Consider the following 139413-nt stretch of genomic DNA (forward strand, 5'->3'; position numbering starts at 1 on the left):
GCATGGGTTCCTCCATACTCTGTTCCAAATAAAACCAGCCCTTTACTAGAGCTGTGGAGCTATGAGTCCTCCAGTCTTGCCCCTCCCCTTGGGCAGAACCTCTGTGCATTGCACTAGAGATAGGGCTGGGGCAGGGATGGTGGCCTACATCTCCCAAAATGATGCCTCTACTCTGCAAATTGGAGCTGAAAGGGACTGTAGCTCCTATCTTGTCTGATTGCCCTTCCCTATATGGAACCTCTTTCCTATGAGTGGGATCTGGAGTGGTATTGCTACTGGGGTATTGCTACTGGGTATTGCTACTGGGGCCACAGAATTGCCTTGCCTGGGGTACAACCTCTACTCTGTGAATGGGAGCTGGGTGAGGGGAAGGGAGCCCCCATCTTCTTTGTAGTGGAATAGATCTTGTGTAACACAGAGCTGGTGGTAGGGGGTAGGGGGATGAGAGATGCTTGTGACCTTTCCCTCCACAGGTGAAGCTGTAGTCCCAAAACTGGGATCTGTGGGTGAAGGGAGCCCTCATCTTCTTGGCCACACTCTCCTGAGGTTACAGCTTCTGTAACATGGAGTTGGGAGGGTTGAGGGGGAGGGGTAAAAGCAGGTTCTAGTTCAGGTGCCATAGACTTGTGCTGTTCTTACCAAGATGTATTAGGTTTTCCTAAATAAATGCCTTTTGATTTGCTGTATGACCTTAGATTGACCTCCGAAAACTTTAAATGGCTGTGTTTAATACTTTTCACCAGTTAAATGACTGGTTTACTGCAGAGAGGTCCACCAAGCTCCTCACACTGTTTTAGAAGTCCCATTCTGTCTCACTATTCTTGATGAAAGTACCATGATCCATCAAAATGACTTAACAGAAAAAATGCAGCAAATGTAATGTTCAGAAAGCCCATTTTCTACAATTGTGTCCATGCCTCAGCTGTGCCTGCCAATGCAGGTCTGTGTTCCATTTGTGACTCATGCTCTCTTTCATCCTTGGAGGCTTGAAAGCCTTAGTTTAAGACCAGAGCAACCTAAGAGGAGTTGTCCTGAAACTGCCTATACGTGCACTCTTGCCTCTACAGCAACAGCCCCTTGCTTGCTCATGGATAAAACTGTCATAAGCTATAGTCACTGGTCGAGGACAAAACACCATGGCCACCTTAAAGCCTTTCACATAGGACAGAGCTGAATATTCTCCTCCAGGTTTCAAGGCTAGAAGGCTTTAGCTACTCACTGATGGTCCAGCCCAAAGCCTAAAGGTTCTGGCTTCAACAAAAGTCTCAGTCTGCTATAGTTTGAATGCTTTTGTATCCTCCAAAACTCATGTGTTGGAAACTTTTTTTTTTTTTTTGTGAGACAGAGGCTTGCTCTGTCACCAGACTGGAGTGCAGTGGTGCAATCTTGGCTCACTGCAACCTCCACCTCCCAGGTTCAAGCAATTCTCTTGCCTCAGCCTCTCGAGTAGCTGGGACTACAAGCATGTGCCACCACACCCAGCTGATTTTTGTATTTTTAGTAGAGACGGGCTTTCACCATGTTGGCTAGGATGGTCTTGATCTCTTGACCTCGTGATCTGCCCACCTCTGCCTCCCAAAGTGCTGGGATAACAGGCATGAGCTACTGTGCCCGGGCATGTGTTGGAAACTTAATCCTCACTACAACAGTATTGAGATGTGAGACCTAACTGGCAGTGTTTAGGTCACGAGGGCACCATCCTCATGAATGGATTAATGCTGCTATAAAAACAGGAGCTTGCAGGAGCTGGCTTTCTCTCTCTTGCTCTTCTGCCAATTCTCCCCACCGGAGGATGCAGCATTAAACATGCCATCTCAGAATCAGAGAGGCCAGGCCCTCACCAGACACCAGACTTCTCAGGCTCTAGAACTATGAGAAAATAAAATTTTGTTCTTTATAAGTTATCCAGTCTCAGATATTTTGCTATAGCAGCACAAAATGGACTAAGTCACGGTTACTTTATGAATTTTTACTTCTCCAAATTCTGGTATTTTAAATTTTTATATTAATGTTCCCAGATGATATATAAAAACCATTGAGATCCTAAGCTACTTTCACTGAAATACAGCTCTTCCCCACCTCAATTGCTCTGTGATTTTTAAGGCAAGCAAACCCTGTCAGAGAGCTGGCCGGGGTTTCCCTCTGTCTTCTTTTAGGTATATTCCCATTAGTGTTATTGATACCATTTGCTTGATCCTGAGGCCACAGTGTTTATCATCCCTGCAATGAAACAAACAGATCTCAGGAAGGATGTTGAAAAGATTATGCATTTCTATGGGTTATAAAAAGCCTGTGAGCATTTCTATTCACAGGGGTCTCTCCCAGTAAATTCTGCAGTTAAAGACGCTTCTGACTCTATGAATTACATTTAAAAAATTGCTGGCCGGGCATGGTGGCTGATGCCTGTAATCCCAGCACTTTGAGAGGCTGAGGCAGGAGGATCACTTGAGTCCAGGAGTTTGAGACCAGCTTGGGTAACATGGTAAAGCCCTGTCTCTACTAAAAATACAAAAAATTAGCAGGATGTGGTAGCACATGCCTGTAGTCCCAGCTACTTGGGAGGCTGAGGTGGGGGAATCACCTGAGCCTGGGAACTCAAGGCTACAGTGAGCTGTGATTGTACCAGTACACTCCAGCCTGGGTGACAGGAGTGAGACCCTGTCTCAAAAAACAAAAAATATATAAAAAAATAAAAATTTGCTGGTGATTAGATGGGAAATAAAAGATTCATTAGAAATTTTTAATATTGCCCCTTGACTCTTGCTGAGAAATATTTGTCACAAGGCAGTTTTGTAATTGATAAAGTTAAAACGATTTTCAGAGGTAGTTTTAGGCCTTTATTTCTTTGTTGACTTTTCTAAACAGTGGTGCTGTGATCATGTTTTCACTTATTCCTTCCCCACAGGTGAGGGTCACAACCTCTTGTGCCCAGAGCATGCTGCCAGCACACATTACTACTGCTTCCCCTGATTCTGATGGAAATGATTCCTTCTTTGCCTGCAATGTTGGTATTGATTATTTTCATAACTTCTGTGTTGATTACTTTTGTGTCAACTAGACTGGGCTAAGGGGTTCTCAGATAGCTGGTAAAACATTATTTCTGGGTGCCATGGTTTAAATGTGTCCTCTCCAAAATTCAGGTGCTACCCATGTGATAGTATTAACAGGTGACTAGGTCATGAGGGTTCCTCCCTCATGAATGGGGTTAAGGTCCTCATAAAAGAGCTTCAAGCACTGTTCGGTTACTTGCCCTCCCCCCTTCCACCATGTGAGGACACAGCGTCCCTCCCCTCCAGAGGATGCAACTCTCACTAGACAACCAAACCTACCGGCACCTTGATCTTGGATTTCTCAAACTTCAGAACCGTGAGCCAATAAATTTCTGTCCTTTCTAAATGATCCAGTCTGTGGTATTATGTTATAGCAGCAAAAACAGACTAAGACACTGGGTGTGTCTGTGAAGGTGTTTCTGGAAGAGATTTACATTTGAATTGCAGACTGAGTAAAGAAAAATGCCCTCCCCACTGTGGGCAGGCATCATCCAATCTATTAATGGCCTGAATAAAACACAAAGGTAGAGGAAGAGAGAATTTACTCTCTGCTTGAACTGGGACATCCATCTTCTCCTGTCCTCCTGCTTCTCAGGCCTTTGGGTTTAGATTGAATTACACCACCAACTTTTTTGAGCCTCCACCTTGAAGACAGCAGATCATGGGACTTCTTAGCCTCCATAATTGCATGAGCCAATTTCTCACAATAAATCTCTTTCTATATATTTATATATATCTTATTGATTCTGTTTCTCTGCAGAATGCTGACTAATACAGTTTCTCATTGGAGGTAAGGGGGAAATGGTAACTGAAGTTCTTGATTGAAATCCTCCAGATTGAAGCCTTATACTTCTACCCAAACAGCCGGCAGGCATAGAAGTATTTATTCCCTAGGCTGAACATCTTAGTGGTCACTATTGTTTTGGGAAGGCCTGAGGCAGGGTTTGCCAATTCTGCATTCAGAACAGTAAGGCTTCTTAGAGGCAACTCGAGTTTATATTAGAACACTAAATATAGATGTTCAACCACATAGCAGAAGAGAACACTGCCATGAAATAATCAGCATTTTATAGCAGTATTTATTATTGTACAGATTCAGTATTGCCTGTTCACAAAGTCATTCTTAACCACCTACAATCTGGTAAGACTGCCAGGCATACAAGAGAAGCAGAGAGAGAAGTGTTTAAAATCTGAAGTAGAGAAAAAATGGATACATATAAAACACATTATGATGAAAGACTATGTATAATTATTAAATTATGAAGGTTCCTTCAAATGCAACAATACTGTGTAATAAATGATTTCTCATGTACCAAAGTTGCTAGAGGGAGTGATAGTTCAGAGTAGCTCATGGATTCCCAGAAGCTCATCTAAGAGTTCTTTGCCTGCCTGGGAGTCCATCCACCCCAGATTAAGAAACTTTAAATTAGCTAGTATCTAGGACCCTTTGTAGCTCCAAAATACTCAGAGCTTGGGCTCCTAGGCTTAGTATCAACTTCAGCTCCTTCCTATTTTTGCAAGCATGTTCTCCACTTGCCTGCCTCATGGATCTCCTTCTTTTGTCAGGAAGACAATCAGTGTGTTCAGTTTCACCCCTCCCTTGCTCATATCATATTTCATCTGTTCAGTGGCTCAGAAAATACCCGTGGTGCAACCACGAAGCATGGGCTCCATGACACAGCAGGGAGGCTCCCAGACAAAGCCCCGCTCCTGCGGATTGACACTCCATCTCCTAACAGAAATGGCTTTTCCTTTACTTCTTGGCTTCTCACTTAGCTAGCTGAGTCAACCTAGCTGACCATCTTCCCTGCTTCTAAAATTCTGCATTTCCTCAGATGACGACTGAATGTTCAGCCTTCATTACGAGATGTTTCTGCAGTGGGTGAGCTTACCCGGACTCAGTCATCGCTTCTCTACAGCTTGATGCCTGTCCTTCAGTGAAGGGATCCTTTCACGCCTTTCACGTTTCTTTTTTTTTCTTTTTCTTTTCTTTTCTTTTTTTTTTTTTTGAGACAGAGTCTCACTCTATTATCCAGCCTGGAGTGCAGTGGCGTGATCTCAGCTCACTGTAACCTCTGCTTCCCGGGTTCAAGAGCTTCTCCTGCCTCAGCCTCCTGTGTAGCTGGGACTACAGGTGTGTGCCACCATGCCCAGCTAATTTTTGTTGTTTTAGTAGAGACAAGGTTTTGTCATGTTGGCCAAGCTGGTCTCAAACTCCTGGCTTCAAGCAATCCACCCACCTCGGCCTCCCAAAGTGCTGAGATTACAGGTGTGAGCCACCCTGCCCAGCCCTGTCACGTTTCTTTACCATCTCTAGGCACCTGTTAGATTTTGGTTTTGAAATTCTGTTTGACTGATCATCATATGTGTTATTCTGCCCTAAAACAGTGACTCCAGACAGAACCTTAAGAAAATACTTTGCATTTGTATGGCTCTTTAATAATTTGTGTTAAGATATTATTCTGAGACATTCTCACTATAGCCCTAGGATTTGATGAGCTAACTAGATATGGACATTATTTCCCATTTTACATAAGGGAGGGTTGATCCCACAAGAGGTAATTTCAAGGATTTGTTCTGAGTCACAGATCACAGAAGTCACAAACTAAGAATGGATCTGAGATTTACTGGGTCCTAGCCCTAGTGCCTAGTTCCTTCAATGGGACTCTAGGATTAGGAAACACCCTCCCATCAAAAGCAATCAGCATCTCAGGTTAGAACAGAGTTTGGTGTGCTGGGAATTCTATCACTTCGGATGGAGCGAGAGACATTCAGACATTGTTGACTGGACTCTACAGGTGACTTGAAGACTTCCATTTAATTTCAGTATCCTCCTCAAAATCAGTGGCTAGATGCACAAATAGGGATTCTCTTTAATCCTCAATTTATAATTGCTGACAGACATTCCAGCTCCACTGCCAAGCTGTGTGGATTCCCACTTTTGGGGCCAGCTTTCTTTGTGACTTCGAGGAAGTCACCAAATTGACTTTTTAGGCCTAGACTTTCCTATGTGTAAAATGGGGGATAATTCCACTCTCTCTACTTAATGCTTTAATAAATCATAGCTTCTAATATAGATGTGCTGGAATAATACACATTGACCTAAAAGGTTAAAAGATCTCACTATATCCCCAGCTCTGACAAGGTCATTCCACCAAGGTGTGGAGTGATTTCTTTGCTCTATAGTCTTATGGAGGACTTCTGTCTCATCTGTAAATTTGGTGCATGTCATTTATAGCCTTGTGCTGATCACAGCCTTGTTTCTCTTTCCTTATTGGATTATAATAATATATTTGCATAGTCCACTGTTTTCAAAGTAGCATCTTCCACATTGTTTCACAGAATTCCTAAAATAACTCTTGTGACTTAGGCAGGTCAGGTGTCCAAATTTCCATTTTTCTCCCCAGCTTCTTCACCCCATCAGTACCAGCCCCCTCATGGAGCCTCACTTTACCACTTCCTTCAGGAAGTCTGCCCTGATTGGAGCCTGAGAGAGCACAACACTCTGCACAAAGGAAAGGCCTGAGAAACACTTGAATAAATACACGAATTTGTGAGCTCCCAGTAGCATCACGACATAGCCTGAGAAACACTTGAATAAATACATGAATTTGTGAGCCCCCAGTAGCATCACTCTAACTTGGCAATGAAAAATAAAGGTTCTGACCTTTTTTGTTTTTCTGCTTTACCTGAGTGCAAAACGCTAAAATTTAGAAATGCGAGCAGAGCTGACATTTGGGGAATGGGCACCATAAAAACTCTTACTATGTTATAACCTCATTATTATATCAGCATCATTTTTTTTTACGCAAATGGGAAATAACGCACAACTGAAAAGCTTTTTATTTTTATTTAAAGCATAGATGCTTTTAAGCAGCACTCACTACATTTTTGAAATGTGTTGAGAGGATGGAAAGTTTGGAGAGCTGGAGACTATTTTTCAGCTTTGATATGGATGGACTATGTGGTACTCTCTGAGATTTTCTATGTTTTTTTTTTTTTTCCCCAGGAGGTTAAAATGATACCTTTTTGTATAATGTGAAAGGTGTGTTTGAGGGAACTTGGGGAGCAAAGGTAATTATTCCGATGATTCAATCCAAAACCCATTCTGTCATGAAGGAGGAAAACAAAGTGTATAGTTGGACCTGAGCTGTCCAGATTGCCAGTTGACATAACTCACATTCACAGAATGTATTATTCCTTTGCTTGTTTTGCTAGAGTATCTTTCAGGTGCGCCTATTAGTCTGCTAAGACTGATAAGTAAATCAGTGTCTTATAACCAAAGAATAGCAGAGATCTGAGAAGCTCTGACTCCTTGGAGTTGCTGGGTTTATAAAGCATTTCCACCTTCCAAGGGCATGCCCTAAACTAGCACTCAAGAGGAAAGGAGAAGAAAAGGAGCACTTGTGTGCTAAACATTGTGTTGGGTGTTTTACAGGACTTCTTCCCTCTTTTAATTCTCACAACACCACTCTGAGATCAGAATTTACAGATGACAAGACTAAAGTTCTAATAGATTAAGGTGTCCACAAAGAGTGGGCCAACCTGAGATGAGAACCTCAGAAACTGCAAATTCCCGATGTCCTTGAGCCATCGACTACAATTCCACCCGCTTCTGGAGCATTCTAGGTGTGATTCAAGTTAGTGCATTATTAGTCAGATTCATTATTGAGCACCCACAAAGTGCAGGCATAATACCAGGAGCTGAAGACACTAAGATGAATAAGGCAAGACCTCACCTGTTGAGGAATCGAGTATGGTACTAGGTGAGCCTGAAACACATCTTCATGACAGTGGCATTGCTGTGGGACTGCAAAGGAGGAGCTGATCAGTAGTTTCCTAGAAAAGTTCTTAAGGGCTACAGTAGGAGGGAGAAATCTGAAACCCTGGGGTCACCTGGACAAGAGTCTCTTCTCTTCTGCACTAGATCACATGGTTATATGGAGAACCTCACCAGAAAGACCCTGGCATTTGATCACAGGAAGACTGGGCCCAAATCCTAGCTGTGGTATTTATAATGTGTGCTGCATGGCACAGGTTACTTAACCTCTCTGAGTCTTGGGGCTTGCCTTTGTAAAAATATTAGGATAAAAATGCCAGCTTTATGGAATTGTTGTGAAGCAGAAATCTCAAGATGCTTTTTGTATTTTAGTCCTTGTCTGTCTTCTTTCCAGTCTACAATATTGCTTCTTGCTGTGCACTAACCATTGTGAGGTTCTCTGTATAACTATGTAGCCTAGTGCAGAAGAGAAGAGACTCTGATCCAGGTGATCCTGGAGTTTTAGATGAAAATGTGCCAATTTGCATCTAAGGTCCTCCAGACAGAGCACCCTCTGAGGACATAATCTATGGGAAAGCAGGCCAATAATACTACTTCGGGTGAAAAGAGACCAGGCCCAGGAGGCAGACAGGCTGGGCACTATAAAATAAACTGGAGAAAGATCAGCACCAGGTTTTTGCCAGGATACTCAGGTGTAACACCTCAGTGACTTGGTGGAAAACAAACTGGGAATAACACTTGTCGATGATATTTGGGTGCCAATAAAGAGGGGCAGATGATTAATATTAACATGCTGGGGCTGAGAAGACAGACATAATATCTAACCTCCCCAGGAGGAAGGCTGGCCTTGGAATGGGTTACATTCCCCAAAAGCCCCAGGCCACTAATGAGATAGATTACTCAGCTGCAGCTAATGAGAAAGGGGCTAATGAGTCTGCAGATCACCTGTCTACTGGCCAGCCTTAGCCATAGGTCACCAAGCAGGGAGACTACTGCCCTTTTTAATAGAACTATTCATTTGAAATAATAGGTGTGATGTGGTGTTTGCTTCTTGGCTCCTTAATAGTGACACTGTTTCTTTATCCTGGCCAGGATGCCACAGGGAACAGTTCCGTAATTAACTGATTGGAAGGAGATGCCTCCTGGGAAGGCCACAGATGATTTGTGGGTGGGACAGGGAGACATGGACAGAATGGGGCCCATTGAGAATACAGATATTCTCTAGGCTCTGCAGTGTGAACCCTGGGTGAAGGGCACATCCTAGATTTCCAGATTTAGACAGATAGTGGGAGCAGGAGTGTATGAATATCTGAATTTTTGCCATGCAAACAATAGTCTGGCTTTATAAGTGACCTTGACCACAATCATGGTTTTGTTTGGGGGTCCCCAATAACACCCTCAGGTTCAATTATTTGCTAGAAGCACTCACAGAGCTAAGCAAAGCTATTGTACTCATGGTTATTGTTTATTACAGTGAAAGGATACAGATTAAAATCAGCAATGGAAAAAGGTGCATAGGGAAGAGCCCAGGAGAGACCAGGTACCAGTTTCCTGTTGTGGTCTCCCAATCAAATTCTATGAACAGCACTTAATTCTCCCAGCAATGATGTGTGAATATATATGGAGTATTGTTAACTGGTGAAGCTCACTTGAACCTTGGTGTCCAAGGTTTTAACTGGGAGTTGGTCATATAGGCATGGAATGTTCATGTGACTGATCTTACCTTAATCTCTAGCCCCCAGAGTTCAAACTGATACACAAGCGATCCTCCAACCTCAGCCCTTCAAGTGGCTGAGAATACAGGCATGAGCCACCATGCCCAGCTAATGAGTCACATGGCCCAAGGCAATAAGTCACACTGTTAGCATAAACTATCTCATCTGACCTCTCAGATGAACAAAGACACTCTCAATAGGCAGGATATTCCAAGGGTTTAGAAGTCCCAGGAGCCTGGGTCAAAGGATCAAATATTTCTTGGGAGCTTACAGAGTTTGCACAACTCAGACCTTCAGAGTTAATTCTTTACTGCATGATGGAAGAAACAGAAGAATGGGAGTCCCTCTCCTTTCTAGAGAACAGGATTGGTTTGGCATGTGGTTTGAAATTTTAAACATGTGTATGCCACTTTTCTATTGGACTGAAATCTCATTGTCATGCCATATTTGACAGGGCCTAAAGGTAGTGTTGTGAAGAGGCAAATGCATTGGAGTAGGAAGGAGAAATGTGAGTCACCTTGGAGCTCTATCTCAGCTGACTGTAGAACCACAGACAAGTCTCTCAGCCTCCTTGGTTCCAGTTTTATCCCATCATACACGACTGGCAACATTTAATCTGCTTCCTACGAGCAACATCTACCCTTTTGGGGAGTATCAAATTAAATAATAAATATGAAATCAACTTGAAATTTGGTCACAATACACAAATGAGATATTAAAATAGCAGTTTGCTGTTCAATAGCTTTTACGGGAAGAAATACCACACGATTCCTGACTGAGAATATTGGTTGTGGGCAGTGGTAATTTTTAATTTGTCTTTTTAGGTGCAGTGTTACCACTATTCTTGAAATATTGATTTGAAAACCTCAAAGAAGATTAAAAATGCTGTTAAAATCCCTAAAGGTTGGAGACAGAGGGCCTATTAATGTTACCCATCATATTCATTGGTTATATGACAAGTCCCCTTATCTAGCGGGCACCTGCATCTGCACTGGTTCGAACAGTTCTCTTTTGAAATTGTTATAGCAAGTTGGTCAGCATTATTCTTCCACCTGAGAGGTCTGAAAGGGGCTGCTGCATGTGGCCATGCCTGTTGTGAACTGCACTATTCATATAGACTATGACATGAATCACACTCCTTAGAGTTGTGCAATGTGGAAACCCTCATTCTGGGAAAGATCAAAAAGAATATATGTAGAATTTTATAATGTTTAACCAAGCCTTGCTAAAATCAGATTTTTGTAGTTAAGGTCATTTTTGGATTCCCCTATGTCCAATGAGTGTGAAAAGCAGTTGACTACAAATCATTTGCTTGCTTTATTTATTTATTTATTTATTTATTTTGAGACAGGGTCTCACTTTGTCATTCAGGCTGGAGTGCAGTGGTGCGATCTCGGCTCCCTGCAGCATCAACCTCCTGGTCTCAAGTGATCCTCCGACCTCAGCCCCACAAGTAGCTGGGAGTACAGGCACGCACCATCATGCCCAGCTAATTTTTGCATTTTTATTAGAGACAGGGTTTCACCATGTTGCCCAGCCTGGTCTGGAACTCCTGTGCTCAAACGATCCACCCCACCTGGCCTCCCAAAGTGCTGGGATTACAGGTGTGAGCCACCGCGCCTGGCCCAAGTCATTTGCTTTCGATAAAAGTTACTGATCATCTTCCTGTGGAATTATTTTCTGTATCAGTAATAGCCTCTTTGACATAAACGGGTGGAAAGACTGTGATGCTTGATGTTTAGAACTTCAAACACAATGGCCTCAAATGAAAGATATGCTTAAGCAGGTGGCTGTTAGGCCTCAAATTGTACTGTCATGACTGGCCACCTATTTCTCCTTCCAGAATTTTTCTTCTGCAGGGTTGACCTAGAGTGAAAAAAGGACAATGCTTTCTGTTTTCAGATATGAATATGCCTTAGAGTATGTGGGAATGTTTCATTTTCATAATCCCCTTAACTCCTCATTGCCACCTAGCTGATGATGACATTGAAAATATTATGCTACCAAATTGAAGGCTGACACTCATTGTGTCATTAAGTAAACTGCACTTATTTAACTGATTAGGCAAAATACAAATGTGTAAAAATGCTTTAATTTTTTTTCCTTGTTTATACCTGCTAGTAAAGATTCTTAAGGCTTTACTTCAGTGGAAAGCATTCCATAAGCTGGGCCCTTCCTTCATCCTAAATACCTACTATGTCAAAAGCCCTTTTCACTCCAAAGTTAGGAAGAGGTGGCGACTATCTGATCATTTTAATCTTGTCTATACAATCTTCATTTTTAGTTAACTGCCATTGCTTTTATCTGTGCTTCATACATAGTTCTTGCCATGTTTTACTTTAGCTAGATTAAAGGTAAAGAGACCAACAAAAGTGGCAACTTTTATTTTTCTCCTTCGAGAATGTATCAATATATTCCACAAAATAGAAACCAACAATGAGCAAAAGTAGCTATATTTATATCAGATAAAATAGACTAAGTCAAAACTGTAAAGAGAGACAAATAAGGTCACTAAATAATAAAAACAGGATCAATTTAGCTAGAGAATGTAACAATTGTAAATATATATGCATCCAACACTGGAGCACCCAGACATACAAGGCAGTGATAACTGCACCTAATATTGGGATAAAACCCAATACAGTAATGGTTGTGGACTTTAACACCTCACTCTCAGCAGTGGCTGAATCATCTAGACAGAAAATCACAAAGAAAGATCAGATTTAAATTGCACTACCGATCAAATGGAATTAACAGACATTTATAGAGCATTTCATAAAACAATGACAGAATACACATTCTTCTTTTTTCTTTATCTTTTTGTCTTTTTTTAGTCAGAGTCTTGTTCTGTCTCCCAGGCTGGAGTGCAATGGCATGATCTCGGCTAACTGCAACCTCCACCTCCTGGTTCAAGCAATTCTCGTGCCTCAGCCTCCTGAGTAGCTGGGATTACAGGCACATGCCACCACGCCTGGTTAATTTTTGTATTTTTAGTGGAGACAGGGTTTTGCCATGTTGGCCAGGCTGGTCTCAAACTCCTGACCTCAAGTGATCCACCTGCCTCAGCCTCCCAGAGTGTTGGGATTACAGGCGTGTGCCACCACACCCAGCCCACATTCTTCTCATCAGCACTTGGAACATTCTCCATGATAGACCATATGTGAGGCCACAAAACAAGCTTCAACATGTTAAAAAATCTAAATCATATCAAGTATTTTTTTCTGACTATAATGTAATAAAACTATAAATCACAAGAAGAACTTTGGAAACTGTACAAATACAAGAAAATTAAATAACATGTATATGAATGGCCAATGGGTCATGGAAGAAATTTAAAAGAAAATTTAAAAAAGTATTGAAACAAATGAAAATAGAAACACAATATACCAAAACCTATAGGATATAGCTAAAATAGCACTAAGGGAAATTTATAGCAATAAACACCAACATCAAAAAAAGTAGAAGGTTAGAAGGAACAAGATTACATAAAAAAAGAAAAGAAAGCAGAAAAATTTCAAATAAACAACCTAACTACGTGCCTTAAGGAATTAGAAAAGCAAGAACAAACAAGACCCAAATTTGTAAAAAGAAAGAAAGAAAGATCAGAGCAGAAATAAATGAAATAGAGACTAAAAAAATACAAAAGATCAACAAATGAAAAGTTGGTCTTTTGAAAAGATAAACTAAATAGACTAACAAAGGAAAAAGAAAGAAGAGCCAAATAAATAAAATCAGAAACAAAAAAGGAGACATTACAACTGCTACCACAGAAATACAAAGGATCATTAGAGACTATTATGAACAACTCTATGCCAACAAATTGGAAAACATAGAGGAAATGGATAAATTCCTGGACACGTTCAACCTACCAAGATTAAGCCAGGAAGAAATAGAAAATTTGAACAGACCAATAACAAATAGTGCAATAGAATCGGTAATAAAAAGTTTCCGAATAAAGAAAGGCGCAGGACTAGATGGCTTCACCTCTGAATTCTACCAAACTTTCAAAGAAGAATTAACACCAATTCTTCACAAACTATTTCAAAAAATCGAAGAGTAGGGAATTCTTCCAAACTTATTCTGAGGCTAGCATTACCCTGACACCAAAACCAGACAAAGACACAACAACAACAACAAAATAAAACTACAGGACAATATCCCTGATGAACATAGATGCAAAAATCCTTAACAGAATCTTAGCAAACTGAATCCAATAGCACATCAAAAAGATTATATATCATGATCATGTGGGATTTATTCCAGGGATGCCACGATGGTTTAACATATGCAACTCTATAAACATGAACAGAATAAAGGACAAAAACCATATTAATACATGCAGGAAAAGCATCTGATAAGATTCAACATCCATTCATGATAAAAATTCTCAACAAATTAGGTACAGAAGGAATGTACCTAAACATTCAATAAATTAAGTACAGAAGGAATGTACCTAAACACAATACCCCACAGCCAACATTATACTGAATGTGGAAAAGTTGAAAGTTTTCTCTCTAAGAACTGGTACAGGACAAGAATGCCCACTTTTCCCACTCTTATTCAGCATAGCACTTTAGGAAGCCCTAGCCAGAACAATTACGCAAGAGAAAGAAATAAAAAGGCATCCAAAGTGTAAAGGAGGAAATAAAATTGTCCTGTTAGCAGACAGCATGATCTTATATATTGAAAAACTAAAGATTCCACCAAAAGACTCTTAGAACTGATGAATGAATTCAGTAAAGTTGCAGGATTAAAAAACCAACATACAAAAATCAGCAGCATTTCTGTACACCAATAACAAACTAGCTGAAAGAGAAATCAAGAAAGCAATTCCATTTACAATAGATACAAAAAAAATTGCCTAGGAATAACTTTAACCAAGGAGGTGAAAGATCTCTACAATGTAAACTGTAAAACACAGACAAAAAAAAAAAAAAAAGGAATCCAGCACCACTGGACATGAGGAACAAAAATAAATAAATAAATAAATAAATAAATAAATAAATAAATAAATTAAACTGAAGAAGACACACACACAAAAGGAAAGACATTCTATGTTCATAGATTGGAAGAATAAATATTGTTAAAATGACTATACTACTCAATGCCATCTACAGATTCAATGCAATCTCTATTAAAATACCAATGACATTCTTCAGAGAAATAGAAAGAGCAATCCTAAAATTTATATGGAACCACAAAGACCTCAGATAGCTAAAGCAAGCTTGGTCAAAAAGTACAAAGCTGGAGGTATCACACCACCTGACTTCAAAACATACTACAAGCCATAGTAACCAAAACAGCATGGTATCGGCATAAAAATGGACACACAGACCCATGGAACAGAGTAGGGAACCTAGAAAATCCATACATCTACAGTGAATTTATTTTTGACAAAGGTGCCAAGAACATACATTGGGGAAAGAACAGTCTCTTTGATAAATGGTGCTGGGAAAAGTGGATATCCATGTGCAAAGGAATGAAACTAGACCCCTATTTCTCACCATACACAAAATAAATTAGAGAATTAAATACGAGATCTGAAACTATAAAATTACTAGAAAAAAATAGAGGAAATGTTTCAGGATATTAGTTTGGACAAAGATTTTATGGTTAAGATCTCAAAAGCACAGGCAACAAAAGCAAAAATAGACAAATGGGATTATATCAAACCAAAAAGCTTCTGCCCAGCAAAGGAAACCACGAACAGAGTTAAGAGACAACTTGAAAAATGGGAGAAAATATTTGCAACCTATTTATCTGATAAGGGATCAATATCCAGAATATATAAAGAACTCAAATAACAGCAAAACCCAAATAATCCAATTAAAAAATGGACAAAGGATCTGAATAGACATTCCTCAAAAGAAGACGAACAAATAGCCAACACATATGTGAAAAAAAGCTCAACCCCACTATTCATCAGGGAAATGCAAATTAAAATCACAATGAAATATCACTTTACCCCAGTTAGAATGGCTATTACAAAAAAGAGAAAAAAATAACAAATACTGGCGAGGATGTGGAGAAAAGGGAACCCTCATACACTGTGGGTGGGAATGTAAATTAGTACAATCTCTATGGAGAACAGCTTGGAGGTTCCTGAAAAAGCTAAAAATGGACCTACCATATGATCTAGCAATCCCACTACTGGGTATATATCCATAGGAAGTGAAATAAGTATGTTGAAGAGATATCTGCACTTCCATGTTCATTGTAGCACTATTCACAATAGCTAAGATATGGAATCAACTTAAGTGTCCATCAATGGATGAATGGATAAAGAAAATGTGGTATATATATTCAATAGAATACTATTCAGCCATAAAAAATAATGAAATCCTGTCATATGCAGCAACATGGATTAACCTGGAGGACATCATGTTAAGTAAAACAAGTCAGGCACAGAAAGATAAATACCACATGTTCTCACTCATATGTGGGAGCTAAAAAAGTTAGCTCATAGGAGTTGAACTGAGAGATTGAGAACAGAAGTAGAAGTAGAGAGTAGAATTGTGAGTATTAGAGGCTGGGAAGGGTAAGGGTAAGGGGATGTTGGGGAGAGGCTGGTTAATGGATACAAAATTATAGCTAGATAGGAGAAATAAGTTCTAGTGTTCTATAGCCCTGTAGGGTGACCACCGTAAAATACTGTATTTTTCCTTATAGCTAGAAGAGACAATTTTTGTTTGTTTGTTTTTTGTTTGTTCTTTGTCTTTTTTGAGACGAAGTCTCATTCTGTCGCCCAGGCTGGAGTGCAGTGGTGCCATCTCGGCTCACTGCAACCTCCGCCTCCCAAGTTCCAGTGATTCTCCTGCCTCAGCCTCCCGAGTAGCTGGGACTAGGGGCATATGCCACCATTCTCAGCTAATTTTTGTATTTTTTAGTAGAGACGGGGTTTCACCATATTGGCCAGGCTAGTCTCGAACTCCTGATCTCGTGATCCACCCACCTCGGCCTCCCAAAGTGCTGGGATTACAGGAGTGAGCCACCATGCCCGGCAAAGAGATGATTTTGAATGTTACCACAAGAAGAAATAATAAAGGTTTGGGTGATGAATATGCTATTACCCTGATTTGATCGTTATGCATTGTATACATGTATCAAAATTTCATGTTGTACTGCACAAATATGTACAATTATTATGTGTCAATTAAAAATATATATTAAAAAATTTGAAAAAAAATTTCTGTCTCTAAGCCCATGGTTGTAGTTGTGGTAAAAATTCACAAGCACAAATATGCTAGACAATAAAACATAGCCTAAAATGAAAAACATAAAGTTGTCAGAAAGGAATTTTTTAAAATAAAAATCTGCTTATACGCTGTTTAATAAAAAAGGATGCATTATTAAGAGAATAACATTTTCCCACATAATTAGCCTAAGAGGCAATGGGTTTGTTTGTGTTACTTGAAGAACTAGCAAGACCTTCAGAACACCTCAGTCATTCAGTTTAGTAAATAAGTTTGGTCACCTAACATTTTGTTTATTTTGTATATAGTATTTCAATTTTTAAAAATCATTGCTAATTCCTGGAAATCTGTTCTCCTCCTCACACTTTTGCTGTTGTATTTGCAGTTACCCCCTCCCCTATTGCTGGATCTTCTCTTCTTCCTGTTCTATTCACCTTGCTAATTTCTAAAGTCCCAGAGCTTCTAATGCAGGTCAGGGAGCGCGACACAGGGAACCACTGAGGGTCAGGATCAGACCGATGAACATACAAAGTTCTTTAGAGGGGGCGTGTGGACAGCTATGCTGAACTCTCAGTCATCTGTGTCCACAGAACCTCTTTACACACACAAAGACAGGCAATTGCAGTATCTAAATGACCATATAAATTGCCACTTCTTTTCTTAAAGACACATCCTGAGACACTTATGAAATCAAAGTGGAACATATGGTTTTTTTCCCTTTAAAAGCACTGTTTGTCCTCTGTCCCTCTCTGCCAAGTCTCTTACATTCCCAACAACATTATCTAACAGTCTTTAAAGGACAAATGCTCACCTCCCCTCTCCACTCAGGGAACAAGAAGAGCCAGAGAAAAACAACTGATGGAGAAGATGCCCTAAGGTTGAATATTACTTCCCTTGGGGGAGCTGAATGTCCAGAGAAAACAAGTTAAATTATCCTCCTTATCCTTGGGCTGTGACATGAAAGTGGACATTATGTACCAATACCCCCTTGCTTTGTTTCATAACCTCAAATCAAAATTAATCTGTTGTCACATTTGTTTATGGTGACTAACCAAAAGCCTGAATTATTCAAGCAAAGCAGTTTGGGACACAAGAACAGGAAGAACGACCTAGCAACCACAGATCATTCTTTTCCTCCTTTCAAAGGAGTAACATTTCCCATCCTCTATTTCTGGAAGCCCTAGTAAGGCCTTCCACTCTGCTGTCTGAAGTCAAGTTTGAGTGCCTAGAGAGAAGAGAATCCTTGTGTTGCAGGTCAGTTAATCTGGAGCAGGTCCTACACAGTCTCTCCTATGCATTTATTTAGCCAGGGAGCAGTTATTAAGCACTGATTTTGAGTCCAGACCTTACCATACATTGTTTTTTCATTCATACAGTTATTGGGAACTTGACTTTTGAATTGCTGGGAAGTCATTTATGAAAAGGTCATGGTCACTGCTTTTGAATAGCTTTTAGTCCTGTCATGGAGGAAACAAATCAACAGCCATATATGTGACACAGTTTGGTGAGCTCCATAAGGGACCTGCATAGGGTGCTATAGGAGTATACAGAAGGAGTCTCAAGGGCAGCCATAGGCAATCAAGGAGGAGGAGAAGGTGGCATCTAAACTGAAACCGGGGGAACTGCATACAACAGGTAGGGGTTAGCCTGGTGAAGCTGGTGGGCAATGTCCTTCCTGGCAGGACAGCAGAGCAAAAGTTGGGAACTGTATTATGAGTGTAGAGAGCATTGGGAGGTGTCTCAGTCACCTTGGGCTGTTATAAGAAAATATCATAGTATGGGTGGCTTTTAAACAACATAATTTTTTTCTTACAGCTCTGGAGACTGGAAATCTGAAATCAGGGTGTCAGCATGGTTTTGGTGAGGACCATTTTCCGATTGCAGACTGCTGACTTCTTTTTGCATCCTTACACGGTGGAAAGGGCATGAGAGAGCTCTCTGGGGTCCCTTTTATAAGGACATTAATCCCATCCATGAGGGCACCATTCTCATCACCTAATCCCCTCCCAAAGGCCTTACCTCCTAATACCATCACATTCGGGTTTAGGATTTCAACATAGGAACTTGAGGGGATGCAAGCATGCAATCCATTGCAGGAGGCAATGTGAAGCCATTGAAGAGTTGTAGGGAAGAGCACAATCTGATCAGATTTGCATTTTAGAAAGCTGTCTCTAGCTACAAAAAGTTGACTATGAAAAGGCAAGCCTGGAGGGAGAGCAAGGTTGTTAGTGGTCTTCATGCTTCTTATAAAGGACGGTGGTGGCTGGCTGGAAGGTAATGGAGTTGATGAGGCAGAGAAATTAATGCCTTCAAAACATATTTAGAAGGAGGAGAAACAAGATCAGCTGGCTGATTAGATGAGGAGGGGCAGATGTGGGAAAGACAGAGGCCAATACAGAGCCTCTGCCTTCCAGGAGCTTACAGAATGCTTGAGAGAGCATAACCTGTAAACGTAAATAAACCATGTACATTTCAGGCAGTTCAGTGTAGTGGTAAGAATTTGGGCTTTGAAATCAGCCAAACTTGCTTTGAATTCCTGTCATATCACCGATTAGCCACATGATATAGAAAGATTACTCGAATGCACTGCATCTCAGGTTCCTTATTCCTTACAGGTGGTTATGTGTGTTCACATGTGAAAAGTATGTGGCACCCAAGAGATGTTCTAAAAATATTAGTGAGTCTTTCTATGGAATGATAATCATCATCATAATATACTTATTACTGTAACACTAGGAAAGTAGTAGTCATTATTATATAAAACCATGAAAAACATTTTTTGGGGGATCAAATGTATATTAAAAAGTTATTTCTTTTTCTCTTAAAAGTTTCCGAGTATCAGAAAACTCCCTTTATTGTGCAGTTAGGAAACCAAATAGAAACATGTATTATTTTTCTGAATATCTGTGGGTAATAGGTTCCATACCTCCTTGGATCAACAGTTTATACCTGTTGACGAAAAGAGTCAAACTCTTTAAAATATTGTAAGAGATTTATTCTGAGCCAAATATGAGTGTCCATGGCCCGTGACACAGCCCTCAGAAGGTCTTGAGAACATGTGCTCAAGGTGGTCAGGGTACAGCTTGCTTTTATGTATTTTAGGGAGGCATGAGACATCAATCAAATACATTTAAAAAATACATTGGTTTCATTCAGAAAGGCAGGACAACTCAAAATGGGGAAGGCTTCCAGGCTATAGGGAAATTTAAACATTTTCTGGTTGACAACTAGTTGAGTTTATCTGAAGACCTGGGATCAAAGGAAATGTTCAGGGTAAGGTAAAGGATTGTGGAGGCCAAGTTTTATTGTGCAGAGGAAGCTCTCAGATAATAGACTTCAGAAAGAGCAAGTTGTAAAGTGTTTCTTATCGGACTTAAAAGAGTGCTTGGCTCTTAGTTGATTATCTCCTGGATCTGGAAAGGAAGGAAGGAAAACAAAGGGGGAAAGGTATTCTCTATAGAAGGCGGATTTTTCCTACAAGAGACTTTGCAGGGCAATTCCAAGGTATGGCAAGGAAATATATTTTGGGGTAAAACATTTTGATTTTTTCCCTTGTTATGTCAGAATCAGATTGAAAAGTAAGCCATGATATACATGGTTAAATAAAACCCATCTGATGAGAGAATTTATGGTTTGTAGGGCATGACTCCCCAGATCCCTTAGAAAGGAATTTGGGCAAGATTAAAACAAAAACAAAAACAATAACAGAGCTTAGTCCTCATGCCTATAACGGTCTGGAAGTTCTTCCATATATCTCACCACAATCCCTCTTGCTTTCTTTTAGCCTGTTTGCTTTTGCTCCATTCCCTTAGATTTCTTCTTGCTGTTCTAAGTGTAGTTACTTTCTTGTAGGGAATGGTTTATCAAATTATCTTGCACGTTTTTGTGCTGGGACTTTATATTTCTCTGATTTCCTGGTTCTGTCTAAAGAATATATTAACTTATTGCTTAGAATTGGCACAGTTTTCTCTATACACCGTGCTCATTACTTTTCTATTTAGAGAAAATATTTATTCATTTAATTTCTTTTTCAAAAGGTTCCCTTCTGGTTTTATTTTGATGGCCTAACTTCAATTTGTCTCCTGGATCAAAATATGTGACTTGTGTTTGTTTCCATGTAAAACATTGCCCAAGCCAGCATCAAGGAGTTCCAGGGAAGCCGTTCTGGATCCTCGAAAGGTGGGAATGTTTATTCTCGCTTTGTGTTATAGATAGGAACCTGAGACAAACAGAGGTGCCTGATTGATCCAGAATCACCTGGCTGTCAGATACCCACACAGAATTGATCAGACAGAGGAAGCTGGCTGCTCCAGGCATACTTACTGCAATGGATGGAATGTTTGTGTCTCTCCAGAATTTATATGTTGAAACCCTAATCCCTAATGTGATGGTATTAGGAGGTGGGGCCTTTGGGAGGTAATTAGGTCATGACAATGGAGCCCTCATGATGGGATAAGTGCCCGTATAAAAAATTGATACGAAAATATAGTTAGATAGTAGGAATAAGATCTACTGATCTGGTAGCACAATAGGGCAACTATAGTTAACAGTAATTTATCGTATACTTCAAAATAATTAGAGAAGTGGATTTGGAATGTTCTCAACACAAATAAATGATAAATGTTTAAGGCGATGAATATGCCAATTACACTGATTTGATCATTACACATTATATACTTGTAACACATGTATTCCATAAATATGTACAACTATTATGTACCCATAAAAATTTTAAAATAGCACATTCTCAAAAAGAAAAAGAACAGACACAAGAGAGCTGGCTTCCTCTCTGCACCATATGAGGATAAAAGAAGATGACCATCTGCAAACCAGGAAGAGAGCCCTCACCAGTAACCAAATAAGTTGGCACTTAGATCTTGGTCTTCCAGAACTGAGAAATAAATGTTTGTTTTTCAAGCCACCCAGTCTCTGAAAATTTGTTACAGCTGCTGGAGCTAAGATAGTGGACTGCACAATTTTCTGTCTTTAGATGCCTTCAACCTCTTTCTCAGGGGGGTCTGCTAGCAGCCCTTGCTGTCTTCTATGTTTTCTTCTTCTGATCAAATCTGCCTCTGAAAAGGACCTGGTCTACTTTTGGTATGTATTTCAGAGAAGGTACTACTCCTCTCTGAGTTACATCCTCATGTGTATTTATAAAATGGAAGGGGCAGTTCCCTGTGAAAGAAAAACAGGCACTAACAAGCTGGTAAGGCAGCTTAGTCGGGGGAATGGTCTGGGCCCTCCCAAGAGCTCTCCAAATGCTGCCACGTTGCAGCCATATATTCTGACTCTGTCCCTACATCCTCATACACACAGTGCATGAGGCTGTGTAGTCAGATAGACACAGTCTCCAAACCTGGGCCTGCCCAGAGATTGCTGGGAGACCTTGGGTGGGTTACTCTGAGCCACAGTAACCTCATCTGCAGTCTGGTGACAGCAATCCTTATTTTACAGGATTGGAAGAGAACAAGCGTGGAGTTTCCAGGCTAGCATAGTGTCCAGATTGCAGGGTCTTATAAATGCCTTTCCTCCCTGCTTCTAAGTCAAAACCTGTGAGCACGCCATGTTTTCACTGAAGTTTCTATTTGTAGTTCTAGTTCCTGGGGTATGAAGAAAAGAAAAGGAAAATGATTTGGGGATAGCTGCAATTTGTAACAAGTCAGTGTGCCACAAGACATCTTTGATATGCTGCCTGTAGTGGGTTGAATTGTGTCCCCCCAAAATATATGTCCAAGTTCTGGCCCCCAATACCTATGAATGTCACTTTATGTGGACACAGGGTCTTTGCAGAGGTAATTAAGTTAAGATGAGGTTATTCTGGATTGACAGTGGGCCCTAAATCTAATGACTGGTGTCTGTATGAGAGAAAGGAGAGAGAAGATTGAGACACAGAGATACAGTAGAGAAGGCTGTGTGAAGATAGAGGCAGAGACTGGAGTTAGGTTACCAGAAACCAAGGAATGTCTGGGGCCACCGTAAGCTGAATAGGGCAAGGAGAGATTCTCTCCTAGAGATTTCAGACGGAGCATGGCCCTGCTGACACCTTGATTTTGGACGTCTGGTCCCCAGAGCTATGATAAAATAAATTTTGGTTGTTTTAATCTACCAAGTTTGTGGTAATTTGTTAGGGTAGTCACAGGATACTAGTACGCTGCTTAAAAGGAGGACATTTATTCAGGCATCAACATATCCAGAGAAAACGGCATGCGTATTTGCTAGTATTTTCCCACCTGGTGTGTCCAGAGCATCAGGAGAGGCAGGAACCCTCCCAGCAGCCATCTGGTCTCTCTACCTGGCTCCAGGCAGAGCTGGCACCTGTACATGGATGATCCCATCCCATGCCCAGGTTGCATGTGATAGAGTTTCTGACTGTGATGTGTTACATGCGGGCATCTGTGCGCCTCCTCATATGCAGGTAGAATAAACACACTGCCCTTTAAATGTTCTCCAAGCAAGGTCTGACCCAAAGCACAATGGCAGGTGTGGTCATTGTATTTCCGCAGGAGCATGAATTACCACTTAACACAGTGCTAAGAAATAGCTGATTATTTTCTTCTTTGACTAAAAGATTTCTTGAAATTGCTTTGATAAAATAAGATCAACACTAATTCCTTTCTTATGCATTGTGCCTATCAATTGAAATGGAAAAAAGAAAGCCACTGCCAACTTTCATTTGTTTAAATGCATAGATAGATACATGCAGATATTTATGATTTCTCCCTAGGATTCACAGATGCAAATGGAAAGGAAAAGTCGCAATGCTAAGTGTACGTATTTTGTGGGTAAGACAAATAAGAACAAAGCACTACTTGCTCAGATGGACAGCTCTGTGTCTCCGCCTACAGGGCTCTGGGTGTCTGTGCACCGGGGGAAACTGAAGTGGCCACCTCTTCACAATCTCCGTTCCATAGACAGTTGCTTACCCCACCCCTTGTCACTGGAATAAAATCACTTGAAATATCTAACACTTAAAATTGCTAAAATGCACAGTGGACCTACGTAACAGCGATTTATGCCTATGAGGGCCTGCAGCCAAAATGAACAAGGAGAGAGCTGGGCTGCTGTCAGTGTTATTGTGGCTCATTGTCTATGCACCAACGGCAGTGGTACAGAGGCAGGTAGCATTTATGGCCTTCTGTTTGTTTGATGTCACTTTGGTACCTCAGCTCTGAGGTTTCCTTTGAGGGAGAGGGAGTGGAATGTATGGAAGTTTTGACAGAGAATTTAACCTCCTCTCCTTAGAGAGTTTAAGGGGCTATTCTCTAGAATGATCCCATCTGACATTTAGATAACACTGGATTCTGTTCATCTCTTGCAGAGGAACTTACCAGCAGGGCCTCTGTCCAAATGCAGGAAACATGAGCAGAATCCCCGGCTTGCTTTCTCCCACAGGACTCTGAGAAATACTCATCCTGTACATGCTCCCATTTGACTCCTTTTAATGGAACAAATTCACCATTGGAAATATGCAGGAAGTTGATTTCTTATGTATATTGCCATCTTTAACCAGTCCCTGGATGGGTTTTCAAAATCTCATTGAAGAGAAATATTTGGATGAGATTGGGGAAGTGGAACTCAGGTTTCTCTTGGCATTTCTAATTGGGTAGAATCAAGGAAACCTAAATGGCCGTAATGTTTTACCTTTACCCCTTGCTACGGTTTGAATGTGTCCTCCTCAAAATTCATGTGTTGGAAACTTAATTCCCAATGCAGGAGTGTTGGGAGTTGGGACCTGATAAGAGGTGATTGGCTCTGCTCTCATGACTAGATTAATGTCATTATCATGGAAGCAGGTTAGTTATTATGACAGTGGGTTGTTATAATGTGAGTTCAGCCCCTGGTGCCTCCCTCTACCTTGAGCACTGGTTTTCACCTCTGCCTTCTGCTGTGGGATAACAAAGCATGAAGGCCTTCACCAGATGCTAGCACCAGGCTCTTGGACTTCCCAGCCTCTGGAACCATAAGCAAAATAAACTTTTATTCTTTATAAATTACCTAGTCTGTGGTATTCTGTTATAGCAGCAGAAAACAGACTAAGACACTCATGAAATATATATAAAAAACCAGCATATGTGCACATATGCACAAGTGCACTCATACTGGAGGATACAGTGAATGTTTGAGTTTTTATATCTTGTAGTTGTTCATGCAAGATGGTTTATGGAGTTGAAATTTGTCATCCATATAAGTAATGTACTAGTTGAAATTGGACAAAGTATGGAGAAGAGCCTTAAAAATCACTGAAAAAATGAGATGAGCTTAAAAGAATTTAATATGTGTAGCTCAGGGAAGCTGCTGTTTAGGAGAAGTGAGAATGTGCCTCTGCTTCAGGACTGTAAGTCCCCAAAGAGTAATTTGCAGGCAGTAAGAAGGCACTACAGAGAAGGAAATGGGCAGACACGAATTGAAGTGTGTCTTAGTTTGCTCAGGCTTCCATAACAAAATATCACAGACTAGGTGGCTTAAACAACGGACATTTATCCTCTCACGTTCTGGAGGCTGGAAGTCCAAGATCAAGGTGCTGGCTGATTTGGTTTCTGGTGAGGGCTCCATTCTTGGCTCACAGATGGCTGCTTTCTTGCTGTGTCCTCATATAGTCTCTTCTTTGTGAGCAAAGAAGAAAAAGAAAGAAAAAATAAAAGAGAAAGAAAAAAATAAGAAAAGGAAAAAGAGAGAAGAAGAGCAAGAAGAAGAGCTCTGTTATCTCTTCTTTTAAGGATCTGCCCTGATTTAATTAAGGTTAAATAACTGTATGACTTCATTTAACCTTAATTACCTCCTTGTAAACCCTATCTCCAAATACAGTCACATTGGGGATTAGGGTTTCTTTTTTTCTTTTTTTTTTTTTTGAGACGGAATCTCGCTCTGTCGCCCAGGCTGGAGTGCAGTGGCGTGATCTCGGCTCACTGCCAGCTCCGCCTCCTGGGTTCACACCATTCTCCTGCCTCAGCCTCCCGAGTAGCTGGGACTACAGGCGCCCGCCACCACGCCTGGCTAGTTTTTTGTATATATTTTTTTTTAGTAGAGACGGGGTCTCACCGTGTTAGCCAGGATGGTCTCGATCTCCTGACCTCGTGATCCGCCCCCCTAGGCCTCCCAAAGTGCTGGGATTACAGGCATGAGCCACCGTGCGCCTGGCTAGGGTTTCAACTTATGAATTTGGTGGAGAAACAATTAATTCCATAGTAGAATAGAAGCTATAGGCAGTAGAATGACCTCCCAGGGAAACAACGGGGCAGTGATGCTATTCCTGAGGAATTAAAAGTGCATTGGGCTGGGCCAGTTCCACAATATGCTGTAGGAAGAGCTTCCTTCCCTCCTGGCCCTTTGGAGATGTGAGGAAGGGACTGACAGACTAAAAGCTTTAGGTTGCTTGGGAGATATCGTCTGATAAAAACTTTAATCTGGTAACCTTCCTCTCTCTTTCTCTCTCTACCTCTCTCTCTCTCTCTGTCTGGCTCTCTTAATGGAATACAAGTGTATTCTTATTAGGAAGATAGACCTTGGTTAGGAAGGGAGGAAGAAAAAAAGGCAGCAGGATTGGGAGATCGCAACCACAATCTCCTCGGCAAAAGAAAGGGGAAATGAGAGGCAGTGCTTTCTCTTAGTCATGCGAGTAGTTACTGGCAATTTGTTCTGGCCAGGAGAACTTCTGATATCATGGCTATTGAATAACTTATCATCAAAGTTTAATGTGAAACCAGGTGACTGATAACTAAATCTAGGAACAGAAATAGAATCTTCATTTTTTCTGCCTGAAGAAACTTTTTTCTATCATTTGATTTAAAGGCCAAAGGCTATTCACCATACCACTGAGAATTATAAAACCTTTATGAAATACTCATCACAGTGTTGAATTGAATGTGTGATAGAGAGGAAAGCTGGGATAATTTCAATCCTTATCAGACCCATCTTAATGAGGTAAAGACTCCTGTGAAAGCTACCATACTCAACGCAGTGAGATCACAGCATAGCCGATTTTTTTTTTTTTTTTTTTTTTTTTTTTTTACCTCTTTCTAGGTTGAATGGAAATCAGGCAGTGGCCAAAGGGGATAGAAATAAACGTTCTTCTCTTACTGTGATTGTGTAGAACTGATGGGCTTTTCAAAATGGCACGTGCGTCAGTGTTTCTTGGAGCCTGGACTAGCATATCCTCCTGGCATCTTAAGAGAAACAATCTCCAGGCTTGGTAGAAGTCCTTGGCTTTCTTGCTTAGAAATGTCAGAGGCCAATGAATATTTACATCCCCATCTCAGCTTTACTCTGATTTGCTAATTTGATCCTTATCAAATTAGGCCAAAGGGAAAGCAGTTAGAAACTTGAACTACCATTGTTAGATAAGTACCAATCTCTACATTAAGAGCTATACAGATACTTGTAAATTTCTCACTGGGACACAGAATTGGTACATATGTCCAGGTGATCCTCTTCTCTCAGCATGTATATTCTTCTCTCATGTAGAAATCAGTTGCTTTGATGGTCAGAAAGAGACAAAGAGAAACAAATTCATCAGTCTGTATTATATCACAGTAGAACACAAGGCTAGAAAGTAGGTTCAACCCTGTTGGAACCTAGCCAGTCTGCTGCCCTCGCTGAGTTTCAGGGTCCCTGTCTGCATATCTGGAAAAGAAGTTCATCTTTCCTAAAGACCCATCCAATCTTTGATTCTATAATCATAAGTAGGGTGATAAGATGTTATTTCCTACTTAGAGGGCCACCTGGAGAGTACATTCTGCTTTAATTTTCTGTTTTGGTGATGGGGAATTTGAAGCCGTGCATGGTTATGAAAGGCCCAGAGATGGAATCTCATCTCTGATTCAAGGCTTTGGTTCCTGGCTTCCTGCTGTATTATTTCAATGAAACCAAATCTTTTAGGGCATATGTCTGCACATATTGGCCTATTCAAAATGCCATTCTATCCTGGGTGAGGTGGCTCACACCTGTAATTCCAGCACTCTGGGAGGCCAAGGTAGGAGGATGGCTTGAGGCCAAGAGTTTGAGACCAGCCTGGACAGCATAGTGAGATGCAATCTCTACAAAAAATAGAAAAATTAGCTGGGCTTGGTGGCATGTGCCTGGAGTCCCAGCTACTTGGGAGGCTGAGGTGAGAGAATCCCTTGAGCCCAAGGGGTTGAGGCTGTAGTGAGCTATGATCGTACCACTGTGCTCCAGCCTGGGTGACAGAGCAAGACCCTGTTGCTTAAAAAAGAAAAAAGAAGCAAAATACCTTTCCTAATGATTCCATTGACTTGGCAGAAACGTTACATTGTTAAAATATTTTGTGCCAGCTGCAGTGGCTCACGCCTGTAATCCCAACACTTTGGGAGGCTGAGGTGGGCGGCTCACCTGAGGTCAGGAGTTCAAGACCAGCCTGGCCAACATGATGAAACCCTGTCTCTACTAAAAATACAAAAAAAATTAGCTGGGTGTGGTGGCGGGCGCCTGTAATCCCAGCCACTCGGGAGGCTGAAGCAGGAGTTTGAGACCAGCCTATGCAAAATGGCGAAACCCTGTCTCTACTAAAAATAAAAATTAGCCAGGCATGGTGGTGCATGCCTAGAGTCCTAGCTACTTGGGAGGCTGAAGCAGGAGAATCGCTTGAACCCAGGAGGTGGAGGTTGCAGTGAGCCAAGATTGCGCCATTGCACTCCAGCCTGGGCAACAAGAGCGAAACTCTGTCTCAAAAAAAAATTTTTTTTGCACAGTCTTCTCCATGAGATTTATACTCCTGGAGAGCAGAGATAACAACAAGCCTATAAGGCAAGGTCGTATTGTTTTATTTAGTGCCTGCCTATTACCAAAAGAGTTTGAAGCAGTTTATACTAAAAACATAAGAATAATAATCTTAAAAACCCAGAAAGAAAATTTGGGCAGAGAAGTCTCTGGGAAGCATCCCAAAACTAATGGCTACTGAAAATAAACCTCTCTAAACCCTTCTCTGTCTTTCTCTTTCCTTTCTTTTTCTTTCTCCTTCCCTTCTTGATTTGTATTGTGTTTTCTCAATTAATTATTGTCTCTTTCCTATCCTTCTTTTTTTCCTATTTGGTTTCAGACAAATTGAGCCAGGTTTCTGAAACCTGAAGCCAAAAATATCTGTATTAGTCTGTTCCCACACTGCTATAAAGAACTACCTGAGACTGGGTAATTTATGAAGAAAAGAGGTTTAATGAACTCACAGTTCCACAGGCTGGACAGGAAGCATGGCTGGGAAGGCCTCAGGAAGCTTACAATCATGGCAGAAGTTGAAGGAGAAGCAAGCACCTTCTTCACATGGCAGAGCAGGAGGAACAGAGAGCGAAGGGGGAAGCACTACACGCTTTTGAACCATCAGATCTCATGAGAACTCACTCACCATCAAGAGAACAGCAAGGGGGAAATCCGCCCCTATGATCTAATCACCTCCCACCAGGTCCCTCCCCTAATATTGGGAATTACAATTCAACATGAGATTTAGGTGGGGACACAGAGCCAAATCATATCAGCACCCTAATGGATACATCATTTGATTTTCATGGCATGACATTAGGTATGAACTGTTATCACCCCCATTTTACAGTTGAAGAAACTGAGGCACAGAGGGGTTGAAGATGAAGACTTGCCTAAAATCAGATGGTAAATGGTGGAGTGAGGATTTTGATGAAGATAGTCTGAATCCAGTAGCTACATCGTTAATTATTATAATATATACTGCCAAGTATGAAGTCAGATTTTAAACCAGGTCTGTTTAACTCAAACCCCATTGATCTTGACTATTAAACTATGCTCCCTCTGATGAAAATGATGATGACCATGACAATGACAATAACAGTAATAATTATAGCTGACATTTATTGAGCTTTTGTAGTGTGTCAGCATTAGTCTAAATATTTTTTAAAAATCAACTCATTAAATTTTCACAAAAACCCTATGAGTCAGGTACTACTGTTATCCACATTTTAGAAATATTTATTTCTATTCATGTTCACAAACTGAGGTACAGGTCATGTATTTTTTTAAAAATTCTAGTTAAGACGTAATTCACATACCATAAAACTTACCTTGTTAATCATTTTAATTATTATTTAAGAAATAATACACATCGCCATAAAATTTACAACTGTATACTTTGTACAATTCAGTGATTTTTGTATGTCCACTATGTTGCACAGCCATCACCTCTGTCTAATTTTAGAGCATTTTCATCACCCCTAAAAGAAACTCTGTATCCATTAGCAGTCACCCTCCACTCCTTCCTCCCTGCAGCCCTTGGCAACCACTAATCTACTTTCTGTCTCTATGGATTTATCTGTTCTGGACATTTCATATAAATGAAATCATACAATATGTGACCTTTTGTGTCCAGCTTTTTTCACACAGAACAGAGAAAAACAGCTACCATTTATTGGTTGCCATGACTACTATGTCCTACGCACTGTTATTGAGAGCTTTGTGTGCCTTATCTTTAATCCTCCCAATAACCCTGTGGCAGAGTAGAACTATCATCTTCATTTTAATGAGGAGACCGAGGCACAGAGCTGTTCAGTAACTTGCATAAAGCACAGCAGTGCATACATGGCAGAGTTAAAACGCAAATCCAGGTCTGTCTGTATCCAAATCCCATACCCTTTACATTCCATCTTTCTGCCTTAGCATCACATGGATGTGGGCTAGTAATGTGGTGGCATTGCAGCCAGGGCAAAGGAGTTGAGTCAACCACGTGGTGCTGAGAAGCACAGCCCTGAGATCTCCTGGACTTGGTGTCTCTTAGTGGGGTGGGGGCTGGGGATGCCCTATCTCAAGCCTGTGCTCCTGACCCCAGCAAATTTGCCTGCTGAGGTCCTGCTTGCTTACTTCTTCCTGCAGCTTCTTGGCGGCCCCACCTGCAGTCTTTGGTTTTACTCAATTTGGATGTGTAGGTTACAGAGTTTGTATGGTAGAGTGTCTGTATTTCTTCATCTGGCTTTGGTTACACGTGGAAACATGACAAAGCAAGTCAAGCTTTCTATGAAGGGAAGGACAAAAATTCACTGAACTTATTCAAGCATTCCCCTGAAGTCTGCAGCTCAGGCACATTTCCATCTGGGGCCCACTGAATAGCACCAGCTCCCCTTCTCTGGATGGGCACCTGAGGATGACAGCTCATATTTGCTTTCACATGAGGAGGTTTGGGGGTTGCCCAACGGTTTGGTGCACAGAGAGCCATTTATGCTGTTGACTTAAATTGATACTTTCTCCCAATGTTAAGCTCTTCGAGGTGTGGCCTGTGAGATCTGGGGGAATGAACTATTTTGCAAAGAAAGGATTGTGCCTGATTGATAAAGCTGACATTTGCACCATGTGGTGGTGATAATTATTCTTTGATGGCGTTGGAGGATTTTATGTAAAAGAAAATAAATATTTCAATGAGTTGACTCCTAGAATGTTAGATCTGGAAGTGATCCTCAAGACTGAGTATTCAGCCCTTCTTTTTAGAGACAAATAAATTTACCAAGTCTGAGGAAGGAGTGTGGCACAGAGCAGGAATGCACGTGGTATCCACGGGCATCAATGAGAGAACCTGCTAGGATCATGGTGCTCTGGTCATTTTACCCGTTGAAGCCTTGGCTCCAGTGACCCCTGAATTTCAGTGACACACAAACATATCAGGATGCCTCACAGATGACAGCTGGTGCTTGTTGTATCATAGACTTTTGGCCCTCAGTGATGCTTTGTCACTGGCTTTCCTGGGCAAAAATGTGCCCTCTGCAAGGTGGACCCTAGTCACTACCAAGAACACTGATGATGATGATGACATCATCTCAGAAAACCCAGAGAGTGATGTAAAGCAGCGGGTCCCCAACCTTTTTGACACCGGGGATGGGTTTTGTGGAAGACATTTTTTCCATGTGTGGGGCAAGGATGGAGGATGGTTTGGGGATGAAACTGTTCCACCTCAGCTCATCAGGCATTAATCAAATTCTCATAATGAGCACACAACCTAGATTCCACACATGCACAGTTCACAATAGGGTTCGTGCTCCTATGAGAATCTAATGCCTCCACTGATCTGACAGGAGGCGGAGCTCAGGCGGTAATGCTCGCTTGCCCGCTGCTCACCTCCTGCTGTGCAGCCTGGTCCCTAACAGGCCAAGAAGTGGTACTGGTCTGGGACCCCGGGAGTTGGGGACCCCTGATGTAAAGGACTTATGTGTGCTCTGGTGATTTGTGAGGATGCCTTTAGGACCAGACTGTCCCCAGCTGCTATCCCTCCTCAAAGTCACCTGGTTAATGTGCTCCCTTCTCCCTCTGAAGGAACTAGGGTGGCCTAATGGGGAGAGGAGACAGTGAAGGCCCACAGAACAGGACCAAAGTACCCAGCACGATAATTAGCTGTCTCTACAGACCAGTCCAAGAGCTCTTTTATTTATATATTGTACAAAAGCAGATGTTTTACATTTTATTTAATACTTGTTTTAGAGACAGGGTTTCACTGTGCCACTCAGGCTGGAGTACAGCTCACTGCAGCCACAGCTTCCCAAGTAGCTGGGACTACAGGCATGTGCCACCATGCCTGGATACTTTTTTAAATTAATTTTTTTTGTAGAGATGAGGTCTTGCTATGTTGCCCAGGCTGGTGTTGAACTTCTGGTCTTAAGTGATCCTCCGCCTCAGCCTCCCAAAGTGCTGGGATTGCAGGTGTGAGACATTGCATCTGGCCCAAAAGCAGATGTTTATATTAATAGGTATGGACAATGAAGAATTAAGTGGTGATTTCCATGCTCTTTATAAGATGGCAGAGAAATGGATACTACTTTTCTAAAAATAGTGCCTGCCAAAAGAGTTTGTTTCAATAATTTGGAAAATGCAGGTCCAAACGGCTCATTCTTTCAGATTGCTGAACTGATTTGCTGTTATTGCGGCTAGAGGCCTCTAAGAGTCACTGTTGAGCTCTCAGAGGAATGTAGAAGCTGGCAGGAAAGAGAGGGTCTAGAAGGAAACCTTATCTTATATAACCAGAAAATATTTATCAAAAGTAACGCATTAATCTCGATACAATATTATTAACCAAACTATAAAAGTTATTCAGATTTCATCAGTTTTTCCAGGATCCATTCAGGATTCCACACGGTATTTGTCATCTTAGTCACATCATGACTCCAGTCTGTGACAGCTCCTTGGTCTTTTCTTGTTTTCCATGACCTTGACATTTTAGTGGTCAGGTGTTTTGTGGGCAGTCCCTCAATTTGAGTTTGTATAATGTTCTGTCATGATTACAATGAAATAGAAATTTCTCATGATAAGACTGAAATAGGTTTAATTTAGTGGAGCCCTCTTGGGGCTAAATTTAAGAAAGGGAGAAGTTAATTTTCTTTGCCCTGCTGCACCTCCTGCATCTTGCCCTCCATCTCCATCTCCAGTTCACTTCTCTCCGCCCTCAGTGGCCAAGCCTTAATAAACACTTATGCTTGCTCTGTGTCCAAACCAATGATAAGCACTTGGGGCACTGCAGATGGAAGGTGTCTGCCTCCATTCCTCTTTCTCTTCTTTCTTTCCTTTCTTTCTTTCTTTCTTTCTTTCTTTCTTTCTTTCTTTCTTTCTTTCTTTCTTTCTCTTTCTTCTTTCTTTCTTTCCTTCCTTCCTTCTTTCTTTCCTTTCTTTTTCTTTCTTTCTTTTTCTTCTTTTTTTTCTTTCTCTCTCTCCTGTTTTTCTCTCTCCTTCCCTCTCTCTGTTTCTCTCTCTTTCCTTCTCTCTCTTTCTCTCTCCTCCTCTCTCTGTCTCTCTCTCTCTCTCTCTTTCTCTTTGTCTCAACAGGTGTCCTCAAACTCTAGGAATGAATTCCAATATCCTACATTGTGACCAGAAGGAGGCCCCACAGTACTCCTTCTGAAAGGGTTTGAGCAGAGGGCAGTCAGTCCTGCAGCTGTAATTCATCATTACATCACTCATTGTGTGAAAAACAATGAAGTCCTATTAGCAAAGTATTGAATCTGAAATGTTTGTACTGAATTCTGGAGAAACTTCCTGAAGTTACCTTCCCAACTGGGTGGTGTGATGTTTCATCTCAGTGGTTCTGATTTTTCTTACTTTTGGTGGAAGGGGGAATAGTAACTTAGTTTTCTGGAGTTTCCAGAGGGATGGGAAATATTATGAAATCAACAACATTGTAGCTCAGAACATGATCCTTTCAATTTACACCAATGGCTAAGATTTATTATCTTTTTCTGATAAAAGTTTGGGGCTTTTAATCACAGCTCCATCGAGCCTCAAGGCTGGAGGAAGATGTTGTTCACGGTCCTGTCATTTTACATATGAAATCGCCGAGGCCAGAGAGGGAAAAACAACCAATTACTCAATCAATGAAATCTATATTGCTTGTTTTCTGTGTGCTCAGTTCTGTACTGACTGGTAGAAGGGTATATAGGTTTATAGGACATTGTCCCTATCTGTAAAAATCTTCAAGATCTAGCATGGGAGTGTTTACTATTCTGTTTAAGGTGAGCAAGAGCAAGACAGCAATTATGGCATTGATGCTAAGTATCATATGAATTCATAGATAAGTCCAACAAAAGCTTGAAAAGGCCTTAAAGAGGGGTAGAAATTGAGCTGAATCTGTCACAATTGACAGGATTTAGAGAGAGGAAAAAGCCAGACAGTGGAAGGCTCCAAAAGCCAAACAGAAAAGGTTGAAAGATTTGAAGCAAGAGTGCCATGAGAGGACCAGTGTGGGTTTTTTTTTTTTTTTAATTTTCTTGTTTGTTTGTTTGTTTTGAGACGGAGTCTTGCTCTGTCACCCAGGCTGGAGTGCAGTCGTGCGATCTTGGCTCACTGCAACCTCCGCCTCCTGGGTTGAAGTGATTCTCCTGCCTCAGCCCTCCTGAGTAGCTGGAATTACAGGCATGTGCCACCACGCCCGACTAATTTTTTTGTGTATGTGTTTTTAGTAGAGATGGAGTTTCACTGTATCGGTCAGGCTGGTCTCGAACTCCTGACCTCATGATCCACCCGCCTCGGCCTCCCAAAGTGCTGGGATTATAGGCGTGAGCCACCGCACCCGGCCTCTTGTTTGTTTTTGAGACAGGCTATCACTCTGTCGCCTTGCTGGAGTGTAGTGGTGCGATCACAGCTCACTGCAATCTTGACCTCCCCAGGGCTCAGTCTCCCAAGTAGCTGGGACTGTAGGTGCATGCCACCATGCCCAGCTAATTTTTCCTATTTTTTGTAGCAACAGGGTCTCACTGTGTTGCTTAGGCTGGCCTCGAACTCCTGGGCTCAAGTGATTCCCCTGCCTCGGCCTGCCAAAATGTTGGGATTATAGGCATGAACCACCATGCCCGGGTGAGGGGAGCAGTGTTTACAGAAACTTAATCTAACTGAGATGTGCAGTGGGATCAACTGTTTCGAGTGGGAGAGTCATTGCCAGGCAAGTGTGACATTTATTCTGTGCCTCTCAGAAGCAGCACCAAAGCACTGTGGTCCACTAGTGAAACTAGAAATCAGGTAGGAAAGGAAAATTCTGCTATATCGAGGCAGCAGGAGAGACTTTTTGTAGTAAATGTATCCTTGAGTATCCCTTAAATTTTAATAGAAAAAGTACATTGGTTAACATTTAAGTGCTAGCCATTGCTATGTGCGCAATGGTTCACGTAATCTCTCTGATACAGACGAGGAAACTGAGGCTTGTCAAATAAGTCGCTCCCCTTAAATCATAAGGCCAGACGATAGCAAAGTAAACTTTCCTAAATAGACCTGTCTGATTTCAGAGTCCCTATCTCCTGACACCCTACACATGGTGGCATTATTTCTTCTATGTTAGAGCTGGAGGAAATTCTAGTCCAAACTCTTGTTTTAATGAAGAGCAGGTCAAAGGCCAGACAATCAGAGTGGTGCACCTAATTCTTGATCATTTTGTTCTTCTTAAAAATGTTGGTGCCTCTGACATCAGGCCTCTGGATGCTGGGGATGGAGTATCTGGTCCTGATGTCACAGTAACTTAGGGGAACAAACCCTCTCTAAAAGAGTTCAGGCTTTAGACTCTCTGACTAACATTGGGGTCCCCATATTATTCAGTGGCTCTTTCCCCTCCAGTTATGACTTGAGATCTGGTTCTGGAAAAGGCTGAAAGGGGGGCGTTCCTGGCAGGAACCCAAGACTGCATACTCCATGCACCTGGAGCTGGGCAGTCATTGGTGGGGGTGGGGGGAATAGATGTTATCCCACCTTTATATTTTGATTCCTGTGACTCTGAAGGCTTTTCTGTTTGGACAAATATATCATCTAACATGGCCACTGTGTGTCATTGGGCAAATTGCTTACCTTTTCTGAGTGTCAGCCTTCTCCTTTGTAAAGTGAGAATAGTGATCATATCTACTTTTTTAGGGTTGTGGGTGTGAGAATGGAACGGCTTTGGTTAAGTGTACAAAGTAGACACTCAATGAATGTTAGTTCCCTGAAATACCTTGGTAGGAAAGGCAGTGGGTGGTAAAATGGCAAGATCACTTAATTTGGAATTAGACAACATTGATGATGCATTTAGGATCATCAAACTTGGGTGTGTGGTCTTGGGCAAAGCAGCTAAATTCTGGCTGTAGTCTCACCTGAAAAACAAAGAAGCTCATTCTAAATGGAGCACATGCTAATCATTAAGAAACTAAATGGTATGCAAAGCTATGGAGAAGGAGAAACAGATAAAAAAGGGAAGGGAGAAGGGAATTGTCAAGAAATCCACTTGCTTTTGCACATCTCACATATTTGCCAAAAGCCTCTGCTTTCATGGAGACATGAGTCTAATAAAAACATAACTGTTGTCTCTAAGGTTAGTTACTGCAAAACAAAAAACCCACACAAACATAAAACCTATAACTGCAAACTACAGGTAGTTTTAGAGAGACTTAGCCGTAACAGTAATGGTAATATTTACCATTTATTGAATGTATGCTACGACCAATAACTGAGCTGGATGCTTTACACACAATATATCCATTTTTCCTAGCAATCCTGCAAGATGAGAATTATTGAAAACAGTTTACAGGTGAGGACACCAAGTTTTCAGATATGTTAAGCTAACCTTCCAGGTCTCCTGCAGATGAAAAGTGGTGGAGATGGGATTCCAACTCAGGTTTCTTGGGCTTCAAATGAGTTGCTGTTTCCCTTATGCCAAGATGTTTTTCGTTTGTATCAAGTGCTAATCTTTAAAGTTGGTCTGATTAAGAGGCTCCCTTTATTTTCAGAAGCTGTAGCCAGATCATAAAGCCTTCCTGGTGTTCCTTTTTAGGGATGTTTTTCAGAAATACACAAAAAAGTCAGCCATGTTGCTTTCAGTGATAGCCTGTTTAGGGGCCACATAGTATCTTACCTTTGGGTTCCCTACCTTATTCACCACATATGACTCCAAACATAACTGAATGGTTTCTGAAATGAAAATTCACACTCAAAAGACATACCTTTGCTACAGTTGTAAATATTTGGAAAAATTATGCTTTGCAATTTGAAGGCAGTTTCAAAAAGAGGTGTTCCAGAAATGCCTTTAGTACTGGCAACACCATTGAGAACGTAAGATGACTGCTTTAGAAATGAACAAACCCATCTGGAAGTTGAAGTATTGACATGGAGACTAAAAACAACAAGATATAATTCCTCCCCATCTCCCATCCCAACCAAGGTATTCCATGTCTGTAAGATGAGTGGGCTGTAAATGTGTGTGTGTGTATTTGGGGTCCCCCAACATAACAGACCACAGGAGACTGGGAGAGAGATGTGGAGTTTCCCCTTAATCTTCTAGTACCTGAGTTCCTTGCCCTAAACCTAGATGATGGTTTTTAACTGCAGAGTCTTGAATTTTTGCCTTGTGAAATCTAGTTGAGAGCCTCCAGCTGCTGCTCTGGTTGATATGGAAATGGGAGGGTGGGGAGATACAGCCCTAGCCACACAGAATCTCTCTAGCTGTGGGCAATAGGCCTGGCAGAACCTGAAGGGGGCCCAGAACACTCTTGTAGGACACAGTTTAAAAACCACTCCTGAGGCCGGTCATGGTAGATCATGCCTGTAATCCCAGTACTTTGGGAGGCCAAGGCAGGAGGATTACTTGAGCTCAGGAGTTTGAGATCAGCCTGGCCAACATGGCAAGACCCCATCTCTAAAAAAAAAAAAAAAAAATTAAAAATTAGCCAGGCTTGGTAGCATGTGCGTGTGGTCCCAGCTACTTGGGAGGCTGAGGTGGGAGGATTGCTTGAGCCTGGGAGTTTGAGACTGCAGTGAGCTATGATCACACCACTATACCCCATCCTGGGTGACAGATGAAGACCCTGTCTCTAAAACAAAAACAAAACAAAATGAAACAAATAAAAAACGCTGCTGAGGTAATTCATGGGGTTTCTTGGTGATTTTTTTTTCCATGAAGGAATCCCGTATACCAGTTCCTATATTGTTGGACCTTAGTTTCCTCACCTAAAAAAGAAGAATCTCTCAAGTCTCCTCAAATTCTAATGATTTGGGATTCTGATGTGATCTAATAATAACCAGGACCAGGCAGTGAAAATGAGAAACCTTTGCTGACAGACCTTCCCATACAAGGCTTTAGCTCATTCCTAATGGGGGCTGAGGGGACAAGCTCTGTGGGGCTGAAATGCACCAACCCTCCTGCCAAGTCCCTTCCTCCCCATGGCTTGTAATGGTTAATGGACAGCTGACTCCATGATACACAGATCTTTCCAGCAAGTCTTCTGTCGTGTTTTTACTGCCTTGGAATTGTGGAATTGCTCAACTGATGCGCATGTGGCTCATTTCACTCATTCACAACAAAAACGCAACTCCTGCCAAGTCAACAGAATGCATTAAATACACCCAAATTATACAACACATCCAACAAGTATTTGCCAAGCACAGTTTAATGCTCAGGAGGTGGCTGATCCAAGAGAAGAAAAACCAAAGCTCTTCAAAGATAATATATAATACATCTTCATTAAAAGAGAAGATAAAAAATAGAAAAATGGGCTAAGGACACAGTTCACCAAGTACAAATAGTTATTGTTTAGTCTTAAAAAAATTATTCTTCCAGGACATCCAGCCAAGTACAAATAGTTATTATGTAGAAGTAGGGGTCTGCATTGTGACCTCTATCTTGTTATATGATCTGGAGCAAGTTACACAGTCTGGCGCCAGTTTCTTCTTTAAAATGTCCAGGTTTGGCTAGATGAGCCTTAAGGTCCGGGTTCTAAAATTCTCTTGATCTCTTTTTTGTATTAAACACAGAAGAATAAAAAAAGATGCCTCTTAGAAAAAGTAACATCCGGCATAGGTCCTGCTCCTGAAGAAGGATGCAGAATCTGATTGAAAGGCAGGTTGGGGCTGCATCGTGAATGGCCTTGAAGGACAATTAAAGATGTTTGGACATTATCTCATTGCCATAAGGAATCACTGAAAATTTTAGATCAGGGCAGTAGTGCTGAGAAAAGTTTGAGATAATATAAAAATAAATCCCTACGAAGAAAGGGGGTGATAGAATGAGGACAGTATGGAAGGAGTCAGAGAGGTCTTCTTGGCAGACTCTAAAAGATTTGAACTGTACCCCTTCTGTTTCCACAGATGCAATTGTTTTATTTTGTTTTTAATAATGTAGCATTGAATATCATCATTTACAAGTTTTTACTTTTTTTTGCTTCATTTTTCTTTCATATGATTTATAAGTTTTTAGTTGAAAAAGTAAAATACAGAGAAAGATAGAAAATTCAGTTCCCTCCTTCTCACATTTTTTTGGATAAATTAAATATTTGACATTTTAAATGTCTTCTCAGAGAAGAGGAGCCATTCAGTATCAGCCTGCTGGCATTGCTGTCCTTAGGGAAGTAGGGACTCTGGAGACAGAATGCTCTAGCTCCTTTATGGAAATCAATTGATTGAAGGATAGAATAAAGTGCTCTTCTCAACACTGATTTAATATGAACACGTTTTATTGACAGCTTCTAAAACAAAGTCTGGCTCCACTCCTTACCAAACTATTCACCCTCTCTATGCCTCCGTTTTCTTATCTGTAAAGTGAGCTAATAAGAGTACCTACCTCATAGGGTTATGAGGATTAAACAATGTAATGTTTTTAAAGTAGGAGTTTTCATTATTTGATAAATGCTAAGGGGAAAACAGTTTCACTGGTTAGAAAAAAATAATAAATGCAGCATTTTAAGATTGCATTTCATACTTTATACCAAAATAAATTCCAGATGAATTAAAAATAAACATATTTGAAAAGACACTTAATATATAATACATCCTTATTTAAAAAGAAGATAAAGAACAGAAAAATGGGCTAAGGACACAGACAGTTAACCAAGTACAAATAGTTATTATGTAAAGTATACAGCCCTTTAACTTAGGTGTTTCACTTCAAAGAAAATAGAGATGCACAAGGATGTACTCATAAGGATTTCATTCTAAAATATGAACAGAATTACATTGTAGAATTATAGATGAGTTTTTAAAATTTCTGTTCTGTGTGTTTATTTTTTAATTTTTGTGGGTATATAATAGGTGTATATATTTATGGCGTACAAGAGATATTTTACACATAGGCATGCAATGTGTAGAAAATTGGCTATCCATTCTCTCAAGCATTTGTCCTTTGTGTTGCAAACAATCCAGTTATACTCTTTTAGATATTTTAAAATATACAATTAAATTATTTTGACTATAGTCACCCTGTTGTGCTATCAAATACTAGGTCTTACTCTTTCTAACTAGTTGTTTTGGTACCCATTAACCATCCTCATTTTTCCCTCAGCCCCCCACTACCCTTCCCAGCCTCTGGTAACCATCTTCCTATTCTCTGTGTCCATGAGTTCAATTGTTTTGATTTTTAGATCCCACAAATAAGTGAGAACATGCGATGTTTGTCTTTCTGTGCCTGGCTTATTTCACTTAACATAATGACCTCCAGTTCCATCCATGTTGTTGAAAATGACAGGATCTCATTCTTTTTCATGGCTAAATAGTACTCCACTGTGTATAAGTACTACATTTTCTTTTCGTTTTTAAATTAAATTAAATTAAATTTTAACTTTTGGGATACATGTGCAGGAAGTGCAGGTTTGTTACATTGGTAAACATGTGCCATGGTGGTTTGCTGCACCTATAAACCCATCACCTAGGTATTAAGTCCAGCATGCTTTAGCTATTTTTCTTGATGCTCTCCCTTTCTCCATCCCCCTACTGGCCCTAGTGTGTGTTGTTCCCCTCCCTGTGTCGATGCATTCTCGTTTTTCAGCTCCCACTTATGAGTGAGAACATGCAGCTTTTGGTTTTCTGTTCCTGTGTTAGTTTGCTGAGGAAAATGGCTTCCAGCTCCATCCATGTCCCTGCAAAGGACATGATCTCATTCCTTTTTATGGCTGCATAGTATTCTATGGTGTATATGTACCACCATGGTACATTTTTAAAATCCAGTCTATCATTGATGGGCATTTGGGTTGATTCTATGTCTTTGCTATTGTGACTAGTGCTGCAGTGAACATATGCGTGCATGTATCTTTATAATATTGTAATATCATAAAGATTATAATAGTAGAATGATTTATATTCCTTTGGGTATGTACCCAGTAATGAAATTGCTGGGTCAAATGGTATTTCTGGTTCCAGGTCTTTGAGAAATCACCATGCTGTCTTTCACAATGGTTGAACTAATTTACATTCCCACCAACAGTGTAAAAGCATTCTTATTTCTCCACAGCCTCGCCAGTATCTGTGGTTTCTTGACTTTTTAATAATTGCCATTCTGACTGGTGTGAGATGGTATCTCATTGTGGTTTTGATTTGTATTTCTCTAATGATCAGTGATGTTGAGCTTTTTTTCATATGTTTGTTGGACACATAAGTGTCTTCTTTTGAGAAGTGGCTGTTCATGTCTTTTGCCCACTTTTTAATGGGGTTGTTTGTTTTTTTCTTATAAATTTGTTTAAGTTCCTTGTAGATTCTGGATATTAGACCTTTGTCAGATGGATAGATTGCAAAAATTTTCTTCCATTCTGTAGGCTGTCTGTTCACTTTGATGATAGTTTCTTTTCCCATGCAGAAGCTCTTTAGTTTAATTAGATCCCATTTGTCAATTTTTGCTTTTGTTGCAATTGCTTTTGATGTTTTTGTCATGAAATCTTTGCCTCTGTTTATGTCCTCAATAGTATTGCCTAGATTTTCTTCTAGGGTTTTTATAGTTTGGGGTAGTACTACATTTTCTTTATCCATTCATCTGTTGATGGACATTTAAGTTGGTTCCAAATTTTGGCTACTGTGAACAGTGCTGCAACAAACATAGGAATGCTGATATCTTTTTGATATACTGATTTCCTTTCTTTTAGGTATATATCCAGTAGTGGGATTGCTGGATCATATGGTAGCTCTATTTTTAGTTTTTCCAGAAACATCTAAACTGTTCTCCATAGTGGTTGTACTAGTTTATAATCCCACCAACGGTGTGCATAGGTTCCCTTTTCTCCACGTCCTTGCCAGCATTTGTTATTGTCTGTCTTTTGGCTATAAGCCATTTTAACTGGGGTGAGGTAATATTTCATTGTAGTTTTCATTTGCAGTTCTCTGATGACCAATGATGTTGGCACCTTTTCATACACCTGCTTGCTATTTGTGTCTTCTTTTGAGAAATGCCTATTCAAATCTTTTGGCATATTTTGATTGGATTAGTATATTTTTTCCTATAGACTTGTTTGAGCTCCTTATATATTCTGGTTATTAATCCCCTGTCAGATGGGTAGTTTGCAAATATTTTCTCCCATTCTGTGGGTTGTCTCTTCATTTTGTTGATTGTTTCCTTTGCTCTGCAGAAGCTTAACTTGATGTGATCCCATTTGTCTATTTTTGCTTTGGTTGCCTGTGCTTGTGGGGTATTACTCAAAAAATCTGTGCCCAGACCAATGTCCTGGAGATTTCCTGCAATGTTTTCTTGTAGTAGTTTTATAGTTTGAGGTCTTAGATTTAAATATTTAATCTATTTTGATTTGATTTTTGTATATGGCGAGAGACATATACAAAAATTTTTTTGTATATGGCGAGAGACATATACAAACTGCCTATGGATATCCAGTTTTCCCAGCACCATTTATTGAATACTGTCTTTTCTCGGCACCTTTGTCAAAAATTAGTTAGTTGTAGGTGTGTGGATTTGTTTCTGGGTTCTGTATTCTGTTCCTTGGGCTATGCATCTATTTCTATGCCAGCACTATGGTGTTTTGGTTACTATAGCTCTGTAGTATAATTTGAAGTCAGGTAATATGATTCCTCCAGTTTTGTTCTTTTTGCTTAGGATAGCTTTGGCTATCCTGGGTCTTTTGTGGTTCTATACAAATTTTAGGGTTATTTTTTCTATTTCTGTTAATAATGTCATTGGTATTTTGACAGAGATTGCATTAAATCTGTAAATTGCTTTGGGTAGTATGGACATTTTTACAATATTTATTCCTCCAATCCATGAACATGGAATATCTTTACATTTTGTGATGTCCTATTCAATTTCTTTCATCAGTGTTTTATAGTTTTCATTGTTGAGATCTTTCACTTCTTTGATTAAGTTAATTTCTCGATATTTAATTTTATTTATGGCTATGGTGAATGGGATTACTTTCTTCATGTCTTTTTCAGATTGTTCACTGTTGGCATATATAAGTGCTACTGATTTTTGTTATTTATTTACTAGTTATTTTGTGGTCTTCTCTTTCTTCTTTCTTTCCTATCTTTCTTTTAATGAAGTTGATTTTCTCTGATGATATGATTTAATTTCTTGCTTTTTTTGTATCTGTTGTATGTTTTCTTATTTGAGGTTACCATGAGGCTTGCAAATACTATGTTATAACCCATTATTTTAAGTGGATGACAACTTAACACTGATTGCATAAACAAAGAAACAAACATACAAAAAGAAAAGTAATGAAAACTCTACACTTAAGCTTTGTTCCCCTACTTTTTAAACTTTTTGTTGTTTCTCTTGTGTCTTACTGTCCTGTCAATGTCTTGAAAAGTTGTTGTAGTTATTATTTTTGATTGGTTCATTTAGTCTTTCTACTTACAGTAAGAGCAGTTTATGCCTTACGATTACAGAGTTATAATATTCTATGTTTTTCTGTATGTTTACTATTACCAGTGAGTTTTGTACCATCAGATGATTTCTTCTTGTTCAATTAACATTATTTTCTTTCAGATTAAAGAACTCCCTTTAGCATTTCTTGTAGGCACAGGTCTGGTGTTGATGAAATTCCTCAGCTTTTGTTTGTCTGGGAAGGTCTTTATTTTTCTTTCATACTTGATGGATATTTTTGCTGCATATACTAGTCTAGGGTAAAAGTTTTTTTCCTTCAGCACTTTAAATATATTATGCCATTCTCTCCTGGCCTGTAAGGTTTCCACTGAAAAGTCTGCTGCCAGATGTATTGGAGCTCTATTGTATTTATTTGTTTCTTTTCTCCTGCTGCTTTTAGATCCCTTTTTTATCCTTGACCTTTGGGAGTTTGATTAGTAAATGCCTTGAGGTAGCCTTCTTTGGGTTAAATCTGCTTGGTGTTTTATAACCTTCTTGTACTTGAATGTTGATATCTTTCTCTAGGTTTGGGAAGTTCTCTGATATCCCTTTGAATATACTTTCTACCCCATCTCTTTCTCTATCTCCTCCTTAAGGACAGTAACTGTTAGATTTGCCCTCTTGAAGCTGTTTTCTAGATCTCTTAGGTGTGATTCATTCTTTTAATTCTTTTTTCTTTTGTCTCCTCTGACTGTGTATTTTGAAATAGACTATCTCCTATCTTCAAGCTCACTAATTCTTTCTTCTGCTTTATCAATTCTGCTGTTAAGAGACCCCGATGGATTCTTCAGTATATCAGTTGCATTTTTCAACTCTAGAATTTCTACTTGATTGTTTTTAATTATTTCAATCCCTTTGTTCAATTTATCTGATAGAATTCTGAATTCCTTCTGTGTTATCTTGAATTTCTTTGAGTTTCCGCAAAACAGCTATTTTGAATTCTCTGTCTGAAAGGTCACATATTTCTGTTTCTCCAGGATTGGTCCCTAGCACCTTATTTAGTTCACTTGGTGAGGTCATGTTTTCTTTTGTGGTCTTGATGCTTTTTGAAGTTTGTCAGTGTCTGGGCATTGAAGAGGTAGATATTTATTGTAGTCTTCACAATATGGGCTTATTTGTGCCCATCCTTCTTGGGAAGGCTTTCCACGTTTTCAAAGGGACTTGGACCCCAAGCCCAATAACACTGTGGGTTTGTCAGACTCATAGAGGTACCACTTTGGTGGTCATAGGTAAAATCCAGAATAATTCCGTGGATTACCAGGCAGAGTTACTTGTACTTTTTCCTTACTTTCTTCCAAACAAATGGAATCTCTCTTTTTGTGCTGAGCCACCTGGTACTGGGGGTATGGTGATGTAAGCACCCCTGTGGCCACCACTACTGGGACTGCACTGGGTCTGACCTGAAGCCAACACAGCACTGGGTCTTGCCCAAGGCTTGCTGTAACCACTACTTGGCTACCACCTATGTTTACTCAAGGCCCTAGGGCTCTATGATCAGCAGGTGGTGAAACCAGCCAAGTTTTGTGTTCTTTCCCTCAGGGTTGTGAGCTACCCCTGGCCCTGGGTGGGTCCAGATATGCTATCTGAGAGCCAAGGATTAGAGTCAATAATATTAGAAATTTACGTGATGTTCTCTTCTACTGTGGCTAAGCTGGCACTTAAACCACAATACGAAGTCCTTCCCACTCTTCCCTCCTCCTTCCACAGGCAGAGGAGCCTCTCCCTGTGGCTACCAACATCATAGCCCACAGGGATTTCTGCCAGGCCATGCTGATGTGCACCTAAAGCCCAAGGGCCAAGGGCTTTTCAGTCAGCTTGTGGTGAATTCTGGGAGGCCTGAGAGGGCAGTGGGCTCCCCTCTGGCCCAGGGCAAGATCTGGAAATGCTGTCCAAGAGCCTAGGCCTGGATTCTGGGACCCCAAGAGCCTGCTTGTTGCTCTACCCCAATGTGGCCGAGCTGCTATCTAAGAGGCAAGACGAAGTCCCCTTTACTTTTCCCTCTGCTTTTCTCAAGTAGAAGTCTTTCACTATAGCCACCACAACTTGAATATACTAGGTCACACTGGGAGCCAGCATGTCTCAGAGTCTCAGCCACGGTCCATTGTGTACTACCTGGGTATTGCTGCTGGTTATTCAGGGCCCAAAGGCTCTCTAGACAGCAGGTGATGAATCCTGCCAGAACTGGGTCCTTCTCTTCAAGGCAGCAGGTTCCCTTCTGGCCCAAGGTGGGTCTAGAAATGTCATCCAGAAGCTAAGGCCTAGAATGGGGGACTCACAACTCTGCCTGGTGCCCTCTCTTACTGTGGCAGAGCTGATATCCAAGAGGTAAGACAAAGTCCTCTTTACCCTTTGCTCTCCTCTCCTTAAGCCAAAGGAAGGAGTCATTTTTGTTGCTGTGAGCTGCACTTCCTGGGGTTGGAGGAGAGATGGCACAAGTACTCCTTTAGCTGCCCTGGCTGGTGTTTCTCTAGGTCACATGCCACCCTAGTCCACTGGCGCTAAACCCAGCCTAGCACTGGGAGTTGCCTAGGAGTTGCAGTCCTTGTATCCTAGAGTGCCTTTCAAGTCTACCTAGAACCCCAGAACACTTTGACCCACCGAAGTGAGGCTTGCCAAGAAACTAACGTCTTGACCGCTGAGATGGACCATTCTCCTCTGGCTAGGGCTGGCCCAAATGCTCCCTCCATTCATGGGTGCTGGCTGAGCCCAGCATGGCTTTGCTCTCCACTGTGACAGGGTGGCACTGAGTTCAATGTAAAGTCCCCCAGTTGCTGCACTCTCCCTCCCGCAAGTTCACAGACTCTCTCTTCACACAGCATGACTGCTGCTGGGGGATGGAAGAGAGGTGGTGTCAGAGACTCAGGACTGTCTATCCTACGCTCTTCAATGCCTCTTTCAGCAATACGAAGTTAAAGCCAGGTACTGTGATTGCTCACCTGATTTTTGGTTCTTGTGAAGGTAATTTTCTGTGTGCAGATAGTTGTTAAATTTTGGTGTTCCTGTCGGGGGGAGAGATGAATGGTGGAGGCTTTTATTCTGCCATATTGTTCCACTCTCCTAGATTAGGTGTTTTTTTTTTTTTTTTTTTTTTTTTAAGACAGAGTCTCACTCTCTCGCCCAGGCTGGAGTGCAGTGGCATGATCTCAGCTCACTGCAACCTCTGGCAACCTCTGCCTCCCGGATTCAAGTGATTCTCGTGCCTCAGCCTCCTGAGTAGCTGGGATTACAGGCGCCCGCCACCATGCCTGGCTAATTTTTGTATTTTTAGTAGACACAGGGTTTCATGATGTTGGCCAGGCTGGTCTCGCACTCCTGACCTCAAGTGATCTGATCACCTCGGCCTCCCAAGGTGCTGGGATTACAGGAGTGAGCCACCGTGCCTGGCCCTAGACGAGTTTTTAATTAGTCTTATTCCACCTCCTCCTCCTTCTTTTACTACAAATAAGTACTACTTTCCTCCTCCTCCTCCTCCTCTTCCTCCTCCTCCTCCTCCTCTTCCTCCTCCTCCTCCTCTTCCTCCTCCTCCTCCTCCTTCTTCTCCTGGACAAAATGGTGAAAATAAAGTTTTCCTTCACTTTGTGAAATCTTGTTCTTTTTCCACTCTATCCAGTATGTCCCCACTTCCAGTCCAATTCTCCACATGGTTTCAGATATTCAGCTCCAACTCTTAAGCACATCTGGTTCGTAATCCAAGTCACAGATTCATCACCTGTCAGCCATTGTGGTATCTCCAAACTTTGCCAACTGCTCCCCGTACTCATTGCTATTGGCTAAAAGAAGGGGACATAGTTGTGTGAGGCCATCTCCATTTGTCCTTGAATAAGACAGAACATGGTTTGTGCTGATGGAGGAAGGAGGGTCAATTGTTTTATCTTTGCATGGGAGAGATTACACTCTGCATTATGATGAAGTGATTCATATGTCCTAAGTAAAGTGGTGTGCTTTTAGAGGGACGTGGAAGGGCCAACATCTGGCATTCCTGCCAGCAACCTCCGTGGCTATTCCCTTGGAGAACATGACAAGTCTGTTACAGCATTCTTTCCAGCTGATCCCTAATGCAACCCCAGAATCTTGACCCAGGAATCCTGGGCACAATGCTTTATTCTAGCACCTCAAAGTATGATCTTAGCATCAGACAGGAGCTTATTAAAGATGCAAATTCTCAGGCCCCACTCAAAATTTACTGAATCTGAATTTGGCCTCACTTTCAGGAATTCTTGGTGTCTTTACAAGCTGTGGCAGATAATTACCTAAATATAACCCAATCACCCACTCATTTCACTGAGTGGTTTGTGGTCAGTTTGCATTAAATCATCTGGGATATTTATTATAAAAGTTGATTCGTAGGTTCTTCCTGAGAACCTAGGATAATGCCAGGAATCTATATTTTTGACAAATGCCCTGGAGTATTATTCTTAAATGTAAACTGATGTGGTGAGATTCTAAGTAAACATGGCTGTTTCTCTGGAATGCGATACACTCATTCTAACACACAAGGTAGACAGGGTGGGGTGAGGCAGTGGTTTCCCTAGGTGTATGTTGAAAAAACTCTTGGGGCCGGGTGCGGTGGCTCATGCCTGTAATCCCAGCACTTTGGGAGGCCAAGGTGGGCAGATCACTTAAGGTCAGGAGTTCCAGATCAGCCTGGCCAACATGGTGAAATCCTGTCTCTACTAAAAATACAAAAATTAGCCAGGCATGGTGGCATGCACCTGTAAACTCGGGAGGCAGGAGAATGGCTTGAACCCAGGAGGCAGAGGTTGCAGTGAGCTGAGATGGTGCCACTGCACTCCAGCCTGGGTGACAGAGCGAGATTCTGTCTCAAAAAAAAAAAAAAAAAAAAAAAAAAAAGAAGAGAAAAGAAAAGAAAAAAAAGAAATAAAAGAAAAAGCTCTTGGTCTCTCTGAGGTCAGGCCAAGGCATAAATTATCTAGTGTATGAATGTGGAAAATACAGGCTGTGGAGTCATACACTATTTACTAGGTGAATGTAATTTTGTTGAGCCATAACTATAACGTCATGATAATTATGCCTGGCCTGTCATACGGAGGATTCTGGCAAGTTTCTGGTGCATAGTAGGAACTCAAGCTTTTTTGTCTATTGATGTGTACTACTATTTCCATTTATTCATCATTTTGAATATACAATCAATAACAAAAATAACTAAATAATAGTTAATATTAATTGAGTGTTAATTATATGCCAGACACTACATGAAGCATTTAATATACATTATCTCATTTATTCTTTACAAAAACTCTACCAGAGTGGTATTATTATTCTCTTCATTTGACAGAAAAAGGGAACTGAGACGTGGGGAGCAACCAAATGCTCTTAAGGTCGCTAAGCCTAGACTCTTTCAAGCATATTTGGCACCATGCTAGCTTGGTGAAGGTTGAAATGATGTAAGAGACAAGGTCTTGGAAAGAATCTTTTTATAATCTTGAAGGCAAGCAGGCCTATGCAAACAAATAACCAAGATGAAGACAAGAACTTCCAAGGGGTACACATGGAACATCATAGACTTTCAGAGGAAGAAGAGGCCACTTTCAAGTTCAATGGTCAGGGCAGATTTTATGAAGAAAGTGCTTCTTAAATGTAACATTGGAAGATATATAGGGTCCTGGTAGAAAGGGATTGAATGAGTTACCACATGGAAAGTATAAAGCTCTTAAACAGAGGGCTGGACGTGGTGGCTCATGCCTGTAACCCCAGTACTTTGGGAGGCCGAGGCGGGTGGATCACGAAGTCAGTAGATCGAGACCATCCTAGCTAACACGGTGAAACCCCATATCTACTAAAAATACAAAAAAATTAGCCGGGCGTGGTGGCGGGCACCTGTAGTCCCAGCTACTTGGGAGGCTGAGGCAGGAGAATGGCGTGAACCCGGGAGGCAGAGCTTGCAGTGAGCCGAGATTGCGCCACTGCACTCCAGCCTGGGTGACAGTGCGAGACTTTGTCAAAAAAAAAAAAAAAAAAAAAAAAAGCTCTTAAACAGAATCTGGCATAAAGGAAATGCTCAGTATTTTAATGTAGCTCTACTACTCTAGGTATTATAATGTATCTCTACTATTGCTATTACTATTACCATTTCCCCTTAGTGTGTGTGTGTGTGTGTGTGTGTGTGTGTGTGTGGTTTATGATGTTTATAACAGTTTTAATGGTTTATAACACTTTATAATGTGCATTGTGAAAGCCTCTACAGAAGCCACTTGGTGGATACAAACTCGTCAACCTCATCTCACCCAGAGTTCATTTGTCTCTCCATGAGGTCTTTCTGAGAGACTTCATCAAAGACCACATTCCAGATATGAACCCTCCCCTGACATGCCACTCTAGTCTCCATCCAAAATGACTGTGAAAATTGTGTGTGATATGTTTTTTTGTGAACTCATCTACAACATCATGATGTTTAGGTGGCTACTTCCTTCACAGCCTCCCTTGGTGTTGGAGTGGGGGCCACATGGCTGCCATGGGTGCTTCGTGATGATCTCATTGCAGGGAATTTCTTCTGAGTCTTGTAGCATCTGTTCCTTTGTTCATCTTGTCCTCAGATGTTTGAGTCCATCTCCCCTCAAGCCTTACTGAGGTATCTCAAATAATCCAGGACACATGGGCTTCAGAGCCTGCAAACCTCATTTTAGAGCCTGGAGTCCTCAACTGCTTGTTGTGTGACTGTCTTAGTCCATTTTTTTGTTGCTTATAACAGAATACCTGAAACTGGGTAATTTATAAAGAAAAGAAATTTATTTCTTACAGTTCTGGAGGCTAAGTTCAAGGTTGAGGGGGCACATCTGGTGAAGATGGTCTTGCTGGTGGGGACTCTGTCAGAGTCCCCAGGTGATGCAGGGTATCACATGGCAATGGGGCTGAGTGTGCTAGTTCAGATCTCTCTTCTTCTTCTTATAGGGCCGCCAGTCCCACTCCCATGGTAACCCATTACTCCATTAACCCATTAATCCATTCATGACAGCAGAGCCCTCATGACCCAATCACCTCTCAAAGGCCCCACCTCGTGACATTACCACATTGGGGATTAAACTTGGCGATGCGTTGTGACTCGGTTTGTCATCTTGGCGATGCATTGTGACACGGTTTGTCTCTGTGTCCCCATCCAGATTTCATCTCGAATTATGATCCTCACATGTGGAGGGAGGGAAGTGATTGGATCATGGAGGCAGTTTCCCCCATGCTGTTCTTGTGATAATGAGAGAATTCTCATGAGATCTGATGGTTTTAAAAGTGGCAGTTTTTTTCCTGTGCTCTCACTTCTCCCTCCTGCTACCTTGGGAAGAAGGTGCCCTTCCATCATGATGGTAAGTTTCCTGAGGCCTCCCCAGCAATACAGTACTGTGAGTCAATTAAATATCTTTCCTTTATAAATTACCCAGACTCAGGGAAGTTCTTTATAGTAGTGTGAAAACGGACTAATACGCATGTAAAGCTCTGGCTCCCAGCCATCCTTCAACAGGAATTTTCTGAGTAGCTGTTCTGTGCCCGGGTGCTGCCCGAAGTGCTAGGGATACAACAGAGAACAAAACCAACAAAGTCCCTAACCTCATCAGAGTTGATCAGTAAATATATAGCACATCACAGTGTAGCAAGTGCTACACGGAAAAATAAGGCAGGGTCAGGGGAGGGATTGTTCTGGTGGTGGAGGGATTATATTTAGGGTGAGTGGGGAAGGCCTCACTACCAGGGGTCATTTGAGCAGAGAGCAGAGAGAAATGATGATAGAGAATCACACTCTGACCTTAGGGTTTATATCCTGGATGCTTCCCCTGCCTGGGACACTCTATCCCCAGATAGCCACATGGATGACTCCCTCATCTCTGGGTCTCTTTCTTCCATATCTTCTTCATGGTGAGGTCTTCTCTGACACCTTTGGAAAATAGTTGAGCATCACAATCAGTCTCTGCCTCCTCACCCCATTTAATTTCTCTCCATAGAACTTATCACCACCTGGCATATATTTATTATATGTTAATTTAATGCCTGTTTCTAGAACAGGTTGGCAAACCACAGCCCACTGTCTGTTTTATTTTTATTTTTGTTTTTTCGAGACGGAGTCTCGCTCTGTCACCCAGGCTGGAGTGCAGTGGCATGATGTTGGCTCATTGCAACCTCTGCCTCCTGGGTTCAAGCGATTCTCGTGCCTCAGCCACCTGAGTAGCTGGGATTACAGGCGCGTGCTGCCATGCCCAGCTATTTTTTGTATTTTTAGTAAGGACAGGGTTTCGTCATGTTGGCCAGGCTGGTCTCGAACTCCTGACCTCAAGTGATCTGCCCGCCTGGGCCTCCCAAAGTGCTGGGATTACAGGTGTGAGCTACCACGCCTGGCCCCACTGTCTGATTGTGTAAACAAAGTTTTATTAGAATACAACCACACTCATCCCTTTGTGTATTGTGTATGGTGGCTTTCACACTACAACAGCAGAGTTGAGTAGTTGTGAAAGAGACAGTGTGGTCCTCATAGCTTAAACTATTTGCTATTTGGTCCTTCACAGAAAAAAGTTTTGCAGACCCCTCTTCTACAATACAAGCCCTGTGGAAGCAGAAACTCTGTTTTGTTTATTGCTGTCTCCCCAGGTCCTAGTACAGTGCTTGGCATGTAGTAGGTCCTCAATAAATATTGGTTTACTGAATGAGTGAATGAATGTAGGAGAAGAGTAATCAGAATAACCAGAAAACCAGGCCAGTCTTGAGTCTTGAATGCTGTGCTTAAAGGGCTTGGCTGTTCTTCCCTGGTGGTCAGGGAAGGGGGTGTCCAGTGAGGAGGAGGGTGAGGGAAGCTCTCTGGGTTCTGTCAGTGAAGAGGTTAAACAGCTGTTTCTACCATGAGATTACTATTATTCATGTTGCTATTATTCATACATTACTACTATGCATGTCCAACGTGCATGTTGGAGACATCATGTGTAAGTATGGGCACGTGGGCACCATTTTTGAAAACCTGGTACTATTACCCAAAGTGGAATAGAGGTTGTTTAAGGGCAGGACCCCCAGGGTCACAACATGCAGTGGGTGATTCATGCTTCCCCCACGAAGCACCTGTGGAATCTGGAGAATTTAATGAACGTCCCTATACCTCAGTAACCTTGTCTTCAAAATGGGATATTAACAGATCTACCCTCATAGGGTTGTTTATGGATTTAAGGAGTTAGTTAATGTAAAGTGTTTGGATCAGTGACACTCAGTAAACTATTAATGAATATTAGTGATTCTCCACTATTAACAACTCTCCATGATGTCCCTCCATGTGTGTATAATGTCACATAGTAAAGAATTTAACCTTATTCAAAGAGAGGTCTGTCCTTTGCCCTCCGATTCCAGCTGGTAATCTGTAAGCCCTTGAGCTGTCATGCCTGATAGGAGTGCCTTTATTCGCTTAGGGGCCCTGGGCCAGCCAGATTGAAGCAATGTGATTTAGGGTAGGGGCTTTGAGCCACACCAATAATGTGATTTAGGATAGGGAACTTGGTCCAGCCAGATGGTAACTATGTGATGTATAGCAGGGACTCTGAGCCACACCAACAATGGTGTGTAGGATAGGGGCTTTGGGTCATGAAGCTTTACCTCCTGAGGGCTGGAAACTGAGATCAGCCATGTGGGCAGTAACAGTCCCTACATGATGGAGCCCCAATAAAGACTCTGGACACCAAAGCTTAGGTGAGCTTCCCTGGTTGGCAACACTCCATGCATATTAGTGCCAACAGAGTAATGTTCTAACTCTGTGGGAAGAGGCCAACTGGAAGGTCTGTGTTTGCCCCCTGCCTGGACCCTGCCCTGTTTGTCTCTTCTCTTGGCTTATTTAAATTTTAACCTGTATCCATTCCTTGTGATGAACTATGTAACTATGTGTATAACCTCTTTCAGTGAGTTCTGCAAGTCGTTTTAGCAAATTATCAAAACTGAGGGTGGTTTTGAGAACCCCCTGCATTTACAATTGGTGTCAGTAGTAACGGTGGGTTTGTGTGGACTGTTCTCTCTAAATTTGCAGTTGGCTTTTTGCAAATGTGCAGAGTGTGGGCTTCCATGTATGCCTGGTCCATTCCTGGCCTGACCCCTCGAGAGGCAAACTGTCCCAACACATCCTCCTCAGGGGACCTGTACCCTCTTCAGTTTCCTCTGTCGCTGAGGCTGATGAGGAGACAAGGCCACCACATCAGCATCCCAGCTATACCATTTTCTAGGGGCTACAGGACTGGGTGTTTCTGACCTAAATGGGAACCTGGGAGGGAAGAAGATGTGCATATCCCTTCTTTCTTCCCCAGACCTTTGTGGTGAATACCCTGTCCTCACACTGCAGCCTCACACCACACTGGGGCAACAGAGATAGATAGATGGGGCCTAGTCTATCATTGATGGTCATTTGGGTTGGTTCCATGCCTTTGCTATTGTGAATAGTGCTGCAATAAAAATACGTGTGCATGTAACTTTATAATAGAATGATTTATATTACTTTGGGTATATACCCAGTAATGGGATTGCTGGGTCAAATGGCATTTCTGGTTCTAGATCCTTGAGGAATCACCACACCGCCTTCCACAATGGTTGAACTCATTTACGTTCCTATCAACAATGTAAAAGCATTCCTATTTCTCCACAGCCTCGCCAACAGCTGTTGTTTCTTGACTATTTATTTATTTATTTTTATTTTTTTGAGACAGAGTTTGGCTCTTGTTGCCCAGGCTGGAGTGCAGTGGTGTAATCTTGGCTCACTGCAACCTCTACCTCCTGGGTTCAAGCGATTCTCCTGCCTCAGCCTCCCGAGTAGCTGGGATTATGGGCGCCCGCCACTACGCCTGGCTAATTTTTGTATTTTTAGTGGAGATGGGGTTTCCTCATGTTGACCAGGCTGGTTTCGAACTTCTGACCTCAGGTGATCCACTCACCTCGGCCTCCCAAAGTGCTGGGATTACAGGCATGAGCCACTGCACCTGGCCGTTTCTCGACTTTTTAATAATTGCCATTCTGACTGGCATGAGATGGTATCTCATTGTGGTTTTGATTTGCATTTTTCTAATGATCAGTGATGTTGAGCGTTTTTTCATTTGTTTGTTGGCCGCAAAAATGTCTTCTTTTGAGAAGTGTCTGTTCATATCCTTTGCTCACTTTTTGATGGGGTTGTTTTTTTCTTGTAAATTTGTTTAAGTTTCTTGTAAATTCTGGAGATTAGACCTTTGTAAGATGGGTAAATTGCAAAAATTTTCTCTTATTCTGTAGGTTGCCTGTTCGATCTGATGATAGTTTCTTTTTGCTGTGCAGAAGCTCTTTAGTTTAATTAGATCCCATTTATCAATTTTAGTTTTTGTTGTAATTGCTTTTGGCAATTTCATCATAAAATATTTGCCCATGCCTATGTCCTGAATGGTATTAAAGAAAATGTGGTACCATGGAATACTATGCAGCCACTAAAAAGAATGAGGTCATGTCCTTTGCAGGGACATGGATGAAGCTGGAAGCCATCATCCTCAGCAGAGTAACACAGGAACAGAAACAAACACCGCATGTTCTCACTTGTAAGTGGGAGTTGAACAATGAGAACACATAGCCACAGGGTGGGGAACAACACACACTGGGGCCTGTGGCGGTGGGAGAGGAGGGAGAGCATCAGGACAAATAGCTAATGTATGTGGGGCTTAAAACCTAGGTGACAGGTTGATAAGTGCAGCAAACCACCCCATGGCACACGTATACCTATGTAGCAAACCTGCATGTTCTGCACATGTATCCTGGAACTTAAAGTAAAAAAAAAAAAAAAGGGAAAAGACAGATGGGGCCTACTCCAAGGGGAATGAGGTTCCCCTCCCATAGGAAAGAAAAATATAGCAATGCATAGCAATGACAAGAGTCATAATATTACACATTAATAACACATGTTGATCCTCTCATTCTTGTGCACACAGCTCTGTGCACACGTGGGTTTTTTTAGGACACATTCTTAGAACTGTCATTGCTGCATCAAGGAAGTCATTCATTCAACAAACACCTAATGAGTGCCTGTTTTCTGCTGGGCACTGTTCTAGGAAGTTGGGAGATGTCATGGGCATGAGGTCCCTGAGTTCTTTGCTGTTTTTCTTCAGAACATAAGCTCTCTGAACTGCTCAAGTTTTTCCATCCAGAGTTTGTAGTGTATAAGACGTTATGGGGTCTGTGTCCTGTATGAGGTCTTTGAATTCTACGGCGGGCTCTGTATCCCAGGGAGTGAGGTCCCTGAGCTGTTTGGGGAATCTTTGTCCAGGATATGAATTATCTGGTACATTGGGAGATCTGTGTCTCAGGATGTGAGGTCTGACCTGTTTGTGGCTCTGTGTCCAGGGTGTGAAGGCTTTGAGCTTTATGGGAGTCTCTGTCTGCAATATGAGGTCTCTGAGCTCTTTGCGGGGGGAAGTGGGGGGGTTCTGTGTCTAGGATATGAGGTCTTTGAGTTGTTTGGGGATTTTATCTTTATCCAGTGGATGAGGTCTCTGAGATTTGGGGGGATACTTTTTCAGGGTGTGAGATTTTAAAACAGGTTGGGATTTTTTTTTTTCTTGTGTGTAAGCTCTGAGTTCTTTGAGCGTCTGTATCCATGGATGTAATATTTCTGTACTGCTTGGGGGTCTGCATCCCAGGGTGTGAGATCTGTGTTCCCAGGGAGTTTGTATCACAGTGTCTCTGGGCTCGTGGTAGGTCTGTGTTCACATCATGAGGTGTCTGTATATTTAGGGGTCTGTATGCTGGATTTGAGGTTTCCCAGCTATTTGGTGTGATCTGTGCAGAATTTGAGGTCTCTGGGCTCTGGGGTTTCTGAACTCAGAGTGTGACTTCTCTGAGCTGTTTAGGGGTCTGTGCCAACGTGTAAGATCTATTAGCTATTTGGACTCTTTGTTTTATGAGGGTCCTGAACTGGTTGGCTCTTTTGCAGGGTGTGAGGTCTCTGGCTGTTTGGGAATTTGCGTTCTTGATGTATATAGTTTTGGGTCTGTGTCTAAGATGTGTCTGTCTGCAGGTCTCTGAGCTGTTCCTGTGTCTGTTCTCAGGCTGTCAGGTCTCTGAGGTGTCTGGGGAGTCTGCATTCAGAACGTGATGTTTCTGCACACTTTGAGTACCTGTGCTTGAGAAAGTCAATCTCCTGAGCCATTTGGAAGTCTCTGTTTATGATATAAGATCTCTCAGTTGTGTGGCCATCTTTGTCCAGAGTATAAGATCTCTGAGCAGTTTGGGGGTCCCTGTCCAAGGTGTGAATTGTTTCAGCAGTTTGAGGGTCCTCATATCAGAGTGTGAGGTCTCTAAGTTGATTGTTTCATATTTAATGTCTGTCTGTTGTGTGGGGGTTGGTGCTCAGGGATGAGGTCTCTGAACTCTTTGGAGTTCTGTGTTCCAAGGTATGAGTCTGAAGTCTGTGTCAGGGCTATGAAGTCTCTAAACTTTCTGAGGGTCTATATTTCAAGTTGTTTGAATCTGTGGTATTTGGGGTTTTGTATTCCAGGTGTGAGGTCTCTGAACTAATTAAGGGTATGGGTTCCAAGGTGTAAGTCCGAAGTACTTTCAGTCTGTGTTTAGGGTATGAGGCCGCTGAAATCTTTGAAGACATTTTTCCCAAGGTTTCAGTCTGTTGATTTCGGGTCCGAGTTCAGGATTTGGGGTTTTAAGTGCTCGAATGATCTGTGGCCTAAGGTCTGAGGTAAGTGTTCAGGGTGTGTGGTTTCTGAAATCTCTGAGTGTATTTCTTGGGGTTTGAATATGGGAAAGCTGGGTGTCTTTTTCAGAGGGTGAAGTCTCTGAACTTATAGAGGGTTGCTGACAAGGTTTGGATTGGAGGTATTTGAGGGCCTGTTTTCAGGCTGTGTGGTCTCTGAGCTTTTAAAGGGTCTTTGTCCTAAGGTTTTAGTGTGAATTATTTGGGCCTCTGCCTAAGATGTGAAGTCCTTGAATTTTTAGAAGGTGTATGTCCCAAAGATAGACTCTCAGATGTTTGGACATGTGTCCAGTAGAGTTCTAAGTTTGGGTTAAGGTATTCGGGGCCTGAATTCAGAGTGTGAGATACATGATCTTTAAGGGTCTGTATTCCAAGTTTTGAGTTTGAAGCATTTGGAGGTTTATGTTCAGAGTGTCAGGTCTGAACTCATGGAAGGTCTGTGTTGCAAGGTTTCAGTTTAAGGCATTTTGGGATCTTTGATCAGGTTGTAAGTTCTCAAGAATCATTGAGAGTTTGCAATCCAAGGTTTGAGTCTGAGATATGTGGGTGTCTCTGTTCAGGATATAAAGTCTCTGAACTCTTTGAGGGTGTATGTCTCAATTTTTTTTTGTTTAAGTTTTTGGAGGACTGTGTTCACGGTGTGAGGTCTCTAAACTCTCTGAGGATCTGTGTCCCAATGTTGGAATCAGGTATTCGGGGGTCAATATCTAATGGTGTGATATCTCTGAAAACATTGAAGGTCTGTGTTTTAATGTTTAAGTCTGACATATTTGGAGGGTCATATTCAAGTGTGAGGTCTCTGGAACTTTAGGAAATTACCAAGATTTTATGAGTCAGTCATTTAGTAGCAGTGTACAGGGTATGAGGTATCCGAACTTTTGGAGTTTCTGTATCCAAATACTTGGTTCTGAGGTATTTGGGGGTCTGAAGTCAGGGTGTGAGATCTCTGAACTTTTAGAGTGTCTATGTACCAAGCTTTTATTGTGAGCTATTTGGAGTCTGTATTCAGGGCAGGAAGTCTCTGAATTTTTGAGGTCTCTGAATTTTTAAAGTCTCTGTCCCAAGATTTGAGTCTGATATTTCTGGGGATCTGTGTTCAGGATTTGGGGTCTCTATTATTTGAGGGTCTTTGTTCCAATTTTTCAGCTCAAAGTGTCTGGGAGTCCATGCTTAAGGTGTGTTATGTTTGAAGGCATTAAATCTGAGGTGTATTTGTCCGTTTTCACACTGCTGATAAAGACATACCTGAGACTAGGAAGAAAAAGAAGTTTAATAGACTTACAGTTCCACATGGCTGTGGAGGCCTCACAATCATGGTGGAAGTCAAGGAGGAGCAAGTCACATCTTACATGAATGGCGGCAGGCAAAGAAGGAGAGCTTGTGCAGGGAAACTCCTATTTTTAAAACCATCAGATCTTGTGAGACTCACTCACCGTCACAAGAACAGCAAGGGAAAGACCCGACCCCGTGATTCAACCATCTCCCACCGGGTTCCTCTCACAACATGTTGGAATTATAGGAGCTAAAAGATGAGATTTGGGTGGGGACACAGAACCAAACCATATCATGAGAGATCTGAGGTGAATGTTCAGGGTGTAAGGTCTCTGAATTTTAGAGGGTCTTTGTTCTAAAGCTTTAGTGTGAATTACTTAAGGTCTGAGTTGGAGTTTGAGCTGAGTGATTTTTTAAAGGGTGTCTGTCCCAAGTTTGGGTTGGTGGTATTTGTGGTCTTTGTTCAGGGTATGATGTCTCTGAACTCCTTGAGCGTCTATTTTTTCAAGGTTTGAGTCTGAGGACTTGGGGGTCAGTATTCTGGTCAAGAGGCCTCCCAAATTTATGAGGGTCTGATGTTTGAGTCTGAGGCACTGAGGATGCTCTGAACTATTGAAGATCTGTGTCCCAAAGGATGAGTTTGGAGTATTTAGGGGTCTGTGTTTGGTATGTTAGTTCTCTGAATTCTTGGAGGATTTTGATTTTAACGTTTGAGTTTGAGATATAAGAACGTGTGTGCAGGGTGGTGTGGCCTATGTACTCATTGAAGTCTGTCCCCCATGGCTTGAAACCAATGTGTTTTGGGGTCAATATTTAGGGTGTCAGGTCTCTGAATTTTTATTATGTCTGTGTCTTAATATTTGAGTCTGAGGTATTTGCAGGTTCATATTCAGAGTGCAAGGACTCTGAATTCTTTGAGAGTATGAGTTACAAGGTTTAAGTCTGAGGTGTTGGGAGGTCAATGGTCAGACTGTTTTCTCATATCTTTGAGGGTTCATATTTGAATGTTTGGGTCTGACATATTTGGGGATCTATATTCAGGGCATACAGTTTCTGAACTATTGGAGATCTGTGTCCCAGGGTATCAGTCTATAGTATTTGAGGGTCTTTTCATAGTGTTAGGACTTGGAACGCTGAGGAATCTGGGTTTTGATGCCTGAGTCTGAGGTCTGGGAATCTGTATTCAGGGAGTGCGGTCCTTGAACTCTTTGAAGGTCTGTGTCCTGAACTTTCAACCTGAGCTATCTGGGGATCATTGCTCAGGGTGTGAGGCCTGTAGACTTTTAGAGTGTGATGGAGGCTTTGTGTGCTAATTTTTGGGTCGCTGTTCAGGGTGTGAGGTCTCTGAACTTTCTAGAGAGTCTATATCTTAATGTTTTAGTCTGAGGTGTTTGGAGGTCTGTGTTCAGGGCTTGCCATCTTTGAATGCTTTGGCAGTTTGTGTCCCAAGATTGAGTTGGAGGTGTTTCAGGGTCTGTGTTTAGGGTTTGAGGTCTCTGATCTCTTTGAAGGTCTGAGTCCCAAGGTATGTATCTGAGGGCCTCTGTTCCCATTTTTGTGTCTGAAGTATGTAGGGGTCCATGTTCAAAGTGTGTTGTATTTGAACTCATTGACTGTTGTGTCACAGGGTTTAAATCTGAGCATCAGTGTTCAGGGTGTGAGGTCTCTCAATTTTTAGAGGAGCTTTAACCCCAATTTTTAGGGTCAATTATTTGGGGGTCTAATTTTAGGGTGTGAAGTCCGTAATTTTTAAGGGTCTCTGTTTCAGGCTTCGGTCAGTGATTTTTGTGGTGTATTTTCACGGTGTTTGACATTTGAATTATCTGAAGGTCTGTGTCTCAACACCTAAGACCAAGGTAAAGGGGAGTCTCTGTACTTGGCATGAGGTCTCTTTACCCTTTGAGGGTCTGTTTCAAGGTTTGAGTCTGAATTATTTGGGTCTGTGTTCAGAGTTTGAGATCTGTGAACTTTTTAGAGGGCCAGTGTCTCAATATTTGAGTCTGAGGTATATGGGCCCATGTTCAGGTTGTGAGGTGTCTGAGCTCACTGGCGTTTTGTGTCCAAGATATGAGTCAGAGCTATTTGGTGACCTGTGTTCAGAGTTTGAGTTTTGAAAGTCTGAGTGCCAACGTATGAATCTGAGGAATTTCTGTGTCTGCTCATGAGTTCACTAAACTACTGAGGGTCTGTGTTTTAAGCTTTGACTCTGACATATTTGGGATGTGTACTTGGGTGTGAGGTCCTTGAACTTTTAGGTGTGATCAAGGCTTTTTGTATCAATTTTTTGGTCAATGTTTAAGGTGTAAGGCCTCTGACTTTTCTAGAGAGTCTGTATCTTAATGTCTTAGTCTGAGGTATTTGGAGGTCTGTGTTCAGGGTTTAAGGTCTCTGAACTCTTTGGTAGTTTGTGTCCCAAGAATTGAGTCTAAGGTATTTTGGGGGCCTTTGTTTAAGATTTGAGGTCCCTGATCTCTTTGAGAGTCTGAGTCTCAAGTTGTACCAATTGGTATCTGTTCCAATTTTTGTGTCTAAAATATTTGGGTGTTCATATTCAGGATGTGTTTTGTTTAAATTCATTCAGATTCTGTGTTCCAGTGTTTGAGTCTGAAGTTTGTGGGGGTCAGTTTCAGAATGTTAAGGGTCTCTGAATTTTTATAGGTCTTTGTTCCAGAGTTTTAGCATAAATTATGTGTTGTCTGAATTCAGGGTGTGAAGTCTGTGTTTTTTAAAAGGTCTCTTTCCCACTTTTGGGTCAGTGGTATTTGTGGTCTGTGCTTAGGGTGTGAGGTCTCTGCATGCATTGAGGGTTTGTGTTCCAAGGTTGAATCTAGGTACTTGGTGGCCGGGGCAGGGGGGTGTCTGTATTCAGTTTGCGAGGCCTTTAAAATCTTTGAGGGGTTGTACTTTGACGTTTAAGTCTGATATATTTGGGGATTTTCATTCAGGGTATGAGGTTTCTTTATTATTGAGCCTTTGTGTCCCATGGTATATGTTTGTGCTGTTTAGGTTTGAGTTTTAGGTGTTTTGAGACCTGTATTCAGAGTCTCTGAACCCCAGTCCCAGGGTGCGAAGTTTCTAAGCTGTTTGGGATTCTCTAAACCAGTGTCGATGACATGTTCCTGTTTGTGGGTCTGGTTCCAGGGTGTGTGGACTGGGCACTGTTGTGGACTCTCTAAGGTATGAGTTCTTGGAGCTATTTTAGGATCTGTGTTTAAAGTGTGAGGATTCTGAACACTTTTTGGATCTTTTTTCAGAATGTTATGTCTCCGAACTCTGGGGAATCTCAGTTAATGTTTGAGTCCGAAGTATCTGGGGATATATGTTCAGAGTGTGAAGCTTCTGAACTCTTTGAAGGTGTGTCCCAAGGTTTGAGTGTGATGTACTTGGGCTCTATGTTCAAAGTTTAATGTCTGTGAACTTTTGGAGGGTCTGCATCTCAATATTTGAGTAATTTTAATTTGTGGGTCTGTGCTCAGGGTGTGAGGTCTGTGAATTCTTTGAGGGTCTGAGTCCCAAATCTAAGGTATTTGTGTGTCTCTGTTCATGGGGTGAATCTTGAAGTCTTTGAGGGCCTGTATTCCAAGGTTTTGAGTTGGAAGTGTTTGGTTGTCTGTGTTGAAAGTGTGAGGTCTCTGAATTGTTTGAGCGCCTTTGTTTCAAGTTTTGAATATGAGTTTCCTGGTGGGGTCGGGGTGGTCTGTTTTCAGTCTGTGAAATTTCTAAGCTTTTTGGTGTCTGTGCTCCAAGGTCTGAGTTTTAGGTGTTTTGAGGCCTGTATTCAGGGCATGAGGTCTCTGAACTCAACAAGGTGTGTGTTCCAAAGTTTGAGTTTGAAGTGTTTAGGGGACTGCATTCATGGTGTGAGTTCTCCGAACTCTTTGAGGGTCTGTAGTCTAAATGTTCAGTTTGAGGTATTTGGAGGTCTTTGGTCAGGGCATGAGATCTCCGAAGACTTTGAGGGTCTGTTTCCCACAGTTCGAGTCTATCGTTTTTAGGACCAGTATACAGAGTACGTCTTCTCTGAACTCGTTCAGAGTCTGTGTTCAGGGTGTGAAGTCTCTTAACTCACTGAGGGTCTATGTTCTAAAGCTGAGAATCTCTTAATTCTTCAAGAGCAGTGTTTCGGCCAGGCACGGTGGCTCATGCCTGTAATCCCAGCACTTTAGGGGGCTGAGGCGGGCAGATCATGAGGTCAGGAGTTCGAGACCAGCCTGGCCAACATAGTGAAACCTTGTCTCTACTAAAAATACAAAAAAAAAAAAAAATTAGCTGGGCGTGGTGACACCCACCTGTAGTCCCAGCTACTCGGGAGGCTGAGGCAGGAGAATCACTTGAATCCAGGAGGCAGAGGCTGCAGTGAGCCAAGATCACATCGCTGCACTCCAGCCTGGGTGACAGAGTGAGACTCCGTCTCAAAAAAAAAAAAAAAAAAAAAAAAAAGCAGTGTTTCAAGATTTCAGTCTGAGTATTAGGGCCTATGTTCCCATGTTTGGTCCCTGATAACTGGGGTGAGAGGGGCGTGTGTCCTTGTTCCAGGGTGTAAGGATGCTGAACTGTTTAGGGCTTTGTGTTCAGGGTGTGAGGTCTGTGATTTGTGCAGAGGTCTCTGAGGTGTCTGTGAATTTGTGTTTAGTGTGAGAGGTTGCTGAGTTCTTTTGGTGTCTTCATGCAGAGAGTGAAGTCTTTATACTGTTTGATCAGTTACAGGGTGTGAAGTTTCTGAGCTCTTTGGGGCTCTCTAAACCAGTGCTGATGAAGTGTTCCTGTTTGTGGGTCTGGTTCCAGGGTGTGTGAACTGGGCACTGTTGTGGACTCCCTAAGGTATGAGTTCTTGGAGCTATTTTAGGATCTGTGTTTAAAGTGTGAGGTCTCCGAATATTTTTTTGAGTCTGTGTTCCTGGCTTTGAAGTTTTTAAACTCTTTGGAACACTGTGTTTCACAGTGAGAGGTCTCTTAGATTTTGGGATTCTTTGGCCAGGTTATGAGGTATTTGTTCTGCTTATGGGTCTGTGTTCAGTTTATGAGGTCTTTGGCTAATTGTGTGTCTGTGTGCCAGGTAGAAGACCATTCAGCTTTGGAGTTCATTGTTCAGAGAATGAACTATCGGGACTTTTGACGGTCTCTGGACAGAATGGGGGTCTGTGCCCAGGGTGTAAAGTCCATGATCTCTTTTGGTGTGTGTGTCCCAGAAGGTGAGGTTTTAAGCTGTTTTTGAGGTTTTTGAGGGGGGTCCTCTGAACATGACTTTGACAAAGTGGTCCAAGGTGTGAGGTTTCTAAGTTAATTGTGGGTCTGTTTCCCAATGTTCAAGGTCTTTCACCTGTAAGGGGATCTGTGTTCAGGTTCAGAGGTCTGTAAATCTGTTTTTAGGTCTTTGCACTGGATATTAGATCTCTGAACTGTTTGTTTCTTTCCTAGTGTGAGATCTTTCAGCTTTTTGGAGGCTTGTGTGCAGGCTGTGATATCCGTAAGCTCTGTGGGGATCTGTGTCCCAAATTTTGAGGTGTCTGAGGTCTTCTGGCTCTGGATTCTTGGTGTGAGGTCTCAGAACACCCCTTGTCCCAAAGTGTAAGGATGCTGAACTGTTTGGGAGTTTGTGTGCGGGTTGTGATGTCTCTGAATTCTTTAGTTGTCCGAATCTATGGTCTGACTGTGGGTGAGGTCTTGAGCTCCTTGGGGGCCTTTCTCTCAGGGCGTGAGTTTTTTGTGCCTTATATAACTCTGTGGTCTAGGATGTAAGATCTACTTACTGTTTGGTGGTCTTGTTCCTATGGTATGAGTTCTGTGGCTTCTAGAAGGTCTGTGTTCAGGGTGTGCATTCCTTGAGCTCTTTGCAGGGATTGTGTAGACTCTACACTGTAGAGGGTTTGGGAATCAAAGCTATAAGGGTATATTGTCAGCTTTCGAAGTGTTTGATGGTCTATTTTCCAGTACATGTTTTCTATGGCTCTTTGAGGAAGGGTTCTGTGCCCCAGAATGTGAGGTATCTGAACTTTCGGTGAGTCTGTTTAGCATGTGAGTCTTGTGAGACTTTTGGAGGTCTGTTCCAAGGGCATGAGGTTTTTGAGTTCTTTGGTGTTCTGTTTACAGGATATGAGCTCTCTGAGATGTTCACATGTCTGTCAAGAGTGTGAGTTGTCTGAGTTGCTTGGAAGAAGTGGTCCAAGGTGTGGGCTCTCTAAGGTCTTTGGGGCTCTGTGTCCAGGGTTTTAAGTCTCTGACCTAGTTAAGGGTCTTTGCCTAGGCTTGGAGGTCACTCAACTCTTTGGACATCCATTCCCAAGGTAGTGAAGTCTATGGATATTCAGGGGTCTAAATCCTCAGTGTAAAGTGGCTTAACTCTAAGGGTGTGTTTTTCCCTGATGTGAGGTCTCTGATCTAGCTGAGTATGTGCAACCCAGGGTGTGTTAACAAGCTGTTGGAGGATCTGTGCCAGAGTGTGAAGACTCTCTGCTGTTTGGAACTGTCTGTTCTGGGTGTGAAGTCTATGAGCTGTGTAGGGGTCTGTGTCCTTCTAGGATTTGGGCTCTGTGTTACTTGTAGATCTGTATCCATAGTGTGAGGCCTATGGGGGTCTCTTTCCACAGTGTGAAGTCTCTCCGCTGCTTCAGGTTTTTTGTCCCGGGATGTCAGGTCTATGAACTCTTTGGGGTCTGAATCTAGTCCTTCAGCTTCAGCCCCTCCAGGGGTTCATCTCTAGAGTGCATAAAGGTGGGCAGCGAGTAGGCGGGGAGGGGGATGAGGAGTGAGGGATGGAACAGGCCTCTCCCAGGAGCGGTGATGGAACAGCCCACTTTGGGAAGTTCCAATGAGTAGGGGCCACCCATTTCAAGATAAATTATTGTGTGTGTTGGGTTTGATGCTTGCGAAGACATACAAGGGCCACTTCACCTTGGCAGTGGATCTACGACAGCCCTTGATGGACACAAAGGTTATTCTGTCTTGAGTGTCTTAAGTCTCCATCTCCTCCTCCAAGCTGCTTCTACCCAGCCTCCTGAAAACACCTGTTTTTGGTTTGCTGTGGCCATATGCTCAGTGTACTCTAGTGCTATTTCTTTTTACCATCCCTCCTCTCTGTATCTAGGCTGTGGGATTGTACCCAGGGTCAGGCAATCAGCTTTGGTATGAGGAAGGCAGGATGGAGGAACTTTGTGGTACCTAATTGATCTATGAATTTCCAGTGAGCAGATCCTATCCTACCTTCAGGACAAGGTGTTATGTTTCGTCCTTTGATAACTTGGCCGGAAACACTGTTATCACCTGCTGTGTGATTCCATCACAAGTTAGTTGAAGCCACTGAGTCCACAAATGCAATGAAAAGAAAACGTGAAGGTGATGATGACTGTGACTCCATGTGAAGAGGATGATGAGGGCTTAATGCAAGTCACAGATGGTGCTAGCTCCTATTCTGAGGTATAGAAAGGGAGTATTCAGGATCTTACAAAGGATAAGGTTTTTGATGCAGTGTGTTGTCTGTACCCTTCCACTCCCCTACTCCTCTGGGTTACTCTCTGTATTACCTTTTATTTTACTTGGTTGTAAGTTGTCTGAGAGCTTTTTAGGGTCCCCCACTATACTTTGTCATCTTTAGAGTCGGTGCCAATATCTTAACCTTGTTCCACCAGTGCAAAGTCCCTGTATGGAAGTGTTTATGTTAAATTGGAGGTGAGGGCTGGATGCATTTGTAAAATCTGGGTTAAATATGACTATTTTAATGTCCTTTTAAAGTGAAATGATTACAATTGACAAATCGAATTTGTCAAAGTTCTGGCAAAAAACTTGGTTCAAACTTCCGTTTCTAAAAACAATTAACTTGGGGAGATCTGGTTTACTATTGCAGCAGAAGTCCATTATAGCCCATCTCTCTGGTTGACTACAACTCAAAACTCTGGACAAAATACAAAAGCAATTACTTGAGGATTCTGAAAAGTAAGCTAAAACAGTTGGATTGTGGAGGTAAGGCAAAATTTACAGAAGCTATTGGGATTAGATTACTGGATGTCTTTATTTTTTTTCACGATATTGATCCCAGTCCAGGTAGTGCAGGTGGCTAATACTCTGAGAGAAACATTATCCTTTGGCCAGAGGAAACAGGAATAGGGATCCATATGAATCCTGCACAAGTCTTAGCCTAGTCCCTGAGCTATGCGTGTGTAGAACAGACCAAGACCAGTGTAGCAAAGACTGAGGGAACTGAGCTGTGATTTGAACTGCCCTCTCTAGTTTAAGACTAACATCTGAACTATACATGTACAGAACAGACACAAACCAAAGTAGCAAAAGCTTAGAGAGTTGAACTGAGATTAGAACCACCACTCATATGGGAAGAGATAGAAGTTCAGTTATGACTCTAACTGGGTTGATTTCCTGCTAAAACTAAAATATCAACATTCTTCAAAGGACCCAGAATCTACAGAAGAACATACTATATATAATGTCCAAGGCACAAATTAAAATTTGCTTGACTATAGTAACCATTTTACTATGTAAAAGCACATCAAAACATCATATTGCATACTATACATATATAAAATAAAATAGTAACAATAATAAAAAACAAAAAATTACAAAATTACTTGGAAAAAAATACAGCAAAATTCTTCCAGTTCTCAAGGGAAAAGACTAATGCCATCCCCAAGGTGATCTAGTTGTTGGAAATTTCAGACAAAGACTTGAAAGTAGCTATTTTAACTGTGTTCCATGAAGTAAAGGAAAATATGCTTGAATTTAATGAAAGCATAGGAATTCTCAACAGAGAAATAGAAATTTTAATGAAGAATTACATGAAAATGTTAGCACTGAAAAATAAAATATCTCAAAAATTTCACTGTATAGGTTAAAATAGAATAATGGAACCCAGGCATGGTGGCTCACACCTGTAATCCCAGCAGTTTGGGAGGCCAAGGTGGGTGGATCATGAGGTCAGGAATTTGAGACCAGCCTGGCCAACATGGTGAAACCCCCTCTCTACCAAAGATACAAAAAATTAGCTGGGTGTGGTGGCATGTGCCTGTAATCCCAGCTACCTGGAAGGCTGAGGCAGGAGAATCGCTTGAACCTGGGAGGTGGAGGTTGCAGTGAGCTGAGATTATGCCATTGCACTCCAGCCTGGTGACAGGGCAAGACTTTGTCAAAAATAAAATAAAATAAAATAAAATAAAAATAAAAGAAGAAGAAGAATGGAGAAAATAGAGGAAAGAGTCAATGAACTTGAACCTAGATCAATAGAAATTATATAATTTTTAGATCAGAGACATTAGTTTTTAAATGGACAGATCCTCAGAAACCAATAGGACAATATCAAAAATTTTCACATTAGTGTAATTGGAGTTCCAGAAGGAGAGAAAAAAGAGATAGTAATATAAAAGACATTTAAAGATATGATGGCTGAAAATTCCCCAAATTTGGTAAAAGACCACCACACACTCAGACACATCATAATCAAAGTGCTGAAAAGCAAAGATGAAGAAAACCTGTCTGGAAAGTAGCCAGAGAAAATGGCACATTACATAGAAAGGTACAATTCAAATGGCTGCAGATTTCTTATCAGAAATCATGAAAGCCAGAAGATAGTGGAATGCCATCTTTGAAGTCCTGAAAGAAAAGAATGGTCAAACCAGAGATCTATTTCAAGTGAAAATATTATTCAGGAATGAAGGTAAAATAAAGACATACTCAGATGAAAGAAACAACAGTCCTGGTCTATTAAGAAATACTAAAGGAAATTCTTCAAGCTGAAGGGAAATGATATAAGAAGGAAATGAAGATAGTTGGTAATGACAGAAGAGCAACAGAAATAGTAAATAACTAGGTAAATATAATTTTCCCTCTGAAGTTTTCTAAAATACATATGTTTGTTTAAACAAAAAATTATAATATTGTCTGATGAAGGTTTTCATAGATGTAGATGTAATATATCTGACCACTGTAACATACAGGTCACTGGGAGTGGAATAAAGGGAATTATATGTTTGCAATGTTCCTACATTTCACATGAAGTGGTAGGCTTCTGCTTCTGGCCAAGATGGAGTAATAGGAGCCAGAATCACCTTTCCCCAGACTAGCAGAACTACATGCATAAATAGGTAGTCTCCAATTTCAGTTAGAGGTTTCAGTACCTCTTTCAATAATTGATAGAACAAGCAGACAGAAAATCAGTGAGCATATAGAAGATTTGAAGAAGACTCTTAATCAAGTTGACCTATTGGTATTTATAGAACACATCACACAACAAATGCAGAATGAATTCTCATTTCAAGTGCCTATGGAACATGCACCAAGATATTCTGAGCTATATAATAGATTTCAATAAGTTTAAAATGATTCAAGTCATGCAAAGTCTATTTTCTGACTCCAGTGAAATTAGAGATCAATAACATAAAGATCTCTGGAAAATCTCCAAACGTTTTGAAACTAAATAACTCTATGTAACCCATGGATCAAAGGGAAATTAAAAAGTATTTGAGCTAAATGGAAATAGAAGTACTGTATATCAAGATTTGTGGGATGCCATTAAAGGCATACTTGGAGGAATATTTATTACATCAAACTCCCATATTAGAAAAGAAGAAATTCATAGCTAAGAAAGTTGTAGACTATAGTTAATAACAATATATTGTATATTTGAAAATTTCTAAGGGAGTAGATTTTAAATATTCTCATCAAAAAGATAGATAAGTATGTGAGGTAATAGATGTATTAATTATCTTGATTTAGCTATTCTGTAATGTATACAGTTATCAAAACATTATGTTGTATACCATAAATATATAAATGTTATTTGTCAATTAAGAAATGGAAAAGAAAACAAACAAAAAAAGGAAAAAAGAAGAAAGTTTGCAAAGCAATGACCTTAGCTTTCATCTTAACAAACTAGAAAAATAATAGCAAATTAAACTCAAAGCAAGTACATCAAGTGGTATGATATAAATTCAAACTAGACACTGTGAAAGGTTAGAGGTGTATATTATAATTCTAATAATGAGACAAAAAAGACAACAGATAAATTAAAATGAAGACTAAATATATTCAAATAATTCAAAAGAAGGCAGAAAATGGGGAAAAAGAACAGATAAATAAGCAAATAAAAGACAGAAGGAATAAACAGAACAAGTCCCTTCCCAATAACCTCAGAACCAAAATACAACCCTGCCAACTATTACATTAAATGTTAATAGTATAAACAATTCAATTAAAATGCAGAGATACATAGAGTAAATAAAAAGCCAGGCCCTACTAAATACTACACATAAAAGACATACTTTAAATATAAAGAGACAGAGAGTTTCAAAAGTAAATGGATAGAAAAGTTATACTATACACAGGAAAAAATATGAGAAGACTGGAGTGGATTTTATAAATCAGACAAAATAGACCTAAAGACAATATTATCACAAATGAAAGGGAAATGTCATAATCATAAAGATGACAGTTCCTTGGAAATATGTAACAATTATAAATGGTATATACCTAATGATAGAGTCTCAATGCACATAAAGTAAAAATAGACAGAAGTGTAATAGGAGATTTTAACAACCCTTCTTACTTGATAGAATAACGAGACCAAAAAAATTGTAGAAGACACAGAAGGTTTGAAGATCACTATCAAGCACCTTGACCTAATTGACATCGATAGAATACTTCATGCAACAATTACAGAATATAAAGTCTTTTCAAGAGCACATGATACATTTCACCACAATAGATCAGAGGCTGAACCTTAAAATATACCTCAATATTCATCAGAGTGAACAGGCAACCTACAAAATGGGAGAAAATTTTTGCAACCTACTCATCTGACAAAGGGCTAATATCCGGAATCTACAATGAACTCAAACAAATTTACAAGAAAAAACAACCCCATCAAAAAGTGGGCGAAGGACATGAACAGACATTTCTCAAAAGAAGACATTTATGCAGCCAAAATACACATGAAAAAATGCTCATCATCACTGGCCATCAGAGAAATGCAAATCAAAACCACAATGAGATACCATCTCACACCAGTTAGAATGGCCATCATTAAAAAGTCAGGAAACAACAGGTGCTGGAGAGGATGTGGAGAAATAGGAACACTTTTACACTGTTGGTGGGACTGGAAACTAATTCAACCATTGTGGAAGTCAGTGTGGCGATTCCTCAGGGATCTAGAACTAGAAATACCATTTGACCCAGCCATCCCATTACTGGGTATATACCCAAAGGACTATAAATCATGCTTCTATAAAGACACATGCACACGTATGTTTACTGCGGCACTATTCACAATAGCAAAGACTTGGAACCAACCCAAATGTCCAACAATGATAGACTGGATTAAGAAAATGTGGCACATATACACCATGGAATACTATGCAGCCATAAAAAATGATGAGTTCACATCCTCTGTAGGGACGTGGATGAAACTGGAAAACATCATTCTCAGTAAACTATTGCAAGGACAAAAAACCAAACACTGCATGTTCTCACTCACAGGTGGGAATTGAACAATAAGAATACATGGACACAGGAAGGGGAACATCACACTCTGGGGACTGTTGTGGGTTGGGGGGAAGGGGGAGGGACAGCATTAGGAGATATACCTAATGTTAAATGATGAGTTAATGGGTGCAGCAAACCAACATGGCACGTGGATACATATGTAACAAACCTGCACATTGTGCACATGTACCCTAAAACCTAAAGTATAATAATAAATATATATATATACCTCAATAAATTTTAAAGGGTCAAGGTCATACAGAGTACATTCTATGGTTATTAGATTAGAAATCAATTATAATATGATATATTGGAAATCTCCAAATATCTGAAAATTAACATACTTTTAAATGATTCATGGGTCAAAAATGAAATCACAAGGGAAATTAGAAAATATTTTGAGCTGAATGATATAGAACAGATCAAAATTCAGGGGATTGAACTACAGAGATGCTTAGAGGGAAATTTATAGCTTTAAATGATAATATTAGAAAAGAAGTACATAAAATCAATTATCTAAGGTTTCCCCTTAAGAAGCTAAACAAAAAAGTACAAAGTTAACCCTTGGTAACAAGAAGGAAGGAAAAATAATGATAATAATAGGACTCAACATTATAGGAAACAGATAATAGAGAAAATTAACAAATCCAAAGCAGATCTTTGAAAAGATCAACAAACATGACAAACCTCTAAATAAACTAAAGAAGAAAACTAAAGAGAGGAAACAAATCACTAATATTAGGAACATACATGAGATTTTCACCAGGGACCCTGCAGACATTCAAAGGATAATAAAAAAATAGTAAACAACTTTCAGCCAACAAATTTGACAACACAGATATGTCAAGTGGGGAAAGAAGTCAAAGTTTGATTCAGACTAAATTTCTGTATGGTCACCTCCTCGGGAAGCTCTTGAATGGCCCATCAGTTATTCTGAGTTGGGTCTAGATGACTGTGCCTTTATACCCCTATGTTGATCAGTCATTAAATGGGAGCTACCCAGGGAAGGAGTGTGATCTTTAGTGAGGCATCTGCCTACAGTTGAGACAGTCCTTGAAGGGGCTGACAGCTGTCTGATAATAGCACACCCAGCAACTGAGGTAATAAGCCCTTCATTGGAGGGGGATCTGGGTAGTTAATTAATGTCCACCACGGGTCCTTATAGGAACACTTGAAAGCAGTTCAACACTGTCAGTGTTGAAAGGCATGATGTCTTATTAAAGTAATGGGTCCGGGCACGGTAGCTCACGCCTGTAATCCTAGCACTTTGAGAGGTGGAGGTGGGCGGATTGCCTGAGCTCAGGATTTCGAGACCAGCCTGGGCAACACGGTGAAAACCTGTCTCTACTAAAATATAAAAAATTAGTCAGGCATGGTGGCATGCGCATGTAGTTCCAGCTACTCGGGAGGCTGAGGCAGGAGAATTGCTTGAACCTGGGAGGCAGAGGTTGCAGTGAGCTGAGGATCATGCCACTGCATTCCAGCCTGAGAGACAGAGCGAGACTCCGTCTCCAAAAAATAATAAACAAATAAATTAATTTTAATTAATTAATTAATTAAATAATGGATAAAAACATAATGGCAGTAATATCTATCACCCACTGTGGGTCAGGCATTGTGGTAGGGAACAGAGATACTGAGTGAAGAAGAGATAGTCTTTGCCCTCAGTAGGAAGAGGCACAACAGATAGTGTGAAACTAAATCTCACAAAAAAATTCATGTTATAATAATGCCATAGGAGTGAAGATGGGTGAATAAGAGGTAAGTGTGGTGAGTGGACTGGATTTCCAGAAAGGTTTTAGGTAACATTTTAGCATCTACAAGACTAAGGGAGTTTTGTACAGGGTGTGGCATTTGAGGTGTTCTTTAAACATAGTCCTGATTTTTAATGCGCTTGGAATTGGAATATTATTTGATTTAGAAAAATATGATGTACACAAGAGTTCTTCCCCTAAAACAACTGCTGATGGAGGACATACCTGTATTACTATAAACAATATATTTTTCTGAGAAATACTTTTCCTGTCAATTATGTGCTGCATTTTAAAAACAACCATTATGCTATCTTCAGGACAAACATTTCTTTTCCCTCTGAAAATATAATGGAATCTATAGCAAGCAAAAGCAAGATTTATTTAGGGCATTTAAATTTACAGACATCATTTTGGAAATGATGATTTTTATGATTTTTAAAAATCCCCTCTACCACTCGGCTATTCATTTATAGGACCTATCAATAGGAAATGGTACTTCATTCAGTCACCTCAGATTTAAATCTTGGAATACAGAACCCCAAATAATTCAAAGACCTCATACCCTGAACACTACCCCAAAACCTCACACTTAACCTTGGAATAAAGGCACTTAAAGATTTCAAAGACATCACACTTTGAACACAAACCAACAAATAGCAAAGTCTACCTTAAAACATAGACACTCAATGAGTTCGGAGGCCTCATACTCTGACATGAACTCCCCAAATATCTCAGATTAAAAATCTGGGACACAGACACTCAAATATACCTCACACACTAAACTTAAGACTCCAAAGATCTTAGACCCAAACTTGGAACAAAGATCATGAAAGAGTTGAGATACCTTGCACACTAAATACAGACACTCAAGTACCTCGTACCCAAATCTTAGAACACAGAATCTCAAAGACTTCAGAGACCACACAACCTGAATACAAACCCCAAACACCTCAGACTCAAATCTTGGGGTATAAACCTTCTAAATGTTCAGAGATTTCACCCTGAACAGAGTCTTAAAATGCCTTATATGCAAACCTTGGAAAGTGCTCTAAATGAGTTCAGAAACCTCATTCCCTAAAAACAGACCCGTGATTACCTCAGAATCAGGAAATCGTTGGAAAACAGAGCCCCCAAAGAGTTAAGAGACCTCACACCAACACAGACCCCCCAAAACCTCAGAATCAAATCTTTTTACATAGCTTCTGAGAGAGTTCAGAGACTTTATGCACTGAAAACACATCAGCAGATATCTCAGACTCACACCTTGTGACAGACCTTCAAAGAGTTCAGATTCCACAAACCATTAACTCAGACCCTGAGTTACACAGAATTAAAACCTTGGGACATCACAAAGATGTTCAAAGAATTCAGAGACCTCACACCTTGAACAGACACCTAAATATCTCAGAGACAAACCTTGAGATTCAGATCCCCACAGATTTCAGAGAGCTTCTAACCTGAATGTAGACCCCTGAATACCTCAGACTAAAATTTTGGAACACAGACTCTCAAAGATTTCAGAGACCTAATATCCTGAAAGCAGACTCAACAAATACCTCAGCCTCAAACCTGGGATACAGACCCACTAAAATTTCAGAGATTAACACCCTGAACACCGTCCCTGAATATCTCAGACTCAAATCTTTAAAAGGGCTCTAAATAAGTTCATAAACCTCGCGTTATGAACACAGACCACTAATTACCTCAGACTCAAACCTTGAAGCACAATGCCAAAGAGTTCAGGGGCCTTACACCATGAACATAGACCCCCAAAATCTCAGCTCCAAAGCTTAGGATACATACCCTCAAAGAATTCAGAGAGCTCCCAACCTGAACACAGGTAACAAATATCTGAGATTCAGATCTTAGAAAACAGACACTCAAAAATTTTCTGGGACCTTAAACACAGATGCCCTAAACATTACATATGGAAGTCTTCAACACAGACCCTCAAAAAGTCAGAGACCACAAATTCCGGCCAGAGTACTCCAAATACTTAAGACTTAAAACTTGGTACACAGACCCTCAAAAGTTCAGAGACAACACATCCTGGACTCAGATCCCCAAAGCCTCAGATTCAAACCACGTGGATATGTATCCATAAAGAATTCAGGGGCTTCACATTCTGAGCACAGACCACCTATACCGGAGATCAAAAACTTGAAAAACAGACCCTCAAGGGATTTTCAGAGACTTCATCTTTGAACACAGACTGCCCAACACCTGAGACTCAAATCTTGAAACACAGACCCTCAGAAAGCTCAGAGAACTCACATCCTAACCAGAGTATGCCAAATACTTAAGTCTCAAAATTTGGCGGACACCTCACACACCTTGAACACAGACTCCCAAACACCTAAGGCTAAAATGTAAAAAAAAAAAAAAAAAAAAAAAAAAAACAACACCCAGACTTGCAAAGATTTCAAGGCCCTCCCATCCTGAATATGAACCCCCAAACAGCTAATACTCAAACTTTAGGGCATAGAACATTTAAAAGTTCAGAGACTTCACACCTTAAACTCAGATTCTAATACCTCAGGTTCAAATCTTGGAAGAGGCCTATATGAGTTCAGAAACCTTACTCTCTGAAAACTCCCCAAATAGCTCAGAATTAAACCTTGTGATACAGACCTTTAAAGAATTAAGACACTTTATACCCTGAAAACAAGTCACCTCAGACTCAAATCTTGGGAGAGAACCTCAAAGATTTGAGAAGTCATACCCTGAAAAGAGATCCCCAGGTACCACTCTGTGAACACAGTCCTGCAAATATCTCAGATTTGAATTCTGGAACACAGGCCCTCAAAGAAGTCAGTGCCTTCACATCCTAAATATAAATCCCAAATACCACAAACTCAAATCTTGGAACACAGAATCTCCAAGAGTACTGAGTCTTTGAGATCTCACACCTTGAAGAGAGACATTAGAACCTCAGAACAAAACTTAGGACAAAAACCTTAAAGGAGTTTGGACCCAAACACCTCAGATTCAAACCTTGTAACCAAGACCCTCAATGACTTCAGAGACCAAAATCCTACAGAAAGGCCCGCAATACAGAAACTTGGAATTTTATGTCACAGGCTCCCAAAATCTAAAGACTTCACACTCTAAACACAGAAGAACAAATACCTCAGACTCAATCCTATGAAAAAAATACTGTCAAAAAGATCTCACACTTTGAATGGAGATCCCAAAATGATTCAGATTTAAACACTGGAACACAATTAGTTCAGAGACCTTTCATTCCCTGCTCAGAGGAATGAAACACTTCTGATTCTCAAGTTGGAACAGAAGTCTTCAAAGATTTAATGATTTACACCCAGAACATAAATACCCAAATACCACCGAATATAGGAAAAACAAACTTTTTTCTCCTATTATACTCTCACAACACTCAATACTTCACTTCTGATACCAGATACATGGGAATTTTTGCACACATCAATACTTCAGTAGACTCCAGCTGGATATCCTACAATTTAACTCAATTCTGACACTATCTACCTGGAGTTAGAATCAGATCCCATAGGTTAAGGGCTCAGTCACACAAGACTGCCCTCCATTTCAGGACCCAATTGCAAGTCCAGGCCTTCAGTAGTTCTGACTGATATAAATTGTTTCCCACGACCCCCTCCTTGGGTTCAATCATTTGCTAGAATGGCTGACAAAATCCAGAGAAATGCTTTCTTACATTTACTGGTTTATTATAAAGGATATTACAAAGTATAGAGATGGAGAGATGAAGAGATGTATAGGGCAATGTAAGTGGGAAGGGGCATGGAGCTTCCATGCCCTCTCCTGGTGCACCAACCTTTAGGCACCTGCATGAGTTCAACAACCCTGAAGCTCTCTAAACCCTGCCCTTTTGTGTTTCTATGGAGGCTTCATCAGTTAAATCACCCAATCTTTTAAAAAAACTTTTTATTGGAATTTCATTTGGAAAATATTTATCTTTGTACAGATTTACACTTATGTTCCTTTTTTTTTTTTTTGAGATGGAATCTCACTCTGTTGTCCAGGCTGGAGTGCAGTGGCCTGATCTCGGTTCACTGCAGTCTCCGCCTCTTGGGTTCAAGCGATTCTCCTGCGTTAGCCTCCCGAGTAGCTGGAATTACAGGTGGCTACCACCACACCCAGCTAATTTTTGTATATTTAGTAGAGACGGGTCTCACCATGTTGGCCAGGCTGGTCTTGAACTCCTGACCTCAAGTGATCTGCCTAACTCCGCCTTCCAAAATGCTGGGATTACAGGCATGAGCCACTGCACCCGGCCAGATTTACACTCATTTTCCTTCGATTACAACCCAAATCATTTCTTTTCACCTTTTATTTTAGGTTTAGGGGTACATGCACAGGTTTGTTATATAGATAAATTGCATGTCATGGGGGTTTGGTGTACAGATTATTTTACCAGCCGAGTAATAAGCATAGTACTCAATAAGTGGTTTTTTGATCCTCACCCTCCTCCCCTCCTCCACCCTCAAGTAGGCCTGGGTGTCTGTTGTTCTCTTCTTTGTGTCCATATGTATACCCAGTGTTTGGCTTCCACTTATAAGTGAGAACATGCAGTATTTGGTTTTCTGTTCCTGTGTTAATTAACTTAGAATAAAGTCTTCCCACTCCACCCATGTTGCTGCAAAGGACATGATCTTATTCTTTTTAATGGCTGTGTAGTATTCCATGGTGTATATGCACCACATTTTCTTTATCCAGTCTACCACTGATAGACATTTAGGTTGATTCCATGTCTTTGTTATTGTGACTACTGCTGCAGTGAACATACATGTGCATGTGTCTTTATAGCTGAATGGTTTATATTCCTTTGGGTATATGCCCCCAAATGGGATTGCTGGGTCAAATGGTAATTCTGCTTTGAGTTGAGAAATTGCCAAGTTGCTTTCTACAATGGCTGAACTAATTTACATATCCAGCACCAGTGTATAAGCATTCCCTTTTTTCTGCAACCTCACCAACAGCTGTTATTTTTGACTTTCTAATAATTAATTAGTTACTATAATTAATAATTAATTAATATAATCAATATATTATATTAATATAATTATATTAAGATAAAGAATTATATTATATAATTATATTAAGATAAATAATTATACTATATAATTATATTAAGAAAAATTATTCATATAATTATATTAAGATAAATAATTATATTAGGATAAATAATTATATTATATAATTATATTAGGATAAATAATTATATTATATAATTATATTAGGATAAATAATTATATTATATAATTATATTAGGATAAATAATTATATTATGTAATTATATTAGGATAAATATATTATGTAATTATATTAGGATAAATATATTATGTAATTATATTAGGATAAATAATTATATTATGTAATTATATTAGGATAAATAATTATATTATGTAATTATATTAGGATAAATAATTATATTATATAATTATATTAGGATAAATAATTATATTATATAATTATATTAGGATAAATAATTATATTATATAGTTATATTAGGATAAATATATTATATAGTTATATTATGATAAATAATTATATTATATAGTTATATTAAGATAAATAATTATATTATATAATTAATATAATATATTAATCGACTTAATATAATATAATAAGTATAATTAATAATTAATCTCACACCCATTCTGATTGGTGTGAGATGGTATCTCATTGTGGTTTTGATTTGCATTTCTCTAATGATGAGTTGATGTTGAACATTTTTTCATATGCTTGTTGGACAGGATCTCTCAACTTTTAGCCCTTCTTCCCTCCAAGGTCAGTGGTGGGGCTGAAAGTTCCAACCCTCTAATCATTGCCCCTGGCAACCAGCCCCCATCCTGAGGCTATCTAGGAGCCCATAGCCACCAATGAATCCATTAGCATGCAAAAGACACTTACCACGTTGGAGATCCCAGTGGTTTTGGGAGGGGTAGAAAACAAATATATACTTCTTACTACATGACAAACACACATAAATCTTGGAACACTGACTCTCTAAAGTTCAGAGAGCTCACACAATGAATTTAGACAACAACAACAACAACAACAAAAATCCCGGAAGCAAACTTAGGAAACAAATCCTCAAAGACGTCAGATACCTTCAACCTTGAAAAGAGACTCCTAACACCTCACACTCCAAACTTGGAACACATGCCATAGGAGTGTTCTGCCTCATCACAACCTGAACACCTAAATATTGAATGACAACATCACAACCTGAGTATTGAATACTAGTGATTCAATATTTGGAACCTAGACCCTCACCTAATGAATTCATAGACCTCAACCCAGTACACTAGCTTACAGACAAATGAGACTCAAACCTCATGACACAAAACCTGAAAGATTTCAGATATCACATATCCTGAAGGAGACTCCAAACATCTCAACAGCGACCTTGGACCACAGACCTTCAATGAGTTCAGAGAATTTATGCCTTTTAAAAATAACCCATATATGTCATATAAACATTAAAACACAGACCCTAAAATATTTGTGAGTGCTTACACTCAGAAAACAGATATAAAATGCCTTAGTCTCAAGTCTTGGAACATAGACCCTCAAAGATGTCACAGAACTAAAACTCTAAACACAGATGTGCAAATACCTCAAATTCATTATATAGGACATAGACCCTCAGAGACCTCAGAGATCTCACACTCCAAATGCAGATGTGCATATAACTCAAACTCAATTATATAGTATATAATTATATACAAATATGAAAATAAATATTTATTATTTAATATAATTATATATTATAATTTAATATATATCAAATATTTAATATATCATATTAGTTTAATATATTATATATTAAATAAATATGTATGTGTGTATATATATATATATATATATATATATATATATATAAAACCTTCAAAGAACCAGATACCTCATACCCTAATTATATACCACCAAATGCCTAAGAGCCTATGGGGGAGTAGTAACATAACCCCCAACAGGTTCTTAGTAGGAATGGACCCCTGTTACAAAAGACAGATTAACAAGAGAAAAAACAAACAGAAGGTTTTTTAACAGGTATATTTCATATATACATGGGGAACACCCAGAGAATTAGTAGTTCTTAAAGAGATGGCTTTGAATTACAGCTTATACAGCCTTATTAACAAAGAACAGTAACTTTTTAGATAAGTCACAAGACAAAGGAAAAGGATCTTGAGTATCTATAGGCAGCAAGTTGGGGAAAGACAAACAAATGGCAGATAAAGGTGAGTTAGCAAAACTTGCCAATATAAATTCCTCTGGAACCATCTCCAGGCTGATGAAAGTCTAAAGCTGTCTTTAGTTGTTAACCTTCACTCTTCCTGGTTATAGGGAGGGGAGCAGGATACCTTTGTTATTGTAAATTATGTCCAGTTTTTAGGCAAATGGAGGGCAGAAAGCTCTCCTGTGCCCATTTTCTCTTAATTGTGTTCAGCTCAACAATCCTTCTTATTTGGGGGAGGCATATTCTCGTCTCCCACAATCCTGACCCATCAACCTCAAAGAGTCAGAACCCTCACACCCTGCATAAAGACCCCCAGAAGCTCAGATTCAGAATTTGTACCAAAGATCCTCAGTGATTTCAGAGCCCTCACACCCTAAACATAGATCCCTAAATACATCAACTAAAACTTCAGGACACAGACCCTCGAAGAGTTCAGAGACTATCACATCCTAAACATAGAGTCCCAAACACCTCAGACTCAAACTCTGGGACATGGAGGCTCAAAAAAAAAATCAAGAACCTCACTCCCTGGAGTTAAATTAATGCAGGAGAAAACAGGTCACAAAGGCTTAGAGTTCAAAGACTTTGTATCTTGAACATTTGCCCTAAATACCGTAGGAAAAAACTTGAAAAATAGGCCCTCAACGAGTTCAGAGACCTCTCATTGCAAACTCCAATCCTGAAATGCCTCAAACTCAAACAATGAAAGATAAACCCTCAATGATAATCATAGCCTTCAAACAGTGAATGCGGAACCCCCAAATCCCTCAGATTCAGTCTTGGAATGCAGATAGAGAAAACATGAAAGCACAGATACTAAGAGTTCTGAGTACTTACAATCTAAATACTGATCCCAAATGCCTGAGCTTCAAACTTCAAACACAGACCTTCAAAGAGAACTCACACCCTGAACAACTATCTGCAAATACATCAATCTCTACCCTTAGTACACAGACCGTCATAGAGTTCAAAGGCCTTACATTTTAAACCCGGACTCCAGTACCTCGGACTCAATCTTGTTTTTAAAAAGTACTTCAACAAGTCAGGCCTCATATGCTGAACTCGGACTCCCAAATGTCTCAGGATTAGTACTTGGAAAACAGATCCCCTAAAATTATAGATATTTCACACCCTGAACACTGGCCCAATACTGTATCTTTGACTGAAACTTTGGAACACAGACACTATAAGATTTCAGAGACTTCACACCCTCAACACAAATCTCCTAATACCACAAACTCCACACTTGGAAAAAAAACCCCTCAAAGTGTTCTAGACTTCACACTCTGGTTGCTGACTTCCAAACAATTTAGACTAAAAGCTTGAAGTACAGACACTTAATGATTTCAGAGACCTAACATACAATCCAGATCCCTTGTTATGTCAGAAAGAGACCTGGGAATGCACATCATCAAAGCACTTTAGAACCTCCAAACCAGAACTCACACCCTCATAGAACACAAGCAAATCTTGGTACTAATACCCTTAAAGCATTGAGAGACCTCACACTCAGATCACAGACCCCAAAATATTTCAGGCTGAAACAATGGAGCACAGACAGTTAATAAGTTTGGACACCAGGCTGGGCATGGTGGCTCATCCCAGCACTTTAGGAGGCCAAGGGTAGGAGGATCGCTGGAGCCCAGGAGTTCGAGACCAGACCAGGCAACACAGTGAGATCCTGTCTCTACAGAAAAAAAAAAAAAAATAGCTGGGCATGGTGGTGCATGCCTGTAGTCCCGGCTACTCTGGGAGCTGAGGAGGGAGGATTGCTTGAGCCTGAGAGTCTGAGGCTGCAGTGAGCCATGATCATGCCACTGCACTCCAGCCTGGCCAACAGAGCAAGACCCTGTCTCAAAAAACAAAACAAAACAAACAAACAAACAAACTTTGGACACCTCTCACTCCCTGATCACAGACCCCTCAGAACTCCTGATTCAAACCTTGGAACACAGACCCTCAAATAATTTAGAGAGCTTATGCTCTGAACATAGACTCAGAAACTATTCAGAGACCTCACACCCTGAACACTGATCCCCACATACCTCAGATTCAAACCTAGGGATGCAGGCCTCAAAAAATTCAGAGAGCATGCACACATAACAGAGACCTCCAAACACCTCATACTCAAACTTGAGAGACTAAAAATTTCAGACTCCTCTCCCTGAACCCAGACTTCCAAATATCTCAGATTTAAACCTTTATCTACCAGAGACCCCCAAGTACCTTATATTCATACCTTACAACACAGACCCTTAAAGCTTTCAGAGACCTTTCTCTGCAAACAGAGACCCCCAGATACCTCATATTCAAACCTTTAAATACAGATTCTTGAAGAGATCACAGACATCACACCCTGAACAGAAATGTCTAAACAACTTAGACAAAAAACTTGGAACCTGGATCTTAAAAGATTTCAAGGACCTAATTCTTTGAATGCAGAGCAAAAATATGTCCAAAACTTGGGAACAAAGCCTAAAATTTCAAAGACTTTGCATGTTAATCACAGACCCCGAGTTACCTCCAATTCAAACCTTACAATGCAAATACTGAAAAATTTCAGAGACCTTACACTCTGAACACAGAACCACCAGTTACCTTAGACTTTTGTACTGACCCTGAAATATTTCAGAGAACATAAGTACACACACCTAAGTATCTCAGACTCAAAATGTGGAATATACTCCCTAATAGATATCAGCGACCTCACACCCTAAGCATGGATTTCCAAACACCTCAAGTAAAAAACTTGGAACAAAGACCTTGAAAGAATCCACAGACCTCATTTTTTGAACACAGACCCCAAATATTATACATGAGACCCAAATGGGGACTTAGACCCACCAAAAGTTCAAAGACCCTATGTCCAGGCTTCCTAATCTCTAAGACTAAAATCTTGGAACAGAAACTGAAAATTTCAAAGCCTTTCAAACTCTGAATATGGATCCCTAGATAACTCAGGCTGAATCTTTGGGAAACAGATCCTCTAAAAGTACAGAGACCGCACACCATGAATTCAGACCTCCAAATATGTGAAACAAACATTTGGAAACAGACCCCCATAGATAGCAGAGACATCTCACCCTGAACAGAGACCCCCAAATACCTCAGACTCAAACATTAAAACAAAGATACCTGGCCGAGCACTGTGGCCCATGCCTGTAATCCCAGCACTCTGGGAGGCCGAGGCAGGTGGATCACGAGGTCAGGAGATTGAGACCATCCTGGCTAACATGGTGAAACCCCGTCTCTACTAAAAATACAAAAAGTTAGCCGGGCATGGTGGCGGGCGCCTGTAGTCCCAGCTACTCGGGAGGCTGAGGCAGGAGAATGGCGTGAACCCGGGAGGCAGAGGTTGCAGTGAGCCGAGATCGTGCCACTGCACTCCAGCCTGGGCAACAGTGTGAGACATCGTCTCAAAACAAACAAACAAACAAACAAACAAACCAACAAAAAACAAAAAAGATACCAAAAGATTTGAGAGGCCTCACATCCTGAACATAGACCCACGACGACTGTAGATTAAAATCTTACAATACCAGTCCTCAAAGACTTCAGAGACCTCACACTTGTGAACACAGATCACCAAATACTATAGCTCAGAGTCCAAACCTTGAGTCACAGACCTTAAAGAGTTCAGAGAACTCACACCCTGAACATAGACCTCCAAACCATTCAGAATCGAACCTCAGAACACAGACTCTCAAGATTTCAGAGACCTCACACCCTAAACACAGATAAAGTATTCAGAGGCCTCATACTCTCAACACTCATCCTGCATAACTCAGATTCAAACCTAGGGACTCACAAATGGTAAATATTTGGGTAAATATAATAAATGATTCTTCTCCTGAATTCTTTAAAATATGTTTCATGCTTAAAAGTAAAATGAATAACATTGTCTGATGGGGTTTTCAATGTGTGCAGATGTCATACATAAGACAACTAGAGCTTCAACAAGGGATGGTTAAGAGGCCTATAAGGTGACAAGGTTTCTACATTCCAATTAAAATTACAAAACATTGAATCTAAGTAGAATGTGGAGAGTTAAGTATGTATCTCCCTCTCTGTAAGGGATATAGGAGAAATGCACCAGGGCAGAGTTTGGCAGCAGTCATTCCTAGAGTAACTATCAAAAAAATTACAGTTGGCCCTGCATATTTGCAGGTTCTGCATTCTCGAATTCTACCAACTGAGGATAAAAAATATTCAGAAAAAAATTAAAAATGATAAAAATAATACAAATAAAAACAATACAGTATGACAACTAGTTACATAGCATTTACATTGTATCAGGTATTACAAGTAAGCTAGAGATGATTTAAAGTATACAGGAGAATGTGTGTAGGTTGTATGCAAATACTATGCCATTTTATATCAGGGATTTGAGCATCTATGGATTTTGGTATCTACAAGGGTCCTGGAACCCATCCTCCACGGACACTGAGGGACGACTGTGTATGCAAGGATATAGTAAAAACCACAACAGATATATTAAAATGTAATACTGAAAGTTTTAAATAACCCAAAACAAGGGAGGAAAGGTAAAACAGAGGAATGAAAAACTGACAGAACAAACAGAAAATGAATTATAAAATGGTAGGTCTAAATACAACTATATCAATAATAAATTTAAATGATCTAAACACACCAATTAAAAGAAATTGTCAAAATGAATTAAAAAACATGATCTAACTATATGCTGTCTGCAAATACAATGATATAGGTAGGATAAAATAAAAAGATGGCTGTTTTCAGTGTAGAGATACAGATGGCTGGAAAGGGCATCACTTCCATCCTCACAACAAGAAAAATGCTGGGCAAACTTCAAATTAAATACTTTTCTTGAAATCATCAAGGAAATAAGTTTTCCGGGAAAACAACTAACCTGAAATCTAGAAAGACAAACACCTATAGGGAGACACAGCACCTGAGCATTTGATTGTCTGAGACAGATGCCTCTGAATGCCATATATGTCAGCAAGAAAATTAAGGTAGAAACTTCTAAATAACTTGCTAAGGGCTGAGTGTGGGCTAGTGTGAGAGTGTGAGGTCCTGGGGGCTGCAGACATGGTAGTTTTGCACTTGCTTGCAGGCTTTCCCTCTAGCAACTCCAGGAGGCACTGACAGGGAAGGTTGGGAGAATCCTGAGAAGACTAAGGAAGGGTGGCAGAAGTCATTGTTGAAACTCCACTCTGCCCAGTCTTCTCAATGCCCCACATAAAACAAAAGCCTTAATTCACAGGCTGAAGAAAACCTATTGCCTGAGGTCACTGGTGCAACCCCACAGCAGTTGGGAGAAAATATGGAAGTCACCGTTGAAACTCTGCCCAGACCCACCTTCCTTAGTTTCTATAGCGTGATCAGGGCCTGCAGCTTAAGCCTTTCTTTCTGTAAGGGAGATAGGAGAAATGCACCAACGTGGAGTTTGGCAGCAGCTGCTGTTCTTGCCAGCACCATGGGGGAACTTTCTCTGGATTCTCTGTGTGAGCCTAGTGGTAGTCCTAGGGGAGAAGCCTACGAGAGGGTAACCTCACATGAGTAAGTCTTTTGGGAGCTTCACATTCTCATGCTAGCTCACACTAGTTTTCCAGGACTTCATCAAAATTTATTGTTTAATCTACACACTGGTTCCTGCCCCCTTATAAGCGTAAGGCACAGAGTCCTGTGTCTCCCTGCAGGTGCCTGTCTCTCTCCAGATTTTGGTATAGCATTTACCCTATGACCTTGGTCCTCTGATGAGTCAAAGAAAAGTTGGCCAGGTGTGGTGGCTCACAGCTGTAATTCCAGCACTTTGGGAGGCCGAGGCTGGTGGATCACTTGAGGTCGGGAGTTCGAGACCAGCCTGGCCAACATGGTGAGACCATGTCTCTACTTAAAAAAAAAAAAAAAATTAGCCAGGCGTGGCGGTGGGTGCCTGTAATCTCAGTTACTCAGGAGGTGGAGGTTGCAGTGAGCCAAGATTGCACCACTGCACCCTAGCCTGGATGACATCTCAAAAAAAAAAAAAAAATGGAAAAAAGAAAAGTAATTAATTTACAGTTTAACCAACTTTTTTCTTGGATGGGATAGGAGCAAAATTGTTTCATTGCTCCATCTCTGAACTTTTGGGTCATATGGTGTATATATATTTAAGTTTATAGAAAATTGTCAAACTGTCTTTCAGAGTGGCTGTACAATTTTGCACTCATGTTATTAAGATAAGAGAGATCTAGTAGTTCTACATCCTTACCCATACTTGATATTGTCAGTAACTTTTCTTTCAGTGAGTCAAGTAAGTGAGTAATGGTATCTTTTGTGGTTTTAATTTTCTTTTCCCAAATGGCCAGTGATGTTGTGCATCTTTTCGTGTGCTAATTTTCAATCTGTATATTCTCTTTGGTTTAGTGACCATGACGTTTGCCAACTTACAAATTGGGTCGTGTGTTTTCTTGTTATTGAGTTTAGAGAGTTCTTTAAATTTTATGAATATAAGGCTTTAGTCAGATAGATGATTTACAAACATCTCCCAGTCTATAGTTGTCCTTTTTTTAAAGTTAGTATTTTATTGTTTTAAGGACATTGAAGAGGGCTCATGGAAATTTAAACATAGGTAGAATTTTGTCACACACATATGTCCTCAAATTATAGCCTAATCCTCCCTACTCTTGCATAATCAGAAGCCAATTACCCTAGCTTTGACATTTTAAAGATACCTTGAACAACGAATCAAGTGATTTGAAGTTCTAAGGTCAAAATGCTGGGCAGCAAAAGGCTTGACCTTGTAAAGAAAAGATTGTATCAATTCAACTTAATGATCTTCTGTGATAGAAAAACCTTAGTGATCAAGAGAAACTAATACATTTTTATTCTTCAGGCCTAAGTTTGGCTTCTATTTCTATCTTATAATCTTATTAATGATTAAGTTGGATGGTTTAGGAATCATACTCCAAGGAACCCAGGGGTTCTATAGAGCAGGGGTCCCCAGCCCCCAGGCCATAAACCAGTACAGTCCTGTGGCCTGTTAGGAACCGGGCTGGACAGCAGGAGGTGAGTGGTGGGCAAGCCAGCATTACCACCTGAGCTCCACCTCCTGTCACATCACTGGTGGCATTAGATTCTCATAGGAGAGCAAACCCTATTGTGAACTCTACATGCAAGGGATCTAGGTTGTGTGCACTCCTTATAAGAATATAGCTAACGCATGATGATCTGAGGTGGAACAGTTTCATCTCGAAACCATCTCTCCCTACTCCCCAGTCTGTGGAGAAATTATCTTTCATGAAACTGGTCCCTGGTGCCAAAAAGGTTGAGGACTGCTGCTGTAGAGGATTCCCAGAGGCTGCCTAAGAAATTGGGAGTGCAGGAATAGAGATGATGAACCTCTGACCTCTCCTCTCTGGCTTCAAGTGCAGTAGCTCTAATTGTTTTATTATCAGGTTTGGCTACATTTTTTTGTTTAATACTCATTTTTATTTTGAAATGATTTGTAGAACAGTTGTAAAGATAATACAGAAACTTCTCATATACTTTTCACTCAGATTCACCTAATGTTAACATCTAATATAACCACAGTACGTTTGTCAAAACTAAGAGGTTAACATTGGTAATATAGTACTAACTAAATGATAAACTTTATTCGGATTTCATTAATTTTTCCACTAATATCCTTTTAATGTTCCAAGATACCACACTGCATTTAGAGAAGCTTTTCTTTTAATTCTATTAACAGTTTTAAGAGCACAATGCAAAAGTATCAAATTTTTATGAAGTCTGATTTATCAATTTTTTTCTTTCATGAATTGTGCTTTTGGTGTCATGTCTAAGAATTCGTTGATAAACTAAAAGCCTCTTTTTATAAAACTTTCTTGAAAACTTTCATAGTTTTACATTTTACATTTAGATATATGACCCATTTTGTGTTAATTTTTATATATGGTGTGAGGTTTAATACTGGTTAATTTTTGTTGCATATGACCATCCAGTTTTCCTCATACCATTTACTGAAGATACTATCCTTTATCTGTAGAACTGCTTTGGCACCTTTGTCAAAAACCAACTGGCCATACTTGTGTAGGCCAATCTCTGGACCCTATTCTTTTTCATTGATTTATGTGCCTTGATTACTGTCATTTTATAATAATTTAAAAAATCAGATTGTTCAGTGTCCAGATCTTAGTTTCTAAATACCATTTCTTAATACAAGGAAGCCAAAATCCTGGAGAAATGGCTGATTCTAGAGCAGGTGAACTTGTCTTATCATGCAGTGCCAGGAAGTAAACAAAAGCTAAAAAAAAAAACAAAAAAAGATGACTGTGATATCAAAAGTGTGTAGGAACCAATCTGAAAGAAGTCTCAATGTCTAAGCTAGAAAAATCTGAGTCACAAAACACATGGCAACTGTATTGGAATAGAACTCAAAAAATAAAAAGGAATCCATGAGTCCATACTGATATAAATGAGCAATTTAATAAGTAAATAAATGGAGAAGGGACAGATCTTTCTTATGGAATAATTCCAAAAAATAAATGTAGAAGGAATGAATGAAATAGAAAATCACTATTAGAACAGCACAGTAATAATTGCTCTGGTAAGGTCCATGGATTAATACTAAAATTAGACCCCTAAACTTTAAGGATAAAAAGGTTATTTGCATTGCCTCAAAGTATTTCCCCTCAAATACGCATTAGTTACTGTAGAGATTTTAACATATATCCACAATTTTTTTTATATTCTTCCCCCCAGGAGGTGGAGCTTAACTCTCCTCCCCTTGGGTGTGAGCTAGACTTAATGATACACTTCTAATGAATAGAATAAGAAAAGGGGAAAATAGTAATTTTATAGTGGAGAAACTTGACATACATCATCTTCATCAAGTGATGAAGGTTAATGTCACCAGTAAGAATTCATGTTTACATCACATACCCTCTGATATGATGTGATGAGAATGGTACTTTACCTCAACAGTATTCTTCCCCAAAATCCATTATCCTAGTCCAATCATGGGACTCTATTAAACTCAAATTGAGGGGCAGTCTAAAAATTACCTGCAAGCACTCTTCAAAACCAGTTAATGAGATTCCTCCAACTTTCTTACTTTTCTTCAAAATTGCATTAGCCATTGTAATTCATTTGCTTTTCCTTATAAATTTTCGAATCAGTCTGCCTTATATGTACAAGAAGTCCTTCTAGGATTTTGATTAGTATTGTGTTAAATCTATATATCAATTTGTCTTTACTATGTTGGGTTTTCAAATCATGAACACAGCATGTATTTCCACTTATTTAGGTCCTCTTTGACTTTTATGATCAGTGTTTTATAGTTTTCAGCACAGAGATCCTGTACATATTTTGTGAGATTTATATCTAGGCACATCAATGTTTTGACTGTAAATGTTTTCTTAATTTCAGTTTCAAATTGTATGTTGTTTTTATTTGTTTGCTTTTTTTATTATTATACTTTAAGTTTTAGGGTACATGTGCACAATGTGCAAGTTAGTTACATATGTATACATGTGCCATGTTGGTGTGCTGCACCCAGTAACTCGTCATTTAATATTAGGTATATCTCCAAAGGCTATCCCTCCCCCCTCCCCGCACCCCACAACAGGCCCCAGTGTGTGATGTTCCCCTTCCTGTGTCCCTGTGTTCTCATTGTTCAATTCCCACCTATGAGTGAGAACATGCGGTGTTTGGTTTTTTGTCCTTGCCATAGTTTGCTGAGAATGATGGTTTCCAGCTTCATCCATATCCATACAAAGGACATGAACTCATCATTTTTTACAGCTGCATAGTATTCCATGGTGTATACGTGCCACATTTTACAGAGGCTCACTTTGTCGCCCAGGATGGAGTGCAGTGTGGCATGATCTCAGCTCATTGCAACCTCTGCTTCCTGGGTTCAAGCAATTCTCTTGCCTCAGCCTCCCAAGAAGCTAGAACTACAGGTGCGCACCACCATACCTGGCTGATTTTTGTATTTTTAATGGAGATGGGGGTTTCATCAGGTTGGCCAGGCTGGTCTTGGACTCCTGGCCTCAAGTGATTTGCCGGCCTCAGCCGCCTAAAGTGCTGGGATTGCAGGCCTGAGCCACCATGCCTAGCCCCAGTTGTATGTTGTTAATGTATAGAAATCAAATCGATTTTTGTGTGATGACCTTGTATATTGCTGCCTTGCTTAAGTTAGTTGTTGGTTCTAAGATGGTTTTTTTTTTCTTTTTTTTTGTAGATTTCTTGGGATTTTCTATGTAGGCAATTATGTTGTCTGCAAATAGGGTAATTTTTACTTCTTCTTTTCCAATCTGAATGCCTTATATTTCTTTTTTCTTGCCTTATTATGCTGGCTAAGACTCCCAGCATGATGTTGAACAGATGTGGTTAGAATAGAAATCTTTGTCTTGTTTCTGATCTTTGGAGGAAAGCATTCAGTCTTTCACCATCAAATACAATGTTAGCTGTCGGTTTTTTGCAGATCTCTTTACAAATTGAGAAAATTTCCTTCTAGTTCTACTTCACCGAGAGTTTTTATCATGAATGGATGCTGTATTTTGTCAAATGCTTCTTCTGAATCAATTGATATTATCATATGATTTTTCTTCTTTAGACTGTTAATATCAAATATTAAATTGATTGATTATTGAATATTGAATTCACATTGCATTCCTGGAATAAACTTCCTATGGTTGTGCTGTATTATTCTTATTGCTAGATTCAATTTGCTATTTTGTTGAGGATTCTTACATTTATGTTAGTGACAATCCTAAGAACCCCAAATATTTATGCATCTAATAATAGAGTCACAAAATACATGATGAGAAATACACAAATCTACGATTACAGTCTGAAATTATAATATCTCTTTCTCAATAATTGATAGAACATGTTGGCAGAAAATCAGCAAGGATACAATAGACAATAATCTGAAAGACAAAACCACCAAGCCTCACTCAGGAAGAAATAGATAACCTGAATAACCCTTTATCTGAATAACCCTTTAAAGAAGTTGAAATTGTAGCTTAAAAATGTTCCCACAAAGAAAACTCCAAGCCTAGATGGCATCACTGAAGTATTCTACCAAATACTTAAGGAAGAAATAATACCAATTCTATGCAAAATCTTCCGAAATATTGAGGAGGAAAGAATACAATACCCATTCTATGAGGCCAGAATTTCTTAATTCCAAAATTAGACAAAGATATGAATAGATAAGGAAAATATAAATCAACATTCATCATAAATATACACGCAAAAATTCTAAACAATATTTTAACAAATTAAATCCAGCAATACATTAAAAGAATAATACATCATGACTGAGTGGAATTTATTTCAGGAATGCAGGCTGGTTTAATACTTGAAAATGAATCAATAAAATTCACCATATTAACAGCTAAAAAAGAAAAAATACATAATTATTTTAATAGATGCAGAATGTTGAAAACTTTTGCCCTATGATCAGGAACAAGACAGAGATTTCCACTTTCCCCACTTGTATTCAACATTGTAATGGAGGTTCTAGGTAGTGTAGTCATGGAACGAAAGTAAGTAAAATGCATGCAGATTAGGAATAAAGCAAAATCGTCTATTCACAAATAACACAATTGTTTACATAGAAAACATGATAGAATCTAATTACAACAATGAAAAGCTACTAAAACCAACAAGTGAGTTTAGCAAAATTGCAGGATACAAGCTCAATATAAAGAATAAGTTGTATTTCTGTCTACTAGCAACAAACAATAAAATGGAAATAAAAACAATACCATTTACAATATCATAAAACATGAAAAACATAAGGGATAAACCTGACAAAATAGATGAAAAATCTGTACATTGAAAACCACAAAATATTTCTGAGAGAAATTAAGACCTGCATAATTGAAAAAACACAAAAAAAGAAAAAAAAAAGACCTACATAAATGAAGAGATATATCTTGTTCACGGGTCTGAAGACTCAATATTGTTAACATATGTAACAAACCTGCACGTTGTGCACATGTACCCTAAAACTTAAAGTATAATAATAATAAAATTGAAAAAAATGTCGATTCTCCCCAAATTGATCTATAAATTTGGTGCATTCTCAATCAAAATTACTGAAGGTTTTTTGGGGGGTAGAAATTGACAAGCTGATTCCATAATCTGTATGGAAATGCAAAGGACCAAGATTAGTCAAAGTAGGATTTCAAGAGTTACTACAAAACTATGTCACAGTAGTGTGACATTGGCATAAAGATAAACACATAGATTAGCACAGCACAGAGAGTCCAAAAATAAACTCACACCTATACAAACAACTGATTTTTGGCAAAGGTATACAGGTAGAGACATAATAACCAGCAAAGGCCAGCATGACCAACGTACCCTCACTAATTACCTGTAAAGGGATACATGCATAAGAGGAGGCTTGCCCAAGAGAAAGAGGTCCAAAGCCAGATGAGCTTTCTAGCACAAGTGAGAGGCCTGCACACCATCAGTGAAGACTGAAGTGACAAGCACAACTATGAAATGGGGCTCAGTTGGCACAGAAAGGTGAACCTGGTGGTTTCTGTATAAGGAGACTGGGAAACAAGGGCTTCTCCTTCTGATGGTGGAGCTGTCAAGGACAGAACCTTCCTCTCCACTTGCTTCAGGTGAACTACTAGGAAATGCTGACTCTAAATAATAGCTATCTGAATAGATATGAGCATGTGTGCAGCAACTGAATGGGCATGAGTAGTATTTGAAGGAGTTCGCAGGTAGTTGGAGTAACAGTTTAAAATAACATACTTTGTCAATCCATGTCAAAATTTCTAGGAACTCTCCTTTGCAATCATGAAAAATGCCTTTACGTTTACCAGTCAGTGTTTAGAAAAATCATCTCACAAAATATTTATATTCATAATATTTCTATTCGTGCACTTATTGTGGCATACAGTAGGTCAAAGGACACCAGAGAAAAGATCCTCCTCTGACCCACAGCCTCAGTCTCCAGCTCCAGTGGCCTCTGCAGTTTGCAAGCATGCTTCCAAGACTTAGCACATGATGTTTCTTCTGCCAGTCCTGCATTCTGCACATGTGGGCACCTACACCACATCACCTCTCATGGATGGTGCTCATGGGGTTGCTAAGCTTCTCCTTGAGCTGAAGGATTCAAAGGAACTACTGGATCCATGGGGTAGCACAAGGTGAAGAAGCATACATGTTTATGTTTATGATTCAGGCTTAAACCAGAATCGGAAAGATACAGATTTAATTCCAGGCATACCTTGCCAGAGGGTGTGACATTAGACAAGTTGTACATACTCTCAAGCCCCTATTTCTTCATGTAGGAATTTTTTTTCATGAAGAAATGTTTAAGGAAGTGGACAGAAAATGATCCATGAGGATGTTTGCTGCAGCATGAATGATCATCTAAAATGATAAATATATGGAAACACATGAACTAAAATGACAAACAGAAGATAGGTTTTTAATGAATGCTGGAACTCCAGAGTTGTTTCTTAACTCTCCTCTTTCTGATTTTGTGGATTGTTTATGAGCATGAATTACTTGAATAACAGTGTTCAAACGTATTGTTTATCAAAAGTGCAAATTCAGATAGTAGTGTGGTGTTTTCTCCCATCAAATAGCAGAAAACAGTAGGATTAGTCAATTTTTAGTGATTGGATTATTTGTAAGGAGGAGATATCACCTGTGACATAAAATGAATACAATGAAAGTGACATCTATAATCATCACAATGATACAAACAAGGGCTTGGGATCACCTACATCCTTGATCAGAGTGCTTGCTTTGCACTAATGTTGCCTGAGGATGAGGTTCTCTGGGAAGGCTCATGGTGCTGGGCAAATCGGGATTTCTTTTTCAGTTCAGATCTAAGCTCTCACACAGAAAGGACCTTACCTGTCCTCTCACTCCTTCACAGCATCCTAGAGAAACTTGATCCTATGCAGAGAATACAGCAGCTGCCAACCGATAGGCACTGAGGTCAGGGAGGCAGCAGGCTGCAGATAGCCTTTCCAAGTGATAATAGGAAACACCTAAGAGCTAATGAAAGCACTTTACCTGAGGAGAAACAGGAGGCTGAGACTAAAGCCCACAGTTTATGCTGATTGCAGAGTGTGAGATCTCAGTCTCTCAATAAATCTTTATTTAATCTACATAAAGATCTGAGTAGTAGGAGCAGCTCCTGCTTAGATATAAAAAGTGGTTATCCCTGATTGGTGATATCAGGAAGAATTATATATTCTTCACACTTGGCTCTGTATTGACACTACATCTTATCTGTAGGAGAGAGGGAGAGAAGGAGAGGGAGATCTGGCAATTCTACTTCTGCCATGGGGGATCTTACTAACTCTCAAAGAATGTGCGCTTCTTTCAGGGTAACCTGCAGAGTCTGAGAACGGTCCAGGTCCAGGCATGCAAGGACAGAAAGGATATTTTTCCCCCGGGGGTTTAGCGGGGGCGGGAGGGGGTGGACAGGGATGTGCAGGGCAAGCTCCTTTCTGTCCTGCAGGCACCCATCTAACTTTTGCCCAAAGCAGTAACAGTGGGCTTCTGTCCCCCATCCCCAACCCCCCACACCTTCTCTGACAGCAGAGGATCAGACCACCTAGGTGATGGTGAAGCTCTTTGACGTGCACCAGGTGCAGGAGACCTATAACCTCTAGCACTGCATTTTATCTGCTGGGTTCCCCTTGGAGAACCATATATCTTTGGAGCCCCAGAACATGCTGGTTGCACAAGAACAAAGCACACTTACCGTCTGAGAGGAAGGCTGGTGTTGTGGTAGCACTATTGAACCTCTCTTTTCTTTTGAGATCATGTTGTACATACACAGTGCTACATAACTGGATGTTTCAAGTTAATAACTTAAAATGAACAGCACCACTATTACAGGAAATATTATTCAGCACTGGTTTTGGTAGTCACCCATATTTCATTTTCAAGTGTGCCATAATTTACTTATATAGTAAGTCCATGACCATGCTATTATAAATTAAGCTGTTTTGGAAGTCCCATTTATCCAAATTTTTGTTCACATGGTTAAAGAAAAAAAACATTCAGTGGTAGTTGTTAAAGCACAGTAAGGAAAACCTTATTTAGGACCGTGGTGATGGGTATAGGGACCATTGCAATGGGATCTTGCAGTGGGGGAGAGAGATTGGGCTCAATACTGAGTACAGCACAGGCCAGTGGGAATGTATAGCGAAGGAGCTGTATGGCGGTCCGTGGGTGGAAAATTACTAAGAGGAAACATCAGGGGTAAGGGGGATTCTGGCTAAACCCACCTAGCAGGATTCTTGCTGAAGACAGGCCAAGGGGAATCAGACATCACCTGGGGGATGGTGGAAGATGAAGAACCCCATGCGGTAGCAAGTATGATCAGATATTGAGGATGGAGGGTTCATGCCACATTGACTTAGCAGGGCTCTTTGCTAAAACTGGGTTTTACAAGGAAATGCACAGATGGGCCTAGGAGGAGAAGTTTCAGAAGCCTGACTTAAAAGTTTGGCCAAGCAAGGAATATTTGTCAACATTCAAGACAGTTTCCTTAACATTAAAGTCCTAGAAGTAGAAATGCTGGGTCACAGGATTTTTTTATTTTTTGAGACAGGGTCTTGCTCTGTCGCCCAAGCTGGAGTGCAGTGGTGTGATCTTGGCTCACTGCAACCTCAACCTCCTGGGCTCAAGCTATCCTCCCACCTCAGCCTCTCAAGTAGCTGGGACTACAGGTGTGCACCACCATGCCCAGCTAATTTTTGTATTTTTTGTAAACACGGGGTCTTGCCATGTTGCCCAGGATGGTCTCGAACTCCTGGGCTCAAGCAATCCACCCACCTCAGCATCCCAAAGTGCTAGGATTACAGGCATGAGCTGCCGCACCTGCCCTGGATTTTTGTGCAAATGTTTAGGCTTATTTATGTATGTAGGTTTATCATCCTTCTTCTTTACATTTTTTTCTGGATTCCTATCATGCTTAAAATGGCTTTCCACTCTCTGAGAACCTAAGCTTTCACACATCTCTGGGAAGACTGAATACCCTCTTGAGGGCCACTGAGGTAGCAGCAATGAGAAAAAATAAAGGGTAAATTTGCAGGTGAAATGCAGAGCTGGGAACATTCCTAGATCCAGAAGGACAGAACATTTTGCAGGAGGGGCCAGAAGCCAGAAACAAGCCCTTCCCAGCACCGAGCAGGCCCTTCCTCCAGGTGGCACAGAGCCTCTAGGAGGTGGGAGAGGGCTGGAAAGACAACCCATGTGACACACCCCCGAGGTTTGGGATTGGCTAGTGGGGTTGACACTGCTGAGGTCTAAACAAGGAGGCAGAAGTGGGTAGGTGCCACTTCTCTTCCCTTCTTCATTCTTCGCCAGGCTCTCTGCTGACTCGAGTCAAGTGTAAGTGAGAACAGGTGTGAATGAGTGGGCCAGCGGGCTTCTGGTGGGTCGGGCACTGTGGTCCCTGGCCTCAGAGAAGGAAGGGCCTCGAGGTCATCATCCTTCTCCTAGCAGGCAGCTATGCGGCGGGGCAGGGACAGGGGAGGAAGGAGGGCCATGAAGGGGAGGAGGGTCAGCCAAGATGGTGTGAGTTTTGGAGCGGGACACTATCTGAGTCCTGGAGGCATATGAAACTGCCCATAAAGGACGGATGCCGGGGTCCTCAGTGGGGGGCCAGGGAAAGGGTGGGACGGCCCGCGCTTGACAGCGCCTGCCTCAGTGCTCATGTTCACTGGGGGTCTCCCCATCAGCCCCTTCACCCACGAGGTAAACTGCCGCGGAACTGTGAGGGTGCTGTTTGCATTCCAATTGTCGGGACTCTTTCACCTGAGACTGAGACTCAGTGGGTGGGTCCACCGATCATTCCTCCTGGGAGTTTAAGTGTGAGGAGGAGCTGGTGGGCTTCAGGCGGGTCGGGCAGCACAGTCCGTGGCCTCGGAGGAGGAAGGGCTGGGGCGAGGGAGGAAGTTGGGCCACGGAGGGGAGAGGGATCAGATGGAGCAAAACTTGGGGTACTTTTTGAGGTATCTTTGAGTCCCAGAGGCGCCTGAAACTGCCGACAGAGGACAGGTTTCGGAGTTCTCAGTGGGGACCTGGGGAGGAAGGGACTTGGGGTGGCTGTATATTAAAAAATCTCTTCATAATGGAGTTCAGTTATGAAATTAAGTCTTTTTAGGAAAGACCCCATGTTTTGATCTAGGACTTGAAGATCACTTCTCTGCCAAGTTGGCTGTGGAAGAAACAAAGCAGTTTGCAGATAGATTTATTTGATGTGATTGGAAACCACGCGTAGTTATTATTAACTCAGGACCTATTATGGAAATCTCACAAAATTAAAAAAAATTACAATCAGCAGATGGCCATGGAAAGGGTCGAGTATAATTACTCCTTTTTATTGCAGTCTTCAGTTCACGATCTTCTAGTTGCAGCGATGAGTGCACGAGTGAGATCAAGATCCAGAGGAAGAGGAGATGGTCAGGAAGCTCCCGATGTGGTTGCATTCGTGGCTGTGAGTACATTTCAGTATCTTATTTCCATTGGCAGAAATGTATTTTTCTGAAAGAAAATCGAAAACATTGTTGAACCAATATAGATCTGTTATATAAAGGACTTCCCTGCTGAAAATAATTGCAAACTAAATCACATTAATGAGACATTGAGCAAGGAGACTTATTTTCTGATATTGTCTGCATATCTATGTTTTTAAGAGTCTGGAAATAGCCCTTATGACTTTCCTATCATGCTTATTAATAAATAATACAGCCCAGAGAAGATGAAAATGGGTTCATGGGTTCCAGAATTATCGGTCCTTGCAGGTAATAACTCCTTAAAGTATTTTCTATATAGGAAGAATAACTTTTCTTAAGAGTACTTACAGAGAAGATAGGAAAAACCTCTTCAGATTTATTTGTGACTAGCTACCTTTACATAGTATGTATATTTGTGACTTCTATTGCCATGGTATTAATAACAATATTCTGTTTGCATCTACTCTCCCCCACGTCTCAAAAGCCCGGTGAACCTCAGCAAGAGGAACCACCAACTGATAATCATGATATCGAACCTGGACATGAGAGAGAAAGAACACCTCCGATTGAAGGTGAGAAGGGCATGGAGGAGCATTTTGTATTTCATGTATGATTTTATACTAGTAACAGGAATAAATAAACCATCCCCTAAAAATTGGCTGGAAACCTGTAAGGTAATCCTTGGTAAGGGAATAGTGTAGTTTTCAGCTGCCGTAGTCCTTGTGATAAATTTTCTCTTCGGCATTTTACTTATCTTATATCTTAAGAGTTCTTTGGCATACTTGGAAAATACAATCCTTGCCAAGACTCTATATTAGCAAACAAAAGGAAACTACATTAAATTTAGACAAAATTATAAACTGTTTCATGAGTTAAACTCGGTTTTATTGCGATATTATTTTTCTGGGCATAAGTCATTGCATTAAAAGTTTGAGCAAACCTAGATATATTATGGTTAGCTCTTACATAGCAATTTTTAGAAAATGTCATAATTCAGAGAAATAAAAATGTGAAATCCTTTTAGTTGCCGTTAAAAGTCTTCAATACTTTTGTCTTTCTGAACCATAATCTATTTGTCATATATTTATTTTTTTAACTTTTTACTTAGAAAGGATTTAAAATGTAAGGAAAAGTTATCTAAGTACAGTGAACTCCTGTATATTCTTCGACTTCGTTCACTGATTGCTATAACATTTTGCCACTTATCTCCCTGTTTTTACCATATTAATATATTATTGCTGAACCACTTGGGAGTAAGTTTCAAATATCACAACTATTTACTCTGTAAGTAATTCAGTATGTATCTGCTAAAAATATGGATAATCTCTTAAATAACCTCCGAACAATGATCAAATTCAGGAAAATTAGCATTGACAAAACATCTAATATATAGTCCATTGCAGTTTTGTTAATTGGCCTAGGAATGTCCTTTATAGGATTTTTTTTCCTGATCCAGGATCTAATCCAAGACTACTCATTGCATTTAGTTGTCATATCTCTCTGGTCTTCTTTAATCTGGAAGTGTTCCTCAGTCTTTCTTTGCCTATCATGACATTGACAACTAGAATCCAAACCAGTCGTTTTGTAAAATGTTCTTTAATTTGGGTTTGTCTTATGTTAACATTTTTACAGACATTTTTTTCATTTATTTACTAGGGCTTACTAGGTGCCGGGTAATGTACTAAGTGCTGAGGATATAAATGAGATAATGATTTCTGCCTTGAGCTCACAATCTAATCAGGGAAATTCATGCAAACAAATAACTGCTCTAATGAGTGATTTACAGTAACAGAAGTAAATGTAGATCGTGAAAGTGACAACTAAGTTGTCTTAAACAGTCGTAGGAAAAGAAAACTTCATAGTAGAGATAATATTCTTCCCCATTTTCTAGCAGAAAATTCCAATGCCCATTGCACTCATGCATCACATTTGTTAGAATACAAGCCTACAGAGATTTATTTAATAACACTAATTTATAGTTTACTGCTTACTTGTATCAATAACTTTTTTATTTATATAAGAACGTAAAGTGGAAGGTGATTGCCAGGAAATGGATCTGGAAAAGACTGGGAATGAGCGTGGAGATGGCTCTGATGTAAAAGAGAAGACTCCACCTAATCCAGAGCGTGCTAAGACTAAAGAAGCAGGTACGTTATTCATTTGGAATGGAAGTCATGGGGTTACTCTTTCTCTGTAATATACTTTAATAACAAGTCTCGCATACAAATATTATTTGAAAGGTAGTTCAGACACCAAATACTTGATTCAAAGACAGTGTCAGGGGAAAAAATGAATTAGGTCAAAGCCATGTTGTTGAATTATAAAATATGAAAGTATTATTACTTTGGAGGAGAAATCTTCCAAAACACAAGGCAAGTGATCAAATACTTTTAAAAGTATATACATTACTTAACATACCCCAGGAGCAATTGGGTATCTAAATGACACATAGTGTTGCTTTAAGAAAAAAATTTGCCAGAATTGTTTATCACAAATCGCTTTTAGGCACTAACAAGTAAGATAGATCTGTATGTTTTGAATTTTCCAAGTTGGTTTGTTGTTTTTTAAAAAAAATTGTGAGCTAGACTGAGAAACAGTAGCAGTTTCCCTCACATTTTAATGTCATCTATATGGTAGTGGCTTAAATAAACCAATAAGACCATGTATATTTTTTAACGGGCATATCTGGCCTCCAGCCATGTAATTTTTATCATCTAAATCAGAACACTTTTGAGAGGGAAAAGGAATGCTATGAATACAACATCAGGTTAACAGGTGCCAATGAGACAAATGGCCACTCTGGTATAAAGAATCCACATAAAGATTTAACTAGATCAATGAATTATTTTTGCACTTTTGCACAAAGGGACAAACCAAATGAAATGGCATTCTTTGACCTCTCTTTAGTCAGCTAAACAATTCCTTAGCTAATATATAATTAGCAGAGTGTTTTTAGTCAATACATTTGAGTGACACTGTGTTTGCTTGCTTGTTTTTTGCTTCTTGGAGTTTTTGTTTGATTAAAAAATCAAAACAAAACTGAAATCAGTGGCTGTTTTTGCCCTCTACTTAAAATTATCTTTAAATGGGCTCATAGCATTTAATCTGTTCTGGCTTGAGAAGTCTTTGTTTCCTCGTACCACTAGAGTGAGGCATTTTAAAAATTAGTACACATATGCCTGAAAATGTACATTAGCATAGAAGTCTATGCAGTGGTTAGGGTTCTGGTTTTAATTTCATCTTAAAAAAACAAAACTAGTGTTCTTTGTGTGGTTTTAGTGTCATCTTAGTAAAGTTCTGCTAAGTAATGAACTCAACTGTTATGTTTATATTTTAGGAGATGGGCAGCCATAAGTTAAAAAGAAGACAAGCTGAAGCTACACACATGGCTGATATCACATTGAAAATGTGACTGAAAGTTTGAAAATTCTCTCAATAAAGTTTGAGTTTTCTCTGAAGAAGTCGTGTGTGTCTTTTGTAAAATTTATTCCTAGGAAATTGACACTATTGTAAATCGTATCTTTAAAAAATCCTTGTGTTCTGTTTAGAGCTGGTATATATTTTTGTATACTGATTTTGTGTTGGGCAACATTGCTAAACTTGCTTATTCTGTTGGTTTATCCCTACATCCTTTTGGATTTTCTCCATACACAATCATACCACATGTAAATCATGTAAATAATGATAATTCTGTTTTTTCCTTTTGAGGCTTTTTACTTTCATTTCTTGTCCTTATGACACTGGCCAGACCCCTCCAGTACAATGTTGATTAGAAGTGATGATGATGTGAATTCTTGTCATATTCCTGATGTCAAGAGGGAAACTTTCAACATTTCACTATGATAGGTTTTAAAAATATATGTAGATTCCTTCTATAGGTTGAGTATACCTAATACGAAGTCCTCCAAAATCTGAAACTGTTTGAGTGCCTCCGTGATGCTCAAAGGAAGTGCTCATGTCAGATTTCAGATTTTCAGATTATGGATGTTTAACCAGTAAGTATGATGCAAGTATTCTAAAATCTGAAACAGCATTTCAGGGACGGTATACTCAACCTGTATCAAATTAAGGACTTTTCAAAAAATTCTTAGTTTTCTAAGAGTATTTACCATGCTCACCATGAATATATGTTGAATTTTATCAAACACTTGGTCTGCATCTATTGAGGTGTATGATATTTCTCCATTAAGCTGTTAATATAGCATTCCTAGAATAAGCCCAATTTAATTTGTGATATATTGTCCTTTTATGTATTACTAGTTCCTTTTCCTAATGTTTTGTTTAGGATTTTTACACTTTTGTTCATGACCTTGACCTATAAATTTTTAATACTCACTCCATTCAGGCCTTGGTATCAAGGGTATTCTGGCTTCATAATAAGAGTTAGGATGTATATTCTCCTTTTATTTTTCCATATAGTTCAGCTAACATTGGAATTCTTTCTTAAATGTTTGATAGAATTTGCCAGTGAAGATATCTGGACCTGGAGTTCTCTCCGTAGGGAAGTTTAAAATTGAATCAATATCTTTAGTCACATTAGGACTATTTCAATTTTCTATTTCTTCACTTTGGGTTTTATTTTTCTAGGATTTTGTCCATATTATCTCAATTTTTGTTATACAAAATAGCCCATAATATCCTCTCCTTATCCTCTTAATGCCTGTTTTCATTCATAGAACTGATAATTTGTGTCTTCTCTCTTGTATTCTTGATCAATGTCAGAGTCTTTTCAAAATAAACTAACTGTTGGCTATCCTGTTTTTGTTTTATATTTTGCTAATTTTGGCTCCCACGTTTATTCTTTTACTTTGTGTTTAATTTGCTGTTTTTAACTCCTTGAGATAGATGTTTAGTTCGTTAATTTTCAGTCTTCTTTTTAATGTATACTTCATAACTTTCTCTCTAATGAGGGCTTTAGCTGCAGTCCACAAATTATGATATTTAGTATTTTTTTTTTTTTTTTTTTTTTTTTTTTTTTTTTTTTTTTTTGAGACAGAGTCTCGCTCTGTCGCCCGGGCTGGAGTGCAGTGGCGCAATCTCGGCTCACTGCAAGCTCCGCCTCCCGGGTTCACGCCATTCTCCCGCCTCAGCCTCCGAGTAGCTGGGACTACAGGCGCCCGCCACCGCGCCCGGCTAATTTTTTGTATTTTTTAGTAGAGACGGGGTTTCACCGTGGTCTCGATCTCCTGACCTCGTGATCCGCCCGCCTCGGCCTCCCAAAGTGCTGGGATTACAAGCGTGAGCCACCGCGCCCGATATTTAGTATTTTTGTTATTCAACTCAATATTTTCTAATTCACATTATTTCTTTGAACGATAGATTACTTAGAAGTGTATTTCTTCCAAACATTTGAACACTTTCTAGCTGTTGTTGTGTTACACAGTATAGATAACTGACAATATCTGTTTACAAAAGATACATCCAAAACATAAAAATTTACAGAAGTTGAAAGTAAAAGGATGCACAAAAGATATTCTGCACAAAATAATTAAAATAGGCTTTAAGGCAAATGAGCATTACTAGGAATAAAAAGGGGTATTTCACAGAGAAAAGGTTCAATTCACTAGGAAGATTTGATTTTAAATGTGAGCCTAATGTGGCTTCAAAATATGATGGGAAAATTGGCAGAATACGAAAAGAAGTTGGTAACTGAGAGAATAAGCAGACAAAAAGCAATAAGGACGTGGGACTCTTCCTTACTGGCAAACTAAGCACTTGGCTTTGTCTGCCTTTAAGGTAGCCCAACACTTGATTCTTACCCTGAGGAGGGGATGTGGAGCAGACCTGGAGAGCTCCTGGCCCTTCCATCAGGTTGTACTCCTCCCAGTCAATCACCAGGTATTGGAACTGCTGTAGGTATGCAAGGAAATCTAATACAACCTGGACATCATTTTTACTTTCTACATGTGTCACCTGGGGGCAAGAGAGAGGTGGCAGATGGAAGGGAAGGGCCTCATAAACTGGGTGCGTCATCACAGCAAGGAACTAGTTTTAGAGATTCACTGCAAGCCACAAAGGGCGGACATTTATTGAAAGGATGCTGGAATGCTTTAAGCTGACTCAGAAAGGGGGGGGCCCAGGGCGACCCTCAGTTGTATGGGAACCACGCATCCTCCTTTCAAGGGCTCCTGATTCCTGAGGACCAACTCCTGCTGCTAACCCTAGGAGGCCTCCCCGTCCCCTCTCTAGAGGAAGGGGCTAGGTGGAGAGCTGATGTCCCGTGCTGAGCAAGGAGAATGTTGCTAGGGTATGTATAGTCAGGCAGCACAGCCGCACAAGCCAGACAGCGTGCACTAGGCTACAGCCAGCCACCACCAGGACTCGGGGACTGGACTCTTCCTAGAACACTCTTTCTCCTCCGACCCATGTCCTGATGCCTGCCCTGGGCTGCACTCTCTGGGACCAGCAGCTACAGCCCGACACCCTCGAGCCATGCCCCAGGTCTGAGCCACTTGCTCTGGGCACACTCCTCGTGGGCTTTGGGGTGCTGCTGCCCAGTGCCAGCAGCCTCTTGGCACAGGGGTTCCCAGAGGCCCCTCAGCCTCATGTCCGACCCCCTCTCCCTGCTGGCAGCTCCACAGGCTTCTTTCCACTTCCACCTGCTGCCCACCCCGGGATGCTGCCAGGGCTTAAGGGTCTTGGGACTGTGTCCTGTAGTTTAGGCCCCCTCTCAGCTGCAGGGAAGTGCCAGCTGTAGGGATGGCCTTGTCATGCCTCATCCCTCCAGCTGGCCTTGGAGAGAAGAGCTGGATTGTGTCCCTGGGCTGCTCAGCATCTCCTGGGCCAGAAGGCTTGCTGCCAAGCCATCAACCCACCTATGGCCTTAGGAGCCCAGAAGGAGACAAGGAGCAGGCCCAGACCCTGCAGAGTGCTGATAAGATGGGCCAGGGACACGCCTCTTCAGGCCCAGCAGCCTTGGGAGCCACAGCCGCTCCAGAGCTGGGGTCCAGGCCTCCCCAGAACTGCAGCTGGAGCTTCATCCTTTTCTGGGAAGGGCAGGACCTGGGGTGGGAGGGGAGACTGGGAAGGGGCTGGAGGCAGGCTCGGCTGCAGAAAAGATGGCTTGTCACAGCTTCTGCCTGCACTCCTCAGGCAGGCTCCTTGGAGGGGACATTTCACAGCCTCAGAAACATTTCTGGAATTGGCACCCACTCGGCCCCCAGCTCTGTAGTGGCTGGGGGAAGCCTGCATGGAAGAGGGGAAGAATAAGGGAGGAAGATCAGAGCTGTAAAAGGGGATACAAAGCCTGTACTCTACGACCATTGTGTCAGGCACAAGGTACTATCCCAGAAGCCTTTGCTGAAGTGCAGTGGACAGTACCCTGGATTGCAGATCAAAAGAACTGAGTTGGCTTTTGGTTCTACTTCTGAAAAGCTTTGTATAATAACATGTAGATGATCCTCTTTGAGTCTTAGCTTTATTGCTTGTAAAACGCAGATAATTCCTCCCTCCCAAGGATTCTATATAGATTGAGATAAAAAAAAAAAGTGCGAATGTGCAAAGTAAACAGCTAGGCCTGTCCTAAAGGCACTTTGAACGTTGGTTGCATCCAAATCTGAATTTTGTCTGAGACCAGGGTCAGGGAACAGAATACACCAGAGGTGAGAACCATCAACAAACTTACCCCACGTCCCATTATACCTCCTCACTCCCTGCAGCCTGTCAGCTTCCCCAGTCTCCCACACTCACTGTCACCTGGGGCTCTGATGCACCAGATGACACTACTTGCTCCCTGGTACACAGGTGAGTGCAGCCAGTGTCATACCCAAGGCCTATAAATGAGGTCCACAGGCAAGAGCCATCCCAGCCCACATCTGATACCAAGATGCAATGCTAAGTGGAAAAAGCACTGTAGAACAGTGTGTGGAGTATGGTCTTGTTTATGTGTGTGTGTAAGATATAGGTATAAAATATGCTTGCATATTCATAGAAAATTTATGGAAGAATACACAAAAATTGTTAACAACGGTTATTACTAGTTCTACAGGGATGATAAACAGGGAGGGGTGAGGACTGTATTTTTACTAATTATTATCATTTGAATATTTTTGCCATGAACATGTGTTACTTTTATAGTGTAAAAGCACTTAAAATCAAAATATGTAGATAGTAAATTAATATGTAGATATAGATAGATGATAGATGGACAATAGCGGTAGATAAATGATATGAAAATAGCTAAAAGCTAAACCAGACAGACATCTTTGTGCATTGGTTTCCTCACGTGAAATGGTACCTATTTCATAGGATTATTGTGAGGATTAAATGACTTCATACGTTCGAGTCCTTGGAACAGTGCCTCGCACACAGTAAGTGCTCAATAAATGTTCTCTTTCGGATAATATTGGTGTGGAGGTGGTGGAGGAAGACAGGCTGGCTTGATGTGATAATCTCTTTCGCCATCTTGTGGTCAGTGGAGCACAGGCCACATAGCAACATTAATGTCAATTAGCAGCGTGGGTTCACTTTGCATGTTTTCAATCCTCTTCATAGGTAAGTGTAAGAGTTCAGGCCTTAGGGATGGAGGACCTAGGATGTTTAAAATCGAAAAAGAGCTTAAAGAAATAAACAAATAACTTTACAAATGGGTAGCCAGAATAGGACTTATAGACCCCTACTCTAGTCATCTTTGATACCAGATGCTCCTGATCCCTAGTCCTGTCAGTGTCAAAAAGAAAGCAAATTGGTGGGCCCCCGTTTTTGTTTTGTTTTGTTTTGTTTTCAGGTTCTTCTTTTCCTATCAGGCTTCTTAGTTGCATCAACAGAACCAATTTTAGCTTACCCAGAAAAGGGATTTTTGAACAGCTATTAAGTAGCTCAGGGAAACCTCAAACAGGCCAGAGAATCTGATTTGGGAGCTAGGTGGCCATGAGTTGCAATTCTACCCCCTCTGCGGACAGGAGCTGCTGAGGCTGAGTCCAGCGCCACTAGGATATCTCTTACAGTTGTTTGTGAAAACTCAGTACAGCTGCTTGTGAAAACTCAGTGTCTCTCTGACGCTGTCACCAGGCATAGCTTCTTCTGTTCTTCTGATTTCCACTGGTCTCTTCACATGTTTCTCCCGATTCAAAATCTGAATGGGAAAACGGCATTGAGCATGTGTGCTTCAGAGTCCCACGTCCTTTCTCCAGGTCCTGTCTATCTAGCTGTAGGTTCTACATATGACCCAGGCAGTACTGGGAATCTAGGTCTGTTTGACTCAGTGGTCAGGCCGGGTATGGTTGCACATACCTGTAATCCCAGCTACTCAGGAGACTGAGGTGGGAGGATGGCTTGAGTCCAGTAATTCGAAGCAGCAGTGAACTATAATCATGCGACTGCACTCCGGCCTGAGTGACAAAGCAAGACCCTGCCTCTTAAAAACAAAAAACTGGTGGTCAGACTCCATATTGATTATTAGGGGATAGGTCATGGTGATACCAGACGGAAGGGTTTTTTTGGACAGGGAAGTCCATGGGGGCGGTGGGGCACAGGTTCCAGGGCCGACTGGTTTACCACTGTATTCAACAGCAGCTAGCTTGGTGCCTCAATACATGACTGAAAGAATGGTGGAATAAAAGAACAAACTAAGCTGGCCACCTTCCTTCTGTAGTTATAAAATTTCACTGACACTTAGGGCCCCTAATTTCAGAAGAAACCTAAGAGATGTGTTTTGGAGGTGTCTTGTTAGATATGGGAGATCAAGAAAGGTAACTCCACTCATACCAAGCTACACCTTCACGTAGGGTTTCTGACTCCCATCCAGGAGGTGACTCCCCTCCATATTTAGTGTCTCCACTCAGAGGGAAAGAACAAGTGTGTGCTACAAGATTCTACTGTCCATCCACACATTTTCTTTCTTTCTTTTTTGCAACAGAGTCTCACTCTGTCACCCAGGCTGGAGGGCAGTGGCGAGATCTCGGCTCACTGCAACCTCCGCCTTCCAGGTTCAAGTGATTCTCCTGCCTTACTCTCCCGAGTAGCTGGGATTACAGGCATGCAGCACCGCACCCGGCTAATTTTTGTCTTTTTAGTAGAAACGGAGTTTCACCATCTTAGCCAGGCTGGTCTTTAATTCCTAACCTCAGGTAATCCACCGACCTTGGCCTCCCAAACTGCTGAGATTACAGGCATGAGCCATTGCGCCCAGTCCATCCAGATATTTTCTTGAAACAATTCTGCACTTAGGACATATTTCCAGGAGAAATTGATGAAACATTCCCATAGTGGAATTGCTGGAGATTGCTGGGCCTCAAGGCCTATTGGAATCGAACTTCAACATCCAGCAGGTGGGTCAGCCTGCGGCCTCCATATTTGCTTCTATGAATCAATGATGGCAAGTGCCCACCTCTGGCCACACCAGCTGAAAGGCACAGACCACCTGAGGGAGCAGGTGTGCCTCTTCCGTGGTGGAACATGGCACTTCCTGTTTGCCATCCCCCTTCAACCTGCCCTGCTCTGGAAAACACTACTGTTGCTTAGCAACAGGGAAGGCAGTCATCCATGGCCCCATGTTTCTATCAGTCACCAATCCAAGTGAGACATGGAATGTAAAGGCCTGTCTTCAGATCACATCTACTGTAGCACTTTGGAACTTGTTGGCCACTCAAAATGTGGCCTGTGACCCTTCAACATTTCAGGGGTCCCCGAGACCGCCCAGACATTCAGTGAATTAGCTAGGACTCATGGGACTCAGCATATTATTGTACTCATGGCTGTTATTACAGCAAAAGTTTATACAATATGATCAGCAAGAAATAAAAAGAACAGGTGGGGTCTGGAGAAGTCCACACGCAGGCTTCGTCATGCTCTCTTTCTCCTGTGAGGGGGCCCATCGAGCACATCCTTCCCCAAGAATGAAAATGCACAATATGTGGGTAATGTTTTGCCCAAGGAAGCTCACTTAGTGCCCCAAATTTTTACTAGGGTCTGGTCATTAGGCACCCCCTGCCTATTATGTACCCAAGTTCCAGACTCTCGGAAGGAAAGCAGGTGTTCAGAATAAACTACGTTGTTGGTACAAACTGGTTAGGCACTGTGAACCACCCTTCTCAATTAGGGAACATGTCAAATGCTGTCTTCGTTTTCTATTGCTGCCATAACAAATGATCACAAACTTAGAGGCTTAAACTATACAAATGAATCGTCTAACAATTCTGTAGGTCAGAAGTCCAGCTTAGGTCTCTGGGCTGAAATCAAGGTGTTGGCAAGGTTGTGTTCCTTTCTAGAGGCTCTAGGGGAGAATCCATTTCCTACTCATTCCAGGTTGGCAGAATTCAGTTTCTTGACGTTGTAGGACAGAGGTCCCTGTTTCCTTAGGCAGTCTTCTGAGGGCCATTCTCATTCCTTAGCTTGTAGCATTTTCCTCCACCTTCAAAGCCAGAACAGTGAGTCGAATTCTTCTCAAGTCACATCTCTCTGGCCAGAGCTGGGAAAGGTTCTCACTTCTAATGACTCCTGTGATTGGATTGGGTCTACGCAGTTAATCCAGGATAATCTTCCCATCCCAAAGCCCCTACCCTTAATCATGTCTACAAAATCCTTTTTGCCATGTAAAGTAACATATTCATAGGTCCCAGAGATTAGGACCTGGACATCCTTGCGCATCCAGTATTTTGCCTACCACAAGTGCCAAGTTCCTAGATGCCAGCCAAGGGTCTTTCTAAATATAACAGTCTCAGGGATGCTATGTTAACTCTTTTCTGCATACTCATGCATATCTAAAGGAAGGTGACATCATGAGTGATAGGGGATACCCTCTTCCAATATCTTGTAGCCCCTTTCATGCTTAAAATGTCTTGGACTTCATAAACAGCTGGACCCGGGGTTCAGCCCACAAAGATGCCTTATAACCCAGATTCCAATATGGCATACACACTCTGACCTTGGGACTAAGCAGTGCTATCCCTTCCCTGCTTCAACCTGGATAGGAGCCAACATCTAGGAAACTGTTAGGTCACGTTCTCTCAAGCATAGGACTTGACAGAAAATATATTTCAGTTTAAATTCTTAGCTATGCACCAAGAGCTAGTTATTTGTTCTCTGTAAGTCTCATTTCCTCATCTGCTTCCAGGTATAACACGCCGTCTTATAGATTTAAATGACAGAATACATACAGTGCATGTATGTGTAAGGCAATGCTTTCCAGATCACAACGGCTAGTGTGCTAGGAGATGGAACATCCAGTAGGAACAAAAACAAGACTAAAGTCTCCTGTTTCAACATGGAGCTTCCTCTAGGGGGAGAAAGAAGAGAAGAGGCAGAGGTTCACTTTTAGGATCTGCCTGGGTTTTTTTTTTTATCCTCCTGAGCTCATCACTTTATTGACAAACTTATTTCTCCTTCTTCCTGTGAAGGTGTGATATTGTGAATAATTAACCTTTGTTTTTCACCCCAAGCTCCAGCTTGCCCTTGTACTCTTGGCCCTGCTGCAGATGATAGGCCCAAGGCTTCTGCCCCAGGGTAGAGTTATTTCAGCAGAAATGCAAATAGAATCAAAGAGCTCAAGATCAGCTTTTGAGTCACAGAAGAGATTTCAGAAAATGTACACTGAGAAAATAGAACTAAACGAAAGGCTTTTTGAGTTGGAAGATCTTAGGTCTTTTGAATACCAAGACATAAGGACCTGGCCTATTGACAGGCATACAAGGATATATGGTTTGTCCAGGGGACTTCCAACCATCCCAGACTAGATAAATCTCCCATACACTAAAGGGAGGGCTGAGAGGGAGGCAGAGAGATACTGATGACATTCAAGGCCAGGGGATTTCAACCTCCATTTTAGACTATGTTGAAATCTTAAGGAGAATCTCTCTCTCTCTCTCTCTCTCTCCTCTCCTCTCTCTCTCCTCTCCTTTTCTCTCTCTCTCTCTCCTCTCCCTCTCTCTCTCCTCTCCCTGCTCCCGACCGGTTTGGGTTCCCTTTCATTTCATCTCCAAATATCACAGTGGTATTTCCTGGAGGGCTAGAAAGGCCACTCAATTAGCTTTTAGTCTGGGCCTTGGGATTGAGGAAATAGAAGAGAATCTGTGGTGTTTGCAGACACTAGTACCATCCATTAGGGTAGGAACAGTAAGAAACCAAAGGTTTGTATCAAAGACTTGAAGTTTTCCTAGTGTGGGTCTTCAGAAAACCATTTTAGGGCCTCTGAGAAAAGACACTGCTATACTGGCTTGGTGGTGACAGTCAGGTAAAGACCTCATTCCTCCCATTACTGGAACAGCCATGAGGTCTCCTGACAGCAAGGTGACAATGTCCAGATAACAACAGGTGAACAAAATAGCCCTACATACCCAGAGACAGAGCCACTTGTCTTGGGCTCAGCTGTTCACTAAGAGTCATCGGGTTCTTCCATTTCAGTGCAAGGGTGCCTAGCCAATGTAGTGAGCAAAGGTTGATTTCAAGATTGAATTTTGAGGGATCAAAGTTGGAGCAAGTCAAAATTATTAACAACTCAGCGATGTCCAATTCCTTCTGCCTGCAGCTACTAATACTGCATGGCTCCTAGCTTAACAACCCTCTGAATTTTGGGGAAGCTTCCTGTAAACACTAAAGAAAAATAATATGTCTTGAGAGCAGTGTGTATTATGGTTAAAAGCAACTGAATATTCTTCATATTGTTCCTCCAGCTGGGTTGCATGAATGCACATCAGGGGAACCATGAGTCCCATTGAATTACAGGCAAACGTAGTATGCCAGGTGCTTTTCATGCATTTTTCAAGGGAGAAGAGATATAGTGTAATCAGATTCTCAGAGGGGTCTGAGTCTTAAGCCACTGTTGCAATGGGGAGTCTTGGATTTGTGCTTTATTAACTGCGTGTCCTGTGAAAATTCATTTATAACCGCCATGTCATATTTTCCTGCCTGTAGAGTGGAAAAAGCCAATATCAAGCCTATAACATTATTGTGGGGGATTAATTAAAAGATGCTTTATCAATAAATTGGTTTTTAAATGAGACGTTCATGTGTTCCCTTCCCCACTCCCCAGTAAATAGCTCTATTAAATAAAAGGCAACCAGTTGGGATTTTGGAAAACAGAGATATATATTTTTCAAAAATGTATGTGTACACAGTTTATATATGTGGAATAATGATGTGCCTAATCCTGTATTTTTTCAAGAATCATTTTCATAGATTATTTGGCATTGTGTGCTTTAAAATAATGATGATGATGATAATGAGAATTCCTTACACTTGCATAGCCAGTGGTCCTCTCATTTATCTCATCAGTTGTTGACAAAGCCCTCCTCTTACTCTTGTAAATGAAATGAGGCTAGTGCTGGGTCCGCAGTGTTTGGTTGCCATGGTTTAAATTCGTTTCATAAGCTGTTGCTTGGCAATCCCACGCGTCAGCTGGCTCTTTTTCCTCAGCACTCTCGCCACACGCTGTCTGAAGTATAATGAGACTGAGGCTGGGCAAAGGAGGATGGCAGTCCCCAAGCACTTTCCATCTTCCCACACAACACTGTTTGTTACCATGATGCTTGATAAATGTGTTAAAAGCAGAGCAGTGAAGTGGTTGCAAACATGGGATTTAGTGTCACATAGACCTGGGTTCAAGTTCTGGGTTGGGATTTGGCTCAGTGTCTCCTTTGGCCATTCACCTAGAAACCCAAATCTCAGTTTCCCCATGTATCAAGTGAGAGATGATAATATGCAGCACCTTGAGTGGATGTGCGAATTGGAGGAAAAAATTCATTTAAAGTACCTGCACACAGTAGGTGCTCAGTAGCTGTAACCTGTACTAATAAGGGTCATGGGAGTTAGTGGAACTATAACTTTCCTTGTTCTGTAGTAAAATGCTCTGATGTAGCAGTCAGTTTGAACTTAATTTGTATAGTTGTGGCCCACTTTCTTTTATACATAGTATGAGTGGGCTCACTGCAAATCCGTAGAGTAAAACAGAAATTTATAAATAAACAATCAGGATCAAGGAAAAGACTGGGAGTGTTTTGACTAAAGGAAGACAAGTAGAGATGCTGCAGACAGAACATATCAATAGATGTCCACTCCAGGTAGTGAGTGGGTAGGCACTGTGCATTCAAAGGGGCTGTCATGGGGGAGGCTTGTCTCCTCCCTAGATAAACACATACCCATGGGCAGCGGTGTGCAGGTAAAACAGCTCTCAGGGGGAGAAAAGCCTTGATTTGTAGCATTTGCCTATTTCTGTGGTGTAAATACTCCTACTATGACCAATTTCAAACTACCAATGTGATGCCATTGAAGGGAATGTGGAGATGGAAAGCAATGCTCACAATTGGCTCTCAGGAGCCCATCAGAGCCTCCTTCAGCGCAGAACTAATCCCTTCCCTAGGGGAAGCTTTTTTGTTTTTGCTTTTGTTTTTTTCTCTTTGGTAGACATTTCCAACAAGCTCTTGTATTTATAGCAGTTTAGGGAGGTCAGTTCTCAGGACTGCTCTTCTGGCCTTTGATTTTCCCTGATTGGAAGCATATGGCTGAGGAAATAGCCTCTGTTCTGTTGTGCAGGCCCATCCCACATCTCTATAGGCTGACTTCAGCACCCTTTCTGGCTTAAGATCAGGAGCCCATGATCTTTGCAGGATTGCAAAAGATCTTGGGAGCTAGGAATTACCTAGATGAAAATCTTAATTGAGGTAGTATCTTCTCCCAAAGTTATTGTATCTTTTTTATATAACCCAACTCAGCCTTACTGCCCTCGTCATAGTCTCTCATACTCACATGGTCTCTCATATTCATTGTAGCATTCTCAGTGCTACAGTGCATATGACCTTACTATGTTTATATTAGTCACCAAGCAGTTTCAAAATGAATCACTTTTTAAATTCATCCATGCCACTGTAAAGCTGCTTCATCTAATACGACTTCAGTGTAGTCGTCTGATTTTGATAGCTGGAGTAAACAAACTGTGTGTATTTGAATTCCATTCTGGACTGAACAGTTTCAAGTATCAGTCAGTGATGCTCATTTGTAAGAACAGGCACACTGACCAGCTTTCAGTGAAAATATGTTGCACGTGTTTTACATTTTACATGGTCCATAATTTGTATTTCCTTTCCACTTCGTATCTGACAATGTCCACTTAAATGGCTTCTACAGACAGAGTGCCCCAAAACATAGTGTCTTCCTTACGGATCAGCTGAAAAATATCAGGATGTTTATGAGGCAGCAGAACAGAAAATTAGATATAAAACCTACATCTTTCTAAGGAGGGTAGGCCCTGTTAACGGGAATTTTTTTTTGTGGGGGTAAGGTTAGATACAAAGTCATGAACCTCAATATAATTAATGGCCTGTCACAGTTCTGAAGAGTTTTCAGTAGTGGGTAGAGTGTACAAATTTGAAGGTAGAAGCTGGAAGACACTTAAACTTCCCAGCAAAAGCAAGATCCTTGAGGGAGAGACCAAAGTCAGGAAAAATGGAAGCCTGTTTGGGAGATGGTGCAGGGAGTGGGGGGAGGGGGATCTCATCACTGGAGACTGAAAAGAAAGATTTGTGAGAAGGAATAATGTCTAATGGAGACTTTCTAGTTAAATTCTGTGGGGGGAAATGCTCCTAATACATTTCCCCCTAGGACATCTTCATTTAATTCTACAATGCTCACTGTTTAGTGGGCACGGATTCTCTATGGTGAATGTGAGTAAAATCGTGTTCCAAGATTTAGATATGGGAGAAAAACAAAGCCCATGAGTCAGGGTAGCAGACATGTGGCTTATATATACTCTCGTGTGAATGAAGGGACATCTTTGCATAGAAAGATCTCATGTTCACCATTCACTTACCAGGTAGGGGTGGGGGATGGAGGGTATTTACTGTGCCTAACTGGAGGACTGTAGGTTAGACAGGCTTGCTGGGAGGATGGAAATAGAATTTCTCTAACGAGAGCCTACAGGTTCCTGGAACTCCTCCTCATGCTGACTGCTCAGAAGTGCCCCACCAAATTCTGCCCAGTGGCGGCAGAGTCCTGCTGGGGATGGTCTCGTCAGATCCAGAAGAGTAGCTTATAAGCAAGAATAAGCATACATTTTCTCTTAAGAAACCAGAGTCAACAATTATTTTATTTTCCATTGTCTTGGTCAGCTTGGGCTACTGTAACAAATTACTATAGACTGGATAGCTTAACCAACAAACATTTATTTCTCACAGTTCGAGGCTGGGAAGTCCAAGATCAAGGTGCCAACAGATCCTGTGTTTGGTGAGGGGCCACTTCCTGGTTTGCAGATGGCTGTTTTCTCATTATATCTCACAGGGTGGAGAGTAGTAAAAGCTCTCTGGAGTCCCTTTTATAAGGGCACTAATTCTATTCATTAAGGCTCCACTCTCATGTCCTAATCACCTCCCAAAGACTCCACCACCTAATACCATCATATTGGGAGCTAGGATTTCAACATGAATTTGGAAGGGGGGGCATAAACATTCAGTCCACAATACCAATGTTTTTGAAATATTTGAAAATGTTGTATACCAAAAGGAAGCTCAGGGACTTTTACCCTTAATATTGTTTTGCCTTTAAGCCTTTGTGTCCAATTATTTAAATGGTGAAAAGTGAGGATGCAATTTTTTATGTACCATGAAAAAGTCTTAAAACTTCTCAAGTCTTCTTTTACATGTTGGACAAATGTTCAGATCCTAAAAGAGTTCATTTCTAATTTATTTTCAGGAAATTTTGCCTCACTGCCTTTTTATAAAATCCAAAATTTTGTCTCCAGCTATGATTTATTTGGAAACTAATTTTTTGAAAAGGAATAAGGAGGGTTGTGGCCATAATAGATTGATGGCTGCCTACAATTCACATTCTCTTTCTATGGCATGGAATTGTTGCTAGGAGAAGCTGCACAGCCATAGATGACAGTTCTCAGTGCCCGCTTCCCCCAATCCAGCTGACTTGTATTTGCCAGTGGAGTATGAGAGTTACTACAAGGCCAATAAGGGGCTGTAACCCACTCTTGAGGGAATTAATCCATTCCCGTGGAAAACAATCCATTCCCTCTAGGAAGTAATTCAGTCTTGCAAGAGTGAGAACTCACGAAGCCATTCACGAAGGATCTGCCTCCATGACCCAAACACCTCCCACCAGGCCCTACCACCCCACACTGCCACACTGGGGATTAAACTTCAACGTGAGTTTTGGTAGGGACAAACAAAACACATCCAAACTATAGCAGTACCTGAAATGCCTTAATGAGGGCTCCTCAGAATCAGAATACGTTGTTGTGGGTAGTTGTCTGAAAGAACACCAGTCTTGGTGTTTGTAGTAGAGAGTATTCTTATAGGAAGAACTTTATTTTGATCAGCATGTGTATCAGTCAAAATTCAGTTGCACATAACAGAAATTACTCTAGCTATTTTAACGGGACATGGGTTTAACACAGGGAGTAAGGTGTTTACAAAAATTACCAGAAGGCCTGAAGGAGCAACCTCCAAGCTCGGAAATAACTACTAGAACAACAAAAGAACTGCCACACCAGGAAAATGGCTACCTCTGCCACAATCAGGAAGCTGGGAATTCAGGAGCTTTTTTTCCTGACAGCTGGATTCAGAATCAAACCATGTTAGCCCACATCCTGGGATTGGATTAAGGACTCTGCCATCATAGCTGTTGCTCTAGGAACATGCAACCTTTGCTGTGATTCTGAGAAATGGAGACTGTCATCAAATCTGTTATGCCAGAGCCACCCCATGCCTGCTAGATCCACAGCAGCAAAATTGAAGCCTCTCTCATTGCCACCTCTCTCCCCACATGACTAGATTTTTAAAGATAATTATCACATGAGTAAACCTGATTAGCAGAACCTAAATTACGTCTGTTGCCATGTTTCAGAGGAGTAGCTTTCTAGCCTGTGTCATAAAGGAAGACAAACTAGAGAGGGCTTAGAAGAGATGTTTAGCAAGCCAATTATAGGCTTCACCACAGTCATTCCCTGTCTAGAAAGAGGCCCTCATCCCTGACTCTGACCTTCGGAGACTGGCCTTTCGTGATATGCAACAGGCCCAGTTAGATAAAAGCTTCAATTCTGAAAGCACCACAAATAGCAATATAATGTCACTGGACTGAGAAATATTATGCTGAGTAAAACCCGCATTGGTGTAAGTGATATGCACGATCAAAAAATATAACAAGGCCAGATCTGTAAAGTGAATATTAGTGTCTGAAACAGAAACTAAAATTTGAAAAATCGTATTTGAGAAAAAAGTGCCTTAAAAAGTTGTAACATCAAGGAATACCATATATTTTTAAAGGTGCCAAAATATCTAGGACATACTTCAAATACATTTAGAGTATTTGTCTGTGTTGGAGAGAGGAGAATGGGAATAAGGATTTTGGGTAAAGGAGGAAAAATAAACAAAAAATAGAATAGCCTGTGCTGACTGATGATAAAAGTGTGCCATGATCTGTGTAGTATGAATAGCTCAAGTCTTAATTTTGTAATGTCTAAATAGGATACATAAAACTTACCAAAAGTTAAGTTTCTGCACAGCAAAGGAAACCATCAACAAAGTGAAAAGGCAACTTACTGAATGGGAGAAAAGATTTGCAGACCATACATCTAATAAGGGGTTAATATCCAAAATATATAAGGAACTCACACAACACAATAGCAGAAAAACAAATAGCCCAGTTAAAAAAGAGCAAAGGACTCTAATAGACATTTCTCTAAAGAAGACACACAAATGGCCAGCTGGTATATGAAAAAATGCTCAACATCACGAACCACCAGGGAAATGCAAATCAAAACCACAATGAGATAGCACCTCACACTTGTTAGGACGGCTACTATTAAAAAAAAAAAAGAACACGTGCTGGTGAAGAAATTGGAACCCTTGTGTACTGCTGATGAGAACGCAAAATGGTACAGTGTCTTTGAAAAGCAGTATGGAGGTTCCTCACAAAATTAAATATGGAACTACCATAGGACCCAGCAATCCCACTTCTGGGTATTTATCCAAAAGAATTAAAGTCAGAATCTCAAAGACATATCTGCACTGTCATGTTTATTGCATCACTATTCACAATAGCCAAGATGTGGAAACAACTTAAATGTTTATGGATAAATAAATGGATAAAGAGAATATGGTATATACATACAATGTCTTAAATTATACATTCAGTCTTTAAAAAAAAAAGGGAATCTGCCCATATGTGACAATATGGATGAATCTGAGCCTTGTGCTAAGTGAAATAAACCAGTTACAAAAGGACAAATACTGCATGATTCCATTTATATGAGGTATCTAAAATAGCCAAACTCATAGAAGGAGAGAGTAGAATGGTGGTTTCCAGGGGCTAGGGGGAGAAGGAAATGGGGAGTTGCTCTTCAATGGGTATAAAGTTTCTGTAATGCAAGATGAAGAAGTTCGAGAGATCTGTACAACATTGTGTTTATAATTAGCAATGCTGTATTGTACACTCAAAAATTTGTTAAGGGGGTAAATCTCATATTAAGTGTTCTTACCACAATGAAAAAGAAAAATAAATGGTGATTGGAGGCATGCATTTTAAACTAATGTACAACTGAAAATTTCATAAAACCTGCCAAACAGAACAGGAATAATGTACTTAGACTGAAAATATAAAAAATTAAAATATATAAAACTCATTCCCCAAATTCTGAAAGACATGCAAATATATAATTTTTATAAAGCTTAAAAATGCCACATAGGGTTTAAAATTTAATCAAGTGTCCAAATGGAAAGTCTAGGAACATTCACATTCTCCACTCTGACACAAAAGTGTATGGTATCAAAAAGAGATTCGAAAAAAATTGTGCAAATTAAAAGCTTATTGAATATAAAAGACATGTACAATGCAAAATCATTGAAATATTTTTGATGATTTTTTAAAAAAATGGCCAGAACAGTAAGTTAAAATTGTTTTTATTATTATTATTATACTTTAAGTTTTAGGGTACATGTGCACAATGTGCAGGTTTGTTACACATATGTATCCATGTGCCATGTTGGTGTGCTGCACCCATTAACTCGTCATTTAGCATTAGGTATATCTCCTAATGCTGTCCCTCCCCCCTCCCCCCACCCCACAACAGTCCCCGGAGTGTGATGTTCCCCTTTCTGTGTCCATGTGTTCTCATTGTTCAATTCCCACCTGTGAGTGAGAACATGCGGTGCTTGGTTTTTTGTCCTTGCAATAGTTTACTGAGAATGATGGTTTCCAGTTTCATCCATGTCCCTACAAAGGACATGAACTCATCATTTTTTTATGGCTGCATAGTATTCCATGGTGTATATGTGCCACATTTTCTTAATCCAGTCTACCATTGTTGGACATTTGGATTGGTTCCAAGTCTTTGCTATTGTGAATAGTGCCGCAATAAACATACGTGTGCATGTGTCTTTATAGCAGCATGATTTATAGTCCTTTGGGTATATACCCAGTAATGGGATGGCTGGGTCAAATGGTATTTCTAGTTCTAGATCCCTGAGTAATTGCCACACTGACTTCCACAATGGTTGAACTAGTTTCCAGTCCCACCAACAGTGTAAAAGTGTTCCTATTTCTCCACATCCTCTCCAGCACCTGTTGTTTCCTGACTTTTTAATGATTGCCATTCTAACTGGTGTGAGATGGTATCTCATTGTGGTTTTGATTTGCATTTCTCTGATGGCCAGTGATGAAGAGCATTTTTTCATGCGTCTGTTGGCTGCATAAATGTCTTCTTTTGAGAAGTGTCTGTTCATATCCTTGGCCCACTTGTTGATGGGGTTGTTTGTTTTTTTCTTGTAAATTTGTTTGAGTTCACTGTAGATTCTGGATATTAGCCCTTTGTCAGATGAGTAGGTTGCGAAAATTTTCTCCCATTTTGTAGGTTGCCTGTTCACTCTGATGGTAGTTTCTTTTGCTGTGCAGAAGCTCTTTAGTTTAATTAGATCCCATTTGTCAATTTTGGCTTTTGTTGCCATTGCTTTTGGTGTTTTAGACATGAAGTCCTTGCCCATGCCTATGTCCTGAATGGTATTGCCTAGATTTTCTTCTAGGGTTTTTATGGTTTTAGGTCTAACATGTAAGTCTTTAATCCATCTTGAATTGATTTTTGTATAAGGTGTAAGGAAGGGATCCAGTTTCAGCTTTCTACATATGGCTAGCCAGTTTTCCCAGCACCATTGATTAAATAGGGAATCCTTTTCCCATTGCTTGTTTTTGTCAGGTTTGTCAAAGATCAGATATCTGTAGATATGCGGCATTATTTCTGAGGGCTCTGTTCTGATCCATTGATCTATGTCTCTGTTGTGGTACCAGTACCATGCTGTTTTGGTTACTGTAGCCTTGTAGTATAGTTTGAAGTCAGGTAGCGTGATGCCTCCAGCTTTGTTCTTTTGGGTTAGGATTGACTTGGCGATGCGGGCTCTTTTTTGGTTCCATATGAACTTTAAAGTAGTTTTTTCCAATTCTGTGAAGAAAGTCATTGGTAGCTTGATGGGGATGGCATTGAATCTATAAATTACCTTGGGCAGTATGGCCATTTTCACGATATTGATTCTTCCAACCCATGAGCAAAAATGAACTCAGTAAACAATGATAAAAACATAAACTGCTGTTTGGGAGATATTTGTTTTCAGCCCATATGAAAACTTTAAAAACTGAAGACAGAGTAAGATTACTTGTCTTCAAATGAAATTGAAATAAAAACAAAAATATCAAAAGAACCAAAAGGAGAAGACTCCCCCAAAACCTGAAACAAATCTACTTGACTCATAAAATCATTGAAAATGGAACCCCAAGTCATTCAAATTTACTGAAAGATCATACATTATTTATTAGAAACATTTCATTTTATACCAATTTAAAATTTCATAGTTTTGCCCAAATTGCCCAAATGCTACCCCCTAAAATTTATTGTTTTCCAAATTCCCCTGCATCCTATTTACACTAAGGCCCTCACATGATTAGGCAGCTGCTGAGCAGGCTGGGAGACATCCCCTTGGCACTTACAAACTGAAACATTCCACACACATAATGATCAGCTCTCTCACTTTTGCTTTTCATGCCATGAGATGACTTTGTCAAAACCGAAGCTCTCAGGCCTGCCCTTCCTATCATGAAATAGCCTTTGCCTACAGTAGGGCCTAGGAGAGAACCCAACAGTTCCCAACCAGACCTAGGGCTCTCCTCCTGTGTATCCTTTTCTCTCCCTGAATTGAACCAGGAGCTCTTCCAGGGCTTGTGACAGTGCAGGTCATACTGATGTGATTTGAAGAAAACCCTAGCTGCTTCCCCGGCCAGATGGCTGCTGCAGCGGGATGATGATGGTCAACCTTGGCCTTGTTCCCCTTTGCTACCTCCTGGAGGTGACTCGAAGTTCCTATTGTTAGTTGCAAATGTCTCCCATGTGCAGGCTGGAGTAATTAGGTGGGGTATGGATAGAAAACAGAGGAGGTCACTGATATAGGGGTTGAAGCAGGTTGAAGGGGGCAAACGCCTCATGTCGTGGGGAGCAGAAGTCAGGGCTCCAGAACAGTGAGGTGAAAGTTCTAGGTTGGGACTGCCTCATTCCAGGAGTGGCTGGTCTGTGGGTCCTGATCTAGGTACGAGCATCTTCAAGGTGTAAAGGGTAGAGGTGAAAGCCATGGTCAGGGCTGGGCTGTAGGAGGGAAAAGGTGTTCATTGAGGTCTGGCCAGGGACCGTCCCTAGATACTGTATTTCATCAAATCTAAGATGCCATCAAGTGTAAGATGTACCATTATTTTATGTACCAATACATTAAGTAAAAAGGCTGCCACTTAAACCATGCCATGATGTTTTCTCAGCACTTGTAATTTTTTATTTTTATTTGTCAAAAGAGTTCTTTGAGACTTATATAGATACAGTATCTTTCCATATATCACTATTGTGAGTACATAAAAATAAAAGCAATATAAATTGCTTAAAATATTTCTAGGATTTCTTCACATCTAGAACCTAAGTATCCCAAATCACTTTTCAGCTCAGAGTTCATTGTCTGTGTTTTCCCACACAGAGTTGGAACTATCTGTGTTTTCCCACACAACATTGTCCTCCATGCCATCAAGACGGTTGGTGATACAGCATTTCTTAAAAGAGAGACCCACTATTGTCCATGGATTTTCTTCCAAGTTGCTGCTGAACTGCAAGTTTTGATGTGGGGCTGTCTTGCTTGGCCTGCGAGAAGTTATCCTGTTGAATGTATCTCAATAACAAAACCCAACAGAATTTCAGCTATTGTAGGTATCTTCCTTGCTTTAGACCTAAAACACACTTTGTTGTTGCTCTGCATGAAAATGTGGAATTGCAACATTTTCTCCATCTTTCAGGTAACTATTGCTTCATAACAAACCAGTTACATGGATTTCTGTTTCCAGCCTGAGGGCCGCAATTATTCTTTATGCTAATATGCCTCTGAGATTTGACCTTTGCTAGAAAACTCTTTTTCTTTTAACTTTTGAAATAATTATAGACTCACAAGAAGTTGTGAAAATAGTATAGGGAGTTCTCATGGACCCACCACCCAGATTCCCCTAATGGTGATATCTTAAATAACTATAATGCATTTTCCAAAGCAGGCAATCAATTGGCACAATACAATGAACTAAATTACAGAGATTACTCACATTGTACCAGTTTTCATGTGCACTCGTTATTTTGTATGTTTGTGGATCATTCTATGACATTTTCTTACCAGTATAGATTTGTACAACCACTACAATCATGATACAGAAGTGTTCTGTCACCACAAGAATCTCCCTCTTGTTACCCCTTTACAGTCACGCTTTTCATTGAGGTAACTGTTCTCAGCCTCCTCCCCCTCCACTCTTGGCTTTTTCTGATTGTACATGTTAAGCAGCACCTTTTGTTGCCTGCCTATTTTGCCTCCTAAGCATGCCATGTTCTATTAATCATCTCCACAATTCCCCGCACAGCAAACCCCCTTGGTCTTTCTTCTGACCTTGCCAATTATTATGGTGATTGCAGCCTCCTAGCTTCTGGCAGTTAACTGCTACCACCTGGCCTCTATTACTTCAAGGCCCCATGATCCCCATGGACATTAATGAGCCCAGCTCCGTGACCGCGGCTCCTACCCTCAGCTCTAGCCTGCAGGTGAGAGCCGCCACTGAACTTCTAAGTGATGCTGGCACCCTTATCACCCATACATTCCTTACGGCTTTGGTGAACAGTGTTTTCTGGGCCCCTATGGAACATAACCCTCTGGCAGGATTTCTGACCTCACATTATGTATCCATTTCAACATGTCCAATTCCTTCAGCTTCTTTATTCCTTCCTCTGCTATCCTCCGGGCAACCCGGGCATTTCGACTTTACTCAGCATGAGCCTTTGCCTACGGCAGGCTTCTAAGAGTCACCCTAGTCACGAGTCTGCCCCATCCTGATACACTTGCCTAGGTGTTAAACTCACCTCATAAGAAAGTACCCTCAAACTGATGAATTCTGGGTTATTCAATCTTATATTCTAACTGCCTTGATCAAACACCTCAAAATCCAATCCCTGGCTCATGCTAATATGTGCTGGCCAATTTTTCCAGCCCCTTCAGCATATAATCTCTTTCCTTCCCTATCATGCACACCACATCTCCGGGTGGATTATGCTGGAGCTTAACCCAGGTCGTTATTCCGGCAGCTAGGAGATGAGATTGGGACAGCTCCTGAAGGGGGAACCATTTGCTTCATGGAGAAGAGGCCTCACTAGCATCTTTCAGCACAAGGGGCATGCTAGCTCTTACTGGGGAAGGATGAGCTAGCTCTGCAATTTCTGAGAGTTCAGGGAATCTGCAGAGCCCATATCTCAGAAGTATCCATCTAGATGTCTCCATCCTATTTTTTCAGGTTTCAGGTTTTTCAAACCAAGGCTCTGACTTTACCATGACAGACTTGCCTGTGATGAGCAATTAATCATATTGAGAACTCTGGTCTCTATCAAGTCCTGAGTCTGCCCCTCTGATATGTCTGCTCTTCTACTGAAAGAGAAAAGGGCATCTTTATAAGCTACCAATGAGATCCTGTGGCTCTTACATTTAGCCATTAATTGCTTATTAACAGCCTCAATTTCGTTAACCTTTTGTAGGGCATCAATACAAATTAGTACTAACCAGCCAACTTTGCTAGCTTGTTTTACAAATACCAGAATCATTGTACCTACAAGGTGTTCACTTCCACCAGACATTTCCAGGTCTCTACTGGTGAAATCTTTAGCATTTAGATCACCTTGTAGAAAGGACTATTTGTTCCCATCTGCAACTTAGGTAACTTTCCCATCAGCAATTTGTCCACCAGGTGGTGAGTGATCCAGTCCCCAAACCCCATCTGACCATCTGTTTTATTGGACTTCATCAACAGTACAATTCATGTCTGTTCAGAACCTTCAAGAAACAGATGCCAAGATGGGATTAGATGTGCAAGAAATGTATTGGAGGAAATGCCTATGGGTGATAAAGAGGAAGAGGCAGAAGTAGGCAAGGAGGGCCTTCATAATATAGTCCAGGTCTGACATCTATGAAAGGAGAGAAGGAAGGAAGTAGGAAGGAATTGGATAGGAAGAGTTCCAGACTGCTGCACAGTTCAAAGAAAGTTTGAGCCAGGCAGATGAATTACAGGAAACTTGTGTCCCACAAGAATGAGCCAGCAGTAGTACTTGTACCATGCTCAGTCAGTGGCTATTGGTGGCCCTGGGGAAGCATGGCCTCAGTGCAAACATGGTGGTGGACCAAGTCAGGTGGCAGCTGGGGCTATCAGTCAACTATGCTTCCTACAGCAGGAGATCTCAGTGGCACATTTTTATGGCCACTACATGTGGCATTCTAGGAGAGAGCCTCACTTCTGTCTGTGGTTTTGATCCCTGGGGAAAGGATTGAAGGCTTCTGCCTCTCTTTCTTTCTCTCTTTCTCTCTCTCCCTCTCTCTCTTTTATTTGAGACAGGGTCTCACTCTGTAGCCAGGCTGGAGTGCAGTGGCTCAATCAGGGCTCATTGCAGCCTCGACCTTCTAGGCTCAAATGATCCTCCCACTCCAGCCTCTGGAGTAGCTGGGACTACAGGCTTAAGCCACCATACTCAGTTAAATTTTGAAATTTTTGTAGAGATGGGGTTTCTCCATGTTGCCCAGGCTGTTCTCAAACTCCTGGGCTCCAGCAGTCCTCCTGTCTTGACCCCCTAAAGTGCTGGGATTACAGGTGTGAGCCACTCCATTTCATTTTAACAGCAATGCATGTACAAAGTAGGGCTGATTGTTTCCCAGTCCCACCTGTATACCGCCAGGACCAGTTTCCACATTACCAAGAAAAGATTCCCTCATCTCCCACTCCCCACTCAAGACTGGGAACAGAAATGGCACCTAGCAATGTGCCGTGACCAATTCTCAATCATTTTAGGATCCTCTTCAGCCCGAGTAGAGTCCTGGCCTGGACTTTGGACTCTGTCATATAGCTAATTGATTTAAAATGTAAAACCCTAGACTAACTGTTATAACTCTTTGCAAAACTGTGTTTTATCCCTGACTCCCACTCTGGGACCCCAAATGTATAAAGGCCTCCATACACAGTTGTCATTCAGGCCCTAATATATACAGATGTTGCTTCCTCAGGCTCATCAACCTGAAGGGAAGGGCTTTTAGCCCAATTACACCTTAAGACATCACAACTTTAGGCAGTTCATTTCAACCTTAGGCAGTTCATTTCAACCTTTAGGCCTGATTCATTTTTTTCTACAAAATCGGAGATATGAGGTATCTGTGAAGTCTGCTATTCATCAGGTGTTTCTGAGTTGAAAGTGCCCTCACCTTTCCCTAGCAGCGAAATATCTTAATTGGGTGGTTTCTAGTTGTGGAGACACTCTCCATAGTTGGAATGGCCTCAACTTAACAAGAGTAGCTTGGAATTATCTCCAAGAAGAGCCAGTTCTGAGAAGTATTTGACAAAGTTTACCTAAAGTCATGCCCCAGCAAGGGGCCATCTGAAAGCAATTCTTAGGGAGGCTGGTTTGGGACCATCACAGGAATCATTCCAGCCAAGTAGAAAACCAGACTTCTTTTAATGTTTACTTCTCTCCACCATCCAATGTATCACAACATTATGATTTCAGGTGCATTACAATGTCTACAGCCTCAGATTCTGTTATGAGTTGAATTGTGTCCCTAGAAAGATATGTTGAACTCCTAATCTCCAGTACCTGTGAATGTGATCTTATTTGGAATAGGGTCTTTGCAGTTAAGATAAGACGAGGTCATTAGGTTGGGCCCTTATTCCAATATGACTGATCTCTTATAAGAAGAGACATACGGAGAATGCCATGTGACAACAGAAGCAGACTGAAGTGGTGTGTCTACAAGCCCAGGAATGTGAAGGACTGCTAGCAACACCAGAAGCTAAGAGAAAGGCATGGAACACATTCTCCTCTAGAGCCTTCAGAGACAGCATGGTCCTGCCAACACCAACTTCAGACGTCTAGCCTCCAGAAGTGAGAGAGAATAAATTTCTGCTGTTTAAGCCACCCAGTTTGTGGTAATTTACAACAGCCCTAGAAGACTAACAGATTCCATACTGGCTGGTTAGTTATGACTGGGGTTTCCAGAACTGTGAAGGGAAAAGTTGGGACCTACTCATCAGAGAGCAGTGTGTGTGATACTTTGGTGTTCCTGGGGCTTCTCCAAGTTCTAATAACCAGGAACAAAAATGAAGAGAAGACAATTCAGCTTAGGTCTCTGGTTGTGAGTTCTTTATAGTTAAGAATCTCACTGCACACTTTGGCCAAGGCATCCAAAGTTCCTAATTCTTATTTCTCCATTCATGATGATACTTTGGGCCTCTGGAAATGAAAATAGTTAATATTACTAGATAATATTTACAGAGCTCTTGCTTGTTCTAGGTGATTTTACCTTAAGTCACCACTCACAACAATGCTAAAATGGGATCATTATTATTACTGTGTTTATCTTTACAGATGAAGGAGCTGAAGCACAGAGGTGTTAAATAACCTGCCAAAGGTCCTCTAACTAGGAAATGACAGAGGTGGATTTGAATGCTGGCAACAATGGCTCCAGAGTCTGTGCACTTAACTGTTATGTCAGACTGATTCTGTAACAGGAAACATTGCAGAGGTCATGCCAAATAGAATTCGCCAAGTACTGAATGCCCCATTAGTCCAGCAATCTACTGACTGTCAGAAATAAATAGGTTGACTTTGTTACCATGGTGTTCGGACATCCTCAAAGTTAGATTGTTCTTTTGGAAGCCCAAAGGCCACAATTTCAACCTCCTGGATCAAATTTCATTTTCCAAGGGAACTTATTTACATTCTAGGTCCCTGGATCCCCAGTCCAGCTTTTCCTGTGCAAAGGAGTCATCTTCAAAGTAAAATTTGTTTTATTGTGCAGTTAGTAGTTCTCTCTCAAGATTATTCAGATGATAGAATAAATAAGTTAGACATAGACATCAATTGATATTGATATAGTTATTTCCCATGGAGAAGTTGGAGGCTTCCCCAAGAATCTATCCACTCAATTGTCATAGGGTACTACTAGCGCCAAGGGTTTATAGACAAATTGAAACGTCAAATTGAAACTGAAATAATAGAGCATAGTCCTTCACCAAGTTCCATTTTGTTTTCTAATCAATCAGACAGGAATATTTGTGGATGAGCCTTGGCAATAGCTATACTTCCAAGCCAACAATTTTTGGACTGTTGTCCTCATTTCTTCTGTGACATCAACAGCAATGGGGTTTGTTTCTGTTAGAGTTTGAGGTAATCATAATCCTTATACCAACTTGAGCTCAGGTTGTAAGAATACATGACTCCTTTGGTGGATTTTATTATCTAGCTGACTCCTCCATCAAAATTAATTATGTTGTGGCAGCTTTTTCTTTCTTCACTCCCTATTATGAAGACTGATGACTCTGTTAAATTAGAAAAAGAAAAGAAGAAACGCTTGAGGTTCCTAAGATACATACACTTTAAGCCCAATTCAATCTTGGGTGCTGCTTGTGGAATTTCGGGTACTGCTGCCAATTTTCCCATCTCATAAACAATGCCTGTAGGTGAAGAATTGTTAATAAATTAAACCTATACCAGAATTCAATGGGGAAGTTCAGGTATTCCTTCTGTATTCTTCCCACAACCCCATTGTAGCCTTGGGAAACAGTTATGTGCTGGGGACTCTGTACTTCTGCTTTCTTTGTTTTAAATTTGTGAGGGTAAAGTGATCAGAAATCTCTGGGTATTCTTGGCTCAGAACCAAAACAATTTCTTCCATGTCCCCTGGAAGCGGAGACCTATATGTAAGATGCAGTAACAGGCAGGCAGACTTTATTGCTCATCATGGGGCCTCAGGACATAACCACTCTCCTTGAAAGGTAGGGACACTGTTCTCTTTCTAGAAATGATCGGTGAGTTCATTTGGGAAACCGGAACCCACCAGATTGGTGTCTTCTTTCCAATGTATCCCTCTTTAGATAATCAGTTAAAAATTGTTTTAACCCAACATTTTAAAAAGTCAGGTTTATTAAGATGTAATTTACATGCAGCAAATTCCACCCTTTTTAGAAGTATGGTTCTATGAGTTCTTACAAACATGTACAGTTGTTTACAACTGATTGTGCCACCATCACAATCAAAATTTAGAATATTTCCATGCCTCTAAAAGTTCCCTTGTGCTCCTTTTTAGTTAACTCTTCCCTGCTCCCACCAGCTGCTGGTAAGCACTAATGCTTAGCACATAGTTTTGCCTTCTCCTGGATATACACGGAATCATACAATATGTAGCCACCTGATTCTGGTTTCTTTTACTAATCATAATGCGTTTGACATTCATCCCTATTATTGTGTGTATCAGTAGCTCATTCCCTTTTATTGCTGAATAGTATTTCATTGTGTGAAGATACCAAAGTTAGTTTATCCATTCACTCATGAAGGTTGTTTGGGTTGTTTTTTGAGCTTCTATAAACATTCATATTCAGGTTTTTGGGTGAATGTACATTTCCATTTCTCTTGGGTAAATTCCTAGGAGTGGGATCACTGGGTCATATAATAAGCTTATGTTTGATTTTATAAGAAACTTACCCTCGGCCAGGCGTGATGGCTCACGCCTGTAATCCCAGTACTTTGGGAGGCCCAGGCGGGTGGATCACGAGGTCAGGAGATTGAGACCATCCTGGCTAACACAGTGAAACCCCGTCTCTACTAAAAATACAAAAAATTAGCCGGGCGAGGTGGCGCCTCCAGTAGTCCCAGCTACTCGGGAGGCTGAGGCAGGAGAATGGTGTGAACCCTGGGGGGTGGAGCCTGCAGTGAGCTGAGATCGCGCCACTGCACTCCAGCCTGGGTGACAGCGAGACTCCATCTCAAAAAAAAAAAAAAAGAAAGAAACTTACCCTCTTATTCTTCCCCAGTCTCTGCCATTCCTCTCTGAAAAGGTAACTACTGTTGACTTGTTGCAGGGAGTCATAATCCCCAAGCCTTTAGTTCACTATTAAAAGTTTGTTTTCTAGACAGTTTTTAAGAAAGTAGTTGCCATTGACCGTTTGGTTTAACTTTCTAGTTCTTTGGGTTGTAATAATCAGAAAGTTATATAGTGTTTCCATATTTCACATAATGGGCCAAGTGCCAAATTTTCAAGTGGGGTTTTTTTTTTTTTTTTTTTGAGTGGCTATTGCCATTCCTGGGGTTGAGAAGCCTAAAGTTTCCATCCTAATTAGAGAACCCTTGTGAAGACTAGCAAAAAGTCTTCCCAGTGATTCTCATGAAGATCTCTCTTAGAATTCACCATTGCCTTCTGATTGATCCCATCTTCAAATGCTCCCTATATGTTCTCTGACCTACTTCTACGTATTCCCATAACAACTCTCTGAGCAAAGTCCCCTATAATTTTCTCTTATCTCTAGTGGCAAGTTGCCCCATATCTTATCTCACTTCCATCAGCCACTTGGAAAACTTTTCAGTACTTAGGACATGTTCCCTTGCTTTAAAAACTTTCTTGGACTCAACTGGACTTCAAAGTTTTCAACGATAACTGTCCATCCCACTTCAGGGTGGGTGGATGGGTGAGCATAGCAGCTTTTTGGAGTTGCCTCCAGGCTATTCTGTCCCCCCTCCCTCCTGCATGTTGTTTGCCTTGAAAACCATCTTCGTTGTTTGATTTGCCTTGACACTTTCCTGTGCAGACCTGCTTTCTTAGTGGAGCTCAGCTGCGGGTGGGTGCACCACAATGACAAAAGTTTGTCCCTTGCCTTGGCACTCCCTAAATACCTCATATTTTTCAGACACATTCTTTCCATTTAATTCTTAGAGTAAGATACTCTGCCCTACATCTTAGGGAAGATTCCCTAGTGAATCATCAAGACTATCTTTCTAACTCCCCACAATTGTCCCTCCATGTATTAGAACTGTTGTCCTTTGACCTCTAGAATGGAAAACTGACTGGCCTGCCACTTTCATCTGTTCACAAAAAATAGGTCAGTATTGTCCCACACTTTATTCAGTTTGTTCATGCTCCCTCTGTACACCTCAATGAGAGGGAAAGTTCTGTCACGAATTCTGGTAATGTGATCCCTTTCTCTGTTTTTAATCTTCCCGTTTTCCTGCCTCTCCACTAGGAATAACTGGGTCCAAACCAGAACCCAAAGAATCTTCTGCCCCAAATTCCCACAGGATTGTGAATGTCACATTTCTTGGCAGTAGATTTTTCTGGCACACTTAGTGCTCCCCAAACTGCTACTGACAGTGTGAAGATGTTGGATGTCTTTCCAATTCTGGTGGCAGGGCGAGGGAGGTTTACCTGATCTATTTGTGGACTCAGGGCTTGGCTAATTCTAATCTGTTGCTGCAGTTGCTCAATATATATATATATATATATATATAGTATTCTTATATATTAATTATGTATATATCAATAATAATAATTATAATTGAAATAATAAGCAGCAACCAGGATGAATTTTTAACTGGGTAAATGCTTCTTGGCCTGAGATGCAGTGGTGATGTTCTTGAATAGGTTGGGGCTGCTCTTGGTTTGAGGGGCAGAGATGAAATTTGGCCAGAAGCTGTCTTAAGCTGTGAGGGGCCCAGGTGTGTGCACTGGTCTAATTGTGCTGAGAGAGTCCTTGTTTGGTTAGTGCTGCCTCTTCTGGGAAGAGTAGATAAGCAGATCTGGGCAATGTCAACAAATACTGACCTGAGAACACAATCTTCTCCAGTCCTGTAAGCTGTTTCTCTGCCTGTGTTGCCTATCTCAGCAGATGTCACCACTATGCACTGTTTCCCATGAAGAAATCTTAGATTCAATCTATGGGGGCAGGGGGAAAGGTGGTCTACCTCTTCTATTCCTATTTTCCTGCCTCTCCACTAGGAACAACTGGGTCTAAACCAGAACCCAAAGAATCTTCTGCCCCAAATTCCCCCAGCATGGTGAATTCCCCTCTATATCATAATTCTTGGCAGTTTCCTCCCCCAGTCTCCACACCATATCAGTCTTAGTTCTACCTAAACATCAGTTCTTCCCATAAATGACCACAACCACTGCTCAGGGTCTTGTCATCGCTAGCCCTCATCAGGATGAACTGGACAGTCTCTACCTCCTCCATGCTTACAAGCAAAATGATCTGTCTCCAGGTCATGGCATTTCTAGATTTTCCTATTGTCAACTGTGCCTGCTAAACTCTTTGTCATGGTATGCAAGGCCCTTTATGACCTGGATCCAGTTTATGGCTTTAGATTCCTAGTCAGTCATTTCCTTCCCTTGGCAATACTGACCTACCTGCAATTTCTTAAAATATACCCACCAAGGTATGTTTTAATATATCTCATGACCAGGGATTTTCACTTGCTTTTCCCTCTCCCAAACTCCTTACTTGTCTGCTTCACAAATTCTTACGCTTTCTTCTGGTCCCATGTCAAATGCTACTTCATCTATGGAGCTTTTCTGATAACCCAGGCTGACCTATGCCATCTTTCTTCACCTGTTTTGCCATATGTTGTATATGTGACCTCTCGTATAACAATTGTGTTCAATAATTTACTGCCTGTTTATTTTTCCCTGGGCCACCGTTACAGTGAATAACTAGGTCTTTAAACTAGGCACTTGAAAAATAAAGGAAGCTCAAGTGTTGTGTGTATGGAAAAAAGAAATGATAGAAATTGTCCCAATCCCTCTCTCAAGCATATCTCCTCATTCCTGGCCACTGGTAAGAAACTTTCCCTCCATTTTGGTCGTCCACGTGAGTGTGAAGTCACCAGGATTGATGACAAAAATAGAAGAGGATTGGAAGACAGTGAGCCAGGTGCCAAAGTCTTCAATAATGATGGAGTCTGTTGTTGCCTGCAAAAACGGCAGCCAGTGAACATTACATCAGTGTGTGTGAGCCCCAGGTAAGCCAGGTCTTTTCACCTCCTAGCTCAACACCCGAAGTATCCCATGATATTTGGCAGAATCCAAAAAGGAGGACAGAGTTAGTGAGGGCCAGCTGGGCCTGGTAGGGCATGCTTGTAGCCCTAGTTACTTGGGAGGGTGAGGCGAGAGGATCGCTTGAGCCCAGAACCATAGCTGCAGTGAGCCATGATCATGCCACTGCACACTGGCCTGGGCGACAGAACAAGATACTATTTCTAAAAATAATTTAAAAGTTAGTGAGGCCTAGGCCCCATCCCCTGCTTTTGTATTTTTATATAACTGGCCCAAAAGTACTCTCCTAGTCATATTTATTGTTCACATAGACATTATTGCAATGGGTATAACATTATTTAATATGAGTCTCTAATCACTTATAATCCACTTTTTCAATTAATCTAAGTCACTTTAAATGTGCGACAATTACTAAAACTACTACTCCCAGTACTAGTACTACCACTACTACTATTAATAGGACTTTACAAATATCAGTTTTTGTATTATCAGAGAAATATGAGGGTATTGCTAAATTTGAATCGGATGAATTACCTTTTGGTGTAATTGGTTCTAATATTAGTGATGCACATTTTCAAGAATTCAGGTAACATTAAACACTCAGTGAAATCACTTAGATTTTTACATTGTATTGATACATAGTTTATATTTATTCCAAATAAGTATTTGATCATGTCCATTTCAATGAATTCTGGGATGAAATGCCTATGAGCACATCTCCCTTAAAAACAAAGGTGGAAATTATGCTCACTGTCATTTTATATAAGTAGTAGAAGCAGAAAATTGTGACTTATAATTCTTCATTGCCCTCTAAAAAGATTAAGTCCTTATGCTGGAGGACCTTTTCTTTTGAGTGCAAATAAAATAAAAGCCTCAGAATGGTAGCCTTTCCCACACTAGAAGTAGTATTAAGTATGGGGTAAGTGTCCAATCTGAAGACAGAAGATAAAACAGAGCTCAATTTATCTGCATCAAAAAATTGGGAGACATTGAAAGCCCTGCTAGTATTAGTGGTTGGGTTTATTTTATTTATTTATTTATTTATTTATTTATTATTTTTACATAGAATGTAAGAAATTCTCGAGTCTAGTTTCAAGCTTAGGGTCTGGAAATGGCAGAGGGAGACCAGGATAGCCGAACATGGGAGTTATACTTAATTTATACAAATCACTCTTGTGTGAATAAAGGAGTGTGTTCACATGAAAAGATCTGTATTCACCAGTCACTAGTTAGACTGGGGTGGAAGGGGATTTAACTATGATCTAGCTGGAGGCCTGTGGTCTAAAGGAGATCAGAACAGACCCTGTGTCTCCCTATTTTGGAGATACATCTAGTGAGAGCCCATAGGGTACCTGGAGCTACCTCCTGCCATGTTATGAATGTATCCCCTCCAAAATTCGTGTTGAAACTTAGCCCTCATTGTGGTGGTATTAAGAAATGGGGTCTTTGGGGAAGTGAAAAGGCAGAGAGAGCCCTCATGAATGGATTAATGCTTTGTAGAAGGGCTGGAGAGAACTAGCCTAGGTCCTATTTGCCATTCTGCCTTCCACCATGCCAAGATGCAGCAAGAGGACCCTTACCATACATCAAACCTATTGGCACCTTGATCTTGGACTTCCCAGACTCCAGAACTGTAAGAAATAAATTTCTATTATTTATAAGTCACCCAATATCAGGTATTTGGTTACAGCAGCACAAATGGACTAAGACACTCCAACAGCTGTGGTCCTGGATGAAGACCTGGGCTTCCATCGATACTGCCCAGAGGAACAGCAAAGGACATAGTGTCGCATAGAATTGACCCCTCTGGGATCAGTCTTATTGGAACCTCTGGAGATACTTGGTAACCTCTGCATTCAGGGGAAACAAAAACCCTTGACATTCTAGTTGAAAATGATATGGTAGACAATTACTGCTGAGAATTCAATTTCCTCCTATTTTTATTTGACATTCCTTTTTCAAGAGATTACAGTTGTTTTGTTTTGTGTAACCTCCACTCAGTTTCCCCCAATGGTCACATCTTGTGTAACAGAAAATGGGCATTGGAACAATGTTGTGTGTATAGCTCTACATCATCTCATCACGTAGATCCCACAAGCAAGATACAGAACTGTTCCATCACCACAAAGGTTTTCCTCCTGCTGCCCCTTTGTAGTCATATTCACTCCCCTCCCACCTACCTTTCCAAATCCCTGGTGACCACTAATCTGTTTCCCATCTCTGTAATTTTGTCACTTCAAGAATGTCATGTAAATTGAATCGTACAGTTTGTGATTTTTTGCAAATGGATTTTGTCCCCACTCAACATAATGCCCTTGAGATCTACCCGAGTCGTGTGTATAGTTTGTCCTTCTATTGGTGAGTAGTATTCCATAGTGTGGATGTATCACAATATGTTTAACCATTCATCTATTAAAGAACATTTGGGGTTGTTTCCAGGTTTTTTGTTTGTTTGTTTGTTTTGAGACAGGGTTTGTCACCCAGACTGGAGTGCAGGTGTGCAGGTGCAGTGATGTGATCATAGCTCACTGCAGCCTTGAACTCCTGGGCTCAAGCAATCCTCCCACTTCAGCCTCCCTAGTAGCTGAGACTACAGGCCCGTGCCACCACACCTGGCTAATTTTGTTTCTAGTTTTTGATATTAATATGTTAGGGCTTAAATCTGACATTTTATTTATTTATTTATGTTTGAAGTCTTTGTTTTTTGTTTCTCTATTCTTTTTCCTGCCTTCCTGTGAGTTACTTGAACTTTTCTTTTTTAGAACTGAATTTCTATTTACCTATAGTGTTTTTAAAGTGTATCTCTTTGTATCATTTTTATTATTGGTTGCTCTAGCTATTACAATATATATACAGACCTTTTCACATTCTACTGGTGTTGACATTTTACCACTTTGGGTGAAGGGTAGAACCTTACCTCTCTTTACTTTGTTTCCTTTATAATTTAATTGTCTTAAATAGTTCCTCTGCATACATTGACAACCATATCAGTGTTGTAATTTTTGTTTTAACTATCAAACATAATTTAGAAAACTCAAGAGGAAAAGGACAAATCTATTGTATTTACCTATATTTTTTGTTTTGAGAGAGGGTCTCACTCTGTTGCCCAGACTGGAGTGCAGTGGCATGATCTCAGCTCACTGCAACCTCTGCCTCCCAGGCTCAAGCCTGCTGCAGCCTCCCAAGTAGCTGAGGTTACAGGCACGCACCACCATGTCTGGCTAATTTTTGTATTTTTAGTAGAAAATCATCATGTTGGCCAGGCTGGTCTTGAACTGCTGACCTCAGGTGATCCACCCGCCTCAGCCTCTCAGAGTGCTGGGATTACAGGCGTGAGCCACTGCACCTGGCCCAGCCATTCTTTTAAGGCAGGTTCGCTGGTGGCAAATTCTCTCTGTTTTCTTCAACTGAGAATGTCTTAATTTCCCCTTCATTCCTGAAGGATATTTTTGCTAGATATGGAATTCTGGATTGACAGTTCTTTCCTTCAGCAGATGAAAAATGTTGTGCCACTTACTTCTTGCCTCCATGGTTTTTTGGTGAGAAATTCTCTGTGATCGAAATTGTTTTTCCTCTATAGAAAAGGTGGTGTTTCTCTCTTACTGCCTTCAAGATTTTGTTTTCAAAAGTTAGACTATGATGTGTCCTGGTATGGATTTCTTTGTGTTTATCCTATTTGAGGCTTATTCAACTTCTTGAATCTGTAAGTTTATGTCTTGGGAAATTTTCCGCCATTGTTTCTTTGAATACTTTTTCAGTTTCATCTTTTTTTCTCCTCTCTTTAACTTCCATGACACAAATGTTTGATCTTTTATTATAGTCCCACATGTTCCCCAGGTCTGTTTATTTTTTTTTTTCTTGACTGTTTTCTCTCTGTAATTCACACTGGGCAATTTCTATTTTTCTACCTTCAAGTTCACTGATTCTTTCCTCTGTCCATTTTATTCTGCTATTGAATCCATCTATTATGTTTTACAATTTGTTATCATGTTTTTCAGTTTTAAAATATCTGGTCAGGTGCAGTGGCCCACTCCTATAATTCCAGCACTTTGGGAGGCCAAGGTGGGCGGATCACTTGAGATCAGGAGTTCGAGACCAGCCTGGCCATCTCTACTAAAAATACAAAAAAAAAAAAAAAAAAAAAAAAAAATAGCTGGGCCTGGTGGCAGGAGCTTGCAATCCCAGCTACTGGGGAGGCCGAGGCAGGAGTATTGCTTGGACCTGGGAGGTGGAGATTGCAAAGAGCTGAGATTGCACCACTGCACTCCAACTTGGGAGAGAAAATGAGGCTCCATCGCAAACAAACAAACAACCCCCACTCCCCAAAAAAATCCATTTAGTTCTTTTTATGTCTTCTATTTATTTGCTGGGACTTTATACTTTTTCATTTGTCTTGATTATGTTTGTAATTTATTGTTGAGGCATCTTTATGAACATCTGTGTCATCTTGTTGTTGGTGTCTCTTGATTGTCTTTTTTCTCATCTGAGATTTTCCTGGCTTTTGATGTAAGTGATTTTTTTATCGAAACCTGGATATTTGGAGTGTTAAGTTATGAGGCTCTGGATCTTCTGTTTTATCAGCCTCCTTCTGACACTGGTCTGACAGGAAAAGGGGAGCGCCACTTCATTATTGCCAGGTGGAGTAGAAGTCCAGATTCTCCACTCAGCCTCCTTTGATACTGGGAGAAGGGTCTCCCCATTACTCCTTGGCAAGGTGGGAGTTCATGTTCCCCACAATGCTTCTGCTGATAGCACACAGGCCAAGAGGGGTAGGGATGCCTTGTTACAGTTCCTTATGCTCTCCACTAACACCATGGTGGTAATGGTGGGGGAGTGTGCTTGTAACTGCTGGCTGGTTGTGAAAGTGCTGATTTTACACTAGACCTCCTCTGATACCACTCCAGTGGGTAAAAGAGGAGGGACCCCTTCCTTATTTCCAGGTGGCTGTGGAAGTCCAGGCTTCCTATGTAGTCTCCACTGACACTGTGTCAGAGGGGGCTTGTTATTGCCCAGAGCTAATTAGTTTTGGCCCCCAACTTGCCCTTCTCTGACGCCTCCCTGACGGGGGATTTGGGCACTTTGTTACAGCCTGCCAAGGGTGGAAGTCCAAGTTTCCCATTTGGCCTCTGTTAGCATGGGTGGTACCGCAATGTTTTCTGTGGTGATTGTTTGGAGTAGAGTGGTGATTATTACCTAAAACTCTTCTGTCATGAAAAGTTGCCCCTTTCCTGTTCCTTTGCCTAGAGAGAGTAGGCTTTTTTTAAGCCTTAAAGCTTCTTTCTTTCTCTCTTTCTCTTTCTTTCCCTTCCTTCCTTCCTTCCTTCCTTCCTTCCTTCCTTCCTTCCTTCCTTCCTTCCTTTCTTTCTTTCTTTCTTTCTCTTTCTTTCTTTCTTTCTTTCTTTCTTTCTTTCTTCTTTCTTTCTTTCTTTCTTTCTTTTTTTCTTTCTTTCTTTTTCTTTCTTTTCTTTCCTTTTTTGTCTATGCTCATTGGTGTTTCCAGGTTATCAGCTTCTCCAGCACCCAGTCCAGCATATATGAGGGAAAAACATCCTCAGGGGACTCACTGCTGTGTCATTCCTGTGTCATTCTGAGGTCTATAGCTATCTGCCTTATACTATCTACTTTTCAGAGTCTTCTTATATTTATGCTTCATACAATGTCCAGGGTCTATAACTGTACTTAGCAGGTAGAAAAGGGAAAAGTACACCTACCACATCTTTCTGGAAACAGAAATTCCATTGCTTTGTTTTGAAAAATCATTTTATCATGGAAAGATTTAAATATACACAAAAAGTAGAGAGATAAGTAAAATGAACCCCGTTTACTCAGCTTCAACAATTTTAAACATTTTGCGAATCTTCTTTCATTTATCCTCCCCACCCTAAGATTTGTGGGAGTCTTTTAGATGCAAATCGTAGATATTATATAATTTCACTTAATGTGAGTATGCATCTCTAACAGAAAATTTTTTTTTACATAACTACAATACCATTACCCCAATTTTTAATTAATAATTCCTAAATATAATTAAATACCAATTCATATTCAAATCTCCATGATTGTGTCAAGAAGTATTTTAAAGTTGATTTAAAGGCCAGGCGCAGTGGCTCACGCTTGTAATCCCAGCACTTTGGGAGGCCGAGGCGGGCGGATCACGAGGTCAGGAGATCGAGACCACAGTGAAACCCCGTCTCTACTAAAAATGCAAAAAAATTCACGGGGCGTGGTGGCGGGCGCCTGTAGTCCCAGCTACTCGGAGAGGCTGAGGCAGGAGAATGGCGTGAACCCGGGAGGTGGAGCTTGCAGTGAGCTGAGATTGCGCCACTGCACTCCAGCCTGGGCGACAGAGCGAGACTCCGTCTCAAAAAAAAAAAAAAAAAAAAAAAAAGTTGATTTAAAAAAAATTGGATCCAAACTAAATGTAGCATTTAATTTGGTTGTTAATCAGGTCATTTTTCCTATCAAATATCCAATGTTCTGGATTTGGCTAATTGTTTCCCAGTGGTGACATCAAACTTGTTCTTCTATCTCCTATATTCACCATAAACTGGGAGTTAGAGAGCTAGACATTTGATTAGATTTCGGTTCAATTTTTATTTTTGGCATTATCAATACATCACAGGTGATGCTGCATGCTTCCTATTGTATCATATCAGGAGGCACATAATATGTAGCTCTTCCACTCAGTGATGCTCAAATTGATTGGTGGGTTCAGTTGGTATCAACCTGATCCCTCCCTTGTAAAGTTCCAACAATTATTTTACCTAATCTTTTTTATCTGTTCATGATCATTGCCCTAGATAAGTGGTTCTCAACTGGAGGAAATTTTGTCCCCCAGAGGACATTTGACAATGTCTGGAGACATTTTTTATTGTCATGACTGGTTGGGGGGTGGCGGATGGGGGAGTGCTATTAGTATTTAGTGGATAGGTGCCAGAGATGCTGCTAAAAATCCTTCAGTGCATAGGACAGCCCCCAGATAATTATCTAGCCACTAATGTCAATAGTGCCAGGGTTAAGCAACCTTGGCCTGGATCTATTATTTCATTAGGGATTGCAAAGGGGGATATACTAATTCTACAATTTCTCCTGCTTTTTCTGTTTGAAATTGTTGCATACAAAAGAACGTCTTTAACTATTTGGTTACCCTGAAATGCAGTTCACACTGGAAAGGTGACATAAATTCTTGATTTTTCTCTTTATTTTTGCAATAATGATTTGTTGCCCTAGTGTCACTCAGGGGTGACCAATGTTTTTTTAATGTCATTATGAACTCATGTATTTTATACATTTGATGCTTTAAGAACTGCAGCATTTTTAATTGTCCCAATATAGGCAAGTGAGAACCCTTTCATAATGGTTCCTGTGTTTTTTTGGCATAACTCCATTAGTCTTTGATATCT

General features: G+C 40.7%; 1 protein-coding gene across 5 annotated transcripts; it reads left to right on the forward strand.

Moving 5' to 3' along the window:
• Nucleotides 1-21692: 21692 nt before the first annotated feature.
• On the forward strand, nt 21693-101143 carry PAGE4 (PAGE family member 4). 5 transcript variants are annotated; one of them, XM_055268585.1, is made up of 6 exons: nt 21693-21835; nt 23463-23505; nt 97556-97663; nt 98167-98254; nt 99704-99829; nt 101020-101143. In XM_055268585.1, the coding sequence occupies exons 1-6, from the start codon at nt 21729-21731 to the stop codon at nt 101034-101036; spliced, it is 489 nt and encodes a 162-aa protein (XP_055124560.1). In that variant the 5' UTR covers nt 21693-21728; the 3' UTR covers nt 101037-101143. The 5 variants fall into 5 exon arrangements, with proteins under 5 accessions (XP_055124560.1, XP_055124562.1, XP_055124561.1 ...); XM_055268587.1 differs by lacking the exon at nt 23463-23505 and having other exon boundaries at nt 21748-21835; XM_055268586.1 differs by lacking the exons at nt 21693-21835; nt 23463-23505 and adding an exon at nt 96469-96555.
• Nucleotides 101144-139413: the final 38270 nt, after the last annotated feature.

This window comes from Symphalangus syndactylus, chromosome X, assembly GCF_028878055.3.
Source record: "Symphalangus syndactylus isolate Jambi chromosome X, NHGRI_mSymSyn1-v2.1_pri, whole genome shotgun sequence".
NCBI classification, from domain to species: Eukaryota; Metazoa; Chordata; class Mammalia; order Primates; family Hylobatidae; genus Symphalangus; species Symphalangus syndactylus.

What these genes read in the sequence shown, in the direction of transcription:
- PAGE4 (XM_055268585.1), top strand. Translation starts at nt 21,729, where the DNA reads ATGCCTTCAACCTCTTTCTCAGGGGGGTCTGCTAGCAGCCCTTGCTGT. An exon ending in GAAAAGTCGCAATGCTAAGT is followed by an intron (nt 23,506 to 97,555) that starts GTACGTATTTTG and finishes TTTTTATTGCAG; the next exon opens with TCTTCAGTTCACGATCTTCT. An exon ending in ATGTGGTTGCATTCGTGGCT is followed by an intron (nt 97,664 to 98,166) that starts GTGAGTACATTT and finishes ACGTCTCAAAAG; the next exon opens with CCCGGTGAACCTCAGCAAGA.